The sequence below is a fragment of the Brassica napus genome, chromosome C1 (assembly GCF_020379485.1).
Source record: "Brassica napus cultivar Da-Ae chromosome C1, Da-Ae, whole genome shotgun sequence".
Classification (NCBI taxonomy): Eukaryota; Viridiplantae; Streptophyta; class Magnoliopsida; order Brassicales; family Brassicaceae; genus Brassica; species Brassica napus.
The window spans coordinates 50,037,472-50,173,424 of record NC_063444.1 but is presented as its reverse complement, the minus strand read 5'-3'; the positions used below and the strand labels follow the sequence as shown (position 1 = coordinate 50,173,424).

Genomic DNA, 135,953 nt, shown 5'->3' with positions numbered 1-135,953 from the left:
AGGGAGTATTATGAAGTTTTATTAAATTATTTGATAAAAACAATTGAACGATGCTCATTTACCATGAAAAAGAGTTTAGCATACATTAATACAAATTTATAATATGGTACAAATTTTAAAACAACACTAAAGATTATAGGCTTCAGTATATAAAGTATTTACCAAAAACTCAATATTTTTGTAGGGGTTAGCCCATAGATTTAGAGAAAATTCCAAAAAATTAGACAATATTGTTTTAATGCCTAGTTGCATCCTGAACTAACATATGATGATGTTCAAAGAGGTTTGGAGCCTTTGTGCTCTCCGTTTATCAAGAAAATAATAATTTTATAGTGGTTATTCCATCGATTTAGGGGGTATTATGAAGTTTTACTAAATTAATTGATAAAAACAATTGAACGATGCTCATTTACCATGAAAAATAGTTTAGCATACATTAATACAAATGTAGAATATGGTAGAAATTTTAAAAAACACTAAAGATTATAGGCTTCAGTATATAAAGTATTTACCAAAAACTCAATATTTTTGTAGGGGGTTTGCCCATAGATTTTGAGAAAATTTCAAAAAATATGACAATATTGTTTTAATGCCTAGTTGCATCCTGCACTAACATATGATGATGTTCAAAGAGGTTTGGATCCTTTGTCGTCTCCGTTTATCAAGAAAATAATAATTTTATAGTGGTTATTCCATCGATTTAGGGAGTATTATGAAGTTTTATTAAATTATTTGATAAAAACAATTGAAAGATGCTCATTTACCATGAAAAAGTGTTTATCATACATTAATACAAATGTAGAATTTGGTAGAAATTTCAAAACAACACTAAAGATTATAGGATTCAGTATATAAAGTATTTACCAAAAACTCAATATTTTTGTAGGGGTTAGCCCATAGATTTTGAGAAAATTTCAACAAATATGAAAATATTGTTTTTAAAGCCTAGTTGCATCATGCACTATCATATGATGATGTTCAAAGAGGTTTGGAGCCTTTATGCTCTCCGTTTATCAAGAAAAATAATAATTTATAGTGGTTATTCCATCGATTTAGGGGGTATTATGAAGTTTTACTAAATTAATTGATAAAAACAATTGAACGATGCTCATTTACCATGAAAAAGATTTTACCATACATTAATAATAATGTAGAATATGGTTGAAATTTTAAAACAACACTAAAGATTATAGGCTTCAGTATATAAAGTATTTACCAAAAACTCAATATTTTTGTAGGGGTTAGCCCATAGATTTTGAGAAAATTTCAACAAATATGACAATATTGTTTTAAAGCCTAGTTGCATCATGCACTATCATATGATGATGTTCAAAGAGGTTTGGAGCCTTTGTGCTCTCCGTTTATCAAGAAAATAATAATTTTATAGTGGTTATTCCATCGATTGAGGGGGTATTATGAAGTTTTACTAAATTAATTGATAAAACAATTGAACGATGCTCATTTACCATGAAAAAGATTTTACCATACATTAATAATAATGTAGAATATGGTTGAAATTTTAAAACAACACTAAAGATTATAGGCTTCAGTATATAAAGTATTTACCAAAAACTCAATATTTTTGTAGGGGTTAGCCCATAGATTTTGAGAAAATTTCAAAAAATATGACAATATTGCTTTAATGCCTAGTTGCATCCTGCACTAATATATGATGATGTTCAAAGAGGTTTGGAACCTTTGTGCTCTCCGTTTATCAAGACAATAATAATTTTATAGTGAAGTTTAGGGGGTATTATGAAGTTTTACTAAATTAATTGATAAAAACAATTGAACGATGCTCATTTACCATCAAAAATAGTTTAGCATACATTAATACAAATGTAGAATATGGTAGAAATTTTAAAACAACACTAAAGATTATAGGCTTCAGTATATAAAGTATTTACCAAAAACTCAATATTTTTGTAGGGTTAGCCCATAGATTTTGAGAAAATTTCAAATATGAAAATATTGTTTTAATGCCTAGTTGCATCATGCACTATCATATTATTATGTTCAAAAAGGTTTGGAGCCTTTGTGCTCCCCGTTTATCAAGAAAATAATAATTTTATAGTGGTTATTCCATCGATTTAGGGGATATTATGAAGTTTTACTAAATTAATTGATAAAAACAATTGAACGATGCTCATTTACCATGAAAAAGATTTTACCATACATTAATAATAATGTAGAATATGGTAGAAATTTTAAAACAACACTAAAGATTATAGGCTTCAGTATATAAAGTATTTACCAAAAACTCAATATTTTTGTAGGGGCTAGCCCATAGGTTTTGAGAAAATTTCAAAAAATATGACAATATTGCTTTAATGCCTAGTTGCATCCTGCACTAACATATGATGATGTTCAAAGAGGTTTGGAGCCTTTGTGCTCTCCGTTTATCAAGACAATAATAATTTTATAGTGGTTATTCCATCGATTTAGGGGGTATTATGAAGTTTTACTAAATTAATTGATAAAAACAATTGAACGATGCTCATTTACCATGAAAAATAGTTTAGCATACATTAATACAAATGTAGAATATGCTAGAAATTTTAAAACAACACTAAAGATTATAGGGTTCAGTATATAAAGTATTTACCAAAAACTCAATATTTTTGTAGGGGTTAGCCCATAGATTTTGAGAAAATTTCAAAAAATATGACAATATTTTATTAATGCCTAGTTGCATCCTGCACTAACTTATGATTGTGTTCAAAGAGGTTTGGAGCCTTTGTGCTCTCCGTTTATCAAGAAAAATAATTTTTATAGTGGTTATTCAATCGATTTAGGGGGTATTATGAAGTTTTACTAAATTAATTGATAAAAACAATTGAACGATGCTCATTTACCATGAAAAATAGTTTAGCATACATTAATACAAATGTAGAATATGGTATAAATTTTAAAACAACACTAAAGATTATAGGCTTCAGTATATAAAGTATTTACTAAAAACTCAATATTTTTGTAGGGGGGTTAGCCCATAGATTTTGAGAAAATTTCAAAAAATTAGACAATATTGTTCCAATGCCTAGTTGCATCTTGCACTAACATATGATGATGTTCAAAGAGGTTTGGAGCCTTTGTGCTCTCCGTTTATCAAGAAAATAATAATTTTATAGTGGTTATTCTATCGATTTAGGGGGTATTATGAAGTTTTACTAAATTAATTGATAAAAACAATTGAACGATGCTCATTTACCATGAAAAATAGTTTAGCATACATTAATACAAATGTATAATATGGTAGAAATTTTAAAACAACACTAAAGATTATAGGCTTCAGTATATAAAGTATTTACCAAAAACTCAATATTTTTGTAGGGGTTAGCCCATAGATTTTGAGAAAATTTCAACAAATATGAAAATATTGTTTTAATGCCTAGTTGCATCATGCACTATCATATTATTATGTTCAAAAAGGTTTGGAGCCTTTGTGCTCCCCGTTTATCAAGAAAATAATAATTTTATAGTGGTTATTCCATCGATTTAGGGGATATTATGAAGTTTTACTAAATTAATTGATAAAAACAATTGAACGATGCTCATTTACCATGAAAAAGATTTTACCATACATTAATAATAATGTAGAATATGGTAGAAATTTTAAAACAACACTAAAGATTATAGGCTTCAGTATATAAAGTATTTACCAAAAACTCAATATTTTTGTAGGGGTTAGCCCATAGATTTTGAGAAAATTTCAAAAAATATGACAATATTGCTTAATGCCTAGTTGCATCCTGCACTAACATATGATGATGTTCAAAGAGGTTTGGAGCCTTTGTGCTCTCCGTTTATCAAGACAATAATAATTTTATAGTGGTTATTCCATCGATTTAGGGGGTATTATGAAGTTTTACTAAATTAATTGATAAAAACAATTGAACGATGCTCATTTACCATGAAAAATAGTTTAGCATACATTAATACAAATGTAGAATATGCTAGAAATTTTAAAACAACACTAAAGATTATAGGGTTCAGTATATAAAGTATTTACCAAAAACTCAATATTTTTGTAGGGGTTAGCCCATAGATTTTGAGAAAATTTCAAAAAATATGACAATATTTTATTAATGCCTAGTTGCATCCTGCACTAACTAATGATTGTGTTCAAAGAGGTTTGGAGCCTTTGTGCTCTCCGTTTATCAAGAAAATAATAATTTTATAGTGGTTATTCCATCGATTTAGGGGGTATTATGAAGTTTTACTAAATTAATTGATAAAAACAATTGAACGATGCTCATTTACCATGAAAAATAGTTTAGCATACATTAATACAAATGTAGAATATGGTATAAATTTTAAAACAACACTAAAGATTATAGGCTTCAGTATATAAAGTATTTACTAAAAACTCAATATTTTTGTAGGGGGGGTTAGCCCATAGATTTTGAGAAAATTTCAAAAAATTAGACAATATTGTTCCAATGCCTAGTTGCATCTTGCACTAACATATGATGATGTTCAAAGAGGTTTGGAGCCTTTGTGCTCTCCGTTTATCAAGAAAATAATAATTTTATAGTGGTTATTCTATCGATTTAGGGGGTATTATGAAGTTTTACTAAATTAATTGATAAAAACAATTGAACGATGCTCATTTACCATGAAAAATAGTTTAGCATACATTAATACAAATGTATAATATGGTAGAAATTTTAAAACAACACTAAAGATTATAGGCTTCAGTATATAAAGTATTTACCAAAAACTCAATATTTTTGTAGGGGTTGTTAGCCCATAGATTTTGAAAAAATTTCAAAAAATATGACAATATTTTATTAATGCCTAGTTGCATCCTGTACTAACTTATGATGATGTTCAAAAAGGTTTGGAGCCTTTGTGCTTTCCGTTTATCAAAAAAATAATAATTTCATAGTGGTTATTCCATTTATTTAAGAGGTATTATGAAGTTTTACTAAATTAATTGATAAAAACAATTGAACGATGCTCATTTACCATGAAAAAGATTTTACCATACATTAATAATAATGTAGAATATGGTTGAAATTTTAAAACAACACTAAAGATTATAGGCTTCAGTATATAAAGTATTTACCAAAAACTCAATATTTTTGTAGGGGTTAACACATAGATTTTGACAAAATTTCAAAAAATATGACAATATTGTTGTAAAGCATAGTTGCATCCTGCACTAACATATGATGATGTGGAAAGAGGTTTGGAGCCTTTGTTGTCCCCGTTTTTCAGGAAAATAGTGATTTTATAGTGGTTATTCCATCGATTTAAGGAATATTATGAAGTTTTACTAAATTTATTGATAAAAACAATTGAACGATGCTCATTTACCATGAAAAATAGTTTAGCATACATTAATACAAATGTAGAATATGGTTGAAATTTTAAAACAACACTAAAGATTATAGGCTTCAGTATATAAAGTATTTACCAAAAACTCAATATTTTTGTAGGGGTTAGCCCACAGATTTTGAGAAAATTTCAAAAAATATGACAATATTGCTTTAATGCCTAGTTGCATCCTGCACTAACATATGATGATGTTCAAAGAGGTTTGGAACCTTTGTGCTCTCCGTTTATCAAGACAATAATAATTTTATAGTGGTTATTCCATCGATTTAGGGGGTATTATGAAGTTTTACTAAATTAATTGTTAAAAACAATTGAACGATGCTCATTTACCATGAAAAATAGTTTAGCATACATTAATACAAATGTAGAATATGGTAGAAATTTTAAAACAACACTAAAGATTATAGGCTTCAGTATATAAAGTATTTACCAAAAACTCAATATTTTTGTAGGGGGTTTGCCCATAGATTTTGAGAAAATTTCAAAAAATATGACAATATTGTTTTAATGCCTAGTTGCATCCTGCACTAATATATGATGATGTTCAAAGAGGTTTGGATCCTTTGCCGTCTCCGTTTATCAAGAAAATAATAATTTTATAGTGGTTATTCCATCGATTTAGGGAGTATTATGAAGTTTTATTAAATTATTTGATAAAAAACAATTGAAAGATGCTCATTTACCATGAAAAAGGGTTTATAATACATTAATACAAATGTAGAATATGGTAGAAATTTTAAAACAACACTAAAGATTATAGGCTTCAGTATATAAAGTATTTACCAAAAACTCAATATTTTTGTAGGGGTTAGCCCATAGATTTTGAGAAAATTTCAAAAAATATGACAATATTGCTTTAATGCCTAGTTGCATCCTGCACTAACATATGATGATGTTCAAAGAGGTTTGGAGCCTTTGTCGTCTCCGTTTATCAAGAAAATAATTTTATAGTGGTTATTCCATCGATTTAGAGAGTATTATGAAGTTTTATTAAATTATTTGATAAAAACAATTGAAAGATGCTCATTTACCATGAAAAAGTGTTTATCATACATTAATATAAATGTAGAATTTGGTAGAAATTTTAAAACAACACTAAAGATTATAGGCTTCAGTATATAAAGTATTTACCAAAAACTCAATATTTTTGTAGGGGTTAGCCCATAGATTTTGAGAAAATTTCAACAAATATGACAATATTGTTTTAATGCCTAGTTGCATCATGCAGTATCATATGATGATGTTCAAAGAGGTTTGGAGCCTTTATGCTCTCCGTTTATCAAGAAAATAATAATTTTATAGTGGTTATTCCATCGATTTAGGGGGTATTATGAAGTTTTACTAAATTAATTGATAAAAACAATTGAACGATGCTCATTTACCATGAAAACGATTTTACCATACATTAATAATAATGTAGAATATGGTTGAAATTTTAAAACAACACTAAAGATTATAGGCTTCAGTATATAAAGTATTTACCAAAAACTCAATATTTTTGTAGGGGTTAGCCCATAGATTTTGAGAAAATTTCAACAAATATGACAATATTGTTTTAAAGCCTAGTTGCATCATGCACTATCATATGATGATGTTCAAAGAGGTTTGGAGCCTTTGTGCTCTCCGTTTATCAAGAAAATAATAATTTTATAGTGGTTATTCCATCGATTTAGGGGGTATTATGAAGTTTTACTAAATTAATTGATAAAAACAATTGAACGATGCTCATTTACCATGAAAAATAGTTTAGCATATATTAATACAAATATAGAATATGGTAGAAATTTTAAAACAACACTAAAGATTATTGGCTTCAGTATATAAAGTATTTACCAAAAACTCAATATTTTTGTAGGGGTTAACCCATAGATTTTGAGAAAATTTCAAAAAATATGAAAATATTGCTTTAATGCCTAGTTGCATCCTGCACTAACATATGATGATGTTCAAAGAGGTTTGGAACCTTTGTGCTCTCCGTTTATCAAGACAATAATAATTTTATAGTGGTTATTCCATCGATTTAGGGGGTATTATGAAGTTTTACTAAATTAATTGATAAAAACAATTGAACGATGCTCATTTACCATGAAAAATAGTTTAGCATACATTAATACAAATGTAGAATATGGTAGAAATTTTAAAACAACACTAAAGATTATAGGCTTCAGTATATAAAACATTTACCAAAAACTCAATATTTTCGTAGGGGTTAACACATAGATTTTGACAAAATTTCAAAAAATATGACAATATTGTTGTAAAGCATAGTTGCATCCTGCACTAACATATGATGATGTGGAAAGAGGTTTGGAGCCTTTGTTGTCCCCGTTTTTCAGGAAAATAGTGATTTTATAGTGGTTATTCCATCGATTTAAGGAATATTATGAAGTTTTACTAAATTTATTGATAAAAAAATTATAAATATTCTCATATACCATTAAAAAGAGCATAAAATACCTTAATACAAATGTAAAATGTGGTTAGAAATTTTAAAACAACACTAAAGATTATATGCTTAGAATATAAAACATTTACCAAAAACTAAATATTTTTGTAGGGGTTAACACATCGATTTTGACAAAATTTCAATAAATATGAAAATATTGTTTTAATGCATAGTTTCATTCTGCACTAACAGATGATGATGTTCAAAGAGGTTTGGAGCCTTTGTTGTCCCTGTTTTTCAGGAAAATAGTGATTTTATAGTGGTTATTCCATCGATTTAAGGAATATTATGTAGTTTTACTAAATTAATTGATAAAATAATTATAAATATTCTCATATACCATGAAAAAGAGCATAAAATACCTTAATACAAATGTAGAATGTGGTTAGAAATTTTAAAACAACACTAAAGATTATATGCTTAGAATATAAAACATTTACCAAAAATTCAATATTTTTGTAGGTGTTAACACATCGATTTTGAGAAAATTTAAAAAAATATTATAATATTTTTTTAATGCATAGTTACATCATGCACTAATATATGAAAAAGGTCAAAGAGGTTTGTAGCCTTTGTTATTCCCGTTTTTCAGGAAAATAGTGATTTTATAGTGGTTATTCAATCGTTTTAGGGAATATTATGAAGTTTTACTAAATTAACTGATAAAAAAATTATAATGATTCTCATATACCATAAAAAAGAGCTTAAAATACCTTAATACAAATGTAGAATGTGGTTAGAAATTTTAAAACAACACTAAAGATTATATGCTTAGTATATAAAACATTTACCAAAAACTCAATATTTTCGTAGGGGTTAACACATAGATTTTAACAAAATTTCAAAAAATATGACAATATTGTTTTAATGCATATTTGCATCCTGCACTAACATATGGTGATGTTCAAAGAGGTTTGGAGCCTTTGTCGTCCCCGTTTTTCAGGAAAATAATGATTTTATAGTTGTTATTCCATCGATTTAGGGAATATTATGAAGTTTTACTAAATTAATTGATAAAAAAATTATTAAGATTCCCATATACCATGAAAAAGAGATTAAAATACATTAATACAATTGTAGAATGTGGTTAGAAATTTTAAAACATCAATAAAAATTATATGCTTCGGTATATAAAACATTTACTAAAAACTCAATATTTTCGTTAACATATAGATTTTGACAAAATTTCAAAAAATATGGCAATATTGTTTTAATGCAAAGTTTCAACCTGTACTAACATATGATGACGTTCATAGGGGTTAGTAGTCTTTGTTGTCTCCGTTTTAAAAAAAATAATGATTTTATAGAGGTTATTCTATCGATTTAGGGAGTATTATGAAGTTTTTCTAAATTAATTGATAATAAATTATATTGATTCCGATATTCCATGAAAAGAGCTTAAAATACCTTAATAAATATGTAGAATGTGGTTAGAAATTTTAAAACAACACTAAAGATTATATGCTTAGAATATAAAACATTTACCAAAAACTCAATATTTTTGTAGGGGTTAACACATCGATTTTGAGAAAATTTTTAAAAAATATTATAATATTTTTTTAATGCATAGTTGCATCATGCACTAATATATGATAATGGTCAAAGACGTTTGTAGCCTTTGTTGTCCCCGTTTTTCAGGAAAATAGGGATTTTATAGTGGTATTCCATCGATTTAGGGAATATTATGAAGTTTTACTAAATTAACTGATAGAAAAATTTTAAAGATTCCCATATATCATGAAAAAGAGCTTAAAATACCTTAATACAAATGTAGAATGTGGTTAGAAATTTCAAAACAACACTAAAGATTATATGCTTAATATGTAAAATATTTACCAAAAACTCAATATTTTTGTAGGGGTTAACACATAGATTTTGAAAAAATTTCAAAAAATATGACAATATTGTTTTAATGCATAGTTGCATCCTTCACTAACATATGATGATGTTCAAAGAGGTTTGGAACCTTTGTTATCCCCGTTTTTCAGTAAAATAGTGATTTTATAGTGGTTATCCCATCGATTTAGCGAATATTATGAAGTTTTACTAAATTAATTGATAAAAGAATTATAACAATTCCCATATACCATGAAATAGAGCTTAAAATACCTTAATACAAATGTAGAATGTGGTTAGAAATTTTAAAACAACACTAAATATTATATGCTTATAATATAAAACATTTACCAAAAACTCAATATTTTTGTAGGGGTTAACACATCGATTTTGACAAAATTTAAAAAAATATGATAATATTGTTTTAATGCATAGTTGCATCCTGCACTAACATATGATGATGTTCAAAGAGGTTTGGAGCCTTTGTTGTCCCCGTTTTTCAGGAAAATAGTGATTTTATAGGTTACTCCATCGATTTAGGGAATATTATGAAGTTTTAATAAATTAATTGATAAAAAAATTAAAAAGATTCCCATATACCATGAAAATGAGCATAAAATACCTTAATACAAATGTAGAATGTGGTTAGAAATTTTAAAACAACACCAAAGATTATATGCTTATAATATAAAACATTTACCAAAAACTCAATATTTTTGTAGGGGTTAACACATCGATTTTGACAAAATTTAAAAAAATATGATAATATTGTTTTAATGCATAGTTGCATCCTGCACTAACATATGATGATGTGCAAAGAGGTTTGGAGCCTTCGTTGTCCCTGTTTTTCAGGAAAATAGTGATTTTATAATGGTTAATCCATCGATTTAGAGAATATTATGAAGTTTTACTAAATTAATTGATAAAAAAATTATAACAATTCTCATATACTATGAAAAAGAGCTTAAAATACCTTAATACAAATGTAGAATGTGGTTAGAAATTTTAAACCAACACTAAAGATTATATGCTTAGAATATAAAACATTTACCAAAAACTCAATATTTTCGTAGGGTTAACACATAGATTTTGACAAAATTTCAAAAAATATGACAATATTGTTTTAATGCATAGTTGCATCATGCACTAACATATGATGATGTTCAAAGAGGTTTGGAGCCTTTGTTGTCCTCGTTTTTCAGGAAAATAGTGATTTTATAGTGGTTATTCCATCGATTTAAGTAATATTATGAAGTTTTACTAAATTAATTGATAAAAAAAATTATAAATATTCTCATATACCATGAGAAAGAGCATAAAATACCTTAATACAAATGTAGAATGTGGTTAGAAATTTTAAAACAACACTAAAGATTATATGCTTAGAATTTAGAACTTTTACCAAAAACTCAATATTTTTGTAGGGGTTAACACATCGATTTTGACAAAATTTCAAAAAATATGACAATATTGTTTTAATGCATAGTTGCATCATGCACTAACATATGATGATGTTCAAAGAGGTTTGGAGCCTTTGTTGTCCCTGTTTTTCAGGAAAATAGTGATTTTATAGTGGTTATTCCATCGATTTAAGGAATATTATGAAGTTTTACTAAATTAATTGATAAAAAAATTATAAATATTCTCATATACCATTAAAAAGAGCATAAATTACCTTAATACAAATGTTGAATGTGGTTAGAAATTTTAAAACAACACTAAAGATTATATGCTTAGTATATAAAACATTTACCAAAAACTCAATATTTTTGTAGAGGTTAACACATCGATTTTGACAAAATTTCAAAAAATATGACAATATTGTTTTAATGCATAGTTGCATCATGCACTAACATATGATGATGTTCAAAGAGGTTTGGCGCCTTTGTTGTCCCTGTTTTTCAGGAAAATAGTTATTTTATAGTGGTTATTCCATCGATTTAAGGAATATTATGAAGTTTTACTAAATTAATTGATAAAAAAAATATAAATATTCTCATATACCATGAGAAAGAGCATAAAATACCTTAATACAAATGTAGAATGTGGTTAGAAATTTTAAAACAACACTAAAGATTATATGCTTAGAATTTAGAACTTTTACCAAAAACTCAATATTTTTGTAGGGGTTAACACATCGATTTTGACAAAATTTCAAAAAATATGACAATATTGTTTTAATGCATAGTTGCATCATGCACTAACATATGATGATGTTCAAAGAGGTTTGAAGCCTTTGTTGTCCTCGTTTTTCAGGAAAATAATGATTTTATAGTTGTTATTTCATTGATTTAGGGAATATTATGAAGTTTTACTAAATTAATTGATAAAAAAATTATAAATATTCTCATATACCATGAAAAAGAGCATAAAATACCTTAATACAAATGTAAAATGTGGTTAGAAATTTTAAAACAACACTAAAGATTATATGCTTAGAATTTAAAACATTTACCAAAAACTCAATATTTTCGTAGGGGTTAACACATAGATTTTGACAAAATTTTCAAAAAATCTGACAACATTGTTTTAATGCATAGTCACTAACATATGATGACGTTCAAAGAGGTTTGTAGCCTTTGTTGTCTTCGTTTTTAAAGAAAATAGTGATTTTATAGTGGTTATTCCATCGATTTAGGGAGTATTATGAAGTTTTACTAAATTAATTGATAAAAAATTATAACGATTCCCATATACCATAAAAAGAGCTTAAAATACCTTAATACAAATGTAGAATGTTGTTAGAAATTTTAAAACAACACTAAAGATTATATGCTTAGTATATAAAACATTTACCAAAAATTCAATATTTTCGTAGGGGTCAACACATAGATTTTGACAAAATTTCAAAAAATATGGCAATATTGTTTTAATGCATAGTTGCATCCTGCACTAACATATGATGATGTGCAAAGAGGTTTGGAGCCTTCGTTGTCCCTGTTTTTCAGGAAAATAGTGATTTTATAGTGTTTAATCCATCGATTTAGAGAGTATTATGAAGTTTTACTAAATTAATTGATAAAAAAATTATAACAATTCTCATATACCATGAAAAAGAGCTTAAAATACCTTAATACAAATGTAGAATGTGGTTAGAAATTTTAAAAAAACACTAAAGATTATATGCTTAGAATATAAAACATTTACCAAAAACTCAATATTTTCGTAGAGAGTTTGTAGCCTTTGTTGTCTCTTTTTTAAAGAAAATAGTGATTTTATAGTGGTTATTCCATCGATTTAGAGAGTATTATAAAGTTTTACTAAATTAATTGATAAAAAAATTATAATGATTCCTATATACCATGAAAAGAAGCTTAAAATACATTAATACAAATGTAGAATATGGTTATAAATTTTAAAACAACACTAAAGATTATAGGCGTATATAAAGTATTTACCAAAAACTCAATATTTTCGTAGGGGTTGTTAACACATAGATTTTGAGAATTTTTTTAAAAATACAAGAATATTGTTTTAATGCATAGTTGTATGTTGCACTAACATATGATGATGTTCAAAGAGGTTTGGAACCTTTGTTGTCTTCGTTTTTCAAGATAATAGTGATTTTATTGTGGTTTTTTCATCGATTTAGAGAGTATTATGAAGTTTTACTAAATTAATTGATAAAAAAATTATAATGATTTCCATATACCATAAAAAAGAACTTAAATACATTAATACAAATGTTATAGAGAAAAAGACTAGGATAGCACCAAACCAAGTTTTTGTTCCCAAAGTAGCACTCAAGGCTCAAAGTCACAAAAATAGGTTTCATTAAAGAGGTAAATATACACTTATACCCCTTGGGTTAATTAATCTAAACCTTAGGGTTTAGAGTTAAGGGGTGGGGTTTTGGAATTAGGGTTTAAAATTTTATAAAAAATAAATACTAAAATAAAAAATAAAAATTTTAAAAACAGTTTCAAAAAGTATTTTTAAATTATAAAAAAGAAAATTTGAAAAAAAAATAAAAAAAAGTTTCAAAAAAAAAATTTCAAAAATAAATTATAAAAATTTCGAATCTGAAAACATATAATCTGAAACTATAAATTTTTTCTTTTTTTAATTTTTTTTTATTATTTTTTATTATATTTTTTAATTTTTTTTGTTTATTTAATTTTAAACCAAGGGTATTAGAGATATTTTACCCTTTAATGAATGTCATTTTTGTGACTTTCTCCTTCTAGTGCTATTTTTGAGACATAAACTTCAAAAGGTGCTATTATTGACAATTGCCCAATGTAAAATGTTGTTAGAAATTTTAAAACAACACTAAAAATTATAGACTTCATTATATAAAACATTTAACAAAAACTCACTATTTTCACAGTTCGTTCCTCGTATGTTTGTTTACTGCAAGGAAGGAGCCACTAATCCTACTTTTCTCTACTTAGCCTTTGGCTTGAAGGAGATCAAGTGTTGAATTATTTTTCTCATTATTTTTCCTCTTCAGAGCTACAATATTTTTGAATGGATAAATATTGAGAGATCATACTACTTATAGATTTTACGACTTAATGCAACTTCTTTTAGTGTTAGAAGACTACACTTTTATGAAATTTCTCACAAACACAATTCTCAGAGAGTAAATGTGAGTAGATCATTTAAAAATTTAAGTTCTGCTTTTATCAGAAGAAAAAGAAGATGAACACAACTAAAATATATTTCGATAAAAGATTCACGAAAATATGAAAATATCCAAATCCGAATGTAAAATTAGTTGAAAGATACAAGGCAAAGAGAGATTAGGCGTAGTAGTTCAAGCTTGCTTTCTTCTTGGCCTGGACTTGGATGATACCTTCATTGAAGTCCTCATGGTTCACCTGAGAACACGAGAGTGAACCCAATGTTCTAAAAACCAGACTAAACTTCAATCATAACGTAACTAGAGTCTTGTATCTTATTATTACCTCTGTGGCATCACGACGAAGAGCTAACATACCAGCCTCTACACATACTGCTTTCAGTTGAGCACCATTGAAATCATCTGTTGATCTCGCAAGCTCCTCAAAGTTGACGTCTGGGTGGACATTCATCTTCCTCGAGTGAATCTGATTTCATTCAGTTTGGTGTTAGTTGAGTTATGTTGAGCTTTATAAACTACCACGGGAGAAACAAACCTGTAAGATTCTGGCTCTTGCTTCTTCTGTTGGATGTGGGAACTCAATCTTCCTGTCTAGTCGACCAGAACGCATAAGTGCCGGGTCCAGAATATCTGCTCGGTTAGTGGCAGCAATCACCTGAAACATTTGAGAGGTTTGATTATCACTATTTCTTTGTGGGTCGATATACAGATAGAGAGAGAGACTCTCACCTTAATACGCTCATCGCTACTGAATCCATCAAGCTGATTGAGCAGCTCCAACATAGTCCTCTGCACTTCCCTGTCTCCGCTTACTTCACTGCACTTTCAGCCAAAGAATGTAGTTAATGAGCTGCTGAAGAAAGTTGCATATATAGAGAATCGAAATCAGTTACCTGTCAAAACGCTTTGTACCAATTGCATCGATCTCATCTATAAAGATGATACACGGAGCTTTCTCTTTTGCTAGTTGAAAGGCATCACGAACAAGTTTTGCTCCGTCTCCAATAAACATCTGCACACAGTCAGATACAACATACAAACAATCATTACAAAGAATCCTAAAACTCTTGTGGATGCACAAGCTCACTCACTATATAACATTCATATATACCTGGACCAACTGAGGACCTGCCAATTTTAGGAAGGTGGCATTGGTCTGTGCTGCACAGGCACGAGCCATTAGAGTTTTACCAGTCCCTGGAGGACCATACAAGAGCACTCCCTTCGGTGGACGAACACCAAGCTTCTCGAAACGCTCCTTGTGCGTCATGGGAAGCACAATTGCTTCTACAAGCTCTTGGATCTGTTTCGGAAACAAACTCATATCAGATTCAATACAGCAACACACTGAAACAAAGTCAATACGCTAAACAAACCTGCTTCTCCAGTCCTCCAATGTCATTGTAATCTTCGGTAGGTTTCTCATCAACCTCCATCGCTTTAACTCTTGAGTCATACTCTGATGGCAAGGTATCCAAAATGAGATAACTGTCTTTATTTACCCCAACCAAGTCCCCAGGCTTCAAGCTATCGGGGTCCACAAGACCAACAACTGGTAGAAAGATAGTCTGCACTCAAAAGGGGTATCTCAGAAATGAAATGTAAAATTAAAAAAAGGATATGGAAGAAGTCTCACCTGTCGTGTAGAGGTTTTCAAGACAACACACTTTCCTTTCCGTTGAGAGTCAAGATCAATATTAGCACCGTCTTCTTCAGCATCATCTTCCGGATTCATCTCCAATATCTCAACAATGTTGCCAACCAAGTAAGGAAGCTGCTTGTTGAGTTTAATCTTCTCCTGATTCTCTTTAATCTTCTCCTTGTAAGAATCGCATTCAAGATTTGTTCTTTGTGCGTCTTCCTGTATCCATCATTAAAGAAAAACACACAAAGATCAGCAACTTCAACACCATCATACTATACTACTACTGTGTTAAAAATCCAAACTTTGAGATTACAATGAACTCAAACCCTAAATTAGATACCAGCAAAGATCTAATTCGAATTTTTTAAGCAATTGATGAATCCAAAATTATGTATTAAGGATCAATCGTGTAGTTACGAGGAAGCGATAGAAGCTAAAGGGAGATCAGGAGAGTTATTGGGTGGGGAACCTTGAGGATTCGAATCTCGTTCTCGAGGAGGCGAGTAGCTCTGACGATATCTTCGGTGGACATGGAAGCGAGCTGATCCTCTTCGAAGCTTGACGTGTCTTCTACCATCGGAGTTGCCATGTCGATAGCCTAATCGGAGGGAGATAGAGATCGCCGGGAAGAAAAGAGCGACTGTGAGAGCAAAAGGGGAGAAGACGAGATTAAAATAAATAAATATTTACATTTTATTTAGCTTGTCCTCAAAGAAATGAATATAGCAAGAACCTCCGAATGAACTAGAGTCTTTCGTACCCTCCAACGCAGAACGCAGAACGTTTTCCTTTCCCTGATATTTGCTTCTTAAAATCAAGTGATTCATTCATTAATCTCTTGAGTTACTTATACCACACACTACATCTTTCACAAAGTTCAAATAAAATTCAAATATTTCCAACTCTTAGAAAAGAAGCTAGAGAGAATCGAAAAACATTCTCAAGAGCCCTTTAACATAAATAGAAACCCCCAAAGAAGCTATATGGAGGTAAGTTCTCGGCAGCTTCAGTCCGGTAGAGACATCTAAAAAATTATATCAACCACGGCCTCGACCTCCAACTGTTTTTTTTTTTCAACAAGATACAAGTTTAGTTTAGAGTTAACCAAGACAATAGTAAATACATTATATCGGCACAGCCTTTATTGAGTGTATATCAATGAAAAGGATAAAGAATGTTAGGATTTGGGGTCTTTCCAATTGAACCACCCCGGCCTCGGCCTCTGGCAGCTCCAACGTCCATAGCACGTCCGTCCCATAACCTTTGGACCTTCCCTTCCTCTTCCTCGCCCAACCCCTGGTGGTTTTCTATTTGTAAAATATTCAAGAATTGCTGAGACTTATCCGGAACAACTTGCTTCAGAAACAGACTTTCCAAAAACATACAAAATCCATATTCCCCTTGTTTATGTATAGTCCCTGAACCTCATATAATTTATAAAGACAAACGACCAAGATTTTAACATGACTCGATAAGAGGGTGCTCTTCAAAATAATCCCATGGACTGATCAGAAGAAAAGGCTGTGGATACTTATACAAAAGGATATCATTTATCAGTGCAATTAAAGGCTCATAAGTGTCTTTGGCAAGTCTAAAATCAGTCATTCTGGTTTAAGAGTTAACATTTCAAGACGTCAACTAACAAAAGGCACATGGGATGTCTATTTAATTATAAAGATATAAGAAAACTATACCAGTGCGGGTCTTCTCTTCCTGTACTTTATCAATCACCTGAAGAGTGAAGCAAACAAAGTAGGTTAGCTCAATCTATGTCGAAGCACCTGCTAAATGCATGCAGGATAAGTGATCCAGATTCTCAAAATTCAAAACGCACAAAAATAGAGACACCTAGAATAACAAGTTCCAGATATAAAGGTCGGAAGGAAATGAATATTCCATGTTATACGACTGATCACTTTAGGTGCATGACACATTGACACAGAAAGGTCTAAAGAAAGTGTATCGATATTCTGGCCAAGACACGCTACAACAAGAGGCACATTGTTTTCTATTAGGGTTCCAGGAGAAATCATTATGGTCACTCAACTCAAGAACCCCAGTCAAGTGCCTCTTGGAGCACATATCTGATTTTGGCTAAGAATCATCACTCAAGAGAGTACCACTAAAGAACTAGATAAATAAAGTAACATCTACATAAATACCTCATCTGGAACACGGAGGTACTTGATAGTGTTGCCACGGATATAGCATTCAGGCATTCGCCAAAACCTATCTCCATCCTACACAGAAAAGTGCCAGCATCTTTTTGAGTGTGAATCATAACGGTATGAAAACAAATTATAATATATTGGACATGGAAGAGAGCAGTAGAGAACCTTTGAAGTACAGATGACTTCACGGAGATGAATATTCATCCAAGTATCACAATTCACCAAGTGCCCATTATACGTCTCCCCATTCTTCAGCTCCACAAGCTTTACCAAACCCAACAACAAGGAAGAACAAAAACCCATAAGAATGTCTAATCAATGAATATACATATAGACTAAACTCATGACACAGACATAGCAGGCTCCCAGAAAAATTATAACGATTCCACTTGTATACTTTTTAACAGTGTAATGCTAATTCAGTAAACAGATTCATTGCAATAAAGATCTCTTAGCATGGGATGCCCTTGAGCAGTCTTGAGAAGTGAGAGAGGAAGCTGGAACCACAAGAGAAGTTAGCAATTTATTTTACCAAAAAAAGTTAGCAATTTATACAGAAAATATGAGAAAACAAATAAATCATTCGAGCACTTTACCATCTTTTCGAATTATGAAGTTTGTGATCTGTTTAAAATAAAATACAAATTGTTATGTTTGAATGTTGTTTCTAACCTTTCAACAATTCCGATGTCGTCCAGCGGTTAGGATATCTGGCTTTCACCCAGGAGACCCGGGTTCGATTCCCGGCATCGGAGCTTTTTTGCACTTTTCTAAAACCCAAAAATTTATCAGCACTTGTGTAGTCCAGCGGTTAGGAACTAAGTGAACTAAATTATTGTCAAACGGATTTTTTTTCCAATGATTCAACACTTGCATGAGGTTTGTACATTACATTACTTCAAAGGAAGGAAGAAATACACTCGCACCAGAAACAGTAAGGATTATACTTAACTTACATAATGGAATCACAGAAACTTGGTAACAAAATGGAAACAGAGGAGGCTGAGATTTGATAATTTAGTCTCACTTGCCAAGTCCAAGTTCTTTCTCTACCTCTCTGGTTAGGCTGAACTGTAAAGTGTTCTGCCATGGGAACAGAGTTCTTGTCACTGGTAGTTTCCTCCTCAGATCCTGTAAATATCCCATAACCAGATGGATAAGTAAAGACACACCTCCAGGATCCAAACATTAGGAGTTTCTAGATTTAAGTTGCAGCCATTGGAATAGTTACCTTGAAAGTGTTATCCGGTAGTTTAGAATACGCCACCTAATGATTGGGTCGGAAGCAAGATTAGCAACACAAGAAACAATGGTAAAAGAAGGAGATTAAAAATAATGAGTAGCAATTTGGAGACCTCTAGAGCAGCTAGGTACTCTGTCTCATGGTGCCTGATGATATTGGCTATGGCAATCGCGCAGTCATCCGCAGACTGAAAAAATGTAAACAAGAATTCAACTGCAAGTTTAGTATCAAGGCCTACATTACACATGGTATAGTACATGCTAGCATTGACTTCTTGTGAGATTATTGTATGTGGTATACCTGAAATATTGTCGAATCTTGGAACTCCTTCTTTGCATCTAACTCAACATTTCCCTCTTCGAAATAATGGGCTCCTACCTGAAGAGAAAGATATGATAGAATTTTTTAGAAAACGCTTATTGATCTTCCGTTGGCTTTGATTAAGTCACATCCAACTTAGAGAGAGAAATAAGTGAGTGGCAAATGTTACCTGCAATTTCCCTTTTATGTCAAGCACCTGAGATTCATCTTGAAAATCAATGTTCCATACAGATCTCCAACTTCCATTACTGCACAAAAATTGTCTTTTCAAATTGATTGTTCTTTCTTAACAATGGAATATAGCAGAAACCATATTTTATGTTAAGATTATTAACAATAAGAAGGAAAAGGTCATTTTGTACACACCAAAAGTTTTGGGGACTGAGCTTCCTAGCAGTAATTATAACGACGAACTCAAAGTTCGTCCCTGGACCATCAGCATCTTTCCCTTTCACACAGTTAACGACAGACACACCTTTCGGGTAAGATTCACTAACGTATCTCTGAATTTCAGCGTCAAGAGCACATCTGTAATGGACAAAACAACATTTTCAACATTACAAAGTGCGTGTAATGTTTTCCTCTGCTGCCATAAGAACTTAGAGGAGCCTATTGGAAATAGAATTTGTGTGGAGTCTAAAAATTTTAAAAGTTAAAAGATTTTTAAGAGTTAAGTAGATTTGATGAATTCTTGCTATATGTATTGTATAAATTGTCATTGCTTATTATTGATTAACATAGATTTCCATATGTTTTTCTTGATGTTTTGAATTTGTCTTCTTTTTTCTGTTTAAAGTTTTCTAAGATCAACCTATGATTTTTTCATGATTCTCGATTATGTTAATATTTTTTTTTTTAAGTTTTCTTTTTACAATTATCTTTCACATGATAATAAAAATGTAATACAATTTTTTTGTGTTTGTATATTTGTGTGTTTTTGTTACATATATATTCTAAGAATATTATGAGTATTGATGAATGTTATGAGTAAAACTACAGTATAACCTCTTTAAATTAATACTCTAATCCTAGATCCTCCAGCTAGGTGTAAAACCATACCTGAATTCCTCAATATACGAAGATGCAAGTTCTTCATCGTCAGCAGGTCGTACTTTCGTACAAATCTAGCCACAGAAAATAGATGCAAGATAAGTATTACATTCACAAATCACAGCACGCTATAACTCAGCATAAGTACAATCAGTAAGAGAACCTGTTTAACGTGATCAACAATGGCAACCTGAGCAGTTCTTGGATCAAGGTACTCATTCTCAGTAATTTCACTGTAAGATGAAACAATCACCTGAGGCAACAACAACAAAAATGCACTAAATCTCGCAGCTGATAAGCATTCAGGATTAACCTTAATCCAGTAAACTAGAAGAGAGCCAGAAGTCACAGTGCAATTCAACTCAGATTAAGAAGATAACTCACATCACCTGCCCTATTAGGCATTTCAAGGCAGATCATATGAGACTTATTGTACACTGGAAACGCCTCCATGGCTGCCTCGTTGTAGACTTCTTCATCGCTCAAAACCGCCTTTAAATCTGAAACAAAATGTCAAAATCAAGCAAAATGATCCTCATAGTATCAATCTTCAATGTAAATATGTGTATGAGTGAGAGTACCTTTGGCGACGTAATTGATTTCGCCAGCTGGAGCGTTGAGGAGAAACCATTTTGCGATTTCCTTCTTCTGATCGTAGCTTAGTTCCGTCTCCGGTAACTCGTCTTCTTCGTCCGCCATAGCTTTCTATCTCTCTAAGCCAAGGAAGACGGAGATGCGATCGTCGCCGGTTATAAACTGACGGGGCTATATTCGTCATTGCACTGATAAACTTTTATTGAGTGGGATCGAGATTATATCACGACCGTTGGTTTGTGACTTGAATCCTAACGGCGTCGTTTTGGTGCTTAACATTCTTCATACGGCGTGGTTTTAAAGGTTTTATTCTTTATACGATGTCGTTCGGGTTATACGACGTCGTTTTAGTGGTTTATATTCTTCATACGTGTTCAGCTTTTCGAGTGCTGATCACATTTTTTCGATTTTACGTGTTCAATCACAGGATAAAAAAATTAAGAAAAGCTTTTTACAATAATCCCGACGTAGATTTTACATTAGTTTGTGTTATTAAAACGAAAATTCATGGAAATAAAAAGACGAAGAAACAAAAGAAAACCAGAACCAGGGACAACTCGCTAACCAAGATCCGGTTCACATCAAACCAAACAACACTACCCAAGCCAAACCCCTCCAAATCAATCAAGTGGATGAAACTCCACAGGCTTGGCCGTCTCAGCCTTCTCCTCGGAGAAAATCTTCGAGATCCTCTCTGTTGGAACCAAAGGCATGTACGACGACACCCTGTACCCTTTCTCCGCAGCCTTCACCACCGTATCATTATACTTCTCAGAGCAGAAAGCGGCCGTCGGCACAGCGACTTGAGCCAGCCTCGGGAACAGAGGGAGCTGGTTCAGCTTCTTCCAAGCCGAAACTGCGCACTGCTCTGCCTTCGGCTCGTAGCTCGCGTACAGCTCCTTAGCCGCAGGCTCGTACTTGGTGTAGACGGATTTAGCCATCCCGGAGGCGGTTTCCACAACTCCAGCACGTCGAACCTCGGAGGCGAAGGCACGTGCCACGACGGGTGCGATCTGAGCAGCTGAGATGGCGTGGGCAGAGACTTGCTTGACCACTGGTGGGACGCGGCGGTCAAGTTCATTCACAGACATGTCAACCTGCAACATAACCAAGACGCTATTATTGTCAGCGAACATAACCTTCTACTTAGCGTGTAAAATCAAGAACTAGAGGAATCTTGTTGTACCTTCTGGTCCATGTATTTGAGAACCTCAACGGGTACGTCGTGGTACTTCTGGTAGACAGGACCGACAACAGTCTTGACAGCACCTTCGACGGATTCAACACCTGGCTTCAAAGGACCAGACTTGTCCTTAGCCTTGGCGTAAATGAGAGCAAAGCGAAGCACTGCTTCAACAGCAGCGGCTTGCACAAACTCCAAATACTTCAACCTCTCCTTCTCCTCCTTAGTCTGCAAAATTACAAAAATAGGCACATGCAAATTATTAGCCAATACAAAAAAAAAAAAAAAAAAAAAAAAATCTCAAATTCGTTAATCTTCTGAACTATGATCCCTAAAATAAACAGTGTATTATATGAGAAACTTTAATTCTTTAATCTTAATCTTAATCTTCTACACAAGCTCATTAAATATAAATTACGATCTGTACAGCAAACATCATACTATAATCTATAAACATCAATAGAGATTATTATCTAATCCTATGCTAATTGCACTGATTAGTGTTAATCAGATCCACAATCATACATGCAAGCTCATGTATCTCAATAGCCACCAACAATCAAGAAACCAAAGATTCGAGGCCAAAAATCGATCTAGCTCGCGGAATTGAGATGAGGATGATTACCATATCGAGTTTCGGCTGATTGAGATCGGTTTGAGCCATGATCGCTGGGCTAATCGGGTGTGCAAAGAGGATATCTGAGAAGGCGTTCGTTTGAAGAGAAGAAGACGATTCTTCCTTCTTTTTTTTTTTGCTTTTTAAATTGATTTTCGACGAAGAAAACGATGTGATGGATGGTGATGAGGAATAAGAGCTTAACCTAGAGTTGCTTATTTATAGCAACGGTTTTGGCACGTGTGAGGGGTTGTAGATTACGCGTGCGAGCGTGTGTTTCGATTGGGTCGGTTTCTTAACTATGGGCCGTTGACACTTGTGGGTTAAGTAATCGTATGTAGGTAAGAAAAGGAAATAATTAAATATTTTTTCCTGTAATTCCAAGAAAAATTAATAAAAGAAGAAGATTCCAGAAGTGTCAGACAGGGAGATACTGTACTAGTTATGCAAACACGTGACTTCGCTGGATTAATTTATATTGGATTCTAAATTAGACAATCGTATTGGGTTTCTCCATGATGGGTCTCTCCACAAATGTACAAGATACATCAAAAAAACAAGTGCATCATCTTTCTGTATAATGATAATAGAAAAAAGTTATTGAAGAGGATGCGAGTCTGCATGAAACAAAGGGAGCCTATATTAGAGATATAAGACAAATATGGGCTCATATTATATGAAACAACGGAGCCCATTATCTGAGTGGTATAAATTGTGACCTATTTGAACTTTTGAAGGTAGATTATACCAACTTAATCCGGTAATTATGAAGCCAATATTACTGAAAAAAATGCTCAGTAACACACCGATTACACATGCGCATGTTAGTGAGTGGTTGTTAAACGTTAATATGGACAAACAATTAGAACATGACACAAACAATGCAACATTCCAACATATATATCTCGATCAAATTCCTCAATTTTCTTATGAAAACATTTTACTGTTTGGTCAAAGTAAAGAATATTATTACCAAACATCCTTCTTAGTTTGGTCAAAGTAAAGAGTTATTACCAACTTCTTGGTTTAATAGCTCTTTCATTACTTACATTATGTATCCAACTTTTTTAAACTATGTGATCTAACAAATCACATCTTGTAACTTGTCTTTTTAAATTGAATGCCCTTTTTCAAAAAAAAAAACATTTTACTGTTAGTACTCAACATTTTGTATGTCAAATCAAATGTAGCAGGTGGTACATATAATAAATTCAACCATAGTGTATACAAATTCTATGGCTTTATAATTAATCAAAATAAATGCATATTAAATCATATCGGGATAAATAATCACAGCCATGAAAATAATACTATATGAAGAAAATGTTTGAAGTCAAGCGTGCTAGGCTGTTATGGTCCCATGAGTATGCCATCATCACCTTATTAGCCAACAAGCCACTAACAGCTATAAAGGAATTCTTTTTCAGTTTATAATTTTTTTTACATTTACTTACACAATCAGAAGGTCATATTAATATAGCTCTATTCCAAACCTCATATTAATAAATTGAAATAGTTACTTTGTGAGTTTGTGTTAAGAAACTAAAGTTGTCACAACACAAAACTACGCATAGATCTCAATCACTTTTATCGGACTAATAAACCTATTTTTAATCTGCGCAACTTTGAAATATGTATTTACTGTATATGAATAGTCTATAGTTTTCAATGTGTAAATCAAACCAATCCCGGAAATAAACAAACAAATAAAATAAAAGGCCACCGATCACATACGTTGTGTTAGTGAGTTATTGTTCACATAGTTAATGTAGAATCTGGACAAAAGACTAGAACATGACTAAACAGACAAACTTTGTATTGGTGAATAATGTTCTATCTGTTATTCATTGTATAGGCTTTGCATATATATATATATGCATACAATGCTCCTTAAAAGGATATTCTCCAAATCTTAAGATGATATACACAATATGCTAAATATAAGGAACAATACCACACTCAACATATATCTCGATCGAATTCATCAATTTTCTTATGAATGTTTATTGTTAGTACTCTTGACATTTGTATGTCAAAATTTCTTATAAGTGTTAAAAGCAAACATAACATATTACCTCTAACGATCATGATGACAATCATGTGAAATTCATCACTCAAAAAAAGAATCCATCATTCTCTTCACAGTAACAACCAATTGTGAACTTCTCCTATACTCATGACATACACATATTTTATATGAGCTTTACTCGTCCGATCACTTCACCACCACTCAAAAGAAAGTATTCAAATAAAAACAACATCCCATAAGAGTGTGTATACATCATTTTGTCAAAAAAAAAGAGTGTAATAATCATCATGGTTAACTAGAAATTGCCATCACTTTAATTTTAGAACAACTGTTTTGACGATATACCATGCTATTTATAAAAAGAAACAAAGATTATCACAACTTCTCAAATATACTATTCTTAACAAATATACTATAGCATGGTACATACAGAATAGCAATGTATATGTTAGATAGACTACACGATGGTTGGAACCTAAAGTAACAAGAAGCTAGGGTCCAAAATCTTGTAAAGTGTAATAGTTGAGATAAACGTTTTTATTTGTTGACACAAAAAATTAAAACAAAAAAAAAACAATGCGATTTGAACAAAAAAAAACAAACAACAACAACAATTCTGTTTGACTACAAAAAAAAAAACAAACAACAACAAAAAGAATTTTTTATAATAGTTAGATTGATTAGGAAATACTTAGTGATAAGTGTTAAAAGCAAACAAAACATATTACCTCGTCTGACACGTCTGAACTTGTAAACAAACACTTTGCCACTTTTGATTTAAGATCATTAGCTACACTGTTAGAGGTTATGTCTGAAACGTCAACTAGTTAGCACTTAGCAGCTCGTTAAAACTTTTTCCTCCCCTGTAAATAAAGAAAAGAAACACAAAACAAGATTTAGTTAGGGACTTGAAAATAATAAAGGGTATCAACACGAAATGAAATAATTAAAATTTGCGGTACAAAGGGGACCTTTATTAGAAACAGAAGGAGCATGACTCTTTCGCTTTTTTGGTTATAGACTGACTGCTGTGTATTTCCCAACTCTGTTGCTGATGCTGGTATGAGACTAGGTGTAACGTGCGCTGGAAAAAAAAAAGTAGGACGAGATCATTCTATCTATATCTCATCTTTGAAAATGAGAACTCGCTCTGTATACAAAACAACCAAGTATGGCACAACAAAGAAACTTTAACCATAATGAACAATGAATGTTAAGACAAACTAACATAGTGAGCAATCCAGTTTGTAATAACCCAAAAAAACAAGTAGTAGTACCTGAAGAAGAAACGCCAAATGTTGTTTGGTTGACAAGTAGAAGCAACCATCCTGGAATAGATTTTGTACACGAGTCTCTTTCTCCTGATCAGGCATCGCTTTGTGCTCCTTGAGGCTGATGTATCCGTTTAAATGTGGTATCAAACTGCACGAAGCCTGAGTTATTTATAGATAAATTATTGTACCGTTGAAATAAATATCTCTTCCTTCAATAAATTATTGTACCGTTGAACTCAAATAAATATCTCCTCTTGCAATAAATTATTGTACCGTTGAAATCAAATAAATTTTTTTTTTTGAACAACTGAATATTAAATAATTTTTTTCTAATAATAGATTATCTATTATTTCTTTTTTAAAACTACTGTTATTTCTGTAAGAGAGATATTTCAATTTAAAAGAAATAATAGATGATCCTTTAAATTTTGTTTTTAAAAAAAATCTCTACAATAGTATTTTTTGGTGCGACAATACTCTTTTTTTATTTACAATACTTTGAAATATCATCTCCTCCTGCAATAAATTATTGTACCGTTGAAACATATCCTCCTGAATTAAATATCTCATTCTGCAATAAATGATTGTACTGTTGAACTTAAATAAATACTATCTCCTAATAATATGGTAAAAAAAAATCTCCTAATAATAGATAACTCTTTAAATTTGTTTTTTTTCAAACTAGAACATGACTTAAACAATACCACACTCCAACATATATCTCGATCGAATTCATCAATTTTCTTATGAATGTTTATTGTTAGTACTTGACATTTGTATGTCAAATTTAGCAGAGGGAGCATATAATAAATTTAACTATAGCATATACAACATTCAATGGCTTTTAGATAAATTCATAAATCAAAACATCAACCGATACTAATTATATCGAAAATGTTTATAGTTTAAGTGTGCTAGGCTTAGGCTGTGATGTGTCCCATCGGCACCTTATTAGCCAACATGCCACCAACGGCTAATACGGGATTGTTTTCTGTTTTCATTCCATTCATATAGTTGATTAATAATTATACGGTCGATATATAAATACAACTTTATTCCAAAACTCAATCACTTATCGGACTAATAACTATTTTTAATCTGCGCAACTCTGAAATATGTATTTACTGTATATGAACAACCAGAAAAATAACTTGTTTTCAATGTGTAAATCAAACCCGTATATCCCGGAAATAAACAAACAAAAAAAAGAAAAAAAAGAAGCATATAAGGGCAAAATAGGAATTTAAGTTATGTTCTTCTTCAATCAACGCCTGCATCTCGTGATGGTGCTGCATCCACGGCGGTAAGGATTCGCCTGAGCGCCACGCTGGCAGTTGTAATACGAAGCTCCGCGGCGTGAGCAAGGCACACTGTTCTTCCTCATCGCACCGTAGCTAACGTACTTCTTCTGCGCTAAAATGCGCCTGCTGATATCCGAATCGAACTCCATTTCCTCTTCCTCGGCGATGCACTCAGCGATCGATCCTTCGCATCCAGAGAAGAGCGAAGAGGATCCGGTCCGTACGAAATCAAGCGAGTGTCCGAAACTGAAGCCGCTTGCGTCGACGGATGAGATTACAATGGCGAGGAGCGCGATGACGGAGTAGATGGCGCGAGAGTTCATCTTCTTCTTTGACCAAACCTTCTGGTTGAGTCAGAGACTTTTCAGATTTCTTTAGTCGCCTTTGTAGATTTGTTTGTCTGTCTTCTCTCTCTCTTTGGAACTTGATTCTGTACTTACGTGAAGACAACAAGTTTGGCATTGGTGTCTAGCTTCTTTTATAACGTGATAAATTTATTACAACGAGCTTCTTTGTCGGTACATTAACGAAATTGCCATTGTCCATTTGTCCATGTCTTTTTTGGTTTTGTTTATTAATTATGAAATTGACTTACACGCAATTGTTCTCATATTATTTGTATTAATACATACAGTATGATTCTAGGCTTTGAAATATTCGTTGGGTTATTCTGAAAGTTTTAGATATGTTTTAGTGCACCCACATCTTGTGACTTGTGTATAGGTACTAATTAGGACGGCTTCAACTTAAAACTTTTTAATTTGCAATTTGGTTCTATTGCAATTTGCGACATTCAACAACATGCTTTCAACCATAAAAAATCAACTTCATATACTTGAGTCTTGAATATTTGTTCACCATAAAACGAAATCTTTGTTACATGATGTAGTCTTAGGTTAACTATCACGATAATTCAATTTTATTTCCTTTGTTTTTTAAAGAGACGAAAATTTAGGTAATGGCATTTGCTTAACTAATGGGTAACACCGTGGGATTCTCTAGGCAAGAGCTGGTTGATTGGTTTGTCTTTTTCATAATTATCGCTCTATCGCCGAAATGGTATGAGCTCAGGTTAGATGGCCATCTAAAATCCGTCCAACGTTCCGTTAAGTTTTCTCCTCTTTCCGATAATGATTTTCCCTAAAAGGTTACATTAATGCATGTCAACCATAACTAAACATTTTATTAGTTTGATCGTTCGGCAAAATGTACAATAAGTTGTAGATATAATCTTATCACGCTCGATAACTCCAAAGAAACATTTGATGTCATCACAACAAGTGTAGGAGATCTATAAATGGTTTTGTTAATAAGCCATGCAGTTTTATTAATTTCTTAACTGAGAGTTTGATTAGAAAAAAAAAGTGTTTCGAGTTTGAGTAACATAAAGGATTCATAAAATTTAGATAAGAGATCCATATGGAGTTTTTTAATTAAAAAAAAAAGAAGGTAAATTTAGTGTCTATCTCAGTTTCTTGCATGCATATAGATTTGGTTGGTTAAGATCCAGCTTGGTCTTACGGGTGAAAAGCCTACGTGAAGACATGTAAACCACTCTCCTAACTTTGTCACTGTTTTTTACAAACCACCATACCCATTCATGCATGGGTAGTACTAGCTATAATATTTCTTTCTCGGTACATTTACCGATACCCAAACTCATTTTTCAAATGGAGAGCAACGGCAGTTTGTCTTTTTAATTACAATTATCTCTTTGACTCTTTCCTTCAGGTAATAACGTCGACCCCAACCTCTACACGGCGTTAGTGTGAGAGGCAGCGCGTAACGTGCGGCGAAACCGTTATGAACAAGGTGGGTCCAAATCACAGGTCACCAAGGACAGCGTTCATCAAAGTATAAAACCAGCTGGCCGCGTCAACAAATATTTATATTCATTCAACATTATAATGTAATGTTTAGTCTCTGATGTTAAACATTTGGTTTATTCGATTGTATTTTCTTGATAGATTGCTTATAAATCATATGGTAGTTGATGTTTATAAAATGTAGTAATGATTAGATAGGCGACAAATCTTTTTATATTGTTTTGGAGAAATATACCACTAAGGTAAAAAGTTATCATACGTAATAATTGATGGAAGGCGCGAAGAAGAGAATACATAACACGAAAACGTAAAGCTCATTTCTCTATGAGGCTATCACGAATAAGATACCAATTATAAGGAAACCAAACGAGAAGAGCAAAGAATCCAAGTTATGGGGACCATCTTTCATATTCTACATCTTTTATCAATTTGAAGAACCTTTTTATTTTCTAAAGAAAGAGCTTTCTTTTTTTTTTGAAATAATGAATGTAACCAGTTTCCAAAGTTCTGAATTTCTAAAAGATTGTAAAAGGATATGGTTATGCGATTGAAACACACGTATGAACACTTTGTTGTGTTTAGAGGTAAAGCAATGAGACAGATAACAAGAGCATGTGTAGATTAAGAGTTTCAAAGTGTGTTGGGATAATGTCAAGTTACAAAGAAAACCAAATAGATTACTGACAAAACATGAGTGAAAACACATCATGCACTCCATAAATGTTGCATGAAAGGGATCAAGTTTGATTATAATGGATGAAGCACCTAACACAACGTATATATATGACAAGAACCATCGATGATCTTTGTGATTGTTAGGGATTTTGGAACATGTTTGTAGAATATTGAGGAGGGTTAGGGGCTCATGCGTCTCTAACTGTATATGGAACTTTTTCTTGTTTTCTTTGTTCAAAGTATAGAGATGTTTTTTGGTAGATATATATAGTTTAGTCAGCTGCATTTTTGTTTACTTAGATGTGCTATGTAAAGACAGAGCAACTCCTTTAAGTTTTATTTTCATTTTCAATGTTCAGGCCCAAGGAAGGTGGATGAGTTGACTTTGAAGAAAATAAATGTAGTTGAGGATTTTCATATAGATTAAAAAATATTATATATCTGGAATTTCTACTTCGGAGATTAACATGAGTTTTTCTTATTTGAACATCAAATATAATTTCTGACTTCTTTTGCAATCGATATAATGAATTGTTAAATCTCTTAACCGGATAAATTTTTCTAAGTTTTATCATATCATCAAAACATAGTTCAACTATGTAATTTAATAATTATGTTAAGAAAAAGAAAACTACTAACATTTTCAATCAATTTCAGGAAGAAGTCTTCTTCTTGCCAAAGAAAAGAAGTATTACGCTTACAACTCATGTAATTTTTTTTCTTGCCAAAGAAAAGAAGTATTACGCTTAAAACTGTAAACTTATTTCTTAATTTTTATACTTAAATAAAACTAACATCTTGTCTCCTTGAGTGAATTCTCATCAATTCTCTTTTTATACTCTCTACCAGATTGAGGGAAGAGAGATCAGCTTAAAGAGTTTGTTAATGCAATGGGGGATTTATTTTGTAGTGGGAGTTTTAGATTTTATATGACTTATTGGTCTTTACATGATAGTAATTCTCAAGCTTCCATTCCTATTTTTTATAAGAGATTATACATGTGCACTGGTCCATGCGTCAGTTAATTTTCAAACTCTATAACAATAATCAGTTTGTTTAGAAGAATCAAGAATACAATATATTTCCCTTGTTATCAAAATAAACTATCGCTCTATTCAAAATAATTTATCATGATCAATCATCTTTGACCTAAAAAAAATATGGAAAATAATAAGGTATGGGAAATATTAGAAAAAAATGATTTCTCAAGCATAGATATCGTCTTCACAAGGAGCAGATGGCACATCTTTAATAATTCCCCAAGCTCCTAATCTACAATCCTCACAAACCCCAACATTACTATCCGAGTCACAACCGCTAATTTGTCCCTTAAAAACACTCCCAAAACTAAACCCTAAACATATACAACCCTTTGGTTTTCCAGACTCAGTAATCACCTGATAATCGATTTTGGTATGCTCAGTTATAGTCTTCTCTTCATTCAAGTGAATCAATTGCTTTAACGGTACGAAAAGTTTTCCAACAACTTCTGTAGACCCGTAAAACTTCTTAACCTTGATTTGAAACACAAACACTGACTCATTCCTTTGAATCTTGTCGTCTTCTATATAAAATTTCATACGATGGTTCCATCGTAAGAGTTTCTTCTCGCAAACAGCAGCTGGTGTGACTTGCTTGTCACGTGAACCACGTGTTACCGAGACGGAAACATAGACTGTTGGTCTAAACAAATTGTTTATGGAGTCGAGATCTTGAGCCGAGACTATGTTAATCTCTACTGGTTGGTAGTAATCGATCATCGTTTGTGTGAAGAATCAATAGAAGAATGAACATAAAAGAGAAGAGAGACGAGTACTTCGTTAGAAACATGAGATTTGATGAATTAATTAATATATTTATAATTTTTTTTAATGGTTGTTTTGATTCTTTAGTGGATTAGGATTTATTCGTATCTTTATACAAAGAGAATCTAGAACTCTAGAATTTATCGCTTAAGTTATATGATGTAATTATTTCAATAGTATTTATTTATTATGTACTTGTTTTTCAAAAAAAAAAAATCTCTTAAACAAAATTTTGTTAAATGAAACATTTTTATTAAGGATGTGTAGGGGAGTTAAAATCATGAAATAAATAAAAAAATTGAAAAAGAATGAAAGATGAGAGATTTTTTGAAAGACTTGAAAAACAAATTTAAAAACTCATGTACAGTTTGTTAATTTATTAATGGTTATTTAAAATTTTATTATATTGTTAAGATATATTAATATTACATTTTAAGATACGTTTGGTAATAGATTATTTTAATGGTGATGCAGAGAGTTATTTACTAGTCTCTTTATTCATCCTGTGATATAACCAAATTGATAGTTCTCCAAATTGATAGAGAACTATCAAGACTTAAGAGTTGCATTTTGAACCGAAATAGCCCCGCAATACCGAAAGCTGGCTACGTTTGTTTGAAAAAAAGAAAGTTGTATACAAAAATATTTTCTTACAAACACACTATTCTATCTAGTGATAAGTTGTATAACAGAGATATAACACGAATCATAAGTAATATAGAAGAAAAAAAGGCTAATATAAAGCTCAAAAAAGGAAGGGTAATGAAAGATCTTACTGGAAGAAGAAACCAAAAAAAAAAAAAAAAAATTATGGCGAATCATCCTTCTCCTGAGGGCTTCCAGCGAGCCAGCCCCAGACACCACCGGAGCTCTGACGTTTAGCGTTCGTTGATGCTTGTTCAGAGGCAGCCTTTTGGCGTTGGAGGAGTTCCAGTTCCTTTTGTAGTGTTTCCAACGTTTGAAGCTTTTGCCTTAGCTCTGCAACATCAACCTGCAACATTTGATGAAGCTTATCAAACAACAGATGACAGAGATTGATTCACATGGCTTTTACTTAGATTCTATCTTCTGTAAGTCATGGTATGAAAGAGATGTGGGTTATGGAATTTATACCTCAAGTTTAAAACATCTTGATTGTTCCGCTTGAAGCTGGCCACGATCAGACTGAAGTTCCTATAACAGAAAGATAAAATGTCAACAACAAACAATGGCTTATAAACAATTTTTGTTTGTTTTTCGGCTTTTGTTTCCAAGAAGGTGAAAATGTTATTTATTTATTTATTACCTTGTGCAAATCTGTATTTCGTGATTCGGCTTCTGATAACTCTTGCCTTAGTTGTTGAGTCTGCAACTTCTCCTTGTTCAGTGATGCCTCCAGCTCTTCCTTCTCCGATTTAAGAGTCACGATAATGTGTTCATTGTTTACTTCAACCTGAAGGAGATTCATTACCCAAACATCAACATAAGAGAAAGAAATGATGATAATCTCGACTTGGGTAACTATATAATGTACGGTACAATCACTATCAGCAACCTATCAACAAGCTAGCTAACTGGATAACACTGATCAAGATTGAGGGAAGGTACCTTTGATCCAGGGCTAACATTGTCCATGGCAATTTCCCGTACTCTGCCTTCTTGGCTCACCTCTGACTCGATGTCTCTGGTTGTGGCGTTGTTAACAGCAGAAAGACTACCTGGCAAAGGCGCTTCTATAGTCTTTTGTTGCAGTGTTGATTTGTGGCTTGGTTTAAGTAGATTAATCTAACGCCAGAGGAGTAATTATAAGCAGAACTGAGGGTAAATTCAAGAGAATGGTACTCTTATGGTTTTACAACATAGTTCCCTACCTCATTGTTGTAACGTCCATTGTATCCACCAAAAGCTACTAGTACATCTTCACCGTTGTATGAACTCACCACTAAACTTAATCCCTGTCAATATAAAAGAAAATGAAGATTTGCCCTTTATTATAATTATCTGGAAATTAAAATTGATAAAGCCTATTCGTTTTACTACCTCGCTAGCTAGAGGTACACGTCCTTCAACTGAAGCAATTACCGACCATGAAAGAGTTGACATGTTTAGTACAACACTTTCAGATGCCCCTGCAGTGATTTATCAGGTCGCAGCACAATCAGTCAGCACAAACACGAATAAACAAAAAGCCAAAGTAGAAAAGAGAGAATCTCCGAGGAAAAATGAGTAAACCTACCGCTCTTGTTATCACCGCCACCAACAATAAACCAGTTCTCCCCAATTGTCACGCCAGCATGTCCAGATCGGGCAGTTGGTGCCTCGCCTTGTTGTGCTGGTCTTGACCACTCCATCTATATGTGATAGTTATGTCAGATGCTGATAAAGAATGTCCGAAAGGATGCTGATAAAGAATGTCCGAAAGGATGCTGAAACAATATAAGCTAAGCTTAACTTACAGTCTGCAAATCAAGGACATGCAGATCACCAAAACAGGTAGCATGTGAACCCCCGCCAAAGATAAGAAGGTAACGTTCTGCATGCACTGCAGCAGCATGATCAGACCTCGGAGACGGAGATACACCTCTGCAAGTTGACAATAGTTTAAACCCTGATTGCAAATATTTTCATTAACAATATTAAAGGAGTAAGTTGGTGGCTTTCTAAAATCTTGTTCTAGTTATATATCTGAACTTAAATGGGTTTGACTTCTTCAAAAGAGAAAAAAAATGCAGAAATGTTATAAAACCTTACATAGAATCTATCTCATCCCAGGTCATAGTTTCTAGATCAAGTACATGCAAGTCGTTCAGAAGTGATCTCTTTGCATCTTGCCCGCCAAATATCACCAAGGTTTTACCCACGACTGTGACTGACTGGCCTCCACGTGAAACCTAAAAGCAAGAGAAAATGACAAACAGAGTTTCAGTTCAAGAAACCAAACAAATATTTGTTCACCAAGACTGGAATATTCCATGCAACGAAATGTGAAAAAATTGAAATAACATGAGAGAAGTGAAGATATACCGGTGGTTTCCCATATGTCTTCAACATTGACCATGTACAGGTATGGGCATCGAAGACCCTCACTGTGACAGGAAACAGTAGAAAATTGATTGTAATAATTAAGATCACAGAAAGCTCCCATAAGATATTTGCAAATAACAGTCTTGGAAGGTATATAAACGCTTACCTTGCATAGATTCTGAGGGATTCTTAGTATGACCACCGATAGACAGCAATTTGTTGTCCCATGGTATCTACAAAACAAACAAAGAAGGCATGAGAAAAATAATAGACCAAGTGGATTTCATGAAGAGTCAACTTTCCTTTATAGTTGAAACCGCTTTCCTGAATATTTCTAAGCCGCAAACCCAAAAGGTCGAAACCAATACAAAACGCAACGAAGTTAAAAAAAACTCACCAAAGAATGACCAGCACAAGGAGATAGTAGTGTTGGAAATGTTTCCTCTGATTCAGTTGCAACCTTGGTTTCACCTCTTGACCAAGTCCAACTTTTTAAATCTAGAACCTGTATACATTCCAGAGAAGATTGTTAGCGGGAACTAAAATGAAACTGAATACTTGAACTAAACCATCGGCTTATGTTTATGCATCATCTGAGTTGCTTACATGAAGATCACCAAGGTAACGGCCATTGTGATTTCCACCATATATATACATCTTATCTTGAATAACTGCTGCTCCATGCTGAAGCAATATGATAATCAATAGTTAGAAAGTGCAAAGGATTCATGAATGACAGACCTTTTACTTTTATTCCAAAACTGGGAGAAAAGTATTACCTCATAACGGGGTTTCGGCCGCTGACCTGATGTTTGGGGTGCAGTCCACTGGTTATATACAAAAACAGTATTTGGGTCTTCCGAGACTACATCTTTATCTTGGGTTTCTGCCAAATGCCCATTCTCAGCAGGGATTGTCTTTGTCTCGCTAAATGAGTTCCCATTCTCAACAACAGGCTCATCTTCTTTTGTCTGCTACAAGGAACGATTGCACTTAAAGACTCAAATACTTTTCTTCCCTAAGGAAAGGACACAGAATCCCATGGGATACAAAACTCACATTGATCTGGACATCCACGACAGGATCTGGAATATCATTAGATGCACTCGAATACCAGCTAGGATTTTCTTCCTGAAATAAAGTGAGCAATAAGAAAGAAAGTAAGCCTCTGCTCCAGTAAAGTCTAAAAACTTAGCCCATAGTCATTAGGCTCTGTCCGTTTACCTCCAGAACTTTCACAAACAGACGCATTGCCTCAATGGAGGGCATGGCTCCAAGCCCCTGCCAACTAAATAAATAAGTAAATGATTTAGAACAAGCTCGGTGGTCCTAGAATAACGTTCCATGCCTGTTTCCCTTAAAACGATCCTAAGCAACAACAAGCTTAATGATGTAGAATTGTAACGAAATCATAGGTAGGCAATCCCAACCGATGGATGTAAATACAAATAAAAATTCTTCTACTTTAATAATTAATATTAATCACAAAGGTTCTTCCTAGATGTATGAGTCCAAACTCAAGCATATACACAGCAAAGAATCAAAAACCTTTGCCACTTGCTTTGCTCCACTGGTCTCCACGCACTAGGTTTCGGAGTGTTGCACGGTCCTACAGTAGCCTGTTTACATATTAATCACTTAATTAGCACAATACATAACAAACACTAATCAGCACCGATACAAGAAGGCTACATAGTCACGTGTTATATAACCAATCAAGATCTAAAGTAAACTACGATTCAACGACGGATGATCCGATTGATAAAAAAATATATTACGATCTCGTTTTCGATCAAATCGATAAACAAATCTCAAGGCAACATTTAACTAAGCAGCAGAGTAACTTGATAACATTTTGGATGAGATCAAACAACAGAGATCTCGTGAAAATTCACAATCGTGAGTGTGGCTGACCTGCTGGTAGAGCGCGTAGAGAATTAGTGAAGTGTCGTCGGAGAATTTCGAGATGACGTGTTTCGCCGAGGAGTCAGATCCGTCGAAGCCGACGTAAGACGCGGCGGCGTAGAATCTCTCAGGGTAGGCGGGGCCAGACGTTGCCCTAGCCATAGCCATAGCCATTTTGTGTGTCACCTTCGGCCGCGGATTTGATCGGTGATTGAGAAGCCGAGGAGGAGGAGGAGGAGAAATGGGAGTTTTTCTAATTCGGTTTTTTTTTTTTTTAAAGATTCACAAGTTTTCTAGACTTTAATATATATATATTCTTAATTAGTTAAGAAATCGACATTTAATTAATGGAAAATTAAAAAAAAAAGCTAGATGCAGTGTTTATATAGCGGCACGATTAATAAGACGACATGGTGATGGTCGATATATTTTTTTGTTTGAATAGAAAATATTATTTTATAGACAATTCTCTCAAATAGATTTTTTTTTAAGTTTTTGTCACAAAAATAAATTTAAAGAAAGAAATGACCAAAATAACTTCTTTTTATTTTGAAAATTTTAGTTTTAATTTTTTAAAATTTGGAACTCTATACCCAAAACCTCATCACTTAACTCTAAAACGTAAGTAAATATTAGTTAAAAATATATTGATAATTTTTTTTATTAAATGTTACTTTTGTGACAAAATTTTTAAAAAAAACTATCCTAAAAAATTTATCTTATTTTCATTTCATGGTCGATATATTTCTCATGTCATTTTTCGACGTAATTATCCACAAGACATGATAATTAAGCTGGTTTAGATTTGATTTCTTTGGTTACATTTTCTGTGAAATGGGAAGAGAAGGAAGTGGAACCCGGTAAAAGGGGTGGAAAGGGAGAGCTACGGAGAGGAAGTCGGGGAAAGGATAGGGTAAAATGGGAAAGGAAGGAAGTGGAACGCGGTGAAAGGGGTGGAAAGGGAGAGATACGGAGGGGAAATAGGAGAAAGGTTGGGGTGAAATGGGAAAGGAAGGAAGTTGAACGCGGTGAAATGGATGAAAAGGGAGAGCTGCGGAGGGGAAATCGAGGAAAGGATAAGGTGAAATGAAAAGTGAAAGAAGTGGAGCGCGGTGAAAGAGGTGGAAAGGGAGAGTTGCGGAAGGGAAGTCGGGGAAAGGATGGGGTGAAATGGAAAGGGAAGAAAGTGGAGCGTGGTGAATGGGGTGGAAAGGGAGAGTTGCGGAGGGGAAGTCGGGGAAAGGGTGGGATGAAACGGGAAGGAAGGAAGTGGAACGCGGTGAAAGGGGTGGAAAGGGAGAGGTGCGGAGGGGAAGTCGGGGAAAGGGTGGGGTGAAACGGAAAGGGAAGGAAGTGGAGCGCGGTGAAAGAGGTGGAAAGGGAGAGCTGCGGAGGGGAAATCGGGGAAAGGGCGGGGTGAAATGGGAAGGGAAGGAAGTTGAGCGCGGTGAAGGGGTGGAAAGAAAGAGTTGCGGAGGGGAAGTCGGGGAAAGGGTGGGGTGAAATGGGAAGGGAAGGAAGTGGAACGCGGTGAAAGGGGTGGAAAGGGAGAGGTGCGGAGGGGAAGTCGGGGAAAGGATGGGGTGAAACGGGAAGGGAAGGAAGTTGAGCGCGGTGAAATGGATGGAAAGGGAGAGTTGCGGAGGGGAAGTCGAGGAAAGGGTGGGGTGAAATGGGATGTGAAGGAAGTGGAGATGGCGGGTGGAAAGCGTGGGGAGCGAGAAGCCGTGCGGGAGTGGCGAAGAAACACCGTGGCGATTCGAAACATTTTGAAAAGTGGGGACAAGTTAGGTTTTCGTTGTCTTTTGATTAAAAAGATGAATGTGAAAAGTTGAGTGTTACCTTATATAGAGGCAGAGAGCTAGTTCAACAAGTGGGATGCTCACTAGGATTGTGGGCTGAGCCATAGAGCAATGAATGTGGGCTGGGCTGCTTCTCAAGGACGCATCAAACTCGCTAGATTGTGGGCTGGGCCATGAAGCAATGATTGTGAGCTGGGCTGCTTCTCAAAGACGCATGAAACTCGCCAGATTGGGGGTTGGGCCATGGAGAATTGATTGTGGGCTGGGCTGCTTCTCACGGACTCATCAAGATTGTGGGCTGGGCCATCAAATGATGGCCCATTGGGCTTCTTGGTGGATCGGGGATCATAGGAGTAGGGTCATAGGAGTAGCTTTGCGGATCGCGGATCATCATAGGAGCAGATTGGGGAGCAAAAGAATCATATAGACACAAAGGAAAATAAAACAAGAACAACTCAAATTCAAAAAAAAAATGAAGAAGAGGTGGAAAGGGAAAGCTGCGGAGGGGAAATCGGGGAATGGGTGGGGTGAAATCGGAAGGGAAGGAAGTTGGGCGCGGTGAAAGGGGTGGAAAGGGAGAGTTGCGGAGGGGAAGTCGGGGAAAGGGTGGGGTGAAATGGGAAGGGAAGGAAGTGGAGCGCGGTGAAAGGGGTGGAAAGGGAGAGTTGCGGAGGGGAAATCGGGGAAATGGCGGGGTGAAATGGGAAGGGAAGGAAGTTGAGCACGGTGAAAGGGGTGGAAAGGAAGAGTTGCGGAGGGGAAGTCGGGGAAAGGGTGGGGTGAAATGAGAAGGGAAGGAAGTGGAGCGCGGTGAAAGGGGTGGAAAAGGAGAGTTGCGGAGGAGAAGTCGGGGAAAGGGTGGGGTGAAATGGGAAGGAAAGGAAGTAGAACGCAGTGAAAGGGGTGGAAAGGGAGAGCTGCGGAAGGGTAGTCGGAGAAAGGGTGGGGTGAAATGAGAAGGGAAGGAAGTGGAGCGCGGTGAAAGGGGTGGAAAAGGAGAGTTGTGGAGGAGAAGTCCGGGAAAGGGTGGGATTAAATGGGAAGGGAAGAAAGTGGAGCGCGGTGAAAGGGGTGGAAAGGGAGAGCTGCGGAGAGGAAATCGGGGAAAGGGTGGGGTGAAATGGGAAGGGAAAGAAGTTGAGCGCGGTGAAAGGGGTGGAAAGGGAGAGTTGCGGAGGGGAAGTCGGGGAAAGGGTGGGGCGAAATGGGAAGTGAAGGAAGTGGAGATGGCGGGTGGAAAGCGTGGGGAGCGAGAAGCCGTGCGGGAGTGGCGAAGAAACACCGTGGCGATTCGAAACATTTTGAAAAGTGGGGACAAGTTAGGTTTTCGCTGTCTTTTGATTAAAAAGATGAGTGTGAAAAGTTGAGTGTTACCTTATATAGAGACAGAGAGCTAGGTCAACAAGTGGAATGCTCACTAAGATTGTGGGCTGAGCCATGGAGAATTGATTGTGGGCTGGACTGCTTCTCAAGGACGCATCAAACTCGCCAGATTGTGGGCTGGGCCATGAAGCAATGATTTTGAGCTGGGCTGCTTCTCAAGGACGCATCAAACTCGCCAGATTGTGGGTTGGGCCATGGAGAATTAATTGTGGGCTGGGCTGCTTCTCACGGACGCATCTAGATTGTGGGTTGGGCCTTCAAATGAAGGCCCATTGGGCTTCTTGGTGGATCGCGGGTCATAGGAGTAGGGTCATAGGAGTAGCTTTGCGGATCGCGGATCATCATAGGAGCAGATTGGGGAGCAAAAGAATCATATAGACACAAAGGAAAATAAAACAAGAACAACTCAAATTCAAAAAAAAAAACAAAAAAAGAGGTGGAAAGGGAAAGCTGCGGAGGGGAAATCGGGGAAATGGTGGGGTGAAATCGGAAGGGAAGGAAGTTGGGCGCGGTGAAAGGGGTGGAAAGGGAGAGTTGCGGAGGGGAAGTCGGGGAAAGGGTGGGGTGAAATGGGAAGGGAAGGAAGTGGAGCGCGGTGAAAGGGGTGGAAAGGGAGAGCTACGGAGGGGAAATCGGGGAAAGGTTGGGGTGAAATGGGAAAGGAAGGAAGTTGAACGCGGTGAAATGGATGAAAAGGGAGAGCTGCGAAGGGGAAATCTAGGAAAGGATAGGGTGAAATAAGAAGTGAAAGAAGTGGAGCGCGGTGAAAGAGGTGGAAAGGGAGAGTTGCGGAAGGGAAGTCGGGGAAAGGATGGGGTGAAATGGAAAGGGAAGGAAGTGGAGCGTGGTGAATGGGGTGGAATGGGAGAGTTGCGGAGGGGAAGTCGGGGAAAGGGTGGGATGAAATGGGAAGGAAGGAAGTGGAACGCGGTGAAAGGGGTGGAAAGGGAGAGGTGCGGAGGGGAAGTCGGGGAAAGGGTGGGGTGAAACGGAAAGGGAAGGAAGTGGAGCGCGGTGAAAGAGGTGGAAAAGGAGAGCTGCGGAGGGGAAATCGGGGAAAGGGTGGGGTGAAATGGGAAGGGAAGGAAGTTGAGCGCGGTGAGAGGGGTGGAAAGAGAGTTGCGGAGGGGAAGTCGGGGGGAAGGGTGGGGTGAAATGGGAAGGGAAGGAAGTGGAACGCGGTGAAAGGGGTGGAAAGGGAGAGGTGCGGAGGGGAAGTCGGGGAAAGGGTGGGGTGAAACGGGAAGGGAAGGAAGTTGAGCGCGGTGAAATGGGTGGAAAGGGAGAGTTGCAGAGGGGAAGTCGAGGAAAGGGTGGGGTGAAATGGGATGTGAAGGAAGTGGAGATGGCAGGTGGAAAGCATGGGGAGCGAGAAGCCGTGCGGGAGTGGCGAAGAAACACCGTGGCGATTCGAAACATTTTGAAAAGTGGGGACAAGTTAGGTTTTCGTTGTCTTTTGATTAAAAAGATGAGTGTGAAAAGTTGAGTGTTACCTTATATAGAGGCAGAGAGCTAGTTCAACAAGTGAGATGCTCACTAGGATTGTGGGCTGAGCCATGGAGCAATGAATGTGGGCTGGGCTGCTTCTCAAGGACGCATCAAACTCGCTAGATTGTGGGCTGGGCCATGAAGCAATGATTGTGAGCTGGGCTGCTTCTCAAGGACGCATCAAACTCGCCAGATTGTGGGTTGGGCCATGGAGAATTGATTGTGGGCTAGGCTGCTTCTCACGGACTCATCAAGATTGTGGGCTGGGCCATCAAATGATGGCCCATTGGACTTCTTGGTGGATCGGGGGTCATAGGAGTAGGGTCATAGGAGTAGCTTTGCGGATCGCGGATCATCATAGGAGCAGATTGGGGAGCACAAGAATCATATAGACACAAAGGAAAATAAAACAAGAACAACTCAAATTCAAAAAAAAAAAATGAAGAAGAGGTGGAAAGGGAAAGCTGCGGAGGGGAAATCGGGGAAAGGGTGGGGTGAAATCGGAAGGGAAGGAAGTTGGGCGCGGTGAAAGGGGTGGAAAGGGAGAGTTGCGGAGGGGAAGTCGGGGAAAGGGTGGGGTGAAATGGGAAGGGAAGGAAGTGGAGCGCAGTGAAAGGGGTGGAAAGGGAGAGCTGCGGAGGGGAAATCGGGGAAATGGCGGGGTGAAATGGGAAGGGAAGGAAGTTGAGCACAGTGAAAGGGGTGGAAAGGAAGAGTTGCGGAGGGGAAGTCGGGGAAAGGGTGGGGTGAAATGAGAAGGGAAGGAAGTGGAGCGCGGTGAAAGGGGTGGAAAAGGAGAGTTGCGGAAGAGAAGTCGGGGAAAGGGTGGGGTGTAATGGGAAGGAAAGGAAGTAGAGCGCAGTGAAAGGGGTGGAAAGGGAGAGCTGCGGAAGGGTAGTCGGAGAAAGGGTGGGGTGAAATGAGAAGGGAAGGAAGTGGAGCGCGGTGAAAGGGGTGGAAAAGGAGAGTTGCGGAGGAGAAGTCCGGGAAAGAGTGGGGTTAAATGGGAATGGAAGGAAGTGGAGCGCGGTGAAAGGGGTGGAAAGGGAGAGCTGCGGAGGGGAAATCGGGGAAAGGGTGGGGTGAAATGAGAAGGGAAAGAAGTTGAGCGCGGTGAAAGGGATGGAAAGGGAGAGTTGCGGAGGGGAAGTCGGGGAAAGGGTGGGGCGAAATGGGAAGTGAAGGAAGTGGAGATGGCGGGTGGAAAGCGTGGGGAGTGAGAAGCCGTGCGGGAGTGGCGAAGAAACACCGTGGCGATTCGAAACATTTTGAAAAGTGGGGACAAGTTAGGTTTTCGCTGTCTTTTGATTAAAAAGATGAGTGTGAAAAGTTGAGTGTTACCTTATATAGAGACAGAGAGCTAGGTCAACAAGTGGAATGCTCACTAAGATTGTGGGCTGAGCCATGGAGCAATGATTGTGGGCTGGACTGCTTCTCAAGGACGCATCAAACTCGCCAGATTGTGGGCTGGGCCATGAAGCAATGATTGTGAGCTGGGCTGCTTCTCAAGGACGCATCAAACTCGCCAGATTGTAGGCTGGGCCATGAAGCAATGATTGTGAGCTGGGCTGCTTCTCAAGGACGCATCAAACTCGCCAGATTGTGGGTTGGGCCATGGAGAATTGATTGTGGGCTGGGTTGCTTCTCACGGACGCATCTAGATTGTGGGCTGGGCCATCAAATGAAGGCCCATTGGGCTTCTTGGTGGATCGCGTGTCATAGGAGTAGGGTCATAGGAGTAGCTTTGCGGATCGCGGATCATCATAGGAGCAGATTGGGGAGCAAAAGAATCATATAGACACAAAGGAAAATAAAACAAGAACAACTCAAATTCAAAAAAAAAAAATGAAGAAGAGGTGGAAAGGGAAAGCTGCGGAGGGGAAATCGGGGAAAGGGTGGGGTGAAATCGGAAGGGAAGGAAGTTGGGCGCGGTGAAAGGGGTGGAAAGGGAGAGTTGCGGAGGGGAAGTCGGGGAAAGGGTGGGGTGAAATGGGAAGGGAAGGAAGTGGAGCGCAGTGAAAGGGGTGGAAAGGGAGAGCTGCGGAGGGGAAATCGGGGAAATGGCGGGGTGAAATGGGAAAGGAAGGAAGTTGAGCACAGTGAAAGGGGTGGAAAGGAAGAGTTGCGGAGGGGAAGTCGGGGAAAGGGTGGGGTGAAATGAGAAGGGAAGGAAGTGGAGCGCGGTGAAAGGGGTGGAAAAGGAGAGTTGCGGAAGAGAAGTCAGGGAAAGAGTGGGGTGAAATGGGAAGGAAAGGAAGTAGAGCGCAGTGAAAGGGGTGGAAAGGGAGAGCTGCGGAAGGGTAGTCGGAGAAAGGGTGGGGTGAAATGAGAAGGGAAGGAAGTGGAGCGCGGTGAAAGGGGTGGAAAAGGAGAGTTGCGGAGGAGAAGTCCGGGAAAGGGTGGGGTTAAATGGGAATGGAAGGAAGTGGAGCGCGGTGAAAGGGGTGGAAAGGGAGAGCTGCGGAGGGGAAATCGGGGAAAGGGTGGGGTGAAATGAGAAGGGAAAGAAGTTGAGCGCGGTGAAAGGGGTGGAAAGGGAGAGTTGCGGAGGGGAAGTCGGGGAAAGGGTGGGGCGAAATGGGAAGTGAAGGAAGTGGAGATGGCGGGTGGAAAGCGTGGGGAGTGAGAAGCCGTGCGGGAGTGGCGAAGAAACACCGTGGCGATTCGAAACATTTTGAAAAGTGGGGACAAGTTAGGTTTTCGCTGTCTTTTGATTAAAAAGATGAGTGTGAAAAGTTGAGTGTTACCTTATATAGAGACAGAGAGCTAGGTCAACAAGTGGAATGCTCACTAAGATTGTGGGCTGAGCCATGGAGCAATGATTGTGGGCTGGACTGCTTCTCAAGGACGCATCAAACTCGCCAGATTGTGGGCTGGGCCATGAAGCAATGATTGTGAGCTGGGCTGCTTCTCAAGGACGCATCAAACTCGCCAGATTGTGGGCTGGGCCATGAAGCAATGATTGTGAGCTGGGCTGCATCTCAAGGACGCATCAAACTCGCCAGATTGTGGGTTGGGCCATGGAGAATTGATTGTGGGCTGGGTTGCTTCTCACGGACGCATCTAGATTGTGGGCTGGGCCATCAAATGAAGGCCCATTGGGCTTCTTGGTGGATCGCGTGTCATAGGAGTAGGGTCATAGGAGTAGCTTTGCGGATCGCGGATCATCATAGGAGCAGATTGGGGAGCAAAAGAATCATATAGACACAAAGGAAAATAAAACAAGAACAACTCAAATTCAAAAAAAAAAACAAAAAAAGAGGTGGAAAGGGAAAGGTGCGGAGGGGAAATCGGGGAAAGGGTTTAGTGAAATCGGAAGGGAAGGAAGTTGGGCGCGGTGAAAGGGGTGGAAAGGGAGAGTTGCGGAGGGGAAGTCGGGGAAAGGGTGGGGTGAAATGGGAAGGGAAGGAAGTGGAGCGCGGTGAAAGGGGTGGAAAGGGAGAGCTGCGGAGGGAAAATCGGGGAAATGGCGGGGTAAAATGGGAAGGGATAGAAGTTGAGCATAGTGAAAGGGGTGGAAATGAAGAGTTGCGGAGGGGAAGTCGGGGAAAGGGTGGAGTGAAATGAGAAGGGAAGGAAGTGGAGCACGGTGAAAGGGGTGGAAAAGGAGAGTTGCGGAGGAGAAGTCGGGGAAAGGGTGGGGTGAAATGGGAAGGAAAGGAAGTGGAGCGCGGTGAAAGGGGTGAAAAGGGAGAGCTGCGGAGGGGTAGTCGGAGAAAGGGTGGGGTGAAATGGGAAAGAAAGGAAGTGGAGTGCGGTGAAAGGGGTGGAGAGGGAGAGCTACGGAAGGGAAATCGGGGAAATGGTGGGGTGAAATGGGAAGGGAAGGAAGTTGAGCGCGGTGAAAGGGGTGGAAAGGGAGAGTTGCGGAGGGGAAGTCGGGGAAAGGGTGGGGTGAAATGGGAAGGGAAGGAAGTGGAGCGCGGTGAAAGGGGTGGAAAAGGAGAGATGCGGAGGGGAAATCGGGGAAAGGGTGGGGTGAAATGGGAAGGGAAGGAAGTTGAGCGCGGTGAAAGGGGTGGAAAGGGAGAGTTGCGGAGGGGAAGTCGGGGAAATGGTGGGGCGAAATGGGAAGTGAAGGAAGTGGAGATGGCGGGTGGAAACCGTGGGGAGCGAGAAGCCGTGCGGGAGTGGCGAAGAAAGACCGTGGCGATTCGAAACATTTTGAAAAGTGGGGACAAGTTAGGTTGATTAAAAAGATGAGTGTGAAAAGTTGAGTGTTACCTTATATAGAGACAGAGAGCTAGGTCAACAAGTGGAATGCTCACTAAGATTGTGGGCTGAGCCATGGAGCAATGATTGTGGGCTGGACTGCTTCTCAAGGACGCATCAAACTCGCCAGATTGTGGGCTGGGCCATGAAGCAATGATTGTGAGCTGGGCTGCTTCTCAAGGACGCATCAAACTCGCCAGATTGTGGGCTAGGCCATGAAGCAATGATTGTGAGCTGGGCTGCTTCTCAAGGACGCATCAAACTCGCCAGATTGTGGGCTGGGCCATGAAGCAATGATTGTGAGCTGGGCTGCTTCTCAAGGACGCATCAAACTCGCCAGATTGTGGGTTGGGCCATGGAGAATTGATTGTGGGCTGGGTTGCTTCTCACGGACGCATCTAGATTGTGGGCTGGGCCATCAAATGAAGGCCCATTGGGCTTCTTGGTGGATCGCGTGTCATAGGAGTAGGGTCATAGGAGTAGCTTTGCGGATCGCGGATCATCATAGGAGCAGATTGGGGAGCAAAAGAATCATATAGACACAAAGGAAAATAAAACAAGAACAACTCAAATTCAAAAAAAAAAACAAAAAAAGAGGTGGAAAGGGAAAGGTGCGGAGGGGAAATCGGGGAAAGGGTGGGGTGAAATCGGAAGGGAAAGAAGTTGGGCGCGGTGAAAGGGGTGGAAAGGGAGAGTTGCGGAGGGGAAGTCGGGGAAAGGGTGGGGTGAAATGGGAAGGGAAGGAAGTGGAGCGCGGTGAAAGGGGTGGAAAGGAGAGTTGCGGAGGAGAAGTCGGGGAAAGGGTGGGGTGAAATGGGAAGGAAAGGAAGTGGAGCGCGGTGAAAGGGGTGAAAAGGGAGAGCTGCGGAGGGGTAGTCGGAGAAAGGGTTGGGTGAAATGGAAAAGAAAGGAAGTGGAGTGCGGTGAAAGGGGTGGAGAGGGAGAGCTACGGAGGGGAAATCGGGGAAATGGTGGGGTGAAATGGGAAGGGAAGGAAGTTGAGCGCGGTGAAAGGGGTGGAAAGGGAGAGTTGCGGAGGGGAAGTCGGGGAAAGGGTGGGGTGAAATGGGAAGGGAAGGAAGTGGAGCGCGGTGAAAGGGGTGGAAAGGGAGAGCTGCGGAGGGGAAATCGGGGAAAGGGTGGGGTGAAATGGGAAGGGAAGGAAGTTGAGCGCGGTGAAAGGGGTGGAAAGGGAGAGTTGCGGAGGGGAAGTCGGGGAAATGGTGGGGCGAAATGGGAAGTGAAGGAAGTGGAGATGGCGGGTGGAAAGCGTGGGGAGCGAGAAGCCGTGCGGGAGTGGCGAAGAAAGACCGTGGCGATTCAAAACATTTTGAAAAGTGGGGACAAGTTAGGTTGATTAAAAAGATGAGTGTGAAAAGTTGAGTGTTACCTTATATAGAGACAGAGAGCTAGGTCAACAAGTGGAATGCTCACTAAGATTGTGGGCTGAGCCATGGAGCAATGATTGTGGGCTGGACTGCTTCTCAAGGATGCATCAAACTCGCCAGATTGTGGGCTGGGCCATGAAGCAATGATTGTGAGCTGGGCTGCTTCTCAAGGACGCATCAAACTCGCCAGATTGTGGGCTGGGCCATGAAGCAATGATTGTGAGCTGGGCTGCTTCTCAAGGACGCATCAAACTCGCCAGATTGTGGGTTTGGCCATGGAGAATTGATTGTGGGCTGGGCTGCTTCTCACGGACGCATCAAGATTGTGGGTTGGGCCATCAAATGAAGGCCCATTGGGCTTCTTGGTGGATCGCGGGTCATATGAGTAGGGTCATAGGAGTAGCTTTGCGGATCGCGGATCATCATAGGAGCAGATTGGGGAGCAAAAGAATCATATAGACACAAAAGAAAATAAAACAAGAACAACTCAAATTCAAAAAAAAAAACAAAAAAAGAGGTGGAAAGGGAAAGCTGCGGAGGGGAAATCGGAGAAAGGGTGGGGTGAAATCGGAAGGGAAGGAAGTTGAGCGCGGTGAAAGGGGTGGAAAGGGAGAGTTGCGGAGGGGAAGTCGGGGAAAGGGTGGGGTGAAATGGGAAGGGAAGGAAGTGGAGCGCGGTGAAAGGGGTGGAAAGGGAGAGCTGCGGAGGGGAAATCGGGGAAATGGCGGGGTGAAATGGGAAGGGAAGGAAGTTGAGCACAGTGAAAGGGGTGGAAAGGAAGAGTTGCGGAGGAGAAATCGGGGAAAGGGTGGTGTGAAATGAGAAGGGAAGGAAGTGCTTAATACTTAATACCCTTTATGACGAGAAAGGTTGGCATTGGATCTAATTGCATTAACATGTTTCTCACTGAGGATAAGGAAGAGCCTCTGTTCAACATGTTTCTCACTGAGGAGATAAAAAAGTACATTACCCCCAAGGAGAATCTTGTTGGGAAGAAGATAAACATATGTTTAGAACAGAGAGTTTACAACACTATGAAGATGGAGCTAGAGACGTACATGGACTATGCGATGATGATTGGAACTTAGCACAAAACCTTATAGTCAACAGGTGTGACCCGTTTGCCTACAAGCCGGTGCTTAACAAGAGCTTCCTGATGATAGAAACGTAAGGTGGGGAAACAACATTCTATGTTTTGTAATCCATTTGCTTGTCTAATCTTTTGCTTTATTTTGAAACCAATTGTAACATTTCCAGTTATGTTTGACTTTAACTAGTTGAGTTGAAAGTGGGCAAAAAGGACATTCATGGAATATTATAATAAAAACCATAAGCATCAGATTTTAAGTTACAGAACCAATGGTGCAAACTACCATCATTTACCTCTAACACCATTTTCTCAGGTGATAATGCCATCATCTACTCTAAGTTAAAAAGAGAATGGACTTACCTAATGAGACAAAAAAAAAAAAAACACTAACCCAAGTGAATTGGCATTTTCAACTTGGTACTAGAGACATGATTTGAGTCTTGATTCGTCCCATACACATTTGGATTTCTCTGTAGATCGGTAGATTCTGGGGGCATCGAGGCTGCAAGCTTGTGACTGCTGTGTCCATAAGCTGCGCTACATAAGCTGGAGGGTACTGCCTCTCCGTGCACATCTGCAAGTCACGAGAAAAGCAAAGTTCAATGTCTTACTATGACAATGCAGTTTGACTCAGTTTTAGGATGAGTGATACTTCCAAGCAATTTTTCCATTACCTGAATCATGATCCAAGTGGCAACACAGGACGTGATTAACTCTGAAGGCATTTGAGCCTCTTTTTTCTCTGAACCATTTTGTGAGATCGAATCGTTGTTAGCCATAGGCTTTGATGCGTCTGAGGGAGATGGGTTGTGATGATGATGCTCAATGCTGCCACTTGCGTGCTCTTCCTGTTTGACTACTATAGAGCTGCGTAACGGCTGATGTTTGCCAATCATGTCTAAGGCTTCTTGGATCATTTTGATGGCATCTTCTCCTTCCTTCACAGATGATGCAGCCTAGAACCGTAGAGTGATAACAACTCAGCAAAAATATATGTAATGTTACAAGAGAATATATAAAAGTGGCTGAATCAATACCGTAATAGCTGCATCCACCATTGCTTTCGCTCTTGTCTTTGAGACCTTGACAATTTCTAGCATCTCTGGCTCCATTTCCTGTCACACAGCACAAATATAAGCTAACTAACGTTAATCAGAAGGTAGAGTTTCCGTGGGCGACACAATATCTACAACTATGAACAATTCGAGATCAGTAGTTCATTACCTTTTCATCTAAAGCATGCTGTAGAGCAAGTGCTCGCTGAATCTCAGCTTCTCGTCCTTTGCTATAATCTATGATACATGACTGATTAGTCTGATGTGGGATACTAGTGTCGGTTGATACTTTACCATGCAGAATAGGAGCATTCATATCACCCTGTAGACAATTAATGGGTCAGGCAAACATTTTAAGCATTTGACTCAGAAATAGTCAAATCCATCTCTCTCTACCTGATTCAGAGAAGGACTCATGGAACAGTCAGCATTTTCAAGTCCATATGGAGGGAAAATAGCAGATAAACCAAGGTTTGGATTCCCATTTTGTTGTGCTTCTTTCTTCATGGATAAACACTTATCAATCTGCCTCCTTAGACCTTCTGGCATGTATTCCAATGGATTTGAAGGCATGCAATCAATGTCCTGTTAAGAAAAAAACAATGGTTCAACGACTGAGACCTTATCATCAATATATAATAAAAGATTAATTACCTTAACTAACTCAACGCCCAAGTCATCGAACAGAACATTGCATTGATTATGGTCAACAGTGAGAATTTTCCCATCATGAATCTCTCGTGTTATGGGATGGATGGCAATGACTCTGTTACCAACTGCTAATGGCCGAGCCAAATCTGTAGGAAGCCCTTCCCTAGCACCAGTTCGAAGCTCTGTGTAATGCTTTCTCACAGACTCACGGTACTGCTTGAGTTTCTCCCTCTCTTCCTGTAAGAATCTCTCAGAGAACCTTCGAGCTCTACCAAGAGAGCTACAAAAAAGAAGAGTAAGCTTTAAAATCTACAAATGTTCTCTCAATAACAAAACTTGAACAAACCTTTTAATGACACTCCATTCAAGACGAGTGAGTCTTGGAACGTGACCAAGTCCCACGTGATTTAAGTAATCGACGAACTCCATCTTTGCAAACCAGGGATGGTCGATAGCACTATAAAACCACTCAAATATGCACCTTCGACGTGCCAAGGGATACGACATATAAGTAGAAAGCTCATCCTGAAAATTGGAATTTAAAAAAAATATCAGAACCAGAGTTTGAATGCTTTCATAAGAGAAGTTGAAGTTAGAGGCTACTCCACCTTTAATAACAACTCCTGTTCTGAAAGAGATCTGGAACTACGAGGAACTTTATGAACGGTTTCAGAAGATTTAGCTCTTTCTTGTAAGCTTTTCTTCAGACTCGCCTTACGCCTGTTTGGAGGTTTCTGTGGTGGTGAAGTGGCTGGACATGAATCAGAATCTTGTTTAGTTGACACTACTACATCCATAGCAGAATGTTTCTTATCGCTCATTGTAGTAGATTCCTCCAACTCCTTAGCAGTTTTCAACTGTTTTGACTGAGAGGGACCTTGACCAGTGCGTTTTGTTCTAAGATAGGACTTCATATTATGGTTTTCTTGAGCTAACTCCTGTCACACAATAAACCAAATTATATGTCAAGGATCTCTAACTTGATTCAAAGGATAGTAATCACAGATCACAGAGCCTAACTAAGATTAAAATTTAATGTACAAATGAAGCAATATAGAGATACCTTTTTGTTTATGGATTTGTTCTGAGAAGAATCAGGTGGTGATTCATCTCCTAGCTTCTGAAAATTAAAAACAATTCATATGTTAAGCTAAAAAGATGAAAAAGAAAAGGAGATTAAAAGAATTATCTTGCTACCTTTGGTTTGCGTTTTCTTCTTAAACTAGCACTAGTAGGTTCCGGCTGTAGCTTCCCAGCATTACAATCAGTTGAAGCTTGCGTTGAAGGTTTTGGTTTTCTATTGTAAACAGCATTCCCAATAGCAGAGATTGCATGTAGCAGACTCTCATCTGGTTCTGAATTTGCTTTTTCCCCATGACTGCTGGTGGACGTAGTAGCTTCCGGTGAGCTAGGTTTCTCGTCCATGTCGTTTTCTATTCTCTCTTCCTTCACCTGAGGAGATGATTCTGGAACCCAACGCAATATAGTAAAATTAATAAAAGTAATGGCAGGCTCTTCTTTTAAACCCAATCTACATACTCATTGCCAAAATATAGAAGGAAAAAAAAACATAAAAATTCAGGTATATTCAACCAAACATAGCTCACCTGATTCCATCAATGCTGAAGGAAGAAATGAAGCTGATAATTCAGCTAAGGCTTGCAGAGCATCAAATTCATCTATACATAAAAATACAGACAATAAGTTTCAGGTTCCGTAGAAGATGATGATACTTATTATAAAATGGACAATGCAGGATAAGTAAATATCCAAATCTCACAATAGTAAAGAGTTAAACGAAAATATGTAAGAGCCTATATAAGTAATGATAAATACTTTCAGCATTGGGGATAACACTGGAACATATTTTTGGAAGTTGTAATGAGGCATCAAGTTAAACTATTACTGGTTATTACCTCCGGAAGTAAGTTTGTTATCTATGTTCTTTGGGCTGCGCGGTGAATATGTCCCTCTTGAGGCTTCACGACCAGCCTTTCGTCTCTTTGATTTAACTCTGAGCCCCTCAGTAGCACTGCTTGCTCCTCCGTTGTCATCAGAAGAATCACCCTCTGCTTCTTCGACTTTTACTCTCTTCTTGTAGACCCTTTTCCCCTTCCGTGGAACCTCCATTTCCCCAACCTCTTCCATATCAGATTCACGCTTCTTTTCTCGGCTACTTCCCACCCATGATTGAGCTTTCCTCGTCCGTGACTAGTCAATGCACAAAGTTAAGTTCAGTAAATCAAGATTTGGCAGAAAAATAAATAAAAGGATAACTGCTCAGGAGTTACCATTTTCTCCCAGTTCTTTATTGGTGAGTTGTCGCTGAGTTCTTTGGGAGACCCTCCTCCCCTTCTGGATGCCTCTACTAATGCTAATTCTAAATAACGTTCAACATCATCATTGGCATCAAGTCGTTGCTTTCTGGCTCTTTTATTTGGTGGAGTAGAGCCTTCCCCATCATCCCGTGAAGTTTGTACAGGAACACGAGGTGTACGTTTGCCAGTGGCACGTCGATGAGTTCCTACATGAATTTCCAATCAAATTTACACATTCTTGAACGTATTGATTTGGCTTCTTCAGACGAATAATATTTAGGAGAATGATGAGTTAGGCACTTTACCATTACCTCGTGCTTGCTTCAAAAACTTGAGACATCCGTCAGTGGAGGACGCAACTGGATGATCTCTATCAACTTCCTCTCGAGAATCACTAAGCTGAGGCTTTGCACGTTTGCGCTTTTTCTCTTTCTTCGGTGTTTCTGAAACATCAGGGCCTTCTCCTTCACTGCCACTCCCTTCCTAGAAGAAAATACCATTAGAATGGGATACAAACCAGTCCACATAACCTTCTTAAATACACTAAATGACCCAATAGATTAGCCACATAGGGTAACACAAAACTCAGAGTTAACGGTTTTACTGTTTACTCACGTTAATAACTAGAGGTTATTTTATCATCTAGTCACTTTCACAGAGTGTCATTGGTGGGCCAGCACGTAGTTAAATAGAGTTCTCACCATGACACTGTAATGATCGGTCATCATAGCAATAAGGCCAGCTACAGAGGCAGTTCCTTCCGGAAGAGACAAATATGCCTGGAGGAAGAAGAAGAAGCAAAGTTATATAGTTTTCACATCAAATACTAATTAAAACTGAGATACAAAACAAGATTGTCTTGAATCATACCTTATTCATATTAAAGAGAGCTTCCACCATCTCAACATTCCTACTATTCCGGATAGCAGCAGCCACCTGGACAAACAAAAAAAAAACAGTCTTAAAGAACTCTAATGCCAACTCATGTGATGTGAAATAGAGACAGTTAATTTACCTTTCTCCAGTCCTGTCCGTACTTCCGGTAAGAGTCATAGAACCGCTCAAGCTCTGCTTTGGTCCATTGAGATCCCAGCTTATCAGACAATTTCTTCTTCTAAACAATAAGCAAAAAAAAAAGGATAGTTAATACATCACAGAGTAGTAGTAACACAACTGATTTAAAAATGTCAAGAAGAATACTCACACGCAGCTTATTCTCTCTAGAGCTCCTCTTTGGCGAGGGTTGTTCATTAGTGAAACGCTTGTTCACACTCCTCGACTTCCTAACCGTCGGTGCCATTTCTCTGAAACAAAGATTCTCAAAATATATTTATAAAAAAAAAAGACAACTTTACGAGACTAAATCGATAATTATTCACAAAGTCAGAAGCTTTGAGCAAGATTTCGAGGAAACGAGTTGAGAAATTTAAAATTGAAACTCAAAAAAATCGAATCGAAACTCCTCAAAATCTGAAACCGATTCGCTCAGAAGAAGAAAAAAAAACTACAAAAGGAAGTAGATTCAAAACGACGTAGCTTTGGAGTGAATAACTTAGACACGAGTGTAGAGAATTCAAAACGGAAGAAAAAAGGAAAAACCTTTGAAAACCCTAAATCGAAGCAGATCCAGTGACGATTCACTTACCAGTTCCGTGTTAATAGACGCCGAAACACATAGAGAGAGAGAGAGAGCGCGAGACGAAGCAGGAGGTTTGAGAGCCTTTTGTTTCAAAAAGAGAGATCGATTATAAATTTCAAATCGAGGGTTTTTGGAGAGATAAGTAATTATTAAAAAAAAGAAAAAAAAAAGAGGAGAGAGAGTCAAAGAAAAAAAAGAAATTCAAGCTCAAACAAAGAGAGAGAAAAGTTAGAGAGAGAAAAGTCCTTTCAAAGGGGATCCGACGGTCGGCCGGCGCGTGAGCGTCCGTGCCGCCGCCGGAACCCTTTTCCTTTTGATAAAATCATCCGGGCCTGTCCCTCCTTCTCCTTTTCGGTGTCCGTCGGTCGGAGCTCAGATCAGCCACCATCCGGTGTGGTTCTGGTACGGGAGTTACGGCGGGGTTTGCGGATAGGAGGGGGGGGTTGTCAGTAGTGCGAGTTTTAGCTCCGGGAGGCGGAGGCTCTCACAGCTCCGTCGACGCCGGTTTTTGTCTCCGCGGTGGGAAAGCTCCCTTAGTTCTGCCGTCGTCGGATCTAGCTTCCGGGGGGTAAAGGCTATCACAGCTTTATGTCGCCGGCTTCAGTCCCCTAGGCTTTTAGGGTTTATTTTTTTCCGTTTGTTTTTGTTTGGGTGTTTGGTCGTTGGTTTGGAGTGGTTTCTGGTCGCGTCGGAGGAGAGAAAGATCTCCGACGGAAAGAGTGTGGTTGCATGCGAGGCTTTGGGCGGCTGCGGTTAAAGGGGGTGGATGAGATCTCGCCACGGCGATTGATTCTCTCCGTTTTTTAGAGTCCCATAAGCCTTTGACGGTGAAGAGGTTCGGAACTTCGGAGTTCCGGTGTGGCTGGCTGATCCGATGGAGGGATCTCCGGCGAGGAAGAGAAGCAGGTGTGTTGCGTCGATCTCGCGACGCGTGACCCTTGAAGCCGAGGATGTTGACACGTGTCCAAGCGAGGAAAAGAGTTATCTGCGAGGCGGCCGCGCTTCAATCCTGTGTTTGGTTCTAGGGTTTCTCAAGGTGGACCGCTGGATTGGGCCCAATTGTGTAACGAATTTTGGCCATGTAGTTCTAGTGAGCTTTTATTGTATTCAGTTTCTGGGCTGGGCCCGTTTATATTAATTAAAAACTATTGACGGAAAAAAAAAGAGGAGAGAGAGTGATTGATATAAGGTGTTGCCGCGAAACTTGAACAGCCAATAAGAACTCCCCCTACTCGTCATTTTCATCTCTTTTTCTCTTCCTTTCTTGTGCAATATCAAATACCAAGCCCAATTTCAAATTCATGACATAAAGGCCCATACTCATAGAGTCGAGAGGAGAGGACAAGGACAGAGAATATTCTACCAATTACAACGAGAATAGTCAAAGAAGATAACTGAACTCGACTAGGAATATCAAACGCAAGAGCTATTTTGGTTTCAAACTTCATGATGAATGTTATGTTCAAATATTGATTTGGGAAGTGATGTTTATAAGTGATCAGACTGTCTTGGTAAACCAGACAAGGAAGTGTGAAAGTGGCGGATCTAGAGATGAATTGAATGTTACGGGGGGCATTATCAAAATTGTTTAAGGAATCAACCGGGGCATTAAGAACACTATCAAAATTTTACATGGAATTTTTAAAAATTCATCCGGAGCATCTGCCCCACCCTTTGACCATGTGGCTCTGCGACTGTGTGAAACCAAAAACCTCTGTGAAGAAGAGAATGTGTGGTGGGCTAAAATATATATATAAGGTTGAAGGAATGAGTCAATATTGGTTTATGTGGACTAAGTCTATGGCAAATGGCACAAAGTACAAACCATGGACCTTATAGAAGTTTAAAGATTTTGAACAAATAAGCTCCATATGATTTGATGCAAGACTTGCAAAAGTCAAATAAAATCTTGACTTTTTTTTATGAGAATCATAACTTGTTACTTACCACACAAAACGCAAACAAACCAAAAAAAAATGGCAATGATGATTCCAAGCCAATCTTATAGCTATTCTTGTATTGTAATTTCCTTGTATTATTCCCTCTTCTTGATTTCCTTCGTTCTACATACTCTTGCTTCTCCTACGCTCCATCATTGCCATCACAGCCAGAGAGATGCTTGTTTGATCCAAAAATGGTATTTATTTTTGTGATGTTTGTTGGAATCAATCAAATAAAGAATCTAAAGATAAAACTTAGATTCTTGAGGTTTAGGAGAAATCTTAAAAGAATCAAATGAGAAATGAACATCAAAAGAGTTTATTGATTTTAGATTGTATTACATGTAGGATTACAAGTGTAAATAAATCTAATAATCCATAAACTCTTTGTAAGAAGTGTTCTAAAGAAGAAGAGATCCCCCTCTCATAAGGAAATAGTTCCTTATTTATAGAAGAGAGATATAGGGTTTCATAACAAAGTGGGCCTAGTTCATTGTCTTAATGGGCCTTGAGGGAGGATGTAAATCCACCCCCAACAGTAAGTCCCCCAAGTTCGTTGAGAGAGATGGAATCGATCTCTGCGAAGTTTACGAATAGGGTTTATTAGACAATGAACTAGACACACTCATGCCTATGACGGTTTTGGCGAGTTTATTTTGAACTTGTGCCTAGTAAAAAGCGAGTTTGCTTTAAACTCGTGCTTAGCGAAAGACGAGTTTACTTGACTCATGCTAAGACTGAGGCGAGTTTACTGAGAACTCGTGCCTAGTGGAAGGAGAGCTTCTATAAACTCATGCCTAGCCAAAGATGAGTTTTTGTAAACTCGTGTCTAACAATAAGCGAGTCGACCGCAAACTCGTGCTTGATAAAAAGCAAGTTCAATTTAAACTCGTGCCTAAAATACACGTTTACCGAACTATTGCCGACCCGAAGTCTCGTGTTGAGATCGTGTGTGCCGAGCAAGTTGTTGGTTTGTGTGTTCGTCAGGCTATAATGATGTTGAGAAAGCGTGCTGGTTGTGACAGGCTTGGTGGACTTCTTGTGTTGATCTTGGTGTAGAAGATGAAGACGCTCTGTTTTTAGGAGTTGTAACAGAACCGAGGATGAGATGGAGAGAAGCCTTTGGGATAAATGCTCATGAGCTTAAACTTCCAACAAGGGCTTGCGAGCAGGAACGGATCATCAGCTCAACTCCAGAGCTTGTTCTCATCAAACTCTTCTTGTCTCAAGCTTGTGCCGGTTGCGGTAAGTTTTGGAGTGAAGGAGACAATGCCATGCCCTGAGTCCATCGGTTCTCTCGTGAGTCTGAAGAAGCTCGATGTTGAAGCCACCACCGGTACAAGAATAGCACCAGAACTGTGATGTTCCCGGTCGGTGATAACATTTTCACTGGTGCTATTGTCGTGGTCTGGCCTTGAACATAGAAACATAAGAGACTTCGTGTTCTTCATCTTGGAGCAATGGCCGAGGGAGTCAGGAAGAGGTTCAGAGAAACGGTTACTGACGAGACCAAGAACGCAATGACCTTGAACGCAAAGACCAGAGCTGTGATGTTCTTGATCGGTGATAACATCTCCGGTGGTGCTATCTAGTGGTCGCAAACATCTCCTTTGACTTGACAAAGGCTTTATCGGAATAAAACAAACTCGCCGGAGAAACAGACGTCGCGGTGAAGACACAAGATCGATGAAATTCCAAGACTCTAGCTTGACTTCGACAAACGTAATCCATCTTAGGCATCTGGGAAAATCGTGTTTCATGGACTAGAAGAAGCTCGAGCGGTCCTGAGAGCTTCGCCGGCGGATTGAGACTGAAGAAGAAAGGAGTTGGACTTGCTAAGATGGAGCTCTGTTGTTACTGCGAGCTCTGGCTTTTGATGAGCTTGAAATTGACAGCTTGAAGTTTCAGGTTCAGGTTTGTGGCGAGATCGAAACACTCAAAGTCGTTTCTGTTCGTCAAGCTTGTGACAGTCACGGCGACCTTGTCTCGAGAGCTCGAGGTGATTTCGTCTCTGCTTCTGCCGGGATCGAATATGGTCATCGTCATCTCTCTTCTCTCTCCGAGCCGTCGATCTTGGTTCACGCATCTAATGATGATGAAGACAGCACCTGTCTCATGTTGTCGATCTTAAAGGACGAGCCTTTCGTTGATTTGCGATGTCACAAATCAAGAACAAAGCTGAACTCCTCTCTCAGCTGCCGTTGACGAAGCGGCTTCAATCAAGCTTTCTCTTTTGCTCCAGCAAGAGCTCACGAGCTTGACCTTCGCGGGATCCATTCTTTAAGAGATCGGGTCTTTTAATGACGCGCTGCTAGGAAAGTGGCTGACGAGATTGCCTGTTGTCGGCGATAACGGACCGGAGCTCGGCGGGTGAGAAAGCAGCGATGGCGAGATAGAAATAATAACTTCATCTCCAAGAGTCGTAACCGATCATAGCTTCTCCTAAAGTCAGAAATAATATATTTTTTTATTATTCTTATTCCTCTCACAGATTAAGCATGTGTATGTTATTGCTATGATTATGAATCGAGATTTAATAATGAGATGAGATTGTGAAACTTATCTTTTCAAAGATGATTTCAATACTCGGCTCTTGATGAGAGTCCCATCCCCACAAAAACAAAGCTTTCATGAGATGATGAAGTTAGATATAGGATTCTCTTAAATTTGATATCTTTTGAAGAAAATTCTCCTTAGCCCCCTCCTTCTAGCGCCAATTGTTTGATCCAAAAATGGTATTTATTTTTGTGATGTTTGTTGGAATCAATCAAATAAAGAATCTAAAGATAAAACTTAGATTCTTGAGGTTTAGGAGAAATCTTAAAAGAATCAAATGAGAAATGAACATCAAAAGAGTTTATTGATTTTAGATTGTATTACATGTAGGATTACAAGTGTAAATAAATCTAATAATCCATAAACTCTTTGTAAGAAGTGTTCTAAAGAAGAAGAGATCCCCTGTTGGAAGTAAACTAGAAGTTAACTTGGAGACCAAGCAACACTAATAATGTTAAGTGTAGGAGAAAAGGAAAACTTCCATTGTTGTGTTTAGGAAGTTTGAGATCTATATAAAGAGATATTGAGTTGTTATATCTCTTATATAAAGAGATATTGAGTTGTTATATCTCTTATATAAACTCTCTCAAAACTTGGAAGGATCTATATAAAGAGATATTGAGTTGTTATATCTCTTATGAGTTTGTGAGAGATCTTTGTGAGAGCTTAAGTTTTGAGAGAGTTTTACTTAAGCTAATAATAAGAAGTTGAGCTGTTCTTATTAAGATCTTTGAGTTGATACATCGAGGTTAAAACAATATTTGGTATCAGAGCAAACCATGGGAGAAATCACAACAACCTCGACTTCGCTGATGAAAAAAGAAGGAGGATCCTCGTCCATTAGTTGTCCGATGCTTACCTCGAGCAATTACACTGTGTGGGCAATCCGGATGAAAATTCTTCTCAAAGTACATAAAGCTTGGGATGTGATCGAGAAAGAATCAGATGAGTTAGACAAGAACGACATGGCTGTTGCACTGATCTTTCAATCTATTCCTGAAGCACTTATACTACAAGTTGGTGATTTAGATAATGCGAAAAAGGTGTGGGAAGCAATCAAGGCGAGACATATGGGAGCGGACAGAGTGAAAGAAGCAAGACTTCAAACATTAATGGCAGAGTTTGATCGCTTGAAGATGAAAGAAAGTGATACGATTGATAGCTTTGTAGGAAAACTATCAGAAATAGCATCAAAATCATCTGCTTTAGGCGAAAACATTGAGGAGAAGAAGTTGGTGAAAAAATTTCTTTCATCTCTCCCGCGCAAGAAGTATATACATATAGTTGCCTCCCTAGAGCAAGTTCTAGATCTTAAAACCACAAGTTTTGAAGATATAATAGGTCGACTAAAAGCTTATGAAGAAAGAGTTTGCGAAGAAGAAGAAGATGAAGCTCAAGATAACCAAAGCAAATTGCTTTATGCGAATAATGAGACGCCACAGTCGCAACCAGGACGAGAGTATCGTGACTATCAAGGAGATTACAGAAACAGAGGTCGAGGAGGACGTTTCTATGGCAGAGGAGGACGAGGACGTGGTAGATGGTCTAGAGACGTAGACATGAGCAAGATGGTATGTTTCCGGTGTGACAAACTTGGGCACTTTGCATCAAGTTGCCCAGACAGATTGTTGAAACTACAAGAGACTTATGAGAATAAGGAAGATGAGACACGAGAAGCAGATGCTTTGATGATGCATGAGATCGTGTATCTAAACGAAGGGAGTATAAAACCTAAAGAGTTTGAAGTATGTACGAATGGAGATAACATATGGTACCTAGACAACGGAGCAAGCAATCATATGACTGGAAATCGTAACTACTTTCAAACTCTTGATGAAACCATCACAGGGAAAGTAAGATTCGGAGATGACTCACGCATTGATATTAAAGGGAAAGGATCGATCAAGTTTAGCTGCAAGAATGGAGATAACAAGACATTATCCGATGTATATTTCATCCCGGAGTTGAGAAGTAACATTATAAGCCTTGGTCAGGCAACTGAGTCAGGTTGTGATGTTAGGATGAAAGAAGAATACCTTACTCTTCATGATAAGGATGGAAACTTGATTACCAGAGCTAAGAGAGCAAGGAATCGTTTATACAAAGTTATAATGGAATGCGTCGAGTCGAAGTGTCTTCAACTCATGAGTATGGATGATGCAACAACATGGCATGCACGGCTCGGTCATATCGGATCAGAATCATTGAAAACAATGATAAGGAAAGAGCTGGTTATTGGATTACCTAAGATGACAGTCGATAGAGAAACATGTGCATCATGTTTGATTGCCAAGCAAGCAAGGCGTCCGTTCCCGCAAGCAACTTCGTATCGAGCTGATCAGGTGTTGGAGCTAGTACATGGAGACCTTTGTGGTCCAATTTCTCCGTCTACAGCAGCACGAAACAGATACATCTTTGTCATTATCGATGACCATTCGCGATACATGTGGTCTATTCTACTAAAAGATAAAGGAGAGGCGTTTACAAAGTTCAAAAACTTTAAAACACTTGTAGAACTGGAGACAAAGATGAAGATCAAGTGTTTCAGAACCGATCGAGGTGGAGAGTTTACATCTACAGAGTTTAACAAGTTCTGCGAAGAGAATGGAATATTGAGGCACTTGACTGCTCCATACTCTCCGCAGCAGAACGGAGTCGTGGAGAGAAGAAACCGGACGCTTATGGAGATGACACGGAGTCTTCTAAAGCACATGTCTATGCCAAATCATCTTTGGGGAGAGGCTGTGCGTCATGCTACATATCTAATCAACAGGGTCGCCACTCGAGTATTGGTGTCTCAGACTCCATATGAAGTTTTTAAAGGGAAGAAACCGAAGATAGATCACTTACGCGTCTTTGGATGTGTTTGTTACGCAAAAGTTGATACTCCATACGTAAAAAAACTCGACGACAGGTCCAGAACCTTAGTACATCTGGGAACTGAACCAGCATCAAAAGCTTACAGGCTTTATGATCCTAAGAACCGACGGATAGTAGTGAGCAGAGATGTACACTTCGATGAGACAAAATTATGGGAATGGAAGTCATCCGGATCTGAGACACGAGAAGATCAACCCGGAACTTTCAGAATTACAATAGGAAACTATGGAAACAGAGGAGTTCGAGAATCAGAGATAGAGGAAACAGATCAAGATGACAGTGGTGAGATAATCGAAGAGCAAGAGGAAGGACCATCTGTTGAGATAAGCGATGGATCAGATGATATACAGGAAGAAGTTGTTCCTTTAAGAAGATCAACACGGGTTCACAAGCCACCAAGTTACTTGGAAGACTATGTGTATTTAGCTGAAGTAGAAGGAGAACGTTTGTTGCTCTTGCTTAATGATGAGCCATGGGATTTTAACAGTGCTATAGAAGAGAAAGTGTGGAGAGATGCTTGTGATGAAGAAATTACTGCGATCGTCAAGAACAAGACATGGCATCTCGTAGACTTGCCTCCTGGTGCTAAAGCGATTGGATTAAAATGGATATTCAAGATCAAACGCAACGCCGATGGAAGCATAAACAAGCACAAGTCGAGACTTGTTGCAAAGGGATATATACAGAGACATGGTATTGACTTTGAGGAAGTGTTTGCTCCAGTTGCTCGTATTGAAACAATAAGATTCATCATCGCCTTGGCTGCGTCGCATGCATGGGAAATACATCACTTAGATGTCAAGACAGCTTTTCTCAATGGTGATTTAAAGGAGGACGTCTATGTTAAGCAGCCGGAAGGATTCATAGTAAAGGGGAGTGAGCACAAGGTATACAAACTTGACAAGGCTTTGTATGGTTTAAAGCAGGCTCCGAGAGCATGGAATGAAAAATTAAACAAAGCACTTGGCGAGATGAGCTTTGTGAAGTGTTCTAAAGAACATTCATTGTATCGAAAGCAACAAAGGGGGCACATTCTATTGGTGGCAGTATATGTGGATGATCTTCTTGTGACAGGATCAAATATCGACATGATAGTTGAGTTCAAGCGAGGAATGTCAGCACGGTTTGAGATGAGTGATTTGGGTTTGCTTACCTATTATCTAGGCATTGAGGTGGTTCAGTGTGAGGAAGGCATAAAACTTGTGCAAGAGAGATATGCAAAGAAAATATTGGAGGATTCAGGTATGAACGGATGCAATGCTGTTCATACACCAATGGAGTCAGGGTTAAAACTTTCTATGGCACCAAACGAGGAAGCAGTTGACGAGACAGAATACAGAAGACAGATTGGTTGCCTTCGCTATTTGATTCACACACGACCTGATCTATCATATTGTGTAGGTGTGTTAAGTAGATATATGCACCAACCGAAGGTTTCTCATGCAGCAGCACTGAAACAAGTACTTAGGTACTTGAGAGGAACACTATCGTATGGGCTCATGTTTAAACGAACTGATAGAAGAGAACTTGTGGGATATGTCGATAGTGGGCATAACATTGATGAAGACGATGGGAGGAGCACCACCGGACATATCTTCTATCTGAATGATTGTCCGATATCATGGAGTTCAATGAAGCAAGAAACAGTAGCGTTGTCGACTTGTGAAGCAGAATTCATGGCAGCCACCGAAGCGGCCAAGCAAGCAATATGGCTACAAGAACTTCTTGAAGAAGTTACAGAGACACCGTATGCAAAGACGACCATATACATTGATAATAAGTCAGCAATCGCTCTTACAAAGAACCCTGTTTTTCATGGACGAAGTAAACACATACACAAGCGATATCACTTCATAAGAGAGTGTGTTGAGAACAACCAGATCGAGGTTCATCATGTACCTGGCACCGAACAGAAAGCTGATATATTGACTAAAGCACTTGGAAGGATCAAGTTTAAAGAAATGAGAGAACTCATTGGAGTACACGAAGAGAACTTCAAGTTTAAAGGGGAGATTGTTGGAAGTAAACTAGAAGTTAACTTGGAGACCAAGCAACACTAATAATGTTAAGTGTAGGAGAAAAGGAAAACTTCCATTGTTGTGTTTAGGAAGTTTGAGATCTATATAAAGAGATATTGAGTTGTTATATCTCTTATGAGTTTGTGAGAGATCTTTGTGAGAGCTTAAGTTTTGAGAGAGTTTTACTTAAGCTAATAATAAGAAGTTGAGCTGTTCTTATTAAGATCTTTGAGTTGATACATCGAGGTTAAAACAATATCCCCCTCTCATAAGGAAATAGTTCCTTATTTATAGAAGAGAGATATAGGGTTTCATAACAAAGTGGGCCTAGTTCATTGTCTTAATGGGCCTTGAGGGAAGATGTAAATCCACCCCCAACAATGCTCTTCTCGAGTTCAAAAACGAGTTTCATTCAGATGCAGCGTTGCATTCATGGAACAAGAGTAGAGATTGCTGTTCTTGGAGAGGTGTCACGTGCGATGCTAAATCTGGAAAGGTGAATTCGCTTTACCTTGATACCATCTCTTTAAACAACTCTTTGAAACCAAATAGTGGTCTCTTCAAACTTCATCATCTTCATAACCTATCCCTTAGAAACTGTAGTCTCCATGGGGAAATTCCTTCTTCATTAGGAAACTTTTTACACCTCACACTTCTTGACCTTTCCCATAATAATTTATTAGGTCAAATTCCACTTTCAATAGGGAACCTTTCTAGTCTCATAGTTCTTGATCTTTGGGGTAACAATTTAGTAGGTCAAGTTCCAGTTTCACTAAGAAACCTAACCCAACTAAGATACTTGATCCTCTCCCACAACAAACTAAGTGGCAATATTCCTGTTTCATTTGCCAATTTAACAAAGCTATGTGAACTATATCTTCAAAACAATTCCTTGGGCTCCACGCTTCCTGACATGAGTGGATTACACAATTTAGAGTACTTTGATGCGAGTGAAAACTCATTTATTGGACCTTTTCCCACATCTTTATTCACAATACCTTCTCTAATATCTGTTAACTTGGAGAGAAACCATTTTAAAGGAGCTATCAAGTTTAGGAATATGTCTTCATCATCTAGGTTTAAGTTTCTAAACTTTGCTCAAAACAACTTAGATGGTCCAATCCCGGAACTGATATCTCAATGCCATAACCTAGAAGAGTTACATCTTAGTTACAACAATCTCAATGGGTCAATACCAAAGTCTCTATCAAAGCTATTTAAACTCGAATACTTTTGCCTTACCAACAACAACATGGAAGGGGAAGTACCAAGTTGGATAAGGAGATTGACTATGGTGGCATTTTCTAACAACTCTTTCAACAGTTTTGGACCATCATCACAAGTTCTAGATAAAACACAAGTCAAGTGGTTGGATCTTAGCTCAAATGCTCTCCAAGGACCGTTGCCTCATTGGATCTGCATGCTTACATCAGTAGAGATCTTGATCTTGTCCAACAATCTACTCAACGGCTCAATCCCTCCATGTTTAAAGAACTCCACAACTTCTCTTACAGATTTGGTTCTACGTAACAATAGCTTCAGTGGGACACTTCCAGATATATTTAGTAACGCCACCAAGTTAATATCACTTGACGTCAGCCGCAACCAGCTAGAAGGAGAGCTTCCAAAGTCCTTGATCCATTGCACTCGTCTTCAGCTTCTGAACGTGAGAAGCAACAGAATCAAAGACACGTTTCCGTTTTGGTTGGGATCTTTGCCGTCATTACATGTACTCATCCTCAGATCAAACAAGTTTCACGGACCGCACGTGTCTACAAAGTTCCAAAGCTTAAGAGTCATCGACGTCTCGCATAATGACTTCACTGGTACGTTACCAACTTTCTACTTCTCCGAGTGGCTTGAGATGACCACGGTGGGGGTTGAAGACGACAGCTTCATGATCTCTGACGTTCCTTACATGGGGAAGGTGCTTAACGCTACCGCCTCGTACATTAGCTCAATGGAGATAGTTAATAAAGGAGTGGAGATGGAGTTTAAGAGGATCAACCAAGACTACAAGACCTTAGACTTCTCCGGAAACAGATTCTGCGGGAACATCCCTGAGTCTATTGGACTGTTGAAGGAGCTGCGCCATCTCAACTTGTCGGGAAACGCGTTCACAGGCAACATACCACAGTCTTTGGGAGATTTGACAAAGCTCGAGTCGTTAGACTTGTCCAAGAATCAGTTGTCTGGTCAAATCCCTCAAAATCTTGGTGGTCTCTCGTTTGTGTCGACAATGAACTTCTCGCATAATCTTCTTGAAGGACCGGTGCCGAGAAGCACACAGTTTCAAGGCCAGAGTTGCTCTTCGTTCATGGACAACCTTAAACTATACGGTCTTGAAGACATATGTGGAGAAACTCACGTGAAGAATCCTGTATTAGAAGTGCCAGCAGAGAAGGAAGAGCAAGTGGTTAACTGGATAGCAGCGGTAATAGCTTATGGACCTGGTGTTTTCTGTGGATTTGTGATTGGACATATCTTGACTTCACGCAAACATAAAATTGTAGTAACCAAAAGTGTTTGTTAAAGACCTTCTCTTGTAGTTTTCTTACATGTACTGTCAAATTACGTTCACAAGCAGAGGCTATATATGATGTTATGGCTGAACTGTTTCCTGTTATGGTAATGAAGGTTACTACAGCCTACAGAGCTTATAAGAATCCAATTCCAGAGGGTATAAAATTTTATTTTGGTAGCCGAAGATAAATGAAAAGAGGCTTATTGTTTTTATTTGGACAAATCTACTAAAAACACCATAAACAAGTTTTTATGAACAAAATAACACACAACGAATAAAATGACCAAAATAAATTTTATTAAAATAAAAAACTAGTTACCATTAACAAATAATACATTTAACAAAATTAAATATTTGAACAATTATTGTTTAAAAAAATTATATTCTAAATTCTAAATCTTAAACCTTAATCTTCAAACCTTAAACCTTTTTGTCAAAAAAAAACTAAACCCTAAATTTTACATTAATTAACCCAAAGATATATGTAAACTTATTTTTATCATTTTCCTATGTTGTGTTATTTTATGATAAAAACTATATTTCAATTTTATTTCAGTAGCTGAAGACCCTCTAAACGAGACAGAGGGTTATTGTGACGTCTCTTTCTCTTTATGATCCCCGCTTGATATCTTGGACATGTGTCTGGTCATCAGTTAACGCCTCTAAAAAGTCTCAAAACTCTTCCGAGGACAGAGAAGGGTAAGAGAGACGCAATGGAATGCTTCCGTGTATCCCCTCCGATTCCAAAACTCTCTTTCTTCTCCAACTCAAGAAACTCAACTTCTCAACGATTCATCATCCCCAGTTGCAGAGAGAGAAGAAACAGAGATGAACCACTCTCCACCTCTTCACCATACTCCATACTCGGCGTGGAGCCAAACTGCTCATCTCTCGAGCTAAAAGCAGCTTTTCGCGCCAAAGTATGAATCCAAGATTCAAATCTCTTTGCTTTTCCTTTTTTCATGTGTTGACTTACTTTGAGCTTTTGTGAAAGGTGAAACAATACCATCCTGATGTAAACAGAGAAGGAAGCAGCTCTGATGTTATGATCCGTCGCATAATCCAAGCTTACGAGGTACTAACAAACACTAGCAGAGCAGAGATCATTGAAGGGTACACACTCACTCATTCATAATACACTCTCTTAATACAAAAAAAAAACAGAATAAACCAAGTAATGTGTTTTTTTTTCCTGTACTAGAGAATGTTTGGACCCTTTTGATAATCCAGAGTGTGAGGCGCTTGATGTGTTTGTGAACGAGGTCCTCTGCTTCGGAAAAAGTACAGAACTTTCCTGTGGATTGAGCTTTTTTTTTTTTTGCTCTGTTTCTTCTTGAACATGTGTTTCTGTCTTATTGTAGGATGTTCGTACCCATGTTTTAAGACAGCATCTCATGTCTTTTCATGTGATTCAACTGGAACAGCTAGAGCAATGTCTCAAGGTGTGTATCCTTCTTTTGTTTCCTTTGTATTCGCCTTCTACTTATAGCTTCTAATAGTGTATATGTGACTAGGGCGTGGAGAAGATTACCGGGTACAATCTGCAGTTAACCAGTGTCCTAGAAGTTGCATACATTATGTCACACCTTCTCAGAGAATTATTCTAGAAGAGTTACTAGACAGGTATCTGATTCATTCTCTCTATCGTCCCTCTTGAGATATTCTATGTGCTTGTGAATGTTCACTAACAAAGTCACATATCGTTCATATTTCCACAGTGTTTTGGACAAACCTTATGATTGTTCCGCGGAGGCAGAGTTGCTCTATGCTCTTATAGTCAAAGCTCAGTTTGAGAACAACCGGTACAGGAAACCAAAGAAGAAACAACCTGAATCTTCAAGCAAACATGTAGACTGGCTCTGAAGCTAGAGTTAATCCGAATTAGTAATTATATCTTCTTTAGCAAAATGCATTCTTGACATGAATGAATCTGTAACAGCTCCTTCCAACTGGAAAATGAAAACAAAAGCTATCAAAATTTGTATACAATAAGAAGTGTTACCAATACTATCTCATTGAAAAGCTGAAATCTATACCTACATGGTGCCCAGACACAGGCCTAAACCGAAGCCCAGGCCCAATATGTCGCTTTAATTTTAGACCTAAGTCTTATAAAGTGAAAGTTATATATACATCAGCTATATGCTGATACTGTAGTTATAGCCACTAAATTATTTGGCCTTTTTAAAGTAGCCGTTACGTGTAAAATAGACCGTTGAACGAAAATTAAATTAAATAATAAAAGTAAACGAAAGATCCGTTACGAAAGTAAACTCTTTTATCCGCTCTCCTCTCTCTCATTTCCCGTGTCTGTCTGACTTTACGTTCCGACAATCACCAGTATCAGACAGAAGCAGAGTTCGAAGCTGAGAGATTCTTTTTCCTGTCTGAATGTTAAAAAAGTCTAGAAAGAGAGAGAGAGAGAGAGATAGACAGATCTGGGTTTCTAGAAGCCAAAGAGAGAATCCAAGTCAAAGAGTATAGGAAGATGGTTGCAAGAACCCCACAAAAGCAGAGGAGAGTGGCGATGGTGGCGCTTCCTCCTCTCAACTCAGAACTTCTCAAGGAAACAATCAACAAGGTATCTTCTTCATCTTGGTCCAGTTAAATAGACATGATTAGAATAAAGTTTACGACTTTGTCCCCTTTTAATTTAATTCTTACCAAATTTTGCAAACGCTCCTTCCCATTATAGCTTGAAACTTTACTTAATTAGTACACTAATTGAAACCCACTGCTAATAAAATTGTCTGTGGGCCCCAAGTTCTATCTTTTAACTGATTATAAGTAGTGTGTTTTCAGTTGAATTGATTTGCTGTATTGCAAAATGATCTTATGTTAGTTTCCATTGATCAGATCTTGTTGGTCCATTTTCTCTATTAATAACATTGGAGGGCCTTTTGGCTGATTTTGTCAATTTTGGTGAATGATATGGTGAAAGGTTGATAAATGTATGGAAAGACTGCAAGAGCTGCAGTATACAATAGCAGGAGGAACCAAAGTTGTCTCTGGTGTGAACCTTAGCCCTAGAAGCACTAGAATTTATTTGAAGACTAGCCTTAGATGCAAGCAAGAAACCTTAAGGTAAACATCCAGGAAAAAAAAAAAAAACTCAAACCCTTTTTACTTTTTATAGAAACATCTATGTTGATCCAAACACAGAAACTTCATTTATCTCCCTTATTATTCATTTTTGTTGTAGGATCAAGAATGCTACTAACAAGAAATCTCCATTAGGGAAGTTTCCAGCTTCCTCACCAGGTAAAATCTCTATTCCCTCTCTCACACACACATTCATTAGGCAAAGGTACTTGTGTGTGTTGGAGAATTTTGATTAAAAGATGCTTCAGTACCAAGGTCACAATTATTGTAATAAATGATTTTTTCTGAATTAATTTAGTATTCATTAAAAAAAAAGAATTTTGATTAAACTTCTCTTATTTGATGGATTCTTGGATCTAAAGTTTCTGTATTTCAGTAATGTATAATGTATTTGCCAATGCAGGAGACTGGAGGAAAATGTCACTACCAGCAATGCTACTAGGAGAGACAGTAAACGAAATCTTACAAGCCTCACAGGTCACTAGAGACATTGTAGACGCCCTTGCACCAAAGAAGAGTAGAAAGTCAGAAGAAGACGGTTGCCCGAAGACACCTGAGACTCAACAGAAATCACTGGAACCAAACCCTAAAACTGTCAGCAGTAATATCAAAGCGAGAAGGAAGAAAGAGAAGCAGAAGAACAAACGTTCAGAACCAACTTCTCCTGCTTCTATACATAAGGCTCGTTCAAGGATTGTGTTCAAGATTGTCTCTCCACAGACAAAACCAGAGAAGAAGGCTCAAGTAAAAGGGGATGGTGAGAATAGTTTTAGGCATTTGGCTAATAGGGTTTCGCCAAAGCACAAACCTTGGGTTAAAAAGGCTGTTCTTTTCCCTAACCCTTTGTTTATCTCCGGTTCCTCTACACAACAAGCTAAGTTCAGTAGAACTATGTCTCCTGTCATAGCCAGAAGTAATAAAGAGACGCCACAGAAGTTCTTGATCAGGTCTCCAACTTCCACATCAGCATCAAAGTTTCAGGTTAAGATCAAGAGCCCACCTAAAGTTTCAGTTTCTCCTAACAGAAGCAGAAGTAACTTGGCTCGCAAGTCACCAACAAGAAGTGTAACCTTGGAAAAGAAGTCTCCGAGGCTATCTGCAGCTGCAAAGCTGAGAAGATCATTCACTCCTACGAGAAATGGAAGTAACGTGGCTCGCAAGTCATCTGTTTCTCCAAAGAGAGTCACACTTCAAGCATTTATATCTCCATCAAGAAATGGTGGTAACGTGGGCAAGAAGTCACCAAAGCCTTCGATTTCTCCGACTAGGCTGGGCAAGAAGACGCAGAAGCTATCAACTGCGGCAAAGCTCAAGAGGTCATTTTCGCCATCAAGGCTAGCGATGAGGCTGGTGTCTCCATTGAAGAGCAGGAAAAGTGTTGGGAACTGTGATGATGATGGAGTGGGGATGATGGTGAGTGGCTTGAAACAGCGTCCGGTTATAGTTCCTAAGAGGTTCTCGATGGGGAGAATCTAATAAGAGAGAGACTTTGTAATGAAATAAGATACCTTTTTAGTACAAATAAACTTTTTTTCTTTTATCAGTTGATCAAATAGCAAGTATTGAAGACTTTTATATCTTTTATCAGTTGATTAAATAGTAAGTATTGAAGAAAGAAGAACTCTAATAAGAGTTTTGGAGTGTGATTGGTTACATAGGGGTGTAAAAGTTGGGAAAATAAAGTAGAAATATGAGGTATGAAAATTAATAAATCTAGAGTGAACTTTTTCATTTCATAAAAGGTTTAAAGAAGATTTACTCTATTTTTACTATTTTTCTCACTTTTTAGAATAAATTAACTGAAACAATTTTTTATTCAATTGCCTGAAATCAGTGTAAATGAGATGACATAAAATAAATTTTCAACTATTTTATTTTATTTTAAATATGTCATACAGGCACACCTTTAGTGTGTGAAGAAGTATAGACGAAAAAATCAATCAAGTGTGTGGTATTAGAAAGAAAAAAACAAAAAAGCTTGCAATAATATAATTAGTATTGCTTAATCACTATGTTTAAAGTCCTTTATTACTAATTTTAACTAGTTTAATAATATAATTCTATCACAAGTTGGAAAAATGTTGAACTAACTTTCCATGCAACTTTGTCTAAAGTTTGGCTACCAATTAGGCAATTGCTTCATTTTGCTTTTTTAAGTTATCACTTCTCGGTTTATCTCTTGCCTTTTTCATGACACATAAAAGCAATGAAGATGAAATTTGATTAATACTTTCATCCTAATTTTCAATTTGGTATGTTCTTCCTTCTTTAAATAACTTTAGGTCTCTAATTGTGTAAACATGCCTCTTGGAGTTTCTTGCAAGTTCAAATGTCCCAAACAAAATGATTTTGTTCAGATAGATTCAATCTCCTAGTGAGAAAATAAGAAAGCAAACCTTAACATATATTTGGCTCGAGCCTTACTACTATGTACGTATGCATGTTTCAACTTGAGTTTTAGGATTCAGACGTAGATTGACCAAACCAGGCTGTGATTAATCCTCCAAAACAAAACAATCACGGGTCCCACTCCCACAAAAAAAAACCTACATACACAATAATACACACGTAACTTTCTCTCAAAGCAAAGAATCTAAAGTTGCAAAACTTTTAAAAGAAAGCATTCAACTTTGCTTCTCCCACTCCACTTACATTCCCTGTGCTAACCTCAAGACAAGAACAACCATAGAGTTTTCAAAAGCATTCTCAGTTCGGTTTCAACACAAAAATGGAAACTTCTAGCAACTCCACCAACTCATCGCTCTTCCAATGGTTAGGTCTTATAGAAGACTACGACCAGCCTTCTACTTCCACCCTTCCTCCTGTCATCACCCTTCTCTCCTCAGTTCTTACGAAGATGATTCAAAAGAACGAAAAGCCATTCCACACAAGACGCAACAAGTTCAGGGACGAAGAGATCACTATGTTCCATGGCTCAAGAGCACCGTCGATGAACATCCAACGTTACACAGAGAGAGTCCACAGGTACGCTCGGTGTAGCCCTGCTTGCTTCGTTGCAGCTTTTGTTTACATCGTTAGGTATCTAGAAAGACCAGGGGCTACAAGTATGACTCGTCGTCTCACATCACTTAACGTTCATCGCCTTCTCATCACCAGTATCTTGGTCGCAGCAAAATTCTTGGATCGCAAGTTAGTATCTTCTTAACTAGACCTAAAATTTTCCTAGTCTATTTGCTTATAATTCGAGCTTGTTATCTTGTTTTTTTATGGAGTTTAGGTGTTATAATAATGCTTATTATGCGAAAATTGGAGGAGTTAGCACTGAAGAGATGAATAGGCTGGAGAGAACGTTCTTGTTCGATCTTGATTTCAGATTAAATATTACAGCGGAGATGTTTGAGAAACACTGTCTCATGTTGCAGAGACAAACGGTACCTTGTGGTTCAGGAAGACTTAGAACCGCTCTTGAAGAGATGACTTGTGGCTGCCAAGCGATCTAACAAAGCCCATAAGATTTGCTTAGTTCTTCTTTTCTTCTCTACCACGTTTTTATACTAATGTATTTTCTCATGATTATTTGAAGAAATAGATCAATGTAAACTAGTTAAGCTTACAATCAAAACATGTCTTTTCTTGATATCGAATCCATTGAGAAACATGGCGATAAAAAAATTAAACTTGGGCTACTAAATGTTGGTCTGAGTCATATCCTTCAATTTATTGTTGGGCCAAACCTGACCCAAAGATCATTAGCAAATGCTATTATTGTATAACGGATATATGAACAACACATTTTGCATAACTACAAAAATTATTTTTATACTATATATAATAAAGCTTCTTCCACGGTATTGCTCTTGCGTTTATGACGGCTATGGGTGGGGACTATCGACTGTTACGCATATGAACACGGTGGATAAATGTAATGCCGTATTAGAAAATCATGCGTTGAATACGGCGTGACACATTCGAAAACAATGATAGTTTCAGGACGTTAACTATAAGCTCGTAAATTTAAACAGAACGCGTGACATTAGAAAAGTATATATTCCACCAAACTCTAACCATATTATTTAAATATTAAATTCATCCTTTTTACCTATCTTTATAGTTTATTCACAAGATTTGTCGTTTAAAACTTTCGCTTTTTTTGCACTTTTCTCCGTGATTCTGCTCTGTTCTGTTCAAGAACCTTCCTCATCTCCCCGTCTATCTCAATATTTTCAAATATACAATCTCTTTAAAAAAAAAACATCCCTTGAAACCTCAGTTTGCATATTCTTCTTGTCAGTGGCTACGATTGGCTGGATTCTATTTATCTGACATTTTTCTAATTAGCCTTTTTGGATTCTCTCTTTGCTTTGCTTCAAAGCTTTCTCCCAAAAAACACCCTAATAATCCGTGATTAGAGCGATTTATCGTCATTTTGTTTTAATATTCAGGGGTTATTATTTGGCAAAACAAAAATCAGAAATTAAAGTACGGTAGGTCAAAATTGTTTCTCTCGTCTAGGGTTTTATCCCTTCTGATTATTAGCCTATTTAGACCTAGAAAAGATTCGATTTTTGTTTAATCCCGATCATTAAGAGATTCAAAATCGATCATGCATGTTAATATGTTATGTTCTGGGACCGACCCAAATTTTGAATAAAGTTTCAATCTTTTAGGGTTCTTATCTCTGCAACGCATGAAGCTCTGTTTACTCTGTTTTAAAGCTCTGTTTTGTTTTTTGATTCATGCAGGTTTCTAACGTTGTCGACTCAGACCAAGATTTTGATGTTGGAGAAGAAGCTGAATCTGAAGTAATTGACAATGACTTCTCCGTTTAGTTCCAAGAATCTAAGACTCTTTTCAAAATCCATCACTTGCAAATGCCTTGTTCTTGTTGGCATTGCTCTGTTCTACAAAGCTCTGTTTCTCACTTACTCTCCCAGTAGCTTCTTGTTTCGAGCCCGTTACATGTCAGACTCCTCCTCCTCAACAGCTGGAGTCAGAACCCACAAGTTCCTCGAGGTTCCTCAGATCGTATGGGGACTAAACAACCAGAAGATAGCTTTCGCAAGAGCTTGCTTGACCGCAAGAACCATGAACAGAACGCTTCTAATGCCTAGCCTAAGCGCTTCCTTGTTCTACAAGGAAGTAGACAAGCTCCGTCCCATCCCCTTCGATAAAGTCTTCCAGTTCCAAAGATTCAACTCTCTCTGCAAAGGGTTCGTGCGGCTCGCTCGGTTCTCCGACGTTAGAAACACAACACATTCGTTTGACCTAGAGAAAGGCAGTGGAAGGAGGTGGACAGTGGAGAGAGACTTGCAACAGCTGAAACAGTCCGCAACTAATGAGTTTGAAGTGGTCCGTGTCGTAGGAAAGAACCCTTTCTTGTGGCATGATCACTGGCCTGTTAAGGACTATGCTAAGGTCTTTGAGTGTATGGTTGTGGTTGATGAGATCTCGAGAGAAGCAGATAAAGTGGTGACGAGAATCAGACAAGGAGGGGGAGATAATAGAATCAGGACGGGTCTTGTCCCTTTTGTTGCGGTTCACATGAGGATAGAGATAGATTGGATGATACATTGTAAGAAGCTAGAGCAAAGGCTAAAGGTTTCAGAGATTTGTAGTAGTAAAAGAGAGATCATGGAGAGAGTAGGGAACATATCTGGTTTAAAGACTCCAACAGTTCTTTACCTAGCAGTAGCTGATAGTCTCTTAGATGAAAAAGACAAAGAATCATCGGTCTTAACCGGTTGGAGAGACGGTTTAGTACCTTATGAGAAGAAGAAGCTTGGGGTTAAAGAGGAGGTTTATGGGAAATATTCTTATTTGATACAGTCTGCTATTGATTATGAGGTGTGTTTAAGAGCTGATGTGTTTGTTGGTAATAGCTTTTCGACTTTCTCTAGTCTCATTGTTCTTGAGAGGACTCAGAAGATGAGAAGGTTAGGGTTTGTGAGTTCTTGTGAAGATGGTGAGAACGAGTGGAGATCATATGCATATAATCTTGCTGGAGGATCAAAGGGAGTTCCAAGGAGATGGATGACTAATATGACTCATTCTAGTTTGGAGGCTATTAGCTATGGCTCTAGTTCTGTTTCTTGTTCAAGTGAGTGAAGTTGTGAAACTTTAGAGTTAGGTTTTGGTCTTTTTAACAATTCTTTTATTTTTTTTGTGGTACAAAGTTGTGTAGTTACGTCTTAGATCTTTCTTTAATTCTGACTTCTACTGGTAATTATTGAGAGTAAACAAAATGAAATTTATAGAAAACAATCCTTTAATTCTTAAACAAGGCATCCATGAACAAATAACTTAAACACACAATCTCTCCAATACAGTTTCGAATCTTTCTTTAGCAGCTGTCCAACTATGAATCCATACATATTATGATGAAATACAGAAGCATTTGACCCAACATTCTGGAATCCAAGAATTGATTAGCTTGAGGACCCTTTTCCTCTTTGACTCAATCTTTGGAATACACAAATGAGGATGCTCAGCCGCGGTTAGTATCTTGTGAAACAAGTTATCGAAATTTCCAAGTTTGGAACTGATTGGTATTGGAGCTTCAATCCCTATATCTTGTGTAGCCTGCAAGATCTCATTTACATGAAAACATTATTATTACATAATCTTTTGATGATTATTAATCAATAAGAAATATCAGTACTTACCCTAGTGGATTCTTGAATTGCCATTGGGAATGAATCAAGATCCATTTTAGCTGCAACCATTAGACAAGGAAACACAAACCCTGCGTCTTCACTAATTGTTGCAACCTCAGAAACCATATCAATGGCTCTCTTCCAAGAAGACTCATCAGAAGAATCATAAACAAAGACTGCTACATCACAAGAAGCCAATGCTTCATCTGATAATAGGAATCCATCTTCTTGATATTGAATCTCCTTCATCACCAGAGTTTTCTTTGTACCTCCAGTTACACCAGAGTTCCCAACCATATTAACAGCATAACGCTCCTCACCTAATCCATCTCTATTGTCATCATCATATGGCCTAAGATCATATACAATAAGACATAAATTTTATGTTATGTAAAATCAATTTTCTTGACCTGAGTTTTAAAACAAACAAACCTTCCAATAAATCCATTGAGCAGTGCAGACTTTCCAGCATTCGTAGGTCCAAAGACAAAACACTGAACAACTTTTCTTACAGAGATTTGCTCCTTGCGGTCTAGCTCTCTCCTCCTAGTAACATGAACTGCTGAAGATGGATCATCAGGGTGACAAATGCAAATGAAATATTCAAGACTCCTAGCCGGATCTAGTAGTGTCATCAATGACCACTGCAAAGATAGAAATAGTTTTAAAGATTTAGGACAAATTGTAAACATTTGATATGGGATCTTCTTGAAACCGTTCTTGATTACCAGTGAGAGGAAAGCTTCAAGTGATAATCCTCCATTGCTAGTTTTCTCTGTAGCATCCTTATAAGGAGCTCCATTCCAAGGACTGTTATTAATGAATCAAATCAATGGAGTTACATATAAGTAGATACAAGGACTACATTATATTAAAAATTTGCGCTCTTTTTGAAAGTGAAAAAATTACCTTTCAGGTGCAGTTTCAAAGAGAGATTCCATCATTTGAGGTCCCAAGTTATCGAAACGGTGATAGGCTCTCTTTAAGGATCCAATAGCTTGATCTGTCAGCTCAACACTCTGCACAAAAGCCAAATCAGAACAGCAGCAAAAAATCACAATAGAGTGTTATATTTCTGAAGATGTTTACCTGATCATGCATGCGTTTGAATGATGAATAAGGAATCATCTCATGTACAAGTCTTAAATCATTGTTATATCCTAATGTCCTAAGAATAGTCCATAACGTTCTGAGTTTTCTATCGTTGATAAGCTTTGTGATTAGAACCAAGAAGCCATCTATTGTGAGTCCGTTTTCTTTGACTCCTAGTGGACACAGTTCTTGAACAGATTTTATTAATTCTCTACTACGAGAAGGCATTACTGGTATACCGAAGCTACGAACATTCATATCGCTTAACCCGTCATCACTGAGAATGTAATCATTGTTACGCGCATATAGTTCAAATATACGTTTTAAGGCAGCAATACAGCGAGGCTTCAGTGAATTGGTTACTCGATCATACACTGGTCCTATTGGGTACATAGCCGATATTTGCGCTTGCACAAAAACCGCTTGAGCCTGCACAAAAATCAGTTTGGTCGTTTTCAGACATGAAGTATAGTAAAAGGTTGAAATGCTTTAAAGTGTTAAGATCTCACTCACAAGCCAACTGATATCAGATAGCCAGGGAGCAGACCACTCAATGCATATCTCTATCTCTTGACATTGTTGCCTTATAGGTAACGTTATTTCTTCAATGTTGACCGGATTATGTTCGTTTTTGATAACACTATAACATGCTACTACGATAGGGACTCTCACCTATGTAATAGAAAGGTCATAAGACAAACATTTAATAAGAAAAATTACAAAATTGATTGATGAAGACATAAAAAAAAATGAAACTAAACCTCTAGTTGTCGAAACAGAGGAAGCCAATATTCAATTAAACGGTCCAAAGTCTCTTGTCTATCTATTGCAAACGTTAGAACTATTGCATCTGCTTCCTTGACTTCCCTAATGACATCTCTCTTGTCTTCTGATCTGCAAATGTTATTAACAAAGACATCAATAGAATAAAAACCATTATATTTAAATATAAACCTATCCACAGAATATTATATTATATACATCCCTTAATGATGTCAATATATGCACAAATCATAATTAACATTTACCTTGAAGAAGTGTCGATAAGGGTAACCGGAACATCTTCAGAGCAATATTCAGAAGGTAGTTTTGTATAAGGTAACAGAGAAGGGATGTTAGGTTCAGGATAGTAATGATCAGTTACTGCAGCCATGATCAAACTTGTTTTCCTAGTTTCTTTCTCACCAACCACAACGATTCGTACAGGTTTTGTCGAGCCATTTGAGTCTTCCAAACCAAAACCATAACCACTCGTCATCTTAAGCTGCAAACAAACATCAAAATAATTTTAAGGATAAACATATACATGTCTTGTAAGATGACATCTGAGAAGATCTATGGCCTTAGAGGCTTAAGAATCAAGTCTTAAGGGCATTGTATGTTGAAAAGGACAAGACTTTTTCACAACCCACAAGATGAAATTACTGAAACAGAGATAGACTAGATGATCCATCATAAAGATGCACACTTTGAACCAAAAGCACTCATCATCTGATTTTGCAAACAAACATCAAAACACTTTTCAGAATAAGACTGAACTATGGCCTAGAGGTTTAAGAATCAAGTCTTAATGGCATTGTATGTTGAAAAGGAGAAGACTTTTATACAACCCATAAGATCAAATTACTGAATTAGAGTCAAAAACAGAGAGAGGGTAGATGATCCATGCATACTTTTCAGAATGATTCAGAGGCTCAAAAGCAGTAAGAGATTTTACCTTGAAGGTCAAAATGCAAATAAAGACGAGATATATGGTAACTAAGCTTATGAAAGATGAGAATTCAAAGTAGCATTTTCATCTCTATTTATATTACTGGTCGATTCCAAGTAGCATATCCAGTACCTTAAGCCAAGTGTCACGTCTTAGTGTGATATTTGCGTTTGTGTGAAAGGATCAACGGATGAGATTGAATATCTAGACATTGATACAATTGGTCTTCTTGTTTCTGTTATCTTGTTACCTTTTTGGGTGTTCAAAGCTTTTAATTACTTTGCATTAATTTGAATACCCTATTGTTGAATAGAAAATCCTTTCCTTGTTAACATTTAAACAATTCAAGCATTCGTGTTGAATAGAACTGCATAGCATTATTACAGTTTAACCGTACGTGCATCATGCTATTTCATTACATTTTGATTTTTGACTATATAACAATTAACTAGGTTGAGACCCGCGCCTTGCGCGGAGTAAAATATTTTATTATTTTTGGTTGAAAGAAAAATATTTTGATATTTTGTTCAAAACTATTATATGGTTTGATAACATATACAGTAGGACTTCTATAAGTTAATACTCCATAAATTATTAATCTCTATAAATTAATAAATTTTATCGGTCCCAGTTTGAACCAGTTCAAAATTTGACACAAATCGATAAAATAATAAGATAATAATTTTTCAAAAATTATATATAAATATGTGGTCCCATTAAAATTATAAATTAATAATTTATATGTATACATATTTTATATAAGTAAGAAACTATTATTATATTATTTGTTTTATATTCACAATAAAATTATCTTTATATTTTTTTAACAGATTATATTTTTGATGAGATTTAGTAATATTATATCTAAAACCACATTTAAATTCTTCTTTATATAAGTAAAACCACATTTAAATTATATGCAATATATATTATATACACCAAATAATATAATAAAATTAATATAAATGTCAACTTTCAAAATAACAATTAATGTCTATACACTAAAATCAAATAGTTTTCTTATTTTAGAATAAATATATCTTAAAATAAAAAATCTAAATAAGAATTTTTTTGTAAATTAATATCGATATAAATTAATAAAATTTCAAAATCTCAACATTATTAATTTACAGAGGTTTTACGGCATTATGAATAAATACAGTTACTTAATTATATGGTGTATGATTTGATTTGTAATTGAAAAAACATGTAAAAAATAGAGTGCTTAGTATTGAATATATGAAATGTGGGAGGGGATTGTTTGTAACATAACTTGGGATTAGTAACTACACTTTATGAGCCACTAACGTTTTAATATTATTATTGGGCTGTGTGAAGTCCACACAATTAAAGAATGGTTTTTTTTTTTTTTTTTTATCTGAAGCTTTGTAAATTTCGTCGGCAACTAAAGGATTGGAAAGAGTATTTTAGGGTTCAAGCTTTGCTAAATCGATTCTTCTTCCTTCCAAGTAAAGGTATCTCTTCCCTGTCTTGTATTGATAAATTTCAGTATTTAATTAAGTTTGATGGAAGATTTCGATCATTTAAAAACAAAACCATTCACAAAATTGAAGATACTCTATTTGTGTTTGTCTTTAGATCTGACCAGTCTGGTCCTTCAATTATTCGTGTAGACTCTGATCATCCTATATGGTACTCCGTTCGACACTGGTAATATAATACTTTCTTCATTTTAGATCTTTAGAGTGTTGTCTTCGTAAGATAGGTGATACTGTTTCTAATCGTTTTGTTTCAAAACAGTTGTTGCAGAGGAGTGAATGTTAAGTGAATAAAGCAAATGAAACAGGCTTTAGCTACTTTGGAGCAGAACCTTTTTGTAAAAAAATGGCATAAGGAGGTGATTCAAACTGCCGAGGAGACCATTAAATAATTGACTCGAACAACATCAAGCCATTGTTTGCGGCACCGACCCATCAAAAACGATATGCAGCTGCGTAGAAAAGAATTCTCTAATTCACTGGCTCCTATTTCCAAGGTATGAAACGTACTAATAATAAATACTTAGAAAATCCTAAGTTAAAAATGCGTAGAGTACATAGATAAATCAAAAATTCAAATATACTGAAAAAGAAACGTAATCATTCAAACTGATAGCCCTTGTTCATTAAGATATAAATGGTCGCAAATGGTAATTTGATAGACTTGGTAGCCTTGTATAGCTTTTCTATCAAGAAATTAGATTTGTTGTGTCGCTCGCTGATTTTATGTGAACAGTATTCCTGCCAGAATATAGAGTGTTATTTCTATTACAGTTAATTATAGCAACATCAAGCTATTCTTACAAATAAATTTCAAAATATAACATTCACTGTTCTCAGTGAAATTTAAATCATGAATGTCATCCCTTCTAGGAATATATAATGGATGTGACGGCCATAAACAATCTGAATATCTGCATTAAGGCTTAAGCAGAGATTAGTTAGAACCATATAAATATCAACTTAAAACCCGTTCTCACAAGAGTTGATCAAATTGGGCTACCAAATCCTTCATAGTAAAAGGATGAATCATATCTCCCTGTTTAAAAAAGCACAACAAACTCACGAAACAGATAGCTATGGTGGTTATTAGGAATAAATAATAGAAACTTATAAAGGAATTGACTAAGACCATCTCAATAGTCTCCAGCTTCAAAATATTGTTTCCACAAACGAACAATCTTCACCTTAATTCTTCAAATGGATTTGAAAGGTTTTAATTCGGAAATCTGAACGAAATTAGCCATCGATTATTCGGTGATATTGTTTTGGTTGCTAGGTTTCTTTGGCTTGGGTAGTTGTGATTCCTTTTGGCCGATATAATTTGTGTATATATACCCATTGATTTAATGAGAAGGTTTACGTTATGTCCAAGCATAATATACGCAATTTATGTTAGAGAGTAAATTTTGGCCAGTAGATTCAATCAAAACGATTTAGTTTGGAAACAAAGTTTGTCATTATTATAGCCTTCCTTTTTTGGTGCTATTCGAATGATTCAAATATATAGGAGAATAATTGCTTGATTCAGTTTACAAAGTTTTGTCATTAGTATTAGGCTATTAGCATTCCTTTTTGTGCTATTCGAATGATAGCATTAAACTACACACGTAATAGTAAGCTCATGAAATTGGTAAAACCTTTTTTTTTAACCATACTAAACCATGTTACATTTAACCGAGTTTCGCCATTGTAAATTGTAATGCATTGAACAACTAATATAAATTGTTGAAATAGTCGTTGATAGACATGTATATGTTTCTTATATACAATGGTGTATCTCTGGCATATGTTTCCCAACGGTTTTTAGTGGAATGTGTTATATAACACGTCCGGCCTCTAGACTTGTGAAAGAAACTTGCGGCTCAAACTTTGTAACGCACCTATATAAAAAATATCTAGATTATGAAAAAATGGCTATGAAAATAGCTGAACATTAACTCTTAATATTCATTTTGTAGGTACATATGTATATGGGATTCACTGAAGAACCATTAGTTGACAATGGTGTTGGTGCATTCAGAAAAAGTTAACCGAATTGGTATATTCTAATAAATTGTTATTTTGTGAGAGTATAGAACAAACAAACATATGAAAAAAATTTGAATATCACCACAAAAGGAAGGATAATTAGTCGGACGAAGTTATTGTCATTTTGTATGAGTAATTAAGTGGGACGAAATTATTTAGGCCAGTGGCATAACTTGTAATTTTTCTAGTAATGAAAGGGTATTCAAATAACTTGGTTGAGAAGGATTGTGAGCTTGACACATGTGCAAAATGGCAGTGTTGTAATTAAAATACAAAACAAAGGTTATTTTCTTAAAATGCTTCTCAATTAATAAGAAAGGGATTAGAAAACGCGTGTGATCTTTATCATATACTTTCCACTTAACGCAATTAAATTTGTTACCAAAAATAATTTTCCTAAATCAATTACCAAATAATCATAATCATCTAATTAAAACATTTCTATTAACCAGATAAATATGATAATTTCTGTTTTTTTTTTAATTAAATTCGAGAAAAGGTATATAAACATCAAGTGGCACGAAACCTTCTAAATGAAAAAGAAGGTTACCCTCTGTTACAAAGGCGAGTTTCTTCTCGATTCCTGAGAGACGACGAACGTGAGATCGACAAGGAGATCAAGATGATGACCGGCGGGAACTACACGACGATCGACAGCCAGAAAGTCTCTGGATCTGTACCTGTAAGTTCACTCCTCCGATTCGATTGTTATACATGAGTATCATCTACGTGTGTACTTCCTCCGATCTGATCTCGTTTGTGTTGATCGTAGTCCGTTCCAGATCCAGGCCATACCACCGTCAAATTCGCAGGTAAAACATTCGATTGTGATTGTAGAGCGGTTAGGCTTGAACGAATTGATTTGAAATTTAGCTAAAGAAGAAAGCAATTTGTTATGGATTCTTGAAAGAATCTAGGTTTAGCTGGAATCTTAATGCATTGTTTGTGTTGCAGAATCAAATCTTCAAACATTTCCTCCATCTCAGGGCAAGATCTCTGGTGGGAGTAATCCCCCTCGTGATGCTGATGGTATGGAGTTTTTATTCTATATGAAGTTATAAGATGTGGAAACGTATGATTGAGCTTTGATTTGAACACTGGTGCAGATACATTTTCTGGACCTGGTAACGGTAGTAGTAGTAGTACAGATGAACCTCAGTCTGGTGGCTGGCTCCATAAGTTTACTGTTGGTGCTTACAAGCCGTTCTTCGACGTCGACACTTCGGATGTCTTGGACAGACTCAAGGAATCTCTCTTCCCGTTCCGCGGAACGTTTACAGAGAAGACTGCTGATAAGCCTGACTTGTAAGAGTTGTAGTCTTTTTCTTTTTGACTTTACGTATGGAACTCGGTTGATTTTGTGTTTTGTTAGGTATGGTCCGTTCTGGATATGCACGACTTTGATATTCGTGGCGGCGTCTATCGGCACGTTTGTCACGTACGTAGCGCATAAATGGAAGAAACAAGAGTGGAACTACGATATCAATCTGGTGACGTGGTCCGCTGGTGTTTTCTATGGCTATGTCACGCTTGTTCCTCTCGCGTTATATGTGGTTCTCAAGTACTTCTCTGCACCTTCGGGGCTTGTACAGCTCTTCTGCCTCTACGGCTATTCCCTGTTTATCTTCATCCCTGCATTGGTACCCAATACTTCTCCTTCTAAATAGAAATCAAAACATCTGTATATGATGAATGAGACTTTGACACTTTTTTTTTTATCGGTGTGTGTTGAACTGCAGTGCCTCTCGGTGGTGCCAGTGGAGATCTTCAGATGGGTCATCGCGGGTGTAGCAGGGTTCATGTCTGCAACATTTGTGGCTCTGAACCTCAAAGCGCATATCAACTCGGCTGGGGAGAGGTCGATCCTGATAATCGCAAGCATCTTTCTTTTGCAGCTGGGGCTTGCGGTTGTGCTGAAGCTCTATCTGTTCACAGTCACAGTATGATTAAGGTTTTTAGAAAATTTGTTCTTATAAAGGTAATGTGTTTTTTGATAATATCTATATATTCATCCATAAACGTTCTCTCAGATTTACTAATTTTTTGTACTGTATTGAGAAACTCGCATTTGTTTACATAGAAATCAAACATGGCCATTTATTTAGACTCTAACAAACAATAAACCCATAAACTAATAAGACACTCATTAATAGAAGGAAAAAAAGGAGGTTTAGTGATTTAAATCTTCAATTATGTTTAGATCGGATGGAAAACTCCCAATTAAACCAATATCCATTAAATTAAAACGTGATGTTTCTTATAATTACAAAAAACGATACAAAACTCAAGTTCAAGAGTTTTCTGTGGGTGAATCAGGAAAGCAATAGCTAATCCCTTCATTCACTAGTTTGACCTTTGGATAAATATTTCATATATGACCGAAACAATAGCTAATCCTCAAAGTTTTTATTGTCCACACCTTTTTCAAAAACAACATAATCAACTCAGCACGGATCTTTACAGATCAAATTTTATAGGATTTGTTATGAAAGTTAGTAGCATACTATAACAAGTTGACCTGCTCTTGTACCTACTATTAGAGGAGGGAGCTGCATAATCCATCATTTTCACACACAGAAAAACAAAGCTAAATAAATATCTTACTTTGTAACCATCTTTTACCAAACTCGAGATATTATAAACATCATGCCACCAAAAAAGAAATTATTCATATCCTAGGCAGAGTTAGAAAAGAAAACGACAGCTCCAAAGAAGAAAATAACACAAGACTCCTAAGATTAAGATAAAACATATTCAGATCAGGTTTGTCTACTTAACATAACCAAAGATCACATGATACTACAACCAGCTGGATTCTCATCGCTGAACATATCAGTATAAGGACCCGAGTGTGGAGGCGGCATTGGCGGTGGATGAGCATAATTCACTGCTGGATATGGCCGAGCATACATCATCGGGTGGTACATGTCTCCACCGTGACCACCACCATATCCTCCATGAGCTGCAGCAGCTTGTTGTTGTTGTTGTTGCTGCTGGTGCATCATCATTTGCATGTACTGTTGTTGGTTCATTTGATGATTTGCCTGAGGTGGTTGTGGATAATATCCTCCTCCTCCACTCATCGGCAAACCTTGTACCGCCGGGTAGGAGCCGCCGCCTTGATGTCCCATTGGACCACCTTGACCCATCATCCCCATTGGACCACCTTGGCCCATCATACCCATGGGACCTCCTGGACCCATTGGACCACCCATCCCCTTAGCACTATGATTATGATTCCCCTTGTTACCTCCTCCTCCGCCTGCTTTGTTGTGTTTGATGAGCTCTTCAATATCATGGGCCCCATGGGCTCCTCCTTTCGATTTACCTCCTCCCTTTTTAGGCCCACTATCATAATGATGAACTCCACCTCCTCCCCCACCACCAGAGGATTTTACCTTATCACCCCCACCACCACCACCTTCTTTCTTACCACCTCCCTTCTTCTCATCTCCTTTTCCACTTTTAACATTTTTGAAAAACCCTAGAAGGCCACCACCACCACTTTTGGCTTCTGTTTTCCCCGTTTTGCCCCCACCTCCCTTTTTATCTTTTCCTTCTTTCTTACTCTTCTCACCTCCTTTCTTTCCCTCTTTTCCCATTTTACCCTCACCCATTCCCTTCATTTGCACCGGAATCTCAAACCCACCACCTCCTCCGCCTCCTTTCTTCCCCGCTCCTCCACCACCACCACCGGCTTTGAACCCATTCATCATCATCATAATCTCATTAGGCCCCTTAGGCCCACCACCATGCTGACCCATTTGTGGCATCTTGTTAGGCATCATCATCATCTTATTTGGAGGCATATGATGATTACCTCCTCCTGCTCCATGACCATGTCCTCCCATTTCATCCTCCTCATCGAACTCATCGTCATCATAATCATCTTCACTGAACTCATCATCATAATCATCATCACTAAACTCATCATCTTCTTCAGCAAACTTAACAGACTTCTTCTGATCCTTAGACCCCACAGGAGGCATCATCATCTTCATATCCTTCCCACCACCACCACCACCTTGAGCAGCCTTCATCATCATCATCTGTTGAATCTGCTGAGGAGTCAACTGCATTGGTTGACCATGCCCTTGATTCTGACCACCACCACCACCACCGTTACCTTTCCCCTTTCCTTGGTTGCTCTCTTTTCCACCTTTGCCCTTACCGTTTCCACTCATACTGAGATTACCGAACTGCCCATTCAGATTAGCAAACCCTTTTCCTCCTCCTCCGCCACCACCACCGCCTATGATCTCGGCGTGTTTCCCTGACTTGCTCAGCTTCTTAACGAGAAGAGCAGGGTCAACGTTCCCTGTGACAGTGACTTTCCCCTGTTCCACATCTGCTTTTACAGAGTACACTCCTGATAATCAAAAACCAAAACCATTTCAGATTCTTCCCCAATGCTTAAAATCTCAAAGCTTTGAACTTTATAAAGTAAAGTAGAAACAGAGTTACCACCAGAAGATAAAATCTCAAAACTTTGAACTTTATAAAGTAGCATAGAAACAGAGTAGTAACCGAAGATAAAATCTCAAAGCTTTGAACTTTATAAAGTAACATAGAAACAGAGTACAATCAGAAGATAAATCTTAAAACTTTGGACTCTGTGGTCGAATTTAAAACAGAGTACCACCAGAAGATAAATCTTAAGACTGAACTTTATAAAGTAACATAGAAACAGAGTACCACCGGAAGATAAATCTCAAAACTTTGGACTCTATGTTTTATAAAACAGAGTAAAATTTTCATGTGAGAGAGGAGAGCAACAAGGGGAACTCAATAAATCATAGATCTATTTGTTTTCAGAGAAGAAAGAACACAAACCTTCGATTTTCTGCAACTGTTTCTTCACTTTATGCTTACAGCCTTCACAGTGTACGTTCACTTTCAGAACACATGTCTGCCCAAAAAAAAACACAGTAGTAAACAGAATTAGCACACACAGACACAATCTTGAAGGGAGAGAAAAGAATAGAAGGAGACGTGTACCTGAAGCTTCATAACATCTTGTTTATTCATAACTTCTCTTAGATTTGTGGGTTTTTACAGACAGAACTATGGTTAGAGAGAGAGAGAGAGAGTTTCTGTCTGAAACTCTTATTTTGAAGAGAAGAGGGTAGTAGATAAGAGATTATAAGAAGGGGGTATGTTGTGTAATAAAGGCGGTTGTTGTTGCTCAAGGACAGAGACGGAGAAAGAGAGAGAGATACAGAGATTAAAAACACACTGAACACTTGTGTCTTGTTTTAATCTCTCTGTTTCAGGGTTTCTTATTTTCTACGCCTGTAAAAGAGAGCGGTGGTGGCACAAGAAGCAAGGATATCTTTCATTTTGATTTTGCAAATAATCTTTTTTAATTATCATTACTTTACTATTTTCTTAATTATTATTCGTTTCTTTTAAAAATTTTAATTATAAAGTTTGTACTTTTTCTTCTGGTACAGAGTTAAGAGAAAGAGGAAGCTTGAAGGCAGCTTCTTTCACTTTGGCAGAACTAAGTACAGCCTCGCTTCGTCACTGTACTTAGCTGTATTCATCTTCTGGAATACGATTGATTAACATACAATTCGAATATTTAAAGTTCCTTAACTACAATACTTAGCTGTATTAAAGTTTTCAATAATTAGATTTACTTTTTTTCGTAATTTCGTAGATATCATCTATGTATTTTCATAAGTTCATCTTACTGATCATAGCATATCTTATTTCCTTGTAGACTTATTACATTACAATAGTTTTATGTAGACACTGATATTAACATCAAATTTTCGGGATCACAATAATGATTTGTGATCAATGATTTTAATGATTGTTGACTAGAGAGGGTTTTGGATCCAGTCACAAGCAAGAAAGCGGTCTTTGTCATCAAGATGGACTTGTTTAAACTTTAAACAACATCATTTACGCAAACAAAGAAGCTACAGCTACTGAAATTCAAACAATAATTTTAAACTCCTATAATGGTAAATTATGCGATCTAGATCTTTCGTATATACTACTAATACACCACATACGAAATGTTTCTTATAAACTGTTGGATTGTCAACATAAATTGGTTGGCCATATGATTTAATTTCTCGTAGTATCAACCCAAATCTTTTTGAAAGTTTATTAAGAAAAAACAATAATAAATTAATTTGATTCTAGTTTTATGATGGAAACTACTGAAAATTTGATTTGGTAACTTTTCTCGTCGAAGATATTTATACATAAATAAAAATATACATATTTATACATACAACTTAGAGGGTTTTCTATATGTTTTTCATGGAATGGTCATAGAAAATTCAATCACACAACATACAAATATATGTTATTGATATGAATACATGAGACAGAGAAAAAGGGAAGAACAATTATATCGATTCCACTCTTTGCTGTGAATAGAGCTCTCTTAGGCCAGCTTTCAACCACCAACACAAGTCTGAAATTAGATAAACTATTAGTAAACTACTTCTTAATTAGCTAGTTGAAATATCTTAGAGGTTTTGTGTTAGAAATAAAACTTGACTTAATTTGCTAGTGCATGTGGCGCATGTGCACCACTTCATCAGTGAGATAGTATCATAATAGTAAGTGGCTTTCTTCAAACAAATCCACAATAGTTTTATACACACCATGAAGGATAGAGAAATACTATCAATAGTAATGCCATTGTTATTAATTCACATCGTGCATTTTTAAACTAAGCATAACTTTTGACTGTGTTTGATTAAAATAATAGCCATACTAACCGTAGATTATAGATATATATACACAGGTAGGTTCGACCATAACTAATGTTTAGATGTAACGTTACAAACTTACAACTTACGTGACTCTAGGGACCTACGGTTACACACTAGGCTTTTTTTTTAAAGTACGTCGGAGGTCGGTCCATGGAAACCTCAGAAAGTGATATATTTCTCCGACCAAAGAAAACAAATAAAACACGCACAAAAGCATTGATCCAAAAAAAAACACGCACAAAAGCTATTAAGAAAACTAAAAGAAAAGATGAGATAAAAATAACATTGTCTTAAGATATTTTGATCAATCATTTTCAGAGATATTTTAGACCCTTGTTTTTTCTAGATAAATAACTTTCTCTGTTTCTTTCGTCTTTTCTCTACAGAAAACCAACCTCGTGACGAACATTGTTGTCAGCTTAATTTTATTTGTCAGTCTGTTTTATTTTCAACCTCTTTCACGCTTATCAGTTTCATTCTGATTGTTTGAATTCACTGCTGTTAAAAGAGACTTTGGAACTCGTTAAGCAAATTTGTAATGTAGTTTAAACAAACAAAAAACAATTGTTATGTGGGATTAGTTTATTATTGCATGTAGTAAGACTCTTTTTAATAAAGAGAAAAGCTCAACTTCTAGTATTTACATGAAATATATATTAACAGTTAGACATGGAGATACAGAATGACACAGATTAATAGCATAGGTTATAAAAGATACAGTTGAAGTTCTTTTAATTTATGTACGGAGAAACTAGGCTTTACTTTTCCTTTATCTTTTCCATAAAATTATCCATAAAATTATATTTTTGTTTGCTTTTAGTACCACTTCTTCTATACACATTTGACTAATCAATAAAAATCGCAAATATTTTGGACTCATTAGATGATGTGGGGTCTTTTTAAGGCACATGCCGATGAGTACTAACTGTTGTTTTGGCGTTTTGGACGCTGGACCTCATCTACTCTAATTCAAATCCAATGTAGTAAGTTTTTATTAGCTACGTTTACTTTTTAAGAAAATGTTATATTTTGATATAAATGTGTCTTCATTGCATGCATTATATTGGTATCCTCTGAGTGATTTATATTAATCAACCCTCCTGGAAACATGGATTTGATACTGACCACCAAAAAGAACAAACATAAGAACTAACTGTATCACGCGTTATGTTTGATTCCGAAGGTCAAATAACGAATGGGAATAATACGTGTGAGAATTTAGACGAAGTTTGCTCGATGTCTCAAACAAGTTATAAAAGCAAATAAACATTTTTCGTCTTTAATAAAAAAAAAATTTTCGTCTTACTTTTTAGAAGTTGTTTTTCTTACAATACAAATAAAATTAAAATATATATTGATAATACTTTTTGTTAATTGATAATTCCTCGATACAATAGAGAATTACCGCTCATTTGTAATTACAAAGACTAAAGATATTCATGTTTTAATTAATCTGAATGTCTAATAAATTATGAAATTAAAATGCGAGGCTACGAAGAGGTAAACAAACTAAGCTTTGATTGATTTATGTCGACTTACGGTGATGTAACCCCCACACGTTTCTAACACATTCATAAACCTAAATTCACTAGCTTATTTCTCTATCGAATTAAGTTAACATAACTTCTGTTGAATTGATACGCGCAATAAGCAAAGATGTAGTGTAACTTGTAAGGATGTCCAGAGGTGGAGACTATGGACTTCATATCCAAAATTGGTTCACATAAACTATATGGCACTCTCTATGGTATCTACCAATGTGTCTATGCATTAAAGAAAGATTTGTATTGTTTTGGTAGGTACAAATACAACTAACTTTTGAATTTATATGTATGTGCATATATATATAAAATAGACATATATACCCTTTTTCTCAAAAAACACACACATAATGACAAACCACTAAAAATATCTATATTTCAAATGACTCAATCTTTTTGTTGATGATAAGATTATGAGTTCAGTGAGAAACTGAGAGAGAGAAACGTAGATTTCCGGCCGACGGCAAGGCTCCTTGAGCCAACGTCGGTCCGGTTGTGGGGTTTCCTTCTATTTTAAAAGCTAGTTTTTTCGTGGTGTCTAGATCTAATAGAGGTTCGGTGGTCGTCCGATTAGTTTCTGGGAAGGGATGACTTCTTCAGCATCTTCTTCGCCGGCTTTGGTTTACCGGGAGGCGATGGTTCCTTCAACATCGCTATCGCCGGCTTCTGTTCCCGGGAGGCGGTGGCTTCCGCAGCATCGCTGGCGCCGGCTTTAGACTAGGGTTTTCTATCCTTTAGATCTACGAATTTGAGCCTCATCTGGTTTCTGCCTCTCGATCTGAATCTGTTACCGCTTGTAAGTCGGAGATGATGAATCGATTGTAGGTTGTTATATCTTTTGATAATTCGTAGATCCGTTTGGTTGGGTTGAATGTTATGCGGTTGGTGTTTTTGAGTTTTTCTAACGTTTGGTGGAATGGTTTAATCCCGGTTTCGTTGCTGCTGTCGACGGTGGCCGTTGAGTCGTAGTGGCACGGTCTATGGTACCGGAGGAAGAAGGGAGGCGTGCGGCTGCGCGTAGTTCGAGCGGCGCTTCGCCCACTAGGGTTTTGCTTGGGTTTGGGCCTTGGGCCAAATTGTTCTACTTTGTTATTTGGCTTTTGTTTTTGGGTTTTTTAGTTGTAATGTGTGGGCTTTGTCCCTTGGACTTCATATTAATATAATTCTGTTGGAAAAAAAAAGATTATGAGTTCAGTGGTTCTTGTTGTTTCATTTATTTTATTTTCTTCAATCTTGATTCAGTTTCTACTTTATCGAGTAAATTAACAAGAACGAAAGCACTGGGGTACTATATAGACATGATTTGTTAACAATTTTGTAAGCGACAAAATTAATATCGTGCAATATATATTCTATATTATCAACATAAAAGAGTTAAAATCCCATACATTTGGTTGGAAACGAGAAATATCGTGGAAGTTAGGTGATGGGAAAAGTTAGAGCGCTTCAATTAATTGTCACAAATTATAATAGTTCTATGGACGTTAAGATAAACTCTGTTTTAACTTTTAACACATAAATCAAACCATCATGTTTCTTCCAGCTTTAAGTAAGAAAAGGAGATCAGTGGGGGTAAAATCGAAATAGATCAAATCCCAAGGATCAAGAAAGAAAAAGAGCAGTAAGAGGAAGGAAAAAGCTTTATTGGTTGGGGTTGACAAGACATGAAGCAGATTGAAAACATCTGCTTTGGTCCGAAAAAGAGGGAAGTTAGATTCCCTGAACTGCACCTACATTGGTCTACAGACACACACATTCATGTATATAGTGTTACGTAATAATCATAACCCATTCATGTTTTTTAATATGACTGATCTCTGTTTTCCTCCATCATACACTTTCACTTTTGTCCCCTTCATCATGGTACAACATCCTCAGTAACTTGATTTACTTTATATATATATATACAATAATGCACATTCACGTTTAGGTCATAAGATGTTTGTTACAGGCTGGTTTGCAAAATTGTTTAGATTTCAAAAAAAAAAAAGAAATTGTTTAGATTTAATACTGAACCAAATGAACCGGCAATCTTTCTGGCTGATCAGAACATTTTTATTAATTTTCTTATGAGAAAAAGAAAATTCAACTTTTGCTTTTTAGGTTACTTGTTTACCTGTTTACCCGATGTCCCTCATGAGCGGTTTACTCACAGTTCAAATATTCTCTGCACTTTTCTTTATACCAGTCTTTTGCAACTTTGCTTTTTTTTGTCGATGGCAATCTTAAACCATTTACACCGAAAGATTTTCTTTTAATGTATAAAACGAAAAGAAGAATAAATGGACATTAATTCGTTGAGTGGTGCACAAAGTTCAAGTGTTTTGTGTCTATGTTCGACAAGACATTGACTATAACGCATTTTCAAACATGTCAACAAAACTTTAATTCAAAAATATCTAACTGTAAGAAACTTTCTAAACGGTCGAAATGCATATAACACGCATTTTATGTCTCTATACATAGCAAGTTAGCAACCTAACTAAACCAAACTGAGCTATACAAAGAAATCTACCGTTTCTTAATCAACTTAATTCACGAGTAAACTACATTGTTAATGATGATCAACTTATTTCAAAGCATGTCCTCTTATTAACCAGCTCGAGTTTCTAACTTATGTTACAATTCTAGGATTATGGCCACGATTACAGTGGCCTTAGCCAGTGAGCTAAATCATGTTAATTTTGATGGGATTCAGCATTTGACTCTGTTGTTTATCTTTCTCCTTTTTCTTGCCGAGTCTATCCGAGTATCAAGCAAAAACCAATTAGGGTCTGGGTTTTGGGCTAGTTAGCTTTATTGGGTCTTAGTCGTACAAGCTCAAATCCCAGTAGATGGTACACTAGAAATAATGTTTATGGGGCTATTCAAATATTGTCTCGTCAGTCACATGATATACGTGAACAGTCTTCAGTGGCGAAGCCACGTTATAGGGTCTGGGTGCAAGTGCACCCGCAATTATATGAAAATCCAAACTTTTGCATGTAAAAACAGTTAAGTTTGGGTAGCCACTATTCAAATATGAACTCTAATAGTTATATAATTCTTAAGCCTCGCAAATGGTCCACTTAACCATAATTAAAAAGATCTTTGACAAGTCCAGTCGTCACAGCGTGCAAACATTAACTGTTTTTGTTTGTCGTCGATAAACATAATTTGGGCGGTTCTAATGTATGCATTTGTTGCGCATAAGCACATGTGAAAAATAGCATTGTGCATTAACTACGAATATTTAATTATGTCCTTCTGTATTAACATTGATTAATGATTATTCAGACGCCATGAGAGTCCGTGATCTGACCGGAGGCCTAGTGGCGGTCAATAATTTTCATATAATATCAAATTTTTTTTTGAAGTTAACTGTATAATATAATCATTTCTTCTGAAAAAGACAATTATTCGAATTCGTACAAAATAATGATCAAACTCATATAACGTTTTGTTAGCTCATGTAGCCTTTTGTATAACTGTCAAGTAAACTCTGGCTATAAACCATTCAAATAATTCATGTCTATCTCCTTGAGTACTACTTTTCTGTACATGAAAGTGAGTATATAACTATATATTTTTTTGAGCAACTGTGAGTATATAACTATATTTAGTCTGATAAAAACCAGAAAAAATAGAAAAAACTATATTATATTCTCTTATTTATCATGCAGAGAGCTATTCTTTGTAGTCGAATAAAACCTTTTTATATTTCAAGAACCCAGAGACCTACCTGCACTGCACCACACCGCACCTCACCTCACCTCGCATCACCACTATCTGTTGTTTATTGTTATCTACCTGTTTTTAAAGCTTTTTATAAAGTAGATCTCTTATCTGGATTTGACTTTGATTAATATGTACGTTTCAGAAACTCAAGAATACAAAATTAACAATTTAAAAAACAAAGGAAAATGTATTGCGTGTTTATAAACAACCCCCATACAAAACAAAAATGAAAAAGATAAGAAAAATGTAGGTACAGCTACAAAAGAAAAGTCAACTAAACCGGTAATCTCATCGAACCGCTAGTTGAGCCACCTGTACCGGGCGGTTTAACCGAAGTTCCTTCGCCGTCCTTATTGACTCCTCCTCTATGTACCGAAGAGTTCCTCCATAACAACGACCCGTTTCTAAGAAAAGCCCACCGGTCCGACCGTGTGGACTCACCAGTTGAATTCGACACATTGGCTCGAATACTACGGGTAGAACCTAGCCTAATCGAACCATCATCACGGCTCCTCCACATAAACGACGGCGTTTTGCGGAACAACCAACGATCAGACCGAGCCCTTGACGGTTTACCTCTCCTTGAACTCCCTCCCCTAGGAAGAGCCACAAGACTACCAGACCGGTTTAGTCTCCAATTCTCCATCACCCTCTTCCTCACATCTTCCGGTAACCGGAGAGTAAACCGCTCGGTACATTCTCCCGGTTGAACCACCGAGTGCCCGGTCGTATGCGATCTCGAGAACTTCACGCGTTTGATATCCACCGGTACTCCAGGTAGTCTCCTCGAATCGACTTCAGTAATAACCGATTGTTCCGGTACAGGAGGATCAACCACCGGTTCGGGGTTCACAACCACCTCCTGTAATTCAACATCCGGTTCGACCGGTTCTCCCTCAGAGAGATTAGCTCTGCAAACAGGGCAAGTAACGTGAGCCTCAAGCCACGCGTCGATGCAGTGAGGGTGAAAGACATGATCACATTTAGGCAGCAAACGCAGCGTTTCATCGTCTTCGAACTCGTTCAGACAGATCGCACACTCAAGCTCCCCTTTCCCGAGCTTCTGAGTCTTCACCTCCGAGTAGACAAACGTAGGAAACGTCTCCACCACCGAAAGATCTAGTCCACGCGACGCCGCGGTGACGGTTCCTCTGGATCTAACCCCACCAGCAGCAGCAGGGGAGGCGCCGGGGTCGACTACGCCGGAGCAGGAGCGGAAGTAGATGGAGAAGAAGCCCATGAAGAAGAGAGCAGCGACGAGGATCACGACGATCACCGCCAAGGCGGGACTCACCCTGCCATAGTTGTTGTACATTTCATTTCTATTATCAGGCGGCGGCGGCGGTCTTTGACCAGCCGCGAGCTCCGCCGCTGATAGTATTAACAAGAAAACAATCGGCAAAACGCCGGAAAAAGTCAGGGGGTCAGATCTTCTCATGCTTCTTCGTGTGTGTGTTTTGCCTCTTCGATGAGATGAAAGTGAGTTTTAATGTTAGAGCGTTCTTGCAGTGACGTCAGCAAATGTGTCAGTTCTGACATCCACGTGGCAATATAAGCTTCGTTCAATCGATAAACATTTTTTTCAACGGAATCAAACATCATGCATCGTTTTCATATTACAGTTTACAATTTAACCTTATATCTAATTGTTGCAGACCATCACATAACGAGAAGAGTTGACTTTGACTATGTCTTCGATAATATTTCGGACAAGTACTTGTGTTTTCTTGTTCAACAACTATGCTAAATTTCGTTACATGTCACCGGATAATTGTCCATACTTCCTAAATTTACATAACATAGGGTTTGCATAATATAAACCTGATGCGTAGAGAGACCAAGCTGATATGTTGCATTAAAGTCTAAAATTTAACAAATTTGATGATTGAGCTAAAAATATCATTAAAATTTTAAAATACTGAATTAATCGAGATAAGAAAAACAAACATGGCCTTTGATTCAGTTTATCTCGTGAATCCTTCACGTGAATGAATCATGAACTCTTTAATAATTTCCATAAATGAAATGGCAAAAGATCTAATCTCGAGATTGTGTGTAGTCTCGATACGTGGTCGCTTTTATTTATTAATGGTCATACTTTTCAGTTCTCACGTTGGGTCAAACAAAGAACGCTGAATTAAATATAATTTGACCGAGTAGTGCCTTTCTAGAAGTTAAAGCCAAGACGCACTTCTTTATTACCGCCACTCTTTTTTGGTATCTCAGGCTTCTTGGTATGTGGGTATTAGCACACCTGAATCCTCTGTCAGGTTTTTGTAAGCGTTTTGGAGTGTTCTTGTTACCGGTCCAACTTTTCCTTCACCAATCACACGTCCATCGATTTTCACAACCTGTGTAACAAAAGAGCTTATTATTGTCTTATTGTGATTAGAGATTAATTTATTTGTTAATGGTTAAGTAAGATCCCCTGAAGATTTCATCAAGAGCCATGAGTTACTAACTGGAAACTCCCTATCTACAAATGTTTTATGAAAAGATTGATGTTTGAATGTCAAAGATTCAGGTGCAAAATGTTAGAGGATGCTTTATTTTAGTAAGCTAATAAAGACTGTACGTACCGGGCTTAGTTCTCCCATAGTTCCTGTTGTCCATACCTGAAAAGCATGCATTGTTAGATTTTGTTAGAGGAAGAGACACACACATAATGACCTTGACGAAAATGATCATTTGTAAGCTGAAATGACCTCATCTGCTGTATGAAATTCCGAGAGACTGATTCTTCGTTCTTCTAAGATGAGGTTCTCTTTAACCACAAGTTCCATAACCTTGAAATATTATAGGAAAATGCAAAAAATGTTTTATATCAAGTCTATTACTGAGATGTTTCTTAACAAAAGTACGTGAGTTTTTTTTTTCCCTTACGGTAGCTCTTGTTATTCCAGGGAGACAGAAATCTGCATGGGGAATCAGAACACGCCCTTTCTTCACCATAAACTGTATAGCATAAAATAAATATGTAACAACATGAACTTCTCTGTAAATTAAAACTCTATCAAAGTCTTTCTTACAATGTTGGTTGCATTGGTTTCAGATACAAAACCATCTTTGTCAAGCATTATGGCATCCGCGGCATTCGCATTGCTACTTTCAATCTGTTTTTATTTTGAATATATATAAAGAACATTAATCTCATAAAACAATGTCATTTCTTGAACTTTCTTGATTTGAAAAACAATACCTTTGCTAGTATGTTATTGAGAAGGTTGTTATGATGAATCTTGGAATCCAAGTTCTGAACGAAAGCAAAAAAGATAAAAAAAACAGACTTATTCAAAGTTATATCATGAAGAGAAGTCTTGAGTCAAATTCATACATTAGGCGAGTTGCGGCGTGTGGTTGCAGTCACCAACACAATCCCACCATCATTGTCATACACTGGAGGCTTCCATTCCGCAAGCACTGCCACGAACAAAGTTTAATTTGCATGTAAAGTGTAATCTCATTAGTCATTACCAACCTTAGTTGTTAGGATAAAGATGAAAGGTTACCAATAAGAGTACATCCATATCGATTGAAGGTAGGGCTCATTCCAGAAGTTACCTTAAACGAACCAGTTGCATAGTTTTTTAAGACTAAGAAATGAAAACGTAAGTTTCTTAAAGAAACTTGAAATATACTTGAAATAAACGCAATACCTTTTTGCCACGAGTGAGAGACAACCTGATATGTGTATTGTCAAACATACCATTTGTTATGAGAGTTCTGAAGATAGCTTCTTTTATCTGTATGGTGTACCATAATAAAGCTATGGTGGTAACAATATTGTTTCAACAGAACAATGGTCGTAACATTCAAGATGTTTTACCTCTTCACGAGATGGAACATTGTCGAAAGCCAGAGCCTTAGCTGAATCAAACAGCCTAACCCAACATTTCAACATATAAACAAGATAGCTTATAAAAACTCTGTTACTTGCTTCTTAGTTTCTTAAGCATTTGGAATGTTGTTATTACCGATCTAGATGTTCTTCAAGCTTGAATATCTTCCCCTTGTAAATCCTGAGTCCTTCCCATACTGAGTCACCACCTTGCACAACCGAGTCAAAAACTGAAACCTAAAGAATAAGAAGAGGAAACATAACACAATCAGTTTTCAAAATGCAAACCACAATACAATGACGTTAAGTTTTCTTCAGCATATAAAGCACACCTTTGCCATTCCACGAGGTAAAATCTCGTCACCAACCCATGCAAGAAGTTTAGCGTTTTCAGCAACCGGGAGACTAGGAGGAGGCAAGGGACAACTCAAGAGTGAGGACTTGTGCTTCACGTGGCTCCTAAGAATGTTGTAAAGTGGTAGACTTTGCTCCAGCAAATCGTAATGTGACAAAGGGAATATCTGTGAAAACAAAACACACCTTAAACTGAATTCAAAACCATAACCGAAACAAACCAGAGACTTACACGTGGATACTTCTTTGGAGATGAGAAACCAGTTGATTCATGCACACTCTTGTACCACCATGGTGCCCATACTCCATCTTCGGGTATAGGACCAGCCTCCCATCTAAAGCAAACACAACAAACCATATTAGATATTACAATCTTAACATTTATAAAAACAAAGAGAATGCAATAATAGAACTTACTTAAGCATAGAGACTTGAAATGGAATCTCCAAATCATCGCAAAGACCGCGTAACGTGGTCTGTATATATATTAATGTCTGTAAGGACTAGATCTTAAGAAACATAGACATATTACAGAAAAAAAACCTCTGGATCTCGTTGAAGCTCATCTGCATCAATGACTGCTGGTGGTGTTCCCATTTGACAGAGATCACTGTATATCGACACTAACTCCCCCAAGCCTAGTTCTAGAAACGATGGAGGGTGTACCTTCTCAAAGGAAGGCTGCAAAAAGGAAAGAAACAAAGAAGAACATTAGTTGAAACTTGGACAAAAAAGTTGAGACCTATAAAAGAACATTTGATGAGAAAGCTAACCAGTATGTTAAGTGGATTTCGTATCAATATGAAATGCTTTCCTTTACTCATTAGTTCACTTGGCAAACCGAAAAGCCGTTGTTTCGAGATATGCTGTTCAGAGGAAACACAAGAACGCACTATCTTTTAGAGCAAGAAACAACAAAGAAAGCTTTAATAGCACGGTTCTTGAAGCTTCCAAAATAAACAATCAGCGTTTCACCTTACAGTACCGGTACTTCTTTGATCCTGATCCATAAATGATATCGTTCACTACCTTATGTCCATTGCACTCCTATGCAAAACAAGAGACGAAGAATCAAAATTTGTTTTATTTCTAAAGCAAGACTAAGTATGACCTAAAGTCCTAACCAGTTACTAACTTACTATTTATAGTAAACATACCATCTTGGAGAGAACCTCGTCTCTGTATGGCCTATCAACACCTGTAGCTTTGAGAAATGCTGCATACAAGGGCTCGTCGACAACTTCAATGTCATCTCTCTGAAAAATTGGACATAAAATAAATGTCGACAGCTTTACTCCTTTTTCGGGATGCAAGTAAGGTTTTGAGCTAAGACCTAAAAGGAGAGTGGTACCTGTGCAAAGGAGTACATGAGGCTGGTGCTGAGAGATCTTGGGGCAGACCAGGAGTGAATCACTTCAGGTTCTGTCATTGAGGACGATGATGAAACTAAAGGGAACTCTAAACTCTGGTCTCTCTGATCACTTTTGTAATATCACCACTCTTGAGTAAAGTGCATGAGCGTTTGTGGACCTGTAAGGTGTAGTCTCTTGACATAACAAGAATCTACCTCTCTAAAGAAAGAAAAGGACAAAAATTTGGACAGCAACTTGCACGCATATCAATTCTCTGTTTGCTTGGAAGTTAGTAATCCCTAGAAAAAAAATATACCAACTTTATGTAACCCCTATAATGCTCAAAAAATAAAAAATGTAACCCCTATGAAAATACTTTACTTTAAATGGAACAAGTCCGGAAAATTAATGTTCAGTATTTCAATTTAGTAACTTTGTTCTATAGTCATGCGTGTTTCGTCGTCTTCACACTCTTTATATTGTTTTCAGTCAATTTTATATCTAGTAGTATTGATAATTAACAGTTCCAACCCTTCATATTATTTTCAGTCAATTAAATATCTTGTAATATCGACCAAGTCATCTCTAAGTCTAGCCAAAATAATAAAACAAGAGAGTGTCACGAGAGGAACACAATCATATTGTTTCTTTCCATATTTCCAAGCAAACTCTGTTCTAGTTTCGTTAAACTATACACAGTACCAGTGTCGTGCTTACCTCTAGAGATCTAAGACAAAACTGAAAAATCCTTTATCACAATTATTAATATTAAATTATACGAAAATATGAAAATTATACAGAAAATTGTGCAAATAATGATAAACTAGATTTTGACCCGTGCAACTGCACGGGTGTTCGTTTTCACTTTTTTATACATAAATTATTGTTTTAGAACATAAGTGGTATATATTTTTAATGTTAATCATATACTTAAATATTTATATAACTATTTCAAATACAATAATTTTATAATTTACATGTTATAATTAATTAATTGTTTAAACCTTATGTATTTGCCACTTCTTATTATATATTTATCTTATTGTATTTGCATTTAGTTATTAAGCAAATTAATATATTCATGAGGAAATATATTTAAAAAATATTTTGTATTTAATTTAGGCTAAATTCTGATCCGTATTTCAAAACTGGATTTCTTTTTACCAATATTTTTATGCTTATTCATTTTAGATAATTTATTATTGTATATATAAAAGTGTAAGATATATTAATTTTTAGACATGTATTATATAGTTTGTTAATTTTAAGCCGTTCTATCATCATATTATATTTCAAATAAATAGTTTATAGTTATGAAAATAAAATTTATAAATTTATCAATTGAATATAATTTTATCATATTTATTTTAGTATAATAATTATATTTTAACATGATCATGACTATAAAAATAGATAAAATATGATATAATTTATTTATTTTCATTTCTAAACGATAACTTAAAATACATTAAGTTATTGTTTAAATATTTTTACACAGATTTATTAGAATTTTTAAAATATAATACAAATATATATTATATTTAAAATGAAAATATATTATGATTAAAGTAGTTACAAAGATTTTATATTATTAACTTTAAAGAAATACATGTTAATTTTTATACATGTATTATATAGTTTGATAATGTTAACCCATCTTACCAACATATTAGATTTTATTTTTGAACATAAATATTTTTTAATTACGAAAATAAAATATATAAATATATGAATTTAATATAATTTTATTATATTTAGCTCAATATAATAATTTTATTTAGCTCAATATAATAATTTTATTTTAATATGATTGATTATGATTATATAATAAATAAAATATTATAGATTTTTTTATGTTTCATTTTATATAACTGAATATATTAATGTATAATAATATTTTAAACTAATTTCGAAATTAGTGAAAATATTTAAATATAATTTCGAAAATGAAGATCTTGTAAAAATCTTTTCAAACAGATTTGTTAGACTTTTAAAATAAATATATTTATATTTAAAATGAAAAGATATTATGATTAAAATATTTTAAAAATTCTATTTATTATTAGTCTGAATTAAAATGTAGTATGAATTTCTATGAATAGGTCCATTAGATTCATTTTTAAAAAAATCTCACATGAATCAAGGTTGTGACTTCTGTTTTAATATATAAGATAAATGTGAATTACATTATACAACCTGAATATGAATATCAAGTAGTGTTACGAAAAGCTAGATATAATTTTTTTTCCTTGACGACCATATGATTAACTAGGCCAATGAAGTATTAAACTTAAAGACTCTGTAAAGTCATAACTAACTTCAGTTTATAAGATCAGAGATGAGAGATTTTGTTGTGCTTCAAATTGGGCCCTTTTATGTAGAGGAAGCAATTGGTCAACCCGGTCTTATTTGGTATCGGTAAGCAAACAAAGTTACCTGAGAGGCTGCAATTTTGCAGCGGCTGGATCAACGATTCAGAAAGAAAATGCTGCACCCATATTAGCCTTTTTGGTTTTGGTGTTCAAGTCTCTCAATTCATCACCTTCAATCCAAAGTTGTTCAACTGATTCATCAACGTTACATAAAGTTGTTTGAATCGTATAGTACTGTACCAATGTTTTTAATTGTTTTTTCAGATGAAGCGATACTTACCAACGGAATATTTTTTTTTTAAAAATGGATTGTTTATGTTTGATGTCGGACAAAATGACCTTGCCGGTGCATTTTTTCAACAAGACACTAGATCTAGCTTTTGGTATCATTCCTAAAATCCAGATAAATTTCAAGATGGAATAAAGGTCAGTATTCACATGGTGAGTTTAATAGTCACATGCACAGTAATCTCACATCAAATTTACGATAAATCAGTTTTATAAGAACGATAGAGTACACACAATTGGTGGTTCACGAAATCTGACCAACTTTTCTTACATCTTTGGACCCGCTATAGAGAAATTTGACAACACTCTTCATCCACATTCAAACCTAATTATACTTAAAAATTATATTTAGTATGTTCATCATTTTTTTTGTTTCTTATGTTTAATAATATATATTGTTTTACCTAAAAGCATGTAGATTAAACTAATTATCAATCTTTGACAAAAAATAATTATTAATCTTTTAGGATATAAACGAAATCTAATTTGACCAATTATAAAAAACCCAACAAATTATAATTGGTTACATTACACAATATTCAAAAAGATAAAATTACACTGATAGTAGAAATATGAAAATAATCTATATTTTGAAGCCAAAGTACATATAGCTATATGAAACTTGTCTGAAATTATTTTTGAGTAACAATAGGTCGTTAAGTAACAACTTTTAACAAAAATGAAGCCTCGTTTTCTGACTTTTGTTCGACTCTTCAATCTTCACCTACCGAAAACATGGTCTTTGATTAACATAATAACACAATTATATCGATGATTGACAAAATGACAGAATTATATCGATGATTAACACAATGACACAACGAAATGGATGTGAGTTCCGTAAAACCCCAAAAAGATAAAATAAAAAAGTGTTACGGGAGGAACACGATCATATTCTTTATTTCCATATTTCAAAAAAAACTCCATTCTATTTTCATTAAACTAAACATTGTACACACATACACATTTCTTATGTATATATTTGTACTAGGGATTAACCCGGGCTACGCCCGTGATTTTTATTTTTTTCTAATTTAAGTTGTTAAATTATTTATATTTAGGCTATGATTTATATTTATATAAATGTTAAAATGCATGTCATAATTAAAATTTATTTTTAAATTTTAACACATTAAATTAACATATTTTTTACTATTTAAATATTTTTTTGTAATTTTATTGGCTATTTAGTTATCATATTTAGCAAAACTATCTTTTGAGTGTTGGAATAAATGTTTTAGAGATTTCATTAAACTGCAGAGTATTTTTGGATCGACCACATGCTCAACATTCGATCGATCCGTAAAAAGATGGTCGATCTCCTTGGCCAGGTAAGTACAATTTTAGCAAAAATATCTTTTATTTTCAAATATTAAGTATATAACTATTCTTTTTAATATTTTTTTAATTGTATTTTTGATTAAATTATTGTATTATAATGGTTATGTAAATATTTTTTGTGATGTTTGAATTTTTGTTGTTCGTATACTTAACCTAGATGATATTGATGTTTAACAATTTATTGTTTTCTGGGAATAGAAAATAATGATATATCAAAACGTATCTAATACTTGTTAAATGATAGTATAATGTAAATTACATCCATTATTTGTAAATAAACATTTGTTGTTTTTATTTTTATTTTAAATCAGAAATTATTTTTATTTAAAAACATTATTCATATATAATATAATAGTTTAAGTTTGGAAGATTAATCTATATATATAAATTATGTATATTTTTTAAAACATAATTTAAGATATTATATATTGAGTATCTGAATAAAAGCTAAATTTCTTATCTTGAAAATCAGATATTTATATTTTTGTCTTCATGTTATACTCACCAATCCATCATTGATATTTATAACTCAGTATGTTTTTTAAAAAACTTAGTTTTAAGTAATAAACGAATTTAATAAATTAAATTCATCACCTATAATGTTCTGTAAACTATATTTGAAAACTCTCTAAAATTATATTTTAAGCATAATATTATTATTATTTAATTTAAGTTATTTTAAACATAATATATGCTAAACCAACTTAAATTATATTTACAATAAGACCATCCTAAACCGGTTAGTAAACCAAAAACAATACTAAACCAATATGAACCAATACCTGATTCGGCGAGGAAGGAAGTGTTTCGGGATAAACGCTTGAATGGTTATCAACTGAAATGGTTTGATCATGAAAGAGTTAGTATGAATATTAACAATAAAATTATAGATTAGATTAATTTAAATTTGTAAGAATACCTTTGAGTCTATGAAAAGCAATTCAATTCTCATGAATAAGTTTGGCTTTTGGAAGTTGCAGGTTTCCCAACAATGAATCCACCTAACAAAAAGTTTGTTGTTATAAAAAAATCTCATTCAATGTCATTAAAGGTTTCTGGGACGGCAAGAGTTGATAGTAAAACCATTTTTTTGCTCGAGTGCTTTGAAATTTTGCTTAATAGTGTGAGGTTGATGTGGATGGAATAATGAGTTTTATAGGGACTTTCTTGATGTAAAATTATACATTTTTTTTTGTTTAATGTGGTATTTCCATTTTTATATAATTTACTACCATTTAAAGATAGAAGTACATTTTAAGATAGATGCTTAAATCTTAATGTACTTTTTCCATTTTTTAAAATGTTTATTTCCATTTCTTATATTTTTATTTACGTAATATCTAAATTTTATATTTTTAAATAGATATTTAAATATTAATGCACTTTTTCCATTTTTTAAATTGTGTATTTACTTATATTATATATTTTACATTTTAAGATAGATGTTTAATGCTTGATGAACTTTTTCCATTTTTAAAAAAATAGTGTATTTACTTATTATTACATATATAATTCATATATTATATATTTACATTATTTACTTATTATTTATTTTCATGTATATGTATTTCCATTTCTTGTACTTTTAATTTACTTAATATCTATATTTTAGATTTTTAGATAGATGTTTAAATCTTAATGTATGTTTTCCATTTTTTAAATTGTATATTTCCATTTGTTATACTTTCTATTTACGTAATATCTATATTTTAAATTTTAATATATATTTTTAAATCTTAATGTAATTTCCCATTTTTTAAATTTGGTATTCACTTATATTATATATTTACTTATTATTTATTTTTCTTTATATTGTGTATTTCTATTTCTTATACTTTCTATTTACTAATAATTTTATATTTTAAGATTGATTTACATTTTAAGATAGATGTTTAAATACTAATGTATTTTTTCCATTTTTTTAAATTGTGTATTTCCTTTTCTAATACTTTCTATTTACTTAATATCTATATTTTACATTTTAAGATAGATGTTTAATATTTAATATACTCTTTTCATTTTTTAATAATTGTGCATTTACTTATTATTGTATATATAATTCGTATATTTATATATTTATAATATTTACTTATTATTTATTTTTCTATATATTGAGTATTTCTCTTTCTTATACTTTATATTTAGTTAATGTATATATTTTATATTTTAAGATAGATGTTTAAATCTTTACGTATTTTTCTATTTTTAATGTAAAACGGCAATGTTTAATAGAAGAACTTGGACAAATAGTCAAATAGTTATATTTATGTTTTTTTTTTCTTTTTTTAATAAAATTCTAATGTTACATTATGAAGATAACCCGTTTTCTTAGTGAACAATGTTAATCTTACACATGTTTAATGTAGTTTTTCCATTTTTTTATGTTGTATGTTTACATATTATTGTTATTTTTAAATGTAAAATGGTAATTTTACATATGTTTAATGTAGTATTTCCATTTTTTATGTTGTATGTTTACATATTATTTATTATTTTCGAAATTATATATAATTTTTTTTTTACAAAATAGTAATGTTACATTATGGAGATAAGCCGTCTTTTTTTTAGTGAAAAATAGTAATCTTACATATGTTTAATGTAGTTTTTTCATTTTTTATGTTGTATGTTTACATATTATTTTCTAAAAATAAAAATGTAAAATGGTAATCTTACATATGTTTAATGTAGTATTTCCATTTTTATGTTGTATGTTTTACATATATTTATTATTTTCAAAATTATATATAATGTTTTTTGTTTTTTTTATAAAACGGTAATGTTACATTATGGAGATAAGCCGTCTTTTTTTAAGTGAAAAATAGTAATTTTACATATGTTTAATGTAGTTTTTACATTTTTTTACGCTGTATGTTTACATATTTTTTATAATTTTCGAAAATAAGTAATATTAAAATGTAAAACTATATTTTAATGCCATGTGTCATCTTTCGAGATTATATTATATATTTACTTATTATTTATTTTTCTTTATATTGTGTATTTTTATTTCTTATACTTTCTATTTACTAATAATTTTTATATTTTAAGATTGATTTACATTTTAAGATAGATGTTTAAATACTAATGTACTTTTTCTATTTTCTTAAATTGTGTATTTCCTTTTCTTATACTTTCTATTTGCGTAATATCTATATTTTACATTTTAAGATAGATGTTTAAATCTTAATATACTTTTTCCATTGTTTTTAAGTTGTGTATTTCTTTTTCTTATATTTTCTATTTACTTAATATCTATATTTTACATTTTATGATATATGTTTAATATTTAATATACTCTTTCCATTTTTAAAAAATTGTGCATTTACTTATTATTGTATATATAATTCATATATTTATATATTTATAATATTTACTTATTATTTATTTTTTATATATTGAGTATTTCTCTTTTTTATACTTTATATTTAGTTAATGTCTATATTTTATATTTTAAGATAGATGTTTAAATCTTTACGTATTTTTCTATTTTTAATGTAAAACGGCAATGTTTAATAGAAGAACTTGGACAAATAGTCAAACATATTTATGTTTAATGTAGTATTTCCATTTTTATGTTGTATGTTTTACTTATATTTATTATTTTCGAAATTATATATAATGTTTTTTGTTTTTTTTTTATAAAACGGTAATGTTACATTATGGAGATAAGCCGTCTTTTTTTTTTTAAGTGAAAAATAGTAATCTTACATATGTTTAATGTAGTTTTTCCATTTTTTAATGCTGTATGTTTACATATTTTTTACAATTTTCGAAAATAATTAATATTAAAATGTAAAACTATATTTTATGCCACGTGTCATCTTTCGGGATAAATTTTTTCCGCTGATGTGGACGCCCTATGGAGCCTCAAAAGCTCCCTTTTATTAGTAGAGAAGTCAAACATATTTATGTTTAATGTAGTATTTCCATTTTTATGTTGTATGTTTTACTTATATTTATTATTTTCGAAATTATATATAATGTTTTTTGTTTTTTTTTTATAAAACGGTAATGTTACATTATGGAGATAAGCCGTCTTTTTTTTTAAGTGAAAAATAGTAATCTTACATATGTTTAATGTAGTTTTTCCATTTTTTAATGCTGTATGTTTACATATTTTTTATAATTTTCGAAAATAATTAATATTAAAATGTAAAACTATATTTTATGCCACGTGTCATCTTTCGGGATAAATTTTTTCCGCTGAAGTGGACGCTTCCATTTTTTAATGCTGTATGTTTACATATTTTTTATAATTTTCGAAAATAATTAATATTAAAATGTAAAACTATATTTTATGCCACGTGTCATCTTTCGGGATAATTTTTTTCCGCTGATGTGGACGCCCTATGGAGCCTCAAAAGCTCCCTTTTATTAGTAGAGACTAGGGATTAACCCGGGCTACGCCCGGGATTTTTATTTTTTTCTAATTGAAGTTGTTAAATTATTTATATTTAGGCTATGATTTATATTTATATAAATGTTAAAATGCATGTCATAATTAAAATTTATTTTTAAATTTTAACACGTTAAATTAACATATTTTTTACTATTTAAATATTTTTTTGTAATTTTATTGGCTATCTAGTTATCATATTTAACAAAACTATCTTTTGAGTGTTGGAATAAATGTTTTAGAGATTTTATTAAACTGCAGAGTATTTTTGGATCGACCACATGCTCAACATTCGATCGATCCGTAAAATGATGGTCGATCTCCTTGGCCAGGTAGGTACAATTTTAGCAAAAATATCTTTTATTTTCAAATATTAAGTATATAACTATTATTTTTAATATTTTTTTAATTGTATTTTTGATTAAATTATTGTATTATAATGGTTATGTAAATATTTTTTGTGATGTTTGAATTTTTGTTGTTCGTATACTTAACCTAGATGATATTGATGTTTAACAATTTATTGTTTTCTGGAAATAGAAAATAATGATATATCAAAACGTATCTAATACTTGTTAAATGATATTATAATGTAAATTACATCCATTATTTGAAAATAAACATTTGTTGTTTTTATTTTTATTTTAAATCAGAAATTATTTTTATTTAAAAACATTATTCATATATAATATAATAGTTTAAGTTTGGAAGATTAATCTAAATATATAAATTATGTATATTTTTTAAAAAATAATTTAAGATATTATATATTGAGTATTTGAATAAAAGCTGAATTTCTTATCTTGAAAATCAGATATTTATATTTTTGTCTTCATGTTATACTCACCAATCCATCATTGATATTTATAACTCAGTACGTTTTTTTTAAAACTTAGTTTTAAGTAATAAACGAATTTAATAAATTAAATTCATCACCTATAATGTTCTGTAAACTATATTTGAAAAGTCTCTAAAATTATATTTTAAGCATAATATTATTATTATTATTTAATTTAAGTTATTTTAAACATAATATATGCTAAACCAACTTAAATTATATTTACAATAGGACCATCCTAAACCGGTTAGTAAACCAAAAACAATACTAAACCAATATGAACCAATACTTGATTCGGCGAGGAAGGAAGTGTTTCGGGATAAACGCTTGAATGGTTATTAACTGAAATGGTTTGATCATGAAAGAGTTAGTATGAATATTAACAATAAAATTATGGATTAGATTAATTTAAATTTGTAAGAATACCTTTGAGTCTATGAAAAACAATTCAATTCCCATGAATAAGTTTGGCTTTTGGAAGTTGTGGGTTTCCCAACAATGAATCCACATAACAAAAAGTTTGTTGTTATAAAAAAATCTCATTCAAGGTCATTAAAGGTTTTTGGTACGGCAAGAGTTGATAGTGAAACCATTTTTTTGCTTGAGTGCTTTGAAATTTTCCTTAATAGTGTGAGATTGATGTGGATGGAATAATGAGTTTTATAGGGACTTTTTTGATGTAAAACTATACATTTTTTTTTTGTTTAATGTGGTATTTCCATTTTTATATAATTTACTACCACTTTAAGATAGAAGTACATTTTAAGATAGATGCTTAAATCTTAATGTACTTTTTCCATTTTTTAAAATGTTTATTTCCATTTCTTACATTTTTATTTACGTAATATCTATATTTTATATTTTTAAATAGATATTTAAATATTAATGTACTTTTTCCATTTTTAAATTGTGTATTTACTTATATTATATATTTTACATTTTAAGATAGATGTTTAATGCTTGATGAACTTTTTCAATTTTTAAAAAAATTGTGTATTTACTTATTATTACATATATAATTCATATATTATATATTTACATTATTTACTTATTATTTATTTTCCTGTATATGTATTTCCATTTCTTGTACTTTTAATTTACTTAATATCTCTATTTTACATTTTAAGATAGATGTTTAAATCTTAATGTACGTTTTCCATTTTTTAAATTGTATATTTCCATTTGTTATACTTTCATTTTACGTAATATCTATATTTAAATTTTAATATATATTTTTAAATCTTAATGTAATTTCCCATTTTTTAAATTTGGTATTCACTTATATTATATATTTACTTATTATTTATTTTTCTTTATATTGTGTATTTCTATTTCCTATAATTTCTATTTACTAATAATTTTATATTTTAAGATTGATTTACATTTTAAGATAGATGTTTAAATACTAATGTATTTTTCCATTTTTTTAAATTGTGTATTTCCTTTTCTTATATTTTCTATTTACTTAATATCTATATTTTACATTTTAAGATAGATGTTTAATATTTAATGTACTCTTTCCATTTTTTTAAAATTGTGCATTTACTTATTATTGTATATATAATTCGTATATTTATATATTTATAACATTTACTTATTATTTATTTTTCTATATATTGAGTATTTCTCTTTCTTATACTTTATATTTAGTTAATGTCTATATTTTATATTTTAAGATAGATGTTTAAATCTTTACGTATTTTTCCATTTTTAATGTAAAACGGCAATGTTTAATAGAAGAACTTGGATAAATAGTCAAATAGTTATATTTATGTTTTTTTTTCTTTTTTTAATAAAATGGTAATATTACATTATGGAGATAACCCGTTTTTTTAGTGAACAATGGTAATCTTACATATGTTTAATGTAGTTTTTCCATTTTTTTATGTTGTATGTTTACATATTATTTTTATTTTTAAATGTAAAATGGTAATTTTACATATGTTTAATGTAGTATTTCCATTTTTTATGGTGTATGTTTACATATTATTTATTATTTTCGAAATTATATATAATTTTCTTTTTTACAAAATAGTAATGTTACATTATGGAGATAAGCCGTCTTTTTTTGTTTTAGTGAAAAATGGTAATCTTACATATGTTTAATGTAGTTTTTTCATTTTTATGTTGTATGTTTACATATTATTTTCTTAAAATAAAAATGTAAAATGTAATCTTACATATGTTTAATGTAGTATTTCCATTTTTATGTTGTATGTTTTACATATATTTATTATTTTTAAAATTATATATAATGTTTTTTGTTGTTTTTATAAAACGGTAATGTTACATGATGGAGATAAGCCGTCTTTTTTTAAGTGAAAAATAGTAATCTTACATATGTTTAATATAGTTTTTCTATTTTTTTATGCTGTATGTTTACATATTTTTTATAATTTTCAAAAATAAGTAATATTAAAATGTAAAACTATATTTTATGCCACGTGTCATCTTTCGAGATTATATTATATATTTACTTATTATTTATTTTTCTTTATATTGTGTATTTTTATTTCTTATACTTTCTATTTACTAATAATTTTATATTTTAAGATTGATTTACATTTTAAGATAGATGTTTAAATACTAATGTACTTTTTCCATTTTTTTAAATTGTGTATTTCCTTTTCTTATACTTTCTATTTGCGTAATATCTATATTTTACATTTTAAGATAGATGTTTAAATCTTAATATATTTTTTTCATTGTTTTTAAGTTGTGTATTTTTTTTTCTTATATTTTCTATTTACTTAATATCTATATTTTACATTTTAAGATAGATGTTTAATATTTAATATACTCTTTCCATTTTTAAAAAATTGTGCATTTACTTATTATTGTATATATAATTCGTATATTTATAATATTTACTTATTTTTTTTTTTTTATATTGAGTATTTCTCTTTTTTATACTTTATATTTAGTTAATGTCTATATTTTATATTTTAAGATAGATGTTTAAATCTTTACGTATTTTTCTATTTTTAATGTAAAACGACAATGTTTAATAGAAGAACTTGGACAAATAGTCAAACATATTTATGTTTATTGTAGTATTTCCATTTTTATGTTGTATGTTTTACATATATTTATTATTTTCGAAATTATATATAATGTTTTTTGTTTTTTTTATAAAACGGTAATGTTACATTATGGAGATAAGCCGTCTTTTTTTTAAGTGAAAAATAGTAATCTTACATATGTTTAATGTCACGTGTCATCTTTCGAGATTATATTATATATTTACTTATTATTTATTTTTCTTTATATTGTGTGTTTTTATTTCTTATACTTTCTATTTACTAATAATTTTATATTTTAAGATTGATTTGCATTTTAAGATAGATGTTTAAATACTAATGTACTTTTTCCATTTTTTTAAATTGTGTATTTCCTTTTCTTATACTTTCTATTTGCGTAATATCTATATTTTACATTTTAAGATAGATGTTTAAATCTTAATATACTTTTTTCATTGTTTTTAAGTTGTTTATTTCTTTTTCTTATATTTTCTATTTACTTAATATCTATATTTTACATTTTAAGATAGATGTTTAATATTTAATATACTCTTTTCATTTTTAAAAAATTGTGCATTTACTTATTATTGTATATATAATTCGTATATTTATATATTTATAATATTTACTTATTATTTTTTTATATATTTAGTATTTCTCTTTTTTATACTTTATATTTAGTTAATGTCTATATTTTATATTTTAAGATAGATGTTTAAATTTTTACGTATTTTTCTATTTTTAATGTAAAACGGCAATGTTTAATAGAAGAACTTGGACAAATAGTCAAACATATTTATGTTTATTGTAGTATTTCCATTTTTATGTTGTATGTTTTACATATAATTATTATTTTCGAAATTATATATAATGTTTTTTGTTTTTTTTTTAAAACGGTAGTGTTACATTATGGAGATAAGCCATCTTTTTTTTTAAGTGAAAAATAGTAATCTTACATATGTTTAATGTAGTTTTTTCATTTTTTAATGCTGTATGTTTACATATTTTTTACAATTTTCGAAAATAATTAATATTAAAATGTAAAACTATATTTTATGCCACGTGTCATCTTTTGGGAGAAATTTTTTCCGCTGATGTGGACGTCCTATGGAGCCTCAAAAGCTCCCTTTTATTAGTAGAGATTTGCATATAAATATAAGCAATAATGAGAAGATGGAAAATATACTAAGCATTTGACCAAAAGAAGGGAAAAGTATACTAAGCAATGGAAACCGTTATTCACTCTCTTCTCATATTGTTATCATTTGTAGCCATCTCTCATACTCAGCCTCTTCTGGCCAGTTCTTTTCCGATTTCTCCTAATTTTGCGGCAGTTTTCAACTTCGGAGACTCTAACTCCGACACCGGAGAACTCACCTCTGGTCTTGGTTTCCGTCTCCCACCTCCCAATGGACAATCCTTCGTCTTTAAACCTCCATCTACTGGAAGATTCTGTGATGGACGTCTCATCGTCGATTTTCTAAGTAATTCTTCATTCCTAAATCCTATCATTTTCCTTTATTTATTGGTTTGTACAAACAACTTTTTTACGTATGATTGTCGATCGTATATACTTTCACAAATTGTGTACCACGACAGTTTTGTTATGGTTATGCACCACAGCAAACTAGTCCACTAAAGCCATGACTTTCTAGACTTGGCAATATTTTCTTTGTGGTAAATTAATTTCCTGCATAACATTTTTTTCTCACTGAACGCGTTGCATGCACCATATCCAACTAGTCCACTAAAAACATGACGTTCTAGACTTCGCAATATTTTCTGTGGTAAATTAATATTTGCAAGACGATTTTAATTGATTTTTCTAATGCAGCTTTCAAGCTCATGTTATTCACAGACTCACAGTGTGGTTTATATGGATTCATACGAACCATAAGACTCGCAGCACTTCCGGTTAACAGAAAATAAGACTAGTTTTTGTTAATTAATAATTTAAAATAGTTTTTCTCTATAAATTATAAACTCAAAGACAGTAAAGAAATAACTGACTCCTGTTTATAAGATCAAAGCTAAGAGTTGTTTTTGTTGCAATGAAACATATTGATTTACGATAAGTTTCTAAACAACGTGCTTTAAATTGGGTCTTTTATGTAGTGGAGGCAATTGGTCGACCCTACTTGAGACCTTATTTGGATTCAGTTAGCACACAAAGCTACCTGAGAGGCTGCAATTTTGCTGCTGGTGGATCAACGATTCAGAAGGCAAATGCTGCATCCTTTAGCCCTTTTGGATTTGGCGTTCAAGTTGCTCAATTCGTCACCTTCAAATTCAAAGTTCTTCAATTAATACAACAAGGTAACTAAAAATATTCATCAAGATATATATAAACTTGTCCGGTTCATATAGACATATGTTTATTCGTACCAATATATTTTTTTTCAGATAAAACTTTCGAAAACTTACCGTCGGAAGATCATTTCAAAAATGGATTGTACATGTTTGATATCGGACAAAATGATATAGCCGGTGCAATTTACGGCAAGACAGTAGATCAAGCTGCTGCTGTCATTCCTACAATCATAAGTACATTTAAAGATGGAATAAATGTCAGTATTTACATGATGAGTCTTTAATGTCGTTATTATAAAAAGGATTTCATTTTTCTGTAACTTTTGTTTTCTTTTCTAGAGACTATATTGGGAAGGGGGTGCGAGAAACTTTTGGATACACAACACAGGACCAATTGGGTGTTTAGCTCAGATGGTGTCAATATTTGGGAAAGAGAAATCAAAAGTTGATGAGTTTGGTTGTGTCATTGGCCATAACGAAGCTGCTAAGCTCTTCAATTTACAGCTTCAGGGTCTCGTCAGAAATTTTACTCAACAATATCGTGATGCTAATTTCACGTACGTCGATATGTTCTCGATCAAATCTGACCTCATCCAGAATCATTCCAAATATGGTAAGCATACTTAACTGAACATAAGTCTGGTATTATACTTAAGACCGGTCCCAATATTTTGGGAACCAAACAGTTTAATAAGAATTTTTAATATTTTTTAAAAATAAACTGATAATGTATATTAACTTTTTAAGGGTAGACCAATGTTTCATTTCGATATGCTAAGAATCGACTATGTGTATATATCTAACATTACTTGTAGTTTGTAAGTGAAAACTATTTTTGGGTATTAATAACAGGTTTTGATCAGTCCATAATGGTATGTTGTGGAACCGGAGGACCGCCACTGAACTACAATGATCAGATTAACTGCGGTTCAACAGGGACATCAAACGGTACGACAGTAACATCCAACTCATGTAATGATAGTTCCAAATATGTTAACTGGGATGGAATTCACTATACCGAAGCTGCAAACCGGTTTGTTTCACAGAAAATTCTGTCCGGTACATATTCCCTGACGGTGTCGTCTTGAAATCAGAACCTCAGAGGGTCTTTTGTTGTTTTTCATGTGTGATAAAACAGAGCATATACTAATAACTTTCCTTCCACAATAATAAATGCTCTGATTCAATAAAAGTTTGTAACGTTATCTTATAGACCACACACAGGTTTGTACAACACTTACCCACTAACTATCAGCTGCATTGTCCATTGCATAACTCCTCATTGTTATCTCCTGAGTTCGTTAGTAGATTTAAATTTGTAACGACTTCTTCAGTGCCATCAGCCTCGGATTCATGATCTGAATCAGCCATATGATCAAAGAAATCACCAAAGTACCACTTACAATCTTCTTTCCATTCGCCCTTATGCGCGTTAACCCGCCATTTCTGATCTGCAATCATCTCCGGTGACAAACCCCATCTCTCTAACTCTTCCTCCGTGTGATGAATCGCCAAGCTGTAGTCACCGCCTTGTCCTAACTCCATAACTCTGATCTCGCTGTTCCCGGGATTGTTTAATGCCTCAAACTGTTCCACGGTCCACTTGAACCATTTCATCAGAAACACACGCGATGTTAACCCGTGAGAGACGATCACAAAGTTTAGCTCATGAGTCGGGTTCATGTGAAGTCTGTTCATGTCAATATCTCTCCATAGAGACTCAAGAAAACCTGTAAAGAGGGAAACACATAAGAGACAAGTTCTTGAAACACTTGCTGTTCATTCACAGAGAGAGAGAGAGATCGATGAAAGAACACAAACTAAAGAAAAAACAAAACAACAGAAAATGTTTTATGTAATAACTAATCATTGTCCTAACAGTTAATAGTAAATTCCCAAAGCATATGCATCTACACAATCAACAGTGTAGATTAGTGTTCTAAAAATGATTTTTCTTAAACCTTTTTTAAAAATCATTTTTCTTTTAAATCAGTCTAGGCGTTTGCTAGTATAACCAATAATCTTCTATAAAGCGCCTAATTACCGCCTAACGATTTTTTTTCAAACACTTGATCATTTAGAACAAGTAGGGAAGTGGAAACATACTGGAGACGCGATCAAAAACGTCGGCGGCGGATTCACCCTCCGGGAACCGATAAAAGAACCGGCCAAACCTCTCTCTAACCTTCTTGGTCGCTCTCATCCTCTCTTTAACCTGAAAGTTCCCAAAATCCTGCTCCCTGATCCGACATTCCTCTCGAACGCCGATCACGCGGCGGCGCGAGAACGACCGTCCGATCTCCCGGAGCGTAGAACGCGTGCGATCGTAAGGGGAGACGTAGAAGCAGACGCGCCACTCCGGCGAAGAAGGATTGGAGGAGAGCAGGGAGCGGAGACGCGCTCCTGCTTCTTGCGCCTGAAGCAAACCGGATTCTGTTAGCTGGATCTTGTGATCAGGGGTTGTTGTGTATGCCGACGTGTCGAGGTTTCCTTCGGATTCGCCGTGACGTACGAGGATGATTCGCTTCGGAAGTAGTTTGTTATCTGAACTCATGGAGGATGAACAATTTTCTAGGGATTTTTTCCGGAATCTGAGTATTTGATTTATTGGTTCAGACAATTAATTAATGTTATTGTTGCTATGTCATAGCATAAATGAAGCGTATATTCAGACATACGTTATGTATTTTTTGTCGGAATATTAACAACTAATTGTTTGTTTAGCTAATAAAGGTTATTATCCACGTCTTCTTGTTCATTGCAGTTGAGAGAAAGTAATCATTATGTTTTGAATTTTATTTCAAAATAGAGACTTAAAAGGATCAATCTGGAAATGTCCCAATGTGGCATACCACCATGGCACCATCTCCGTCTCTTTATAGAAAAAAAAAAGTTACTAATAAAGTCAGTTGATATTTTAGTATTTAGTTAATTTATTTTAGTAGCCCAATAAAAGCTTTTTGGATCTATAACTAGCCCAAAAAAATAAGTTAAGAGATGAAAAGTGTCAGCGCATTAGTAAAATTTTAAAGTCTCGTTGGGCTTTATCTTATTTTTACGCCTGTACTAATGTAACCTCAACCTTATTAACTAAACTAAGAGCATATTTATTGGAGATTCTTAAATTGAGATTTTTAGCAGAATATAAGAAACCGTCTCTTAACTTTTAACTAAAAAAGTTAAGAACCGGCTCTTAAATAAGATATTTAAGAACCAGTTTTTATTTTTTTTAGTTAAAAGTTAAGAGACGGTTTCTTATATTCCGATAATAATTCCAACCTAAGAACCCCCAATAAACATACTTTAACGACTCTCAATCTCTTTGGTTTGTGTGTAGTTAAGCATGCCTTTGGAGTTTGGAGAAAGTTTGCTGAGGCCGAGATAGAAGAAGCCATTCCAGTTAGTGAATAGGATTGCTTCTGAATCAAGTTAAGTGTAACTTCCTTTTAGGGCACACTCTTTGTATGTGTTAATAGTACCAAATACTCCTTGAACATTATGATACAACATACTTCTCTCTTTCTTGAAAATGATATTCATTCTGAATTTTTTTTGGGAACCAAAAGATTCAGGAGACGGATAGAAACTCGTGGATACAGATACTACTAAACCACTAGGACGGGGACAGACCCACTTGACACATTAAAAAACATAATGAAAACAACAAACTCATCAAAGCCTTGCTCTGTTTTTTATTTTGAGGGGTAAACTAAAACTTGAAGTTACTTCTTGGCTTGCATGAGCTCTTCAATGAGTTCAGCAGCTTGCTCAACTGTTGCAATCTTCTGTGCTTTCTCTTCTGCCATTTGGATCCCAAACTCTTCCTCTAAACCCATCACAATCTCAACCTGCATGCAAAACACTCAGTTAATACAAACTCTACAAGTTCTGATTCACAAAGAGAATGGTTTGGTTGATGAATTACGTACCGTGTCGAGAGAATCTGCTCCAAGATCGACAAATTTGGTTTCTGCAACGACTTGTTGATCGTCTTTGAGTGAGAGTTGCTTCTTGACTATCTCAGATACTTTCTCTACTGTCTCTTGTTTGGCCTATAAAGACAAAAGTACTAAGATGTCAACAAACACGAGAAAATGGTCAAGTGGTGTACAAAAAGAAAACAGAACATACCGCGCAAGAGATTGAAAGGCGAGTGCGGCTTAGGTTGAAGGAGAGATTAGTCCTTCCATGGTTGGAAACCAAAACTGGCTTTTGGAAACTAATCCTCGTTGTTGTGACCTGTTATTCATCAATACAAGGAGCGTTTTCATTCAAACCACCAACTCATGACTATTGTTCTGTAACTTTCACAACCATATCCAACAATCACAGCCTTAAATCACACAAAACGGTTTCTGAAACGCATTGGAATGTAAATGAAATTGAAATGATCATATCATTAACGTGCGTCCAAATTTTTAAACTGTGACAGACGGCTAATGATGTAACATCGTAACAATTAGCGAACGATCTGGAAAATAAAGTGCCAATCTTGAAAAGAAAAAGATTATTACCAGAGAGGTAGCTTGCATGGAGACTGAAGCGCTGAAAGTGGTCGCCATTTTCGTTATTCACGAGAGAGATGGAGAGAGATGGCGGAGTGTACAAAGAGCGTGATGTCCCATGGTAGCTTGCTACATTTATAAGCTTGGTGCACTCAGAAACGACGTCGTTTGCGAAGAAGAAAACATGGGCCTCGTTCCCATGCAAATATTCGATCCATAGATACTCATGCACGAGCGAATGTAGCATAACGTCGTGCCAAAATGAATTCAGTGACTTTACACGGTTATCGAAGTTTAATAACAATGTACCTGTCAAACCGGTTCTTAATTGAATTGAAGTGGACCTGTCAAACCGGTCTTTACCATTTTACCAAACGAAATCAAAGCTATGGTGGACCACAGTGTCCACTAAATAGTTAGCTACAGTATGTACTTCTTGTCACACCTACCCTTCATTCTCATATATTTATTACAGCCTTTTACCATTGGCCAAAGTTTAACCAAACAGTACCCACAACTTACCAATCAGATCCTATAATAGCAAGACACAAGTCAAGTTCCTAACTAACACAACAAACCCCATGAGCCAAAAGTAAAAGCACACACAAATACTCTTGTTTTGTTACTTAACAAGTTACAACCAATACTAATTAAAAAAACACCACACGTCTCCCAAACTGTTAGAAGTTTCTTCTTCATGACTATAAGAGGGAAGAAGTTTTTGGTTTTCTGAGAAGTTTCTGTAAGTTTTCTTAAGCTTTACTGAGATCATGGGTGCCTCTCTCGGTCAGAGAACCAGGGACAAAAGGAACAAAACCAAACATAACTATGTGCCTGAATTACATTGACAGCAAGTTCTCCATGAGTACCATCTCCAAGGAAGCAAAAACTAAAAACTTTACATATAATGTAAGGTGCCCTCATTTTGAATGTTATTTTCAATACACAAATAAGAAACATATAACCCACCAAAAAAGCAGCACTGTTTTTCTTCCCAAAGTATCTATCAAAAAGGAATAATAATAATAATAATCTCATTAAACAACGATTCTTTTCCCTTTAAGCTTAGCAGCCATTCTTCTCTCCTTGTTAACATCCTTTCTCCTCTGTGAACTTGAGTCAGACGCTCCAATGGGAGCCAAAGGGCCTGACCAAGTCTGAAGCGGCTCTTTGGAGTAAGAAGCAGTGAACGAGTTTGAGCTAAAAGGTATCTCTGATGGATCAAGTCTCCGTGAAGATCCCACTTGAAAACCAAGCGCCCCGTCTTGATGCGGTGGAGGAAACTTCTCGCTCTTGCTCTTAGCATTCGCATGCGTGATCATACGCATCCTCTGTTTCAAATAAAAAGATTCAGACACGAACTGAGAAGTAAGATAATATTGTTTCGTTTCTTACATCAATGTTGGATTGATTCTCGGCATTGGCTTCAGGAGCAGCCATTGCTCTTGGATGAGCTCGTTCTCGAGGTAGTCTGATTCTTCTTCTGCTCTCTCCTTGAACCTTACGTGCTTCCCTTTGTCTGCAGACACATGAATGCATCTCTTAGGCAAACAGAAACCAAACATAGTCACAAGAGGAAACTTTACCTCCTAAACTCTTCATCTCGTTTCCTGGCATCAATCTCTTTACTTGGAGGATACTTAGGTAGATCAGAAGGTTCACATGGAAATGGCTTTGTCATGAAGAACTGTACAGCAAAAAAACAAATCAGCCATAGAAGTTTGAACCATGATCACGCCTAAAGACTCAAAGTAGGCCTGCGGATTTTGTCCAAACCGAACTAGCCAAACCGAACCAAAATTTTCGGTTTTTGGTTTGGTTACGGTTTTGAGTTCGGTTTAGTGCAGTGGAGTTTTGAAAAATAATTAGGTTTTCGGTTCGGTTTTCAATTTAAAAATAAATAACTAAATAACCGAAAATAATCGAATAACCAAACTAACTGAAATGACGAAAATAAATATCCTAATTTTAAATAAAATTATACTAAATTCTAACAGAGACAAAAGAAACGGCTATTTGCGGAAATAAATTTAAAAGCCAAAATTAACCGAAAACCGAAACCAATTATTTCGGTTTATTTCGGTCAGATTGTGGCGGAACTGAACTACCCGAAACCAAAATTTCCCAACCCGAACTAACCGAATCCGCAGGGCTACTCAAAAGGCTCAAACTTATCACTGTAAAGAAACTTACATCACTCATCAACGCATCTGAAGCTGTCTGACGCTCAGAAGGATCAATAGCCAGAAGAGTATCAAGCAAAGAAAGCGCCTGAGGAGAGAAGTCTTTAAAAACCTCTCTCACTTTTCTTTTGAACTGAGGCAAAGGCTTGTGATGAGCATGCCTCTGATGAGAAGGAAGCCTAATCTTCCTCCAATACTCTTCAGAAGGCGACCCGCACAGCTTATATATCCTATGCAACTGCTCCACCTCGTTGCGACCCGGCATGATCGGTCTACCTGATAACAACTCGGCTAAAATGCAGCCTGCACTCCACAGATCAATGCCTACGTTATACTCTTCGACACCGTGAAGAAGCTCAGGTGCTCTGTACCATAATGTAACAACCCGGTTCGTCATCCTTTGCCTTTTAGTGGAATCGTAAAACGTCGCGAGACCGAAGTCGCCTATCCTAAGAACTCCTCCGTCGTCTATAAGGAGGTTTGATCCTTTGATATCACGGTGGAGAACTCCTCTGTTGTGGCAGTGTTCGAGCCCCGAGAGGAGTTGCTTCATGTAGCATTTAACCTGCAAAAGCATAGCAATTATTACCAACACGTGTTACGGATAATTATGCTATTACAAACTATCAGTTTCTGACCTGTTGCTCGGTGAATGTTATGTCCGGGCTTGCAGCTAGACCAGCTAGGTCGTGATGCATGTAACGGAACACCAAGTATAAACTATTCGACATCCTCGAAGTAACCAAACCTTCTAGTTTGATGACATTGGGATGATCTAATCTCCTCAAGATCAGAATCTCTCTAGCCATGAATCTCAAGCTCTCACGTTCCAAAACATCGCACCGCACTTTCTTTAATGCTACTATACTTCCTGTTAATGAATCTCTCGCCTTGTACACATTACTATACGTTCCTGATCCAATCTACACACATGAAGCAACAGACTTTAACTACCCAATGGCAGAGAACAGAGCACAAAAACAGAGTTTTTATCTACACACATAAAGCAACAGACTTTAATTACACAACATCATGCCAAAGAACAGAACACAAAAACACAGAGTTTTTTCTGTTCTAACACACAAAGCAACAGACTTTAATAACCCAACATCATGCCAAAGAACACAACACATAAACAGAGTTTCTCTGTTCTACACACAAAGCAACAGTCTTTAACAACCCAAAGAACAGAGCACAGAAACAGAGTTTTTATCTACACACACAAAGCAACATACTTTAATTACACAACATCATGCCAAAGAACAGAACACAAAAACAGAGTTTTTCTGTTCTACACACAAAGCAACAGTCTTTAACAACCCAAAGAACAGAGCACAAAAACAGAGTTTTTTTTATCTTTACCTTCTCAATCTTCTCAAAGGAATCAGCTTTTCTTGGAAGCCATCCGTTAAGAGCTTCACCGCAGACTTCAGACAGCCACGGTGGCCATCCGGCAGCAACTTGCTCACCGAGCAAGTTCTTTGGTGGGTTGCTACGTCTCGGGTCAGGCTTACTAGACCTTCTTCTTTCGCCTCTAGGTTTCCTCTCTCTGGTGCCATTCTCTTCCTTGTGATTCTTCACAACCTCCTCACTAGTAGAAGCAGAAGCAACAACTACACTAGTGGTTTGTATGGTTTCGGTTTTAGTCACGGAGACATTGTTTACTTCCTTTCGATTAGACTCGATCCTTGAGCTAACTACTGATCCTGGCGATCCGGGTCGACCCAATACACAACCCATCTCTCATCAAACTAACCTTCATTTGCTCATCATGTTTCTAAAAAAAGAGATCTCTTTTGAATCAACTTTTAACTGCAACACACACATAATTGGACAACTCAAATCCCAGCAAGTGTTTCATATCGAAAATCAGATTTCAAAATTTGGAGAAAGTTACTTACTTTATGATCGAGGAGGAGTGAAATTGGAGACCCAGATGGTCAAATCTGAAACTTGAACAGACAAGAACCTAGTTTTTCAGACAGGATGATGTAAGGTTGTGGAGACAAGTCAAAAGATCTGAAAAAAAAAACTTGTTTAGAGAGATAGAAAGCTGACTCAACACTCAACAGAAAGAGGACAACAAACAGATGGATCAATGAGAGATTTTTCAAAATTTTCACAAAGAGAAAAGGGATATGTGACGCTCAGAAGATTTTAAAAATCAAACCTTTAAAGCACACAAAAAAGAAAAGATAAATCAATTAAGGCTATGGAGACAAAAGGCAAGGTGATACATACCACCAATTACACTAGAGTGGAAGAGCATTAATAAGAAGAAAAAAGGAAAAAGAACCAACCTTCTGAGTAAGAATCTGAAGAACAAGGGATTGGTTGAACTGCTTTTTTTTTTAGTTACTCCAAAACTAATGTTTTGTTTTTCTTGTTTGGCGTTTGAATCAGACAAGAAAAAGGAATAAAGAGAAACAGACGAAAGATCTGTTGTCTGTGTTTTAATACGTGTAATTGTTTTTGGACGCAACAGGTCAAAAGGCTCAAAGTTACTACTCTCCAGCCCCCACCAACCTTAGAGTGACCACTATTTAATATTTTACTGGTCCTCTCTTCTCTCCTTCTTTTTAATTTGTAGACCATAAAGTTTTGGTTGAATTAAAGTGTGTTTTTCTTTTAAAACATTCCATTCACAGTCTCATTTTTAATGTAGGATCTAATGGTGCTACAGAAGTGGATGTTTTTTTCAGTGACAATGGTCAAATATATGAAAAGAATAGCTTGAGCTATAGTATAGTTGGTCAAACAATATTAGTTTAAACATAAGAAAACAATATTTGGTAGACATCCACCTAATATGTTGGAATGAATCACTAAAATAATACCATGATTTTAATAAAGTTAAAATGGGAATTATAAAAGAAGAATAATTATGATATGTATAATGAGAGTTTACTTCATCTCTCCAATCAAAGAAGTTCCTTTATCAAGACTCTTTTGTAAACCAAACAAGGAACAAAAGCTCAGAAACTTGTGATTGCTCCTGTCCAAACCATTTTTGGTTTTCTCTGATTTAATTAAATGAAAGCTTCGTATACTTTTATGTATTTATTCATTCCAACGATGCTAACTTACAATATTTTTGTTATCTTCTAGACAATAGTCACAACTCACAATACATTTTTATGATTCGTAACATCAACTTGTGTTTTAAGAAACAGTCAGTAAGGTTTTTAAGAAGGTTTGAAAAGCAAATCAAAGAATCACAGATGGCTGCGTTTATAAAAAGGGCTTTTCCACCTTATGGGCCCAAGAGAATGATTTAGCTTGGCCCATTCTGGTCTTTCTTTCACTTTGTTGTGTGAATAGAGTAGCTTCCCTAGTGCTTTGTTTTTTCCTCGCTATTATATTCACTCCGTTTAAAAAAAATTATATGATGTTTTAAAAGTTTATGTTATTTCAAAATATATGATGTTTTGAGATTTTAAAGTTAACTTAAACTTTGTTAGAAAATGTTCAGCCAATAAAATTTTACGGTCTTTTTATAATTGGTTAAAATTTTTTAAAATTAGATCTTTAAAAATATTATTTAGAAAAATATAATTTTCTTAATTTCTGTGCATTAAGCCAAAACATCATATATTATGAAATAAATGGAGTACTATATTTCACCAGTTATACTACATATTTTTTAGGTGATTGGTTCATTGCTTGATTGTCTGAAGGACAAGAAACAAGAGTATTGCCTCCTGACCAATCAACAAGGACCGGGGGGGGGGGGGGGGGGGGGGGGGGGGGGGGGGGGGGGGAGGGTTGTTAAGATGATCAAATGTACAACATCACAAGATTCAACACAGGATCCTAATTACTAATCATCCCTATACAGTTTAATATTGAGTGTGAGAAAAAAGTCCATACCCAATCAACATGAAACTCAAACGTAGCTGAGCAAAAGGTAGCATTCTCATCAAAATGCCCATCTCTTGAGTGTACCATCACGGCTTCCGGTGAAGAGATAGCTCTTATCACTAGAAACAGACGAGTTCAAGACATCCAAGCAATTTATGCCAGCACAATGCTGCAACGTGCACATTACATAAAAAAACATCATGATTGAGTTGACAAGGAGATGACTATAACTTCAAACTATTTTAAGCCCTTGTATATTTTTCTTAGAGAATTGTCCATTATATAAATCTTCTATTTTTCTATTGGTTGAATGCCTTCAAACTTTAGTTACTATTGGTTTTTAAAGTTATTAACATTAAAGTTTAAGACAGAGATCAAAAGAAAAAAAAGACTATAAAATTATGGGAAGTTTACTCAAACATTACATATTTTAGGACAATTGACTAGAATCATACAAATCTTTTTTTAATTACTGCCATTTTTTATATCAAGTGTGCCTTTTTTCCGTTATGAGAAAAACGTATTTACAAGAATGTCATTACCTTTTAATGCCACATAATCAAAAATTTGGCGCCACGTAGGAATTCGGTTCTGTGTTTTTATTAAGTCAGCTGTAAAGCGTTATATACGTCGTTATAGTTGAGTTATTGCTACGTTGCGGCTGAATTAAGCGGCTGACTTAAGAGTAAACATCTGACTTAAGAACATAAATGAGCCGTTAGTTACGGCTGATTTACAGAAATCTAGCTGATTTATGGGATAACGGTTGACTTATGTACACAAGTTATGACTGACTTATACATCGACGGTTTGATTTCTGGAATATTTGGCTGAGTTGTAGTTAAGACACATCTGAGTTATGTTTCCGCGGCTGAGTTAATGAACATTGACTGACTTAAGAGTAAACATCTGACTTAAGAACATAAATGAGCCGTTAGTTACGGCTGATTTACAGAAATCTAGCTGATTTATGGGATAACGGTTGACTTATGTACACAAGTTATGACTGACTTATACATCGACGGTTTGATTTCTGGAATATTTGGCTGAGTTGTAGTTAAGACACATCTGAGTTCTGTTTCCGCGGCTGAGTTAATGAACATTGACTGGCTGATGTGGATAATTAATTAATGACGTGGATTTATTGTTTTAAAATAAACTAACCAAAGACCGTTATTGTCATATACTAGAGGTATACAAATATTTTAATAATTTAAGAAGATGTATAACACTCTAGTCATAAACCAACTTTTCGATAACATTCTAGTCATTTTCTCTAAAATTATTAGATGTAATAACCATTTATTATTAATTTAAATAAAAGTCAGGAGTATAGTATACATGCTAATTTTTTTTTTGAAAAGGACGAGGGAGGGGGGGGGTTAAGATGATCAAATGTACAACATCACAAGATTCAACATGGAGCCTTTGTTGTCTCTGTTTTTCAAGAAAATAATTATTTTATAGTAGTCATTTCATTGATTTAGGGAGTATTATGAAGTTTTACTAAATTAATTGATAAACAAATTATAACGATTTCCATATACCATGAAAAAGAGCTTAAAATACATTAATACCAATGTATTAAATGTACAACATCACAAGATTCAACATGGAGCCTTTGTTGTCTCCGTTTTTCAAGAAAATAATTATTTTATAGTAGTCATTTCATTGATTTAGGGAGTATTATGAAGTTTTACTAAATTAATTGATAAACAAATTATAACGATTTCCATATACCATGAAAAAGAGCTTAAAATATATTAATACCAATGTAGAATGTGGTTAGAAATTTTAAAACAACATTAAAGATCATAGGCTTTAGTATATAAAGTATTTACCAAAAACTCAATATTTTCGAAAGGGTTAACACATGGATTTTGAGAAAATTTCAAAAAATATGAAAATGTTGTTTTAATGCATAGTTGTATCCTGCACTAACATATGATGATGGTGAAAGAGGTTTGGAGCCTTTGTTGTCTCCGTTTTTCAAGAAAATAATTATTTTATAGTTGTTATTTCATTGATTTAGTGAGTATTATGAAGTTTTACTAAATTAATTGATAAACAAATTATAACGATCTTATATACCATGAAAATGAGCTTAAAATACATTAATACAAATGTAGAATATGGTTAGAAATTTTAAAACATCACTAAAGATTATTGGCTTCAGAATATAAAGTATTTACCAAAAACTCAATATTTTCGAAGGGTTAACACATGGATTTTGAGAAAATTAAAAAAATATGACAATATTGTTTTAATGCATAGTTGCATCCTGCACCAACATATGATGATGTTCAAAGAGGTTTGGAGCCTTTGTTGTCTTCGTTTTTCAAAAAAATAATTATTTTATAGTAGTTTTTTTTTTGTGAAACACTCATTCATTAACTAAGAGGAAACGAGTTAGTTGGGGGTAGTAACTACTCCACCAACCCTTAATACATTGGCTACAGCTAAAGCATGCTTTGCCATAATGTCAGCCTGAACATTTTGATCGCGAGGGATCCAGGCAAAAGAAACGAATTCCAAATCATCAACAAGAGAGAGGATATCAGAAACAATTCCATAGAGATCCGGAGAGAACTCCCGATCGGACTTCCTCACTAGTTGCAGAAATCAGACTCAAAGCAAACTGACTCAATCCTTCCTTCCTTCGCCATTTTCACCGCCTCGAGGAGAGCGAGCCTTCCGCCATTAGAGTCGAGCTCACAAAAACTGCACTCAAACTAGAAGATCTCGTACCTGCAGTGACAACAAGAACAAGCCCAAACCAGCATTTGTTCCTCTCATATTCCAAGCAAGCGTCAGACCTTATTGTACTCGCACCCAAGGGAGGGGAGGGAGTAGGAACTCGGATAATCTTTTAAACGGTTCCTTCTGCTGCTTTTTAAAACTCCATTCTCTGGCTAGTCGTATTGCTTTTAGTTAAGGTTTCCTCCGCTGAGGCAGAGCTCCCTTCAACCAAACTTGTTGCGTTCCTTCCAAATGCTCACAGGATCCATGGAGCTAGAGAACCCGAGGTGATTCCCGATGGAGGTAAGCAAGTTTTAGAGCACAGATCAGACCACAAACCCGCCAAATCTAGCATTCCCTGTAACCGTCGTCGATGAGAAAGGGCCAGCTGCAAACCTTCCTCGCAAAAGGACAGAAAGCACAGATGAATAATAGATTCAGCTTCCCACATCGCTTACAAGCAGAGTCAACTGGAATATGTCGCGCTAAGAGTCTTTCACCCACACTATTATGAAGTTTATAGTAGAGTCAATTATTTTACAAGCAGAGTCAATTATTTTATAGTAGTTATTTCATTGATTTAGGGAGTATTATGAAGTTTTACTAAATTAATTGATAAACAAATTATAACGATTCCCATATACCATGAAAAAGAGCTTAAAATACATTAATACCAATGTAGAATTTGGTTAGAAATTTTAAAACAACACTAAAGATTATTGGCTTCAGTATATAAAGTATTTACCAAAAACTCAATATTTTCGAAGGGGTTAACACATGGATTTTGAGAAAATTTCAAAAATATGACAATATTGTTTTAAAGCATATTTGCATCCTGCACTAACATATGATGATGTTCAAAGAGGTTTGGAGCCTTTGTTGTCTCCGTTTTTCAAGAAAATATTTATTTTATAGTAGTTATTTCCATTGATTTAGGGAGTATTATGAAGTTTTACTAAATTATTGATAAAACAATTATAACGATTCTCATATACCATGAAAATGAGCTTAAATACATTAATACAAATGTAGAATATGGTTAGAAATTTTAAAACAACACTAAAGATTATGGCTTCAATATAAAGTATTTACCAAAAACTCAATATTTTCGAAGGGTTAACCCATGGATTTTGAGAAATTTCAAAAAATATGACAATATTGTTTTAATGCATAGTTGCATCCTGCACTAACATATGATGATGTTCAAAGAGGTTTGGAGCCTTTGTTGTCTCCGTTATTCAAGAAATAGTTATTTCATCGATTTAAGAAGTATTATGAAGTTTTACTAAATTAATTGATACACAAATTATAACGATTCCCAATATACCAATACCAATGTAGAATGTAGTTAGAAATTTAAAACAACACTAAAGATCATAGGATTCAGTATATAAAGTATTTACCAAAAACTCAATATTTTCGAAGGGTTAACACACATGGATTTTGAGAAAATTTCAAAAATATGACAATATTGTTTTAATGCATAGTTGCATCCTGCACAACATATGATGATGTTCAAAGAGGTTTGGAGCCTTGTTGTCTCCGTTTTTCAAGAAAATAATTATTTTATATGGTTATTCCATTGATTTAGGGAGTATTATGAAGTTTTACTAATTAATTGATAAAAATTATAACGATTCTCATATACCATGAAAATGAGCTTAAAATATAATAATACAAATGTAGAATATGGTTAGAAATTTTAAAACAACCCTAAAGATTATAGGCTTCAGTATAAAGTATTTACCAAAAACTCAATATTTCGAAGGGGTTAACCATGGATTTTGAGAAAATTCAAAAAATATGACAATATTGTTTTAATGCATAGTTGCATCCTGCACTAACATATGATGATGTTCAAAGAGGTTTGGAGCCTTTGTTGTCTCCGTTATTCAAGAAATAGTTATTTTATGGTTCATCGATTTAGGAGTATTATGAAGTTTTACTAAATTAATTGATAAACAAATTATAACGATTCCCATATACCATGAAAAAGAGCTTAAATACATTAATACCAATGTAGAATGTGGTTAGAAATTTTAAAACAACACTAAAGATTATAGGCTTCAGTATATAAAGTATTTACCAAAACTCAATATTTTCGAGGGTTTAACCCATGGATTTTGAGAAAATTTCAAAAATATGACAATATTTTTTAATGCATAGTTGCATCCTGCACTAACATATGATGATGTTCAAAGAGGTTTGGAGCCTTTGTTGTCTCCGTTATTCAAGAAATAGTTTATTTCATTGCTTTAGGAAGTATTATGAAGTTTTACTAAATTAATTGATAAACAATTATAACGATTCCCATATACCATGAAAAAGAGTTAAAATACATTAATACAAATGTAGAATGTGGTTAGAAATTTTAAAACAACACTAAAGATTATAGGCTTCAGTATATAATTATTTACCAAAAACCATGGATTTTGAGAAAATTTCAAAAATATGACAATATTGTTTTAATGCATAGTTGCATCCTGCACTAACATATGATGATGTTCAAAGAGGTTTGGAGCCTTTGTTGTCTCCGTTTTCAAGAAATAGTTTATTTCATCGATTTAGAAGTATTATGAAGTTTTACTAAATTAATTGATAAACAAATTATAACGATTCCCATATACCATGAAAAAGAGCTTAAAATACATTAATACCAATGTAGAATGTGGTTAGAAATTTTAAAACAACACTAAGATTATAGGCTTCAGTATATAAAGTATTTACCAAAACTCAATATTTTTCGAGGGGTTACACATAGATTTTGAGAAAATTTCAAAAAATATGACAATATTTTTTTAATGCATAGTTGCATCCTGCACTAACATATGATGATGTTCAAAGAGGTTTGGAGCCTTTGTTGTCTCCGTTTATCAAGAAATAGTTATTTCATCGATTTAGGAGTATTATGAAGTTTTACTAAATTAATTGATAAACAAATTATAACGATTCCCATTTACCATGAAAAAGAGTTTAAATACATTAATACCAATGTAGAATGTGGTTGAAAATTTTAAAACAACACTAAAGATTATAGGCTTCAGTATATAAAGTATTTACCAAAAACTCAATATTTTCGTAGGGGTTAGCCATAGATTTTGAGAAAATTTCAAAAATATGACAATATTGTTTTAATGCATAGTTGCATCCTGCACTAACATATGATGATGTTCAAAGAGGTTTGGAGCCTTTGTTGTCTCCGTTTTTCAAGAAATAATAATTTTATAGTGGTTATTTCATCGATTTAGGGAGTATTATGAAGTTTTACTAAATTAATTTATAAACAAATTAAACGATGCTCATTTACCATGAAAAGAGTTTAAACATTAATACAAATGTAGAATATGGTTAGTAATTTTAAAACAACACTAAAGATTATAGGCTTCAGTATATAAAGTATTTACCAAAAACTCAATATTTTTGTAGGGGTTAGCCCATAGATTTTGAGAAAATTTCAAAAAATATGACAATATTGTTTTAATGCCTAGTTGCATCCTGCACTAACATATGATGATGTTCAAAGAGGTTTGGAGCCTTTGTCGTCTCCGTTTATCAAGAAAATAATAATTTTATAGTGGTTATTCCATCGATTTAGGGAGTATTATGAATTTTATTAAATTAATTGATAAAAACATTGAACGATGCTCATTTACCATGAAAAAGAGTTTAGCATACATTAATACAAATGTAGAATATGGTAGAAATTTTAAAACAACACTAAAGATTATAGGCTTCAGTATATAAAGTATTTACCAAAAACTCAATTTTTGTAGGGGTTAGCCCATAGATTTTGAGAAATTTCAAAAATATGACAATATTGTTTTAATGCCTAGTTGCATCCTGCACTAACATATGATGATGTTCAAAGGGTTTGGAGCCTTTGTCGTCTCCGTTTATCAAGAAAATAATAATTTTATAGTGGTTATTCCATCGATTTAGGGAGTATTATGAAGTTTTATTAAATTATTTGATAAAAACAATTGAACGATGCTCATTTACCATGAAAAAGAGTTTAGCATACATTAATACAAATGTAGAATATGGTAGAAATTTTAAAACAACACTAAAGATTATAGGCTTCAGTATATAAAGTATTTACCAAAAACTCAATATTTTTGTAGGGGTTAGCCCATAGATTTTGAGAAATTTCAAAAATATGACAATATTGTTTTAATGCCTAGTTGCATCCTGCACTAACATATGATGATGTTCAAAGAGGTTTGGAGCCTTTGTCGTCTCCGTTTATCAAGAAAATAATAATTTTATAGTGGTTATTCCATCGATTTAGGGAGTATTATGAAGTTTATTAAATTATTTGATAAAAACAATTGAACGATGCTCATTTACCATGAAAAAGAGTTTAGCATACATTAATACAAATGTAGAATATGGTAGAAATTTTAAAACAACACTAAAGATTATAGGCTTCAGTATATAAAGTATTTACCAAAAACTCAATATTTTGTAGGGGTTAGCCCATAGATTTTGAGAAAATTTCAAAAATATGACAATATTGTTTTAATGCCTAGTTGCATCCTGCACTAACATATGATGATGTTCAAAGAGGTTTGGAGCCTTTGTCGTCTCCGTTTATCAAGAAAATAATAATTTTATAGTGGTTATTCCATCGATTTAGGGAGTATTATGAAGTTTTATTAAATTATTTGATAAAAACAATTAAACGATGGTCATTTACAATGAAAAGAGTTTAGCATACATTAATACAAATGTAGAATATGGTAGAAATTTTAAAACAACACTAAAGATTATAGGCTTCAGTATATAAAGTATTTACCAAAAACTCAATATTTTGTAGGGGTTAGCCCATAGATTTTGAGAAAATTTCAAAAAATATGACAATATTGTTTTAATGCCTAGTTGCATCCTGCACTAACATATGATGATGTTCAAAGAGGTTTGGAGCCTTTGTCGTCTCCGTTTATCAAGAAAATAATAATTTTATAGTGGTTATTCCATCGATTTAGGGAGTATTATGAAGTTTTATTAAATTATTTGATAAAAACAATTGAACGATGCTCATTTACCATGAAAAAGAGTTTAGCATACATTAATACAAATGTAGAATATGGTAGAAATTTTAAAACAACACTAAAGATTATAGGCTTCAGTATATAAAGTATTTACCAAAAACTCAATATTTTTGTAGGGGTTAGCCCATAGATTTTGAGAAATTTCAAAAAATATGACAATATTGTTTTAATGCCTAGTTGCATCCTGCACTAACATATGATGATGTTCAAAGAGGTTTGGAGCCTTTGTCGTCTCCGTTTATCAAGAAAATAATAATTTTATAGTGGTTATTCCATCGATTTAGGGAGTATTATGAAGTTTTATTAAATTATTTGATAAAAACAATTGAACGATGCTCATTTACCATGAAAAGAGTTTAGCATACATTAATACAAATGTAGAATATGGTAGAAATTTTAAAACAACACTAAAGATTATAGGCTTCAGTATATAAAGTATTTACCAAAAACTCAATATTTTTGTAGGGGTTAGCCCATAGATTTTGAGAAATTTCAAAAATATGACAATATTGTTTTAATGCCTAGTTGCATCCTGCACTAACATATGATGATGTTCAAAGAGGTTTGGAGCCTTTGTCGTCTCCGTTTATCAAGAAAATAATAATTTTATAGTGGTTATTCCATCGATTTAGGGAGTATTATGAAGTTTTTTAAATTATTTGATAAAAACAATTGAACGATGCTCATTTACCATGAAAAGAGTTTAGCATACATTAATACAAATGTAGAATATGGTAGAAATTTTAAAACAACACTAAAGATTATAGGCTTCAGTATATAAAGTATTTACCAAAAACTCAATATTTTTGTAGGGGTTAGCCCATAGATTTTGAGAAAATTTCAAAAAATATGACAATATTGTTTTAATGCCTAGTTGCATCCTGCACTAACATATGATGATGTTCAAAGAGGTTTGGAGCCTTTGTCGTCTCCGTTTATCAAGAAAATAATAATTTTATAGTGGTTATTCCATCGATTTAGGGAGTATTATGAAGTTTTATTAAATTATTTGATAAAACAATTGAACGATGCTCATTTACCATGAAAAGAGTTTAGCATACATTAATACAAATGTAGAATATGGTAGAAATTTTAAAACAACACTAAAGATTATAGGCTTCAGTATATAAAGTATTTACCAAAAACTCAATATTTTTGTAGGGGTTAGCCCATAGATTTTGAGAAAATTTCAAAAAATATGACAATATTGTTTTAATGCCTAGTTGCATCCTGCACTAACATATGATGATGTTCAAAGAGGTTTGGAGCCTTTGTCGTCTCCGTTTATCAAGAAAATAATAATTTTATAGTGGTTATTCCATCGATTTAGGGAGTATTATGAAGTTTTATTAAATTATTTGATAAAAACAATTGAACGATGCTCATTTACCATGAAAAAGAGTTTAGCATACATTAATACAAATGTAGAATATGGTAGAAATTTTAAAACAACACTAAAGATTATAGGCTTCAGTATATAAAGTATTTACCAAAAACTCAATATTTTTGTAGGGGTTAGCCCATAGATTTTGAGAAAATTTCAAAAAATATGACAATATTGTTTTAATGCCTAGTTGCATCCTGCACTAACATATGATGATGTTCAAAGAGGTTTGGAGCCTTTGTCGTCTCCGTTTATCAAGAAAATAATAATTTTATAGTGGTTATTCCATCGATTTAGGGAGTATTATGAAGTTTTATTAAATTATTTGATAAAAACAATTGAACGATGCTCATTTACCATGAAAAAGAGTTTAGCATACATTAATACAAATGTAGAATATGGTAGAAATTTTAAAACAACACTAAAGATTATAGGCTTCAGTATATAAAGTATTTACCAAAAACTCAATATTTTTGTAGGGGTTAGCCCATAGATTTTGAGAAATTTCAAAAAATATGACAATATTGTTTTAATGCCTAGTTGCATCCTGCACTAACATATGATGATGTTCAAAGAGGTTTGGAGCCTTTGTCGTCTCCGTTTATCAAGAAAATAATAATTTTATAGTGGTTATTCCATCGATTTAGGGAGTATTATGAAGTTTTATTAAATTATTTGATAAAAACAATTGAACGATGCTCATTTACCATGAAAAAGAGTTTAGCATACATTAATACAAATGTAGAATATGGTAGAAATTTTAAAACAACACTAAAGATTATAGGCTTCAGTATATAAAGTATTTACCAAAAACTCAATATTTTTGTAGGGGTTAGCCCATAGATTTTGAGAAAATTTCAAAAAATATGACAATATTGTTTTAATGCCTAGTTGCATCCTGCACTAACATATGATGATGTTCAAAGAGGTTTGGAGCCTTTGTCGTCTCCGTTTATCAAGAAAATAATAATTTTATAGTGGTTATTCCATCGATTTAGGGAGTATTATGAAGTTTTATTAAATTATTTGATAAAAACAATTGAACGATGCTCATTTACCATGAAAAAGAGTTTAGCATACATTAATACAAATGTAGAATATGGTAGAAATTTTAAAACAACACTAAAGATTATAGGCTTCAGTATATAAAGTATTTACCAAAAACTCAATATTTTTGTAGGGGTTAGCCCATAGATTTTGAGAAAATTTCAAAAAATATGACAATATTGTTTTAATGCCTAGTTGCATCCTGCACTAACATATGATGATGTTCAAAGAGGTTTGGAGCCTTTGTCGTCTCCGTTTATCAAGAAAATAATAATTTTATAGTGGTTATTCCATCGATTTAGGGAGTATTATGAAGTTTTATTAAATTATTTGATAAAAACAATTGAACGATGCTCATTTACCATGAAAAAGAGTTTAGCATACATTAATACAAATGTAGAATATGGTAGAAATTTTAAAACAACACTAAAGATTATAGGCTTCAGTATATAAAGTATTTACCAAAAACTCAATATTTTTGTAGGGGTTAGCCCATAGATTTTGAGAAATTTCAAAAAATATGACAATATTGTTTTAATGCCTAGTTGCATCCTGCACTAACATATGATGATGTTCAAAGAGGTTTGGAGCCTTTGTCGTCTCCGTTTATCAAGAAAATAATAATTTTATAGTGGTTATTCCATCGATTTAGGGAGTATTATGAAGTTTTATTAAATTATTTGATAAAAACAATTGAACGATGCTCATTTACCATGAAAAAGAGTTTAGCATACATTAATACAAATGTAGAATATGGTAGAAATTTTAAAACAACACTAAAGATTATAGGCTTCAGTATATAAAGTATTTACCAAAAACTCAATATTTTTGTAGGGGTTAGCCCATAGATTTTGAGAAAATTTCAAAAAATATGACAATATTGTTTTAATGCCTAGTTGCATCCTGCACTAACATATGATGATGTTCAAAGAGGTTTGGAGCCTTTGTCGTCTCCGTTTATCAAGAAAATAATAATTTTATAGTGGTTATTCCATCGATTTAGGGAGTATTATGAAGTTTTATTAAATTATTTGATAAAAACAATTGAACGATGCTCATTTACCATGAAAAAGAGTTTAGCATACATTAATACAAATGTAGAATATGGTAGAAATTTTAAAACAACACTAAAGATTATAGGCTTCAGTATATAAAGTATTTACCAAAAACTCAATATTTTTGTAGGGGTTAGCCCATAGATTTTGAGAAAATTTCAAAAAATATGACAATATTGTTTT

General features: G+C 35.1%; 24 protein-coding genes and 2 non-coding genes across 34 annotated transcripts; 10 read left to right on the top strand and 16 right to left on the bottom strand.

The window, feature by feature from the left end:
• Positions 1-14,267: 14,267 nt before the first annotated feature.
• On the bottom strand, positions 14,268-16,556 carry LOC125579743 (26S proteasome regulatory subunit 6A homolog). The gene is made up of 9 exons (XM_048743577.1): positions 16,322-16,556; positions 15,844-16,068; positions 15,584-15,775; positions 15,319-15,510; positions 15,101-15,219; positions 14,937-15,024; positions 14,743-14,862; positions 14,533-14,673; positions 14,268-14,445 (listed from the first exon to the last, which is right to left on the bottom strand). The coding sequence occupies exons 1-9, from the start codon at positions 16,439-16,441 to the stop codon at positions 14,368-14,370; spliced, it is 1,275 nt and encodes a 424-aa protein (XP_048599534.1). The 5' UTR covers positions 16,442-16,556; the 3' UTR covers positions 14,268-14,367.
• A 306-nt stretch (positions 16,557-16,862) lies between these two features.
• LOC106382218 (sm-like protein LSM4) lies at positions 16,863-18,569 on the bottom strand. Its single transcript, XM_048743580.1, has 4 exons — positions 18,480-18,569; positions 18,189-18,288; positions 18,015-18,092; positions 16,863-17,583 (listed from the first exon to the last, which is right to left on the bottom strand). Coding segments are annotated over exons 1-4 (246 nt in total). The 5' UTR covers positions 18,482-18,569; the 3' UTR covers positions 16,863-17,517.
• Positions 17,871-17,965, bottom strand: LOC125581205. Its single transcript, XR_007318912.1, has one exon. It is a non-coding gene; the product is annotated as a small nucleolar RNA snoR127 (small nucleolar RNA).
• A 137-nt stretch (positions 18,570-18,706) lies between the features above and the next one.
• Positions 18,707-18,778, top strand: TRNAE-UUC. Its single transcript has one exon. It is a non-coding gene; the product is annotated as a tRNA-Glu (tRNA).
• Positions 18,779-18,855: 77 nt separating this feature from the next.
• LOC106382216 (F-actin-capping protein subunit alpha) lies at positions 18,856-21,432 on the bottom strand. Its single transcript, XM_048743578.1, has 10 exons — positions 21,219-21,432; positions 21,022-21,137; positions 20,801-20,890; positions 20,647-20,711; positions 19,954-20,115; positions 19,757-19,835; positions 19,567-19,644; positions 19,379-19,453; positions 19,255-19,290; positions 18,856-19,154 (listed from the first exon to the last, which is right to left on the bottom strand). The coding sequence occupies exons 1-10, from the start codon at positions 21,334-21,336 to the stop codon at positions 19,047-19,049; spliced, it is 927 nt and encodes a 308-aa protein (XP_048599535.1). The 5' UTR covers positions 21,337-21,432; the 3' UTR covers positions 18,856-19,046.
• A 236-nt stretch (positions 21,433-21,668) lies between these two features.
• Positions 21,669-23,233, bottom strand: LOC125574798 (REF/SRPP-like protein At3g05500). The gene is made up of 3 exons (XM_048743579.1): positions 23,040-23,233; positions 22,418-22,642; positions 21,669-22,328 (listed from the first exon to the last, which is right to left on the bottom strand). The coding sequence occupies exons 1-3, from the start codon at positions 23,076-23,078 to the stop codon at positions 21,852-21,854; spliced, it is 741 nt and encodes a 246-aa protein (XP_048599536.1). The 5' UTR covers positions 23,079-23,233; the 3' UTR covers positions 21,669-21,851.
• Positions 23,234-27,464: 4,231 nt separating this feature from the next.
• On the bottom strand, positions 27,465-28,130 carry LOC125580956 (protein RALF-like 22). Its single transcript, XM_048746268.1, has one exon. It carries the CDS (start codon positions 27,955-27,957, stop codon positions 27,598-27,600), a length of 360 nt encoding a protein of 119 aa, XP_048602225.1. The 5' UTR covers positions 27,958-28,130; the 3' UTR covers positions 27,465-27,597.
• A 3,210-nt stretch (positions 28,131-31,340) lies between these two features.
• LOC106378742 lies at positions 31,341-31,895 on the bottom strand. The gene has a single exon (XM_013818827.3). The coding sequence runs from the start codon at positions 31,893-31,895 to the stop codon at positions 31,341-31,343; it is 555 nt and encodes a 184-aa protein (XP_013674281.2).
• A 613-nt stretch (positions 31,896-32,508) lies between these two features.
• Positions 32,509-37,138, bottom strand: LOC106382220 (acyl-CoA-binding domain-containing protein 4). 2 transcript variants are annotated; one of them, XM_048745717.1, is made up of 18 exons: positions 36,858-37,138; positions 36,492-36,562; positions 36,168-36,231; positions 36,003-36,074; positions 35,723-35,917; positions 35,550-35,627; positions 35,341-35,448; positions 35,110-35,176; positions 34,944-35,005; positions 34,671-34,810; positions 34,376-34,502; positions 34,156-34,270; positions 33,960-34,048; positions 33,791-33,874; positions 33,528-33,704; positions 33,226-33,372; positions 33,054-33,113; positions 32,509-32,931 (listed from the first exon to the last, which is right to left on the bottom strand). In XM_048745717.1, exons 1-18 carry the CDS (start codon positions 37,020-37,022, stop codon positions 32,749-32,751), a joined length of 2,004 nt encoding a protein of 667 aa, XP_048601674.1. In that variant the 5' UTR covers positions 37,023-37,138; the 3' UTR covers positions 32,509-32,748. The 2 variants fall into 2 exon arrangements, with proteins under 2 accessions (XP_048601674.1, XP_048601675.1); XM_048745718.1 differs by having other exon boundaries at positions 35,723-35,914.
• A 2,030-nt stretch (positions 37,139-39,168) lies between these two features.
• On the top strand, positions 39,169-40,169 carry LOC125580107 (collagen alpha-2(VI) chain-like). The gene is made up of 3 exons (XM_048744085.1): positions 39,169-39,376; positions 39,611-39,968; positions 40,034-40,169. The coding sequence occupies exons 1-3, from the start codon at positions 39,169-39,171 to the stop codon at positions 40,167-40,169; spliced, it is 702 nt and encodes a 233-aa protein (XP_048600042.1).
• Positions 40,170-44,987: 4,818 nt separating this feature from the next.
• On the top strand, positions 44,988-47,090 carry LOC111211851 (cylicin-2-like). The gene is made up of 4 exons (XM_048744083.1): positions 44,988-44,995; positions 45,118-45,702; positions 45,755-45,866; positions 46,497-47,090. The coding sequence occupies exons 1-4, from the start codon at positions 44,988-44,990 to the stop codon at positions 47,088-47,090; spliced, it is 1,299 nt and encodes a 432-aa protein (XP_048600040.1).
• A 1,331-nt stretch (positions 47,091-48,421) lies between these two features.
• LOC106410842 (protein ALWAYS EARLY 2) lies at positions 48,422-54,051 on the bottom strand. 6 transcript variants are annotated; one of them, XM_048744891.1, is made up of 20 exons: positions 53,881-54,051; positions 53,440-53,539; positions 53,251-53,349; positions 53,106-53,171; positions 52,937-53,014; positions 52,541-52,718; positions 52,209-52,441; positions 51,834-52,128; positions 51,525-51,596; positions 51,115-51,383; positions 50,981-51,037; positions 50,526-50,855; positions 50,264-50,442; positions 49,921-50,197; positions 49,663-49,851; positions 49,572-49,588; positions 49,436-49,538; positions 49,249-49,326; positions 48,886-49,167; positions 48,422-48,785 (listed from the first exon to the last, which is right to left on the bottom strand). In XM_048744891.1, exons 2-20 carry the CDS (start codon positions 53,533-53,535, stop codon positions 48,621-48,623), a joined length of 3,063 nt encoding a protein of 1,020 aa, XP_048600848.1. In that variant the 5' UTR covers positions 53,536-53,539; positions 53,881-54,051; the 3' UTR covers positions 48,422-48,620. The 6 variants fall into 6 exon arrangements, 4 of the variants coding, with proteins under 4 accessions (XP_048600848.1, XP_048600845.1, XP_048600847.1 ...); XM_048744888.1 differs by having other exon boundaries at positions 49,436-49,588; XM_048744890.1 differs by having other exon boundaries at positions 49,436-49,588; positions 52,547-52,718; positions 53,881-54,030.
• A 9,560-nt stretch (positions 54,052-63,611) lies between these two features.
• On the top strand, positions 63,612-65,801 carry LOC106435752 (receptor-like protein 31). The gene has a single exon (XM_013876677.3). The coding sequence runs from the start codon at positions 63,612-63,614 to the stop codon at positions 65,799-65,801; it is 2,190 nt and encodes a 729-aa protein (XP_013732131.3).
• A 628-nt stretch (positions 65,802-66,429) lies between these two features.
• LOC106409126 (chaperone protein dnaJ C76, chloroplastic-like) lies at positions 66,430-67,802 on the top strand. The gene is made up of 6 exons (XM_048745725.1): positions 66,430-66,712; positions 66,787-66,905; positions 66,994-67,073; positions 67,154-67,234; positions 67,307-67,415; positions 67,511-67,802. Exons 1-6 carry the CDS (start codon positions 66,506-66,508, stop codon positions 67,653-67,655), a joined length of 741 nt encoding a protein of 246 aa, XP_048601682.1. The 5' UTR covers positions 66,430-66,505; the 3' UTR covers positions 67,656-67,802.
• Positions 67,803-68,026: 224 nt separating this feature from the next.
• LOC106409301 (microtubule-binding protein TANGLED-like) lies at positions 68,027-70,547 on the top strand. Its single transcript, XM_013849954.3, has 4 exons — positions 68,027-68,373; positions 68,734-68,876; positions 68,995-69,053; positions 69,298-70,547. The coding sequence occupies exons 1-4, from the start codon at positions 68,281-68,283 to the stop codon at positions 70,368-70,370; spliced, it is 1,368 nt and encodes a 455-aa protein (XP_013705408.2). The 5' UTR covers positions 68,027-68,280; the 3' UTR covers positions 70,371-70,547.
• Positions 70,548-70,869: 322 nt separating this feature from the next.
• LOC111209047 (cyclin-P3-1-like) lies at positions 70,870-72,492 on the top strand. Its single transcript, XM_048745726.1, has 2 exons — positions 70,870-72,044; positions 72,133-72,492. Exons 1-2 carry the CDS (start codon positions 71,623-71,625, stop codon positions 72,353-72,355), a joined length of 645 nt encoding a protein of 214 aa, XP_048601683.1. The 5' UTR covers positions 70,870-71,622; the 3' UTR covers positions 72,356-72,492.
• A 243-nt stretch (positions 72,493-72,735) lies between these two features.
• On the top strand, positions 72,736-75,132 carry LOC106436005 (O-fucosyltransferase 23-like). Its single transcript, XM_013876952.3, has 2 exons — positions 72,736-73,339; positions 73,598-75,132. The coding sequence occupies exon 2, from the start codon at positions 73,668-73,670 to the stop codon at positions 74,958-74,960; it is 1,293 nt and encodes a 430-aa protein (XP_013732406.2). The 5' UTR covers positions 72,736-73,339; positions 73,598-73,667; the 3' UTR covers positions 74,961-75,132.
• Positions 75,133-75,227: 95 nt separating this feature from the next.
• LOC106436006 (mitochondrial Rho GTPase 3) lies at positions 75,228-78,422 on the bottom strand. The gene is given in 8 exon segments (XM_048745727.1): positions 75,228-75,434; positions 75,518-75,913; positions 75,916-76,318; positions 76,418-76,527; positions 76,598-77,029; positions 77,114-77,272; positions 77,362-77,494; positions 77,629-78,422. Coding segments are annotated over 8 exon segments (2,070 nt in total). The 5' UTR covers positions 77,859-78,422.
• A 3,919-nt stretch (positions 78,423-82,341) lies between these two features.
• On the top strand, positions 82,342-83,945 carry LOC106435738 (protein YIPF1 homolog). The gene is made up of 6 exons (XM_013876660.3): positions 82,342-82,523; positions 82,614-82,653; positions 82,796-82,870; positions 82,948-83,146; positions 83,214-83,481; positions 83,581-83,945. The coding sequence occupies exons 1-6, from the start codon at positions 82,464-82,466 to the stop codon at positions 83,785-83,787; spliced, it is 849 nt and encodes a 282-aa protein (XP_013732114.2). The 5' UTR covers positions 82,342-82,463; the 3' UTR covers positions 83,788-83,945.
• Positions 83,946-84,421: 476 nt separating this feature from the next.
• Positions 84,422-87,150, bottom strand: LOC106436007 (heavy metal-associated isoprenylated plant protein 34-like). Its single transcript, XM_013876955.3, has 3 exons — positions 86,840-87,150; positions 86,675-86,750; positions 84,422-86,210 (listed from the first exon to the last, which is right to left on the bottom strand). The coding sequence occupies exons 1-3, from the start codon at positions 86,867-86,869 to the stop codon at positions 84,631-84,633; spliced, it is 1,686 nt and encodes a 561-aa protein (XP_013732409.2). The 5' UTR covers positions 86,870-87,150; the 3' UTR covers positions 84,422-84,630.
• A 6,860-nt stretch (positions 87,151-94,010) lies between these two features.
• On the bottom strand, positions 94,011-95,427 carry LOC106435739 (E3 ubiquitin-protein ligase ATL6-like). Its single transcript, XM_013876661.3, has one exon. The coding sequence runs from the start codon at positions 95,272-95,274 to the stop codon at positions 94,111-94,113; it is 1,164 nt and encodes a 387-aa protein (XP_013732115.2). The 5' UTR covers positions 95,275-95,427; the 3' UTR covers positions 94,011-94,110.
• A 443-nt stretch (positions 95,428-95,870) lies between these two features.
• Positions 95,871-99,607, bottom strand: LOC106435990 (branched-chain-amino-acid aminotransferase-like protein 1). The gene is made up of 19 exons (XM_048746264.1): positions 99,380-99,607; positions 99,186-99,284; positions 99,004-99,075; positions 98,802-98,894; positions 98,572-98,709; positions 98,446-98,504; positions 98,261-98,363; positions 98,007-98,195; positions 97,811-97,911; positions 97,663-97,717; positions 97,493-97,579; positions 97,346-97,397; positions 97,171-97,256; positions 97,036-97,089; positions 96,866-96,949; positions 96,720-96,791; positions 96,542-96,622; positions 96,416-96,451; positions 95,871-96,187 (listed from the first exon to the last, which is right to left on the bottom strand). Exons 1-19 carry the CDS (start codon positions 99,455-99,457, stop codon positions 96,059-96,061), a joined length of 1,668 nt encoding a protein of 555 aa, XP_048602221.1. The 5' UTR covers positions 99,458-99,607; the 3' UTR covers positions 95,871-96,058.
• A 13,045-nt stretch (positions 99,608-112,652) lies between these two features.
• On the top strand, positions 112,653-115,033 carry LOC106436000 (GDSL esterase/lipase At3g05180). Its single transcript, XM_048746263.1, is given in 6 exon segments — positions 112,653-113,119; positions 113,751-113,972; positions 113,975-114,021; positions 114,023-114,202; positions 114,285-114,558; positions 114,798-115,033. Coding segments are annotated over 6 exon segments (1,218 nt in total). The 5' UTR covers positions 112,653-112,860.
• Positions 115,034-115,088: 55 nt separating this feature from the next.
• LOC106436001 (phosphoglycerate mutase-like protein AT74) lies at positions 115,089-116,579 on the bottom strand. Its single transcript, XM_013876949.2, has 2 exons — positions 116,052-116,579; positions 115,089-115,675 (listed from the first exon to the last, which is right to left on the bottom strand). The coding sequence occupies exons 1-2, from the start codon at positions 116,497-116,499 to the stop codon at positions 115,197-115,199; spliced, it is 927 nt and encodes a 308-aa protein (XP_013732403.1). The 5' UTR covers positions 116,500-116,579; the 3' UTR covers positions 115,089-115,196.
• An 885-nt stretch (positions 116,580-117,464) lies between these two features.
• On the bottom strand, positions 117,465-118,587 carry LOC106436009 (acyl carrier protein, chloroplastic). The gene is made up of 4 exons (XM_013876961.3): positions 118,460-118,587; positions 118,077-118,184; positions 117,875-117,997; positions 117,465-117,793 (listed from the first exon to the last, which is right to left on the bottom strand). Exons 1-4 carry the CDS (start codon positions 118,505-118,507, stop codon positions 117,668-117,670), a joined length of 405 nt encoding a protein of 134 aa, XP_013732415.1. The 5' UTR covers positions 118,508-118,587; the 3' UTR covers positions 117,465-117,667.
• Positions 118,588-119,257: 670 nt separating this feature from the next.
• Positions 119,258-123,136, bottom strand: LOC106436008 (probable serine/threonine-protein kinase At1g54610). 3 transcript variants are annotated; one of them, XM_013876956.3, is made up of 8 exons: positions 122,934-123,136; positions 122,535-122,652; positions 121,996-122,445; positions 121,272-121,556; positions 120,644-121,198; positions 120,037-120,137; positions 119,846-119,969; positions 119,258-119,781 (listed from the first exon to the last, which is right to left on the bottom strand). In XM_013876956.3, the coding sequence occupies exons 3-8, from the start codon at positions 122,371-122,373 to the stop codon at positions 119,488-119,490; spliced, it is 1,737 nt and encodes a 578-aa protein (XP_013732410.1). In that variant the 5' UTR covers positions 122,374-122,445; positions 122,535-122,652; positions 122,934-123,136; the 3' UTR covers positions 119,258-119,487. The 3 variants fall into 3 exon arrangements, with proteins under 3 accessions (XP_013732410.1, XP_013732414.1, XP_048602219.1); XM_013876960.3 differs by having other exon boundaries at positions 122,535-122,602; positions 122,934-123,076; XM_048746262.1 differs by having other exon boundaries at positions 122,535-122,585; positions 122,934-123,062.
• Between the last annotated feature and the right edge of the window lie 12,817 nt (positions 123,137-135,953).

What these genes read in the sequence shown, in the direction of transcription:
- LOC125579743 (XM_048743577.1), bottom strand. Translation starts at nt 16,441, where the DNA reads ATGGCAACTCCGATGGTAGAAGACACGTCAAGCTTCGAAGAGGATCAG. An exon ending in CAAGAGCCAGAATCTTACAG is followed by an intron (nt 14,674 to 14,742) that starts GTTTGTTTCTCC and finishes GAATGAAATCAG; the next exon opens with ATTCACTCGAGGAAGATGAA. An exon ending in TTCGTCGTGATGCCACAGAG is followed by an intron (nt 14,446 to 14,532) that starts GTAATAATAAGA and finishes TCGTGTTCTCAG; the next exon opens with GTGAACCATGAGGACTTCAA.
- LOC106382218 (XM_048743580.1), bottom strand. An exon ending in AAGTCATCTGTACTTCAAAG is followed by an intron (nt 18,093 to 18,188) that starts GTTCTCTACTGC and finishes TTTTCTGTGTAG; the next exon opens with GATGGAGATAGGTTTTGGCG. An exon ending in ACCTCCGTGTTCCAGATGAG is followed by an intron (nt 17,584 to 18,014) that starts GTATTTATGTAG and finishes TTCACTCTTCAG; the next exon opens with GTGATTGATAAAGTACAGGA.
- LOC106382216 (XM_048743578.1), bottom strand. Translation starts at nt 21,336, where the DNA reads ATGGCGGACGAAGAAGACGAGTTACCGGAGACGGAACTAAGCTACGAT. An exon ending in TGCCTAATAGGGCAGGTGAT is followed by an intron (nt 20,891 to 21,021) that starts GTGAGTTATCTT and finishes TTGTTGCCTCAG; the next exon opens with GTGATTGTTTCATCTTACAG. An exon ending in TTGTTGATCACGTTAAACAG is followed by an intron (nt 20,712 to 20,800) that starts GTTCTCTTACTG and finishes TTCTGTGGCTAG; the next exon opens with ATTTGTACGAAAGTACGACC.
- LOC125574798 (XM_048743579.1), bottom strand. Translation starts at nt 23,078, where the DNA reads ATGGCTCAAACCGATCTCAATCAGCCGAAACTCGATATG. An exon ending in ATCAGCCGAAACTCGATATG is followed by an intron (nt 22,643 to 23,039) that starts GTAATCATCCTC and finishes GTAATTTTGCAG; the next exon opens with ACTAAGGAGGAGAAGGAGAG. An exon ending in TCAAATACATGGACCAGAAG is followed by an intron (nt 22,329 to 22,417) that starts GTACAACAAGAT and finishes GTTATGTTGCAG; the next exon opens with GTTGACATGTCTGTGAATGA.
- LOC125580956 (XM_048746268.1), bottom strand. Translation starts at nt 27,957, where the DNA reads ATGAACTCTCGCGCCATCTACTCCGTCATCGCGCTCCTCGCCATTGTA.
- LOC106378742 (XM_013818827.3), bottom strand. Translation starts at nt 31,895, where the DNA reads ATGATCGATTACTACCAACCAGTAGAGATTAACATAGTCTCGGCTCAA.
- LOC106382220 (XM_048745717.1), bottom strand. Translation starts at nt 37,022, where the DNA reads ATGGCTATGGCTATGGCTAGGGCAACGTCTGGCCCCGCCTACCCTGAG. An exon ending in GGCCGAAACCCCGTTATGAG is followed by an intron (nt 35,628 to 35,722) that starts GTAATACTTTTC and finishes ATATTGCTTCAG; the next exon opens with CATGGAGCAGCAGTTATTCA. An exon ending in ATGTTAGCCCTGGATCAAAG is followed by an intron (nt 33,373 to 33,527) that starts GTACCTTCCCTC and finishes AATCTCCTTCAG; the next exon opens with GTTGAAGTAAACAATGAACA.
- LOC125580107 (XM_048744085.1), top strand. Translation starts at nt 39,169, where the DNA reads ATGGGTGGGGTGAAATCGGAAGGGAAGGAAGTTGGGCGCGGTGAAAGG. An exon ending in AGGGAAGGAAGTTGAGCACG is followed by an intron (nt 39,377 to 39,610) that starts GTGAAAGGGGTG and finishes TGAAATGAGAAG; the next exon opens with GGAAGGAAGTGGAGCGCGGT. An exon ending in ATTTTGAAAAGTGGGGACAA is followed by an intron (nt 39,969 to 40,033) that starts GTTAGGTTTTCG and finishes TACCTTATATAG; the next exon opens with AGACAGAGAGCTAGGTCAAC.
- LOC111211851 (XM_048744083.1), top strand. An exon ending in ATTTTGAAAAGTGGGGACAA is followed by an intron (nt 45,703 to 45,754) that starts GTTAGGTTGATT and finishes TACCTTATATAG; the next exon opens with AGACAGAGAGCTAGGTCAAC. An exon ending in CGCATCAAACTCGCCAGATT is followed by an intron (nt 45,867 to 46,496) that starts GTGGGCTGGGCC and finishes GCGCGGTGAAAG; the next exon opens with GGGTGGAAAGGAGAGTTGCG.
- LOC106410842 (XM_048744888.1), bottom strand. Translation starts at nt 53,535, where the DNA reads ATGGCACCGACGGTTAGGAAGTCGAGGAGTGTGAACAAGCGTTTCACT. An exon ending in TAAAGAACTGGGAGAAAATG is followed by an intron (nt 52,129 to 52,208) that starts GTAACTCCTGAG and finishes TGCATTGACTAG; the next exon opens with TCACGGACGAGGAAAGCTCA. An exon ending in TAACAAACTTACTTCCGGAG is followed by an intron (nt 51,597 to 51,833) that starts GTAATAACCAGT and finishes TTTTATGTATAG; the next exon opens with ATGAATTTGATGCTCTGCAA.
- LOC106435752 (XM_013876677.3), top strand. Translation starts at nt 63,612, where the DNA reads ATGGGCCTTGAGGGAAGATGTAAATCCACCCCCAACAATGCTCTTCTC.
- LOC106409126 (XM_048745725.1), top strand. Translation starts at nt 66,506, where the DNA reads ATGGAATGCTTCCGTGTATCCCCTCCGATTCCAAAACTCTCTTTCTTC. An exon ending in AAGCAGCTTTTCGCGCCAAA is followed by an intron (nt 66,713 to 66,786) that starts GTATGAATCCAA and finishes CTTTTGTGAAAG; the next exon opens with GTGAAACAATACCATCCTGA. An exon ending in CTAGAAGAGTTACTAGACAG is followed by an intron (nt 67,416 to 67,510) that starts GTATCTGATTCA and finishes ATATTTCCACAG; the next exon opens with TGTTTTGGACAAACCTTATG.
- LOC106409301 (XM_013849954.3), top strand. Translation starts at nt 68,281, where the DNA reads ATGGTTGCAAGAACCCCACAAAAGCAGAGGAGAGTGGCGATGGTGGCG. An exon ending in TCAAGGAAACAATCAACAAG is followed by an intron (nt 68,374 to 68,733) that starts GTATCTTCTTCA and finishes ATATGGTGAAAG; the next exon opens with GTTGATAAATGTATGGAAAG. An exon ending in TGCAAGCAAGAAACCTTAAG is followed by an intron (nt 68,877 to 68,994) that starts GTAAACATCCAG and finishes TTTTTGTTGTAG; the next exon opens with GATCAAGAATGCTACTAACA.
- LOC111209047 (XM_048745726.1), top strand. Translation starts at nt 71,623, where the DNA reads ATGGAAACTTCTAGCAACTCCACCAACTCATCGCTCTTCCAATGGTTA. An exon ending in GCAAAATTCTTGGATCGCAA is followed by an intron (nt 72,045 to 72,132) that starts GTTAGTATCTTC and finishes TATGGAGTTTAG; the next exon opens with GTGTTATAATAATGCTTATT.
- LOC106436005 (XM_013876952.3), top strand. Translation starts at nt 73,668, where the DNA reads ATGACTTCTCCGTTTAGTTCCAAGAATCTAAGACTCTTTTCAAAATCC.
- LOC106435738 (XM_013876660.3), top strand. Translation starts at nt 82,464, where the DNA reads ATGATGACCGGCGGGAACTACACGACGATCGACAGCCAGAAAGTCTCT. An exon ending in AAGTCTCTGGATCTGTACCT is followed by an intron (nt 82,524 to 82,613) that starts GTAAGTTCACTC and finishes TGTTGATCGTAG; the next exon opens with TCCGTTCCAGATCCAGGCCA. An exon ending in ACTGCTGATAAGCCTGACTT is followed by an intron (nt 83,147 to 83,213) that starts GTAAGAGTTGTA and finishes GTGTTTTGTTAG; the next exon opens with GTATGGTCCGTTCTGGATAT.
- LOC106436007 (XM_013876955.3), bottom strand. Translation starts at nt 86,869, where the DNA reads ATGAATAAACAAGATGTTATGAAGCTTCAG. An exon ending in AAGATGTTATGAAGCTTCAG is followed by an intron (nt 86,751 to 86,839) that starts GTACACGTCTCC and finishes TTTTTTGGGCAG; the next exon opens with ACATGTGTTCTGAAAGTGAA. An exon ending in ACAGTTGCAGAAAATCGAAG is followed by an intron (nt 86,211 to 86,674) that starts GTTTGTGTTCTT and finishes TTTGATTATCAG; the next exon opens with GAGTGTACTCTGTAAAAGCA.
- LOC106435739 (XM_013876661.3), bottom strand. Translation starts at nt 95,274, where the DNA reads ATGAGAAGATCTGACCCCCTGACTTTTTCCGGCGTTTTGCCGATTGTT.
- LOC106435990 (XM_048746264.1), bottom strand. Translation starts at nt 99,457, where the DNA reads ATGACAGAACCTGAAGTGATTCACTCCTGGTCTGCCCCAAGATCTCTC. An exon ending in ACGAGGTTCTCTCCAAGATG is followed by an intron (nt 99,076 to 99,185) that starts GTATGTTTACTA and finishes TGTTTTGCATAG; the next exon opens with GAGTGCAATGGACATAAGGT. An exon ending in AATTTCATACAGCAGATGAG is followed by an intron (nt 96,452 to 96,541) that starts GTCATTTCAGCT and finishes CATGCTTTTCAG; the next exon opens with GTATGGACAACAGGAACTAT.
- LOC106436001 (XM_013876949.2), bottom strand. Translation starts at nt 116,499, where the DNA reads ATGAGTTCAGATAACAAACTACTTCCGAAGCGAATCATCCTCGTACGT. An exon ending in CGTTTTTGATCGCGTCTCCA is followed by an intron (nt 115,676 to 116,051) that starts GTATGTTTCCAC and finishes CCCTCTTTACAG; the next exon opens with GTTTTCTTGAGTCTCTATGG.
- LOC106436009 (XM_013876961.3), bottom strand. Translation starts at nt 118,507, where the DNA reads ATGGCGACCACTTTCAGCGCTTCAGTCTCCATGCAAGCTACCTCTCTG. An exon ending in GCCTTTCAATCTCTTGCGCG is followed by an intron (nt 117,998 to 118,076) that starts GTATGTTCTGTT and finishes TTGTCTTTATAG; the next exon opens with GCCAAACAAGAGACAGTAGA. An exon ending in GAGCAGATTCTCTCGACACG is followed by an intron (nt 117,794 to 117,874) that starts GTACGTAATTCA and finishes TTTTGCATGCAG; the next exon opens with GTTGAGATTGTGATGGGTTT.
- LOC106436008 (XM_013876956.3), bottom strand. Translation starts at nt 122,373, where the DNA reads ATGGGTTGTGTATTGGGTCGACCCGGATCGCCAGGATCAGTAGTTAGC. An exon ending in TAACATTCACCGAGCAACAG is followed by an intron (nt 121,199 to 121,271) that starts GTCAGAAACTGA and finishes ATGCTTTTGCAG; the next exon opens with GTTAAATGCTACATGAAGCA. An exon ending in CAGATGCGTTGATGAGTGAT is followed by an intron (nt 120,138 to 120,643) that starts GTAAGTTTCTTT and finishes TTTGCTGTACAG; the next exon opens with TTCTTCATGACAAAGCCATT.